This window comes from Chiloscyllium plagiosum, unplaced genomic scaffold, assembly GCF_037043375.1.
Source record: "Chiloscyllium plagiosum isolate Xiang-an unplaced genomic scaffold, Cpla_swu_hap1 HiC_scaffold_24, whole genome shotgun sequence".
Taxonomy (NCBI): Eukaryota; Metazoa; Chordata; class Chondrichthyes; order Orectolobiformes; family Hemiscylliidae; genus Chiloscyllium; species Chiloscyllium plagiosum.
This window is the reverse complement of record NW_028270162.1, coordinates 31681885-31826063: the sequence shown is the minus strand read 5'-3', so window position 1 is coordinate 31826063 and position 144179 is coordinate 31681885. Positions and strand designations below refer to the sequence as shown.

Sequence of the window (144179 nt, the reverse complement as noted above, 5' to 3'; positions counted from 1 at the left end):
CTGTACAGCTGCAACATGACCTCCCAACTCCTGTACTCAGTGCTCTGACCAATAAAGGAAAGCATACCAAATGCATTCTTCACTATCCTATCTACCTGCGACTCCACTTTCAAGGAGCTATGAACCTGCACTCCAAGGTCTCTTTGTTCAGCAACACTCCCTAGGACCTTACCATAAAGTGTATAAGTCCTGCTAAGATTTGTTTTCTCAAAATGCAGCACCTCGCATTTATCTGAATTAAACTCCATCTGCCACTTCTCAGCCCATTGGCCCATCTGGTCAAGATCCTGTTGTAATCTGAAGTAACCCTCTTTGCTGTCCACTACACCTCCAATTTTGGTGTCATCTGCAAACTTACTAACTGTACCCCTTATGCTCGCATCCAAATCATTTATGTAAATGACAAAAAGTAGAGGACCCAGCACCGATCCTTGTGGCACTCCACTGGTCACAGGCCTCCAGTTTGAAAAACAACCCTCTACCACCACCCTCTGTCTTCTACCTTTGAGCCAGTTCTGTATCCAAATGGCTAGTTCTCCCTGTATTCCATGAGATCTAACCTTGCTAATCAGTCTCCCATGGGGAACCTTGTTGAACGCCTTACTGAAGTCCATATAGATTACATCTACTGCTCTGCCCTCATCAAACGTCTTTGTTACTTCTTCAAAAAATACAATCAAATTTGTGAGACATGATTTCCCACTCACGAAAGCCATGTTGACTATCCCTAATCAGTCCTTGCCTTTCCAAATACATGTACATCCTGTCCCTCAGGATTCCCTCCAACAACTTGCCCATCACTGAGGTCAGGCTCACTGGTGTATAGTTCCCTGGCTTGTCTTTACCGCTCTTCTTAAACAGTGGCACCACGTTTGCCAACCTCCAGACTTCCGGCACTTCATCTGTGACTATCAATGATACAAATATCTCAGCAAGAGGCCCAGCAATCACTTCTTTAGCTTCCCACAGAGTTCTCGGGTACACCTGATCAGGTCCTGGGGATTTATCCACCTTTATGGATTTCAAGACATCTAGCACTTCATCCTTTGTAATATGGACATTTTTCAAGATGTCACCATCTATTTTCCTATATTCCATATCTTCCATATCCTTTTCCACAGTAAATACTGATGCAAAATACTCATTTAGTATCTCCCCCATCTCCTGCGGCTCTACACAAAACCGCCTTGCTGATCTTTGAGGGGCCCTATTCTCTCCCTAGTTATCCTTTTGTCCTTAATGTATTTGTATAAACCCTTTGGATTTTCCTTAATTCTATTTGCCAAAGCTATCACATGTCCCCTCTTTGCCCTCCTGAATTCCCTCTTAAGTTTACTCCTACTGCCTTTATACCCTTCTAAGAATTCACTCAGTCTATCTTGTCTATAACTGACATATGCTTCCTTCTTTTTCTCAACCAAAGTCTCAATTTCTTTAGTCATCCAGCATTCCCTATACCTACCAGCCTTCCCTTTCACCCTGACAGGAATATACCTTCTCTGGACTCTCGTTAGGTCATTTCTGAAGGCTTCCCATTTTCCAGCTGTCCCCTTACCTGCGAACATTTGCCTCCAATCAGCTTTTGAAATTTCTTGCCTAATACAGTCAAAATTGGCCTTTCTCCAATTTCGAACTTCAACTTTTAGGTCTGGTCTATCCTTTTCCATCACTATTTTTAAACTAATAGAACTATGGTCGCTGGCCCCAAAGTGCTCCCCCACTGACACCTCAGTCATCTGCCCTGCCTTATTTCCCAAGAGTAGGTCAAGTTTTGCACCTTCTCTAGTAGGTACATCCACATACTGAATCAGAAAATTTTCTTGTACACACTTAACAAATTCCTCTCCATCTAAACCCTTAAAACTATGGCAGTCTCAGTCTATGTTTGGAGTTGGAGGGTTGGATCTGGGATAAGGTTGGAGGAGAGGAGATGAGGAAACTTGTGAAATTGACGTTGATACTGTGCAGTTGCAGTGTCCCAAGATGAGGTGTTCTTCCTCCAGTTGTCAGGTGGCTTGGATTTGGTGGTGGAGGTGGCCCAGGACTTGCATGCCCTTGGCGGAATGGGAGAGGGAGTTGAAGTGGTCAGCCACAGGGCGCTGGGGTTGTTTGGTTCGTGTGTCCCAGAGATGTTCCCTGAAATGCTCCACGCGGTGGCATCCTGTCTCCCCAGTGTAGAGGAGACCACATCGAGAGCAATAGTAGATAAGGTGGGTGCATGTGCAGGAAAATCTCTGCTGGATTGGAAGGATCCTTTGGGGCCTTGGACTTGGGGGAGGAGGGAGGTGTGGACCCATGTTTTACATCTCTTACCGCGGCAAGGGAAGTGCCGGGAGTGGAGGGTGAGTTGGTGGGGGGTGTGGACCTAACGAGGGAGTCATGGAGGTAATGGTCTCTGCGGAATGCTGATAGGGGTGGGGAGGGAAATATATCTCTGGTGGTGAGGTCTGATTGTAGGTTTTAAAGTCAATAGTAGGGAAAGGGGCTCAAATGTGGTTTGTATTTGAAGCATTCATATGGCAGTTCCAGTTAAGTTTGTGGGTCAATCATAATTGCCAAGTTTTGATGCTAACTTCGTGATATCACCCAACACAAAGTACGTTCATTTGCAGTATCTGCAGAATAATGGCCACAACAGTGAAATCTGATCCCTAAATTACAGGTAAAACTACCCAAAGTTGATGTAGAAAAATAATCTAAACTATTTAGCTATTTTACATCAACCTCCATTTTGTAAAACATACAATGAAAGTGTTCATCCTCTGTCTGATCATGACAGTGTCACCTGCTAATGGTTACTTATAACCACAAAAGAAGACACTGCATCTTTAATGTCACATTTTCTATCGCTGGTGCTTGTTAGCAACACAGAAATGTATCAGTATTTGTGTTATCTTCAGATCTATTTCCTGGAAAAGTGAAGATGTAATCAAGCTGATAGGGAGTGTGAAACAGTGGAAAGAGCCAGTAATGTGATAATGTGTCAGATTATCTGGAACTATGGAATTCGAGAAAATAGGGTCTCCCCCTACTGAATTTTCAAAATGCCATATTTCTAATGTCAGACAGAATCATAAGGAATGAGCCAGAGTTTGGAGTTTCCCCTGTCACTCTCAAACTCAGATCAGTAAGTCATAGAACCATCCTGCAATGATGAGGCCATTCGGCTAATGTGTTATCCACTCTGGCCTGTGCTTTCACCCTAGCTCTGACAAGTTTCCCTTGGGTACGTTTACAATTGGCTTCCACAAAGCTTTGAGGAAACTGTTTTTTAAAAAAAAATCTCCACCTAGTTTTCTTGCTAGTGAACTTAAATCGACATCCACTGGTTATAAAACCTCCAGCTAGTTTCTCCATACTTAGTTTTCAAAATACTTAATATTTTTGAATATTTCTATTGATACATTCTTGGAGCACAATCCCAGCTCCTAAGTTTCTCTACATAGCTGAAGTTATGCCTCTTTGGCATCATTCTATTAAATGTCCTATTCAAGGACTTGGCATACTTAGACCATCAGACCACAGGATATAATATCACTCCTATACTGCACAATCATAGAGACGTACAGCACGGAAACAGATCCTTATGTCCAACCCGCCTATGCCGACCAGGTATCTCAACCCAATCTATTCCCACCTGCCAGCACCCAGCCCATATCACTCTGAACCCTTCCTATTCATATACCCATCCCGATGCCTTTTAAATGTTGCAATTGTACCAGCCTCCACCACATCATCTGGCAGCTCATCCCATACACACACACACACCACCCTCTGTGTGAAGAAGTTGCCGCTTGGGTCCCTTTTATATCTTTCCCCTCTCACCCTAAACCTATACCCTCTAGCTCTGGACTCCCCCACCCCAGGGAAAAGACCTTGCCTATTTATTCTATCCATGCCCCTCTTGGTTTTATAAATCTCTATAAGGTCACCCCTCAGCCTTGGTTTAATCAGCCAAGTCCTTGCAAATGTTTCCAAATGATGCCGTGTTAGCTAAAATAGCTCCTAATGATTTATAAACATTTACTATATATGCCTTGCTTCTGTATTCTATTCCACTTGGTGGCATCTTCTCAGGTTCACAACATGGATTAAAGCGAGAAATTTGGGACAATTATGTGAGAAGATCCGTGAGGCTATTTTCAATGTCGGGAGTAACAGGTGTCATTTTCTAACTAATTTTCAGACGTCAAGGTGAGACGCTTGCTAGAGAAGAGCCTATTATTACGGATTATCACTCATTATATCATAACATGTCAGATGGGATCAAGGAAAACCCAAGGCTCTCTATAAGTATATTAAGAGTAAGAGGATTAGCAGGGAAGGACTGGGACCCATTTGAGACCAAAGGGCCAATCTGTTGTGGAGTCAATGGATGTGGGTGAGGTCTTAAAAGAATATTTCTCATCTGTATTCACAAAGGAGAAAGACATTGTAGCCAGGAATGTTAGTTGGGATAGTGAGGTTCTAGAACACATTAAGATTAATAAGGAAGTGGTATTGAAATGTTTTGGTGGACATTCAGTGCATAAATGTCCATGGCCTGATAGATATATCCCAGGTTGCTATGGGAGACAAGGGAGGAATTTGCTGGGGCTCTGACAGAGATATTTGATACTTTGCTGGCCACAGGCGAAGTGCTGGGTGACTGGAGGATAGCTAATGTGGTTCCCTTGCTCAAGGGCATCAGAGACGGACCAGGGAATTACCAGTTAGTCTGACGTCAGTGGCAGGAAATTATTGGAAATACTTCTGAAGGGCAGGATTAATAAACACTTGGGAAGCCAGGGATTGACCAGCCTGAATGTCTTGGGGGGGTGGGGGGGGAGATCCTGTCTGACTAATTCAATTGAATTTTTGAAAAGATAACTAAACATACTGAGTCTAATGCAGGTGGTGTGGTTTTATGGACTTCAGTGAGGCCTTTGACAAGATCCCACATGGAAAGCTGGTCCAAAATGTAAGAGGCTATGGGATTCAAGATGAGTTGGTAAACTGGATCCAAAATTTGGCTTGTAAATAGGTGGCAAAGAGTAATGGTTTCTGTGGTTGGAAGCCTTTGACCAGGGTATACCACTGGAACCCTTGCTGCTTATGTACTTTAATGACTTGGATGTGAATGTAGATAGAACAATTAGTGAGCTTGCAGTTGACATGAAAATTGATGGTGTTGTTGATAGTGAAGTGGATGGTCCGATTGATCAGCTGGTAAACTGGGCAGAGCAACAACAGATGAAATTTAATCCTGACAAGTACGAGGTGATGTATTTTAGGAGGTCTAATAAGGGAATGATATACATACTGAATGGTAGGTCTCTAGGGAATACTGAGGTACAAAGGGACCTTGGTATGCAAACCCATGGATTACTGATGTCAGTACAGGGAGACAGGGTGATGAAAAAGGCATACAGGATGCTTGCCTTCATTAACCAGGTTATCAAATATAGGAGCAAGGCAATTTTGATAAACTTTATATAAAATACTGGTTAGGCCACAGATGGAAAACCGTGTGCAGTTCTGGTCACCACACCATCGGGGGATTGCACTGGAGAGGGTGCAGAGGTGGTCGACCAGGAGGTTGCCTGGGAAACAAATTCTGCGCTTTGAGGAGAGACTGGATTGGCTGGAAGGGTTTTCCTGGGAGCAGAAGAGGCTGAGGGGGGATCTGATTAAGGTGTACAAAATGGAGAGGCATGAACAGAATAGACGAGAGGGCATAGGTTTAGGGTGAGGATTAAGTGTTTCAGAGGAGATCTGAGGAGACGTTTTTTACCCAGAGGGTGGTAGAAATATCAAATGTTTTGCTTGAAAGAGTGGTTGAGGCAGGTACTCTTGCAACATTTAATAAGTATCTGGATGAGCACTTAAATTCACCAGGCACAGTAGACTACGGACTAAGTGCAGGTAAATGGGAATAATGTAGTTTGAAGTTTGTTGTTTGGCATAGACATGGTGAGCAGAAGCATCTGTTTCTATGCTGTAATACACTTTGACTCTATTAGCACCCTCATAAATAGTTAATCGCACCTCAATAATATATTCATTCCCACCCACTGGATAGAAACTAGACACAGAGAGTTCTCAACATGTAAGTCAGAGTGGGTACCTAGTGAATCCAGCTCAATGGCTTGCTCATCCAGACCTCAGCACAGCACTTAAGAACTACTTAGATGAACAATTGAAACCTATAGCTCTTGTGGTACAGTGGCAGTGTCTTTACTTCTGAGCCAGGAGGCCTGGGTTCAAGTCTCACTTGCTCCAGAGGTGGGATATAACATCTGAGCAGATTTATTAAAAAATATCTACAAAGTTATGGGCCATGTACTGGGGAATGGCTCTAAAGTAGAAGGTGCTTGGTGACTGGCACAGAACTGCTGGCCTGAGGGCCTCCTTTCCAAACTGTAAAACTCCATGAAGTTCTGCTCGTTGGCATGAGGAGCTGGATCTCCAAATTAAGAAGCAGAATCTCCAAAGTAATAACCTCTGAATTATTACTTCCAGAGCCATGAGGAAACTCACCTTGGACAAATCCAATTAGAGATATGAATTCATGACTTAAAGAGGGGAATTGGAAAAAGGGGTTCCCATGTCTGGCCACGGATATCAATACTGGGAAAGGGAGGCTATACCATGGGATGGTCTGCAAGTGAGCCATGCTGGAACTGGTATTGTACATACAACTCATAGATAGGCTGAGTAGCTTGTTTTGTACTGTCATGTCCACACTGGTCAACATAGATTGAGTAAATTAATCCCAGTTCCAGGTTTGACCCACAGCTGTGGAAGTTCCAGCAACCTGACTGAATAACTAAATACTGCCTTAATGTTACAAGAGTTTCTGACCCAACCATCTTTTTCAGTGCTGAGTTCCAGACTCTTACTCTAAGTGCAAAACTTTCTCTTCAACTCTCCTTTTAGCTTCTACCTTAAATCTATGCCCTCTGATCAACCCATTATTAATGGAAAAAGTGCCCAACCGCCCCGTGGCTGAACACTTTAACTCCCCCTCCCACTCCGCCAAGGACATGCAGGTCCTTGGCCGCCTCTATTGCCAGACCATGGCAACACGACGCCTGGAGGAAGAGCAACTCATCTTCGGCCTAGGAACCCTCCAACTACAAGGAATGAATACAGATTTCTCCAGCTTCCTCATTTCCCCTCCTCCCACCTTTTCTCAGTCCCAACCCTCAGACTCAGCACCACCTTCTTGACCTGCAATCTTCTTCCCAACCTCTCCGCCCCCACCCCCTCTCCGGCCTATCACCCTCACCTTAACCTCCTTCCACCTATCGCATTCCCAACACCCCTCCCCCAAGTCCCTCCTCCCTATCTTTTATTTTAGCCTGCTTGGCACACCCTCCTCATTCCTGAAGAAGGGCTTATGCCTGAAACGTCGATTCTCCTGCTCCTTTGATGCTGCCTGACCTGCTACGCTTTTCCAGCAACACATTTTTAAGCTCTGATCCCCAGCATCTGCAGTCCTCACTTTCTCCTAGGTGATGCTGACAGGGTCATGGATAGCACGTTTAGTGAATTAATCACACTGCAGATTAGGATTGCTGAAGGAGAAAGGGAATGGGTGACCAAAATTCAGAGAAAGAGCAGGAAGGCAGTGCAGGTGCCCCCTGCGGTCATCTCCCTGCAAAACAGGTATACAGTTTTGGATACTATTGGGGGAGATGGCTCACCAGGGGAGGGCAGCAGTAGCCAGGTTCATGGCACAGTGACTGGCTCTGCTGTACAGAAGGACAGGAAAAAGAGCGGAAGGGGATTCAATTGTAAAGGGAGTAGGTAGGCAGTTCTGTGGTTGAAAACGAGACTCCTGAATGCTATGTTGCTCCCAGGTGTATGGGACAGGGATGTCTCGGATCAGTTGCAGAAAACTTTCAAGGGGGAGGGTGAACAGCCAGTTGTCATGGTGCATATAGGCACCAGTGATATAGGTGAAAAATGGGATGAGGTCCTACAAGCAGAACTTAGGCCTTTAGAAACCAAATTAAAAAGTAGGACCTCAAGGTAGTAATCTCACCACGTGCTCGTCAGAGTAGGAATAATAGAATAAGCAGGATGAATGAATGGGTTGAGAGATGGTGCAGGAGGGACAGGTTCTGATTTTTGGGATATTGGGAGCAGGTCTGGGGGAGGTGGGACTACCACAAATTGCACAGTCTACACCTGGGCAGGACTGGAACCAATATCCTCGGGGTTGCTTTTGCTCACGCTGTTGAGGAGGGGTTAAACTAATTGGCAGGGGGATGGGAACCAAATGAAGTTGTAAATGGACAGTAAGGAGGTAAGGCACTAGATAATGAAGTCAGTGTGACGAAGAGGAAGAGTAGGCAGAGAGCAGACAATGAATGCAGAGGGACTGGTGGTCTGAGGTGCATTTGTTTTAATGCAAGAAGTATAGTAGGTAAGGCTTGGATTAGTACCTGGGAGTATGATGTTTTTGTTATAACTGAGACTTGGTTGAAGGAAGGACATGATTGGGAAACTAAATATCCCAGAATATCAATGCTTCAGATGGGATAGAGAGGGAGGTAAAAGGAGTTGCATTGCTGGTCAAAGAAGATATCACAGCTGTGCTGAAGGAGGGCACTATAGAGGACTTGAGCAGTGAGGCAATATGAGCAGAGCTCAGAAACAGGAAAGGTGTGGCAACAATGTTGGGGCTGTACTACAGGCCTCCCAACAGCGAGTGTGAGATAGAGATGAAAACAGATTATGGAAAGATGTAGGAGCAACAGGGTAGTGGTGAGAGGAGATTTTAATTTTCCCAGCTTTAACTGGAATTCATTTAGTGTTAGAGGTCTAGATGGAGCAGAATTTGTAAGGAGTATCCAGGAGGGTTTTATAAAGCAGTATGAAAATAGTCCAACTCGGGAAGGGGCCATACTGGATCTGGTGTTAGGAAATGAGCCTGGCCAGGTTGTTGAAGTTTCAGTAGGGGATTACTTTAGGAGTAGTGATCATAATTCCATAAGTTTTAGAATACCCATGATTAAAGATGAGTGTGGTCTTAAAGGAAGAGTGCTAAATTGGGGGAAGACGAACTATAGCAAAATTCAGCAGGAACTGGGGAATGTAGATTTAGAGCAGCTTTTTGAAGGGAAATCCACATTTGATATGTGGGAGGCTTTTAAAGTGAGGTTGATTAGAATTATGTTCCTATGAAAATGAGGGATAGAAATGGCAAGATTAGGGAACCATTTCACAGGTGAAATTGAGAGACTGACCAAGAGGAAAAAGGATAAGGTCTAAGGGATTGAAGACAGACGAAGCTTTGGAAGAATATCGGGACTGTAGGACCGATCTGAAATGAGGAATTAAGAGGGCTTAAGAGGGGTCATGAGATATCCTTCGCAAGTAGAGTTAAAGAAAACCCCAAAGTCTTTTTTTCATATATAAAGAGCAAGAGGATAACTAGAGAAAGGGTTGGCCCACTCACGAATAAAGGAGGAAAGGAGGAAAGTTATACGTGGTGTCAGAGAAAATGGGTGAGGTTCTTAATGAGTACTTTGCGTCGGCATTCACTGAGGAGAGGGTCACGGCAGATGTTGAGGTTAGGGATAGATCTTTGATTACTCTCGGTCAAGTCGCATAAGGAGGGAGGAAGTGTTGGGTATTCTAAAAGGCATTAAGGTGGAGATGTCCCCAGGTCCAGATGGGATCTTTCCCAGGTTACTGATGGAAGCGAGAGAAAATAAATGGAGCCTGAACAGATATCTTTGCAGCAACCTTGAACATGAGTGAGGTCCCAGAGGAGTGGAGGACTGCTAATGTCGTCCTCTTGTTTAGGAAGGGTAGCAGGGATAATCCTGGTAATTAGAGACTTGTGATCCTGATGTCAGTGGTAGGAAGCTGCTGGAGAAGATACTGAGGGATAGGATATATACCCATTTGGAAGAAATTGGGTGATAGGCAGCATGGTTTTGTGCAGGGAAGGTCATGTCTTACCAACTTAACAGAATTATTTGAAGAGGTGACATCATTGATTGATGAGGGAAGGGCTATAGATGTCATATACACAGACTTCAGTAAGGTGCTTGATAAGGTTCCCCATGTTTGGCTGATGGAGAAGGTGAAGTCGCATGGGGTCCAGGGTGTACTGGCTAGATGGATAGAGAGCTGGCTGGGCAACAGGGACAGAGAGTAGTAGTGGAAGGGAGTTTCTCAAATTTGAGACCTGTGACCAATGATGTTCCACAGGGATCTGCGCTGGGACCACTGTTGTTTGTGATATACATAAATAATCTGGAGGAAGGTATAGATGGTCTAATTAACAAGTTTGCAGATGACGCTAACATTGGTGGAGTAGCAGATAGTGAAGGAGACTGTCAGAGAATGCAGCAGAATATAGATAGATTGGAGAGTTGAGCAGACAAATGGAAGATGGAGTTCAATCCGGACAAATGCGAGGTGATGAATTTTGGAAGATCCAGTTCAAGAGCGAACTATACAGTAATTGGAAAAGTCCTGGGGAAAATTGATGTACAGAGAGACCTGGGCGTTCAGGCCCATTTTTCCCTTAAGGTGGCAACGCAGGATCAGGAAGGCATATGGCATGCCTTCCTTCATCGCACGGGGTACTGAGTACAAGATTTGGGAGGTCATGTTACAGTTGTACAAGATTTTAGCTTGGCCACAATGTTGCATACAGTTCTGGTCGCCACATTACCAAAAAGATATGGATGCTTTGGAGATGGTGCAGAGGAGAAGGATGTTGCCTGGTATGGAGGGTGCTAGTATGGAGAGAGGTTGAGTAGATTAGGATTATTTTCATTGGAAAGGCGAAAGTTGAGGGGGTACCTCAAGTTGATTGAAGCCCACAAAATCATGAGAGGTGTATACAGGGTGGATAGCAAGAAACATTTTTCTCAGATGGAGGTCTCAATGACAAGGTGTCGCGAGTTTAAAGTGAGGGGAGAAATATTTAAGGGAGGTATGCATGGAAAGTTCTTCACGCAGAGGGTGGTGGGTGTCTGAAATGTGTTGTCAGGGGAAGTGATAGGGATGGGAATGATAGCATCATTTAAGATGTATCTAGACAGATACATGCATGAGCAGGCAGCAGAGGGATAAGAAAAAATTGGCAGCAGGTTTAGATAGAGGATCTGGATTGGTACAGACTTCGAGGGCTAAAGAGCTTGTTCCTGTACTACAATTTTCTTTGTCCTTTGTTCATAGAATGCATTATCCTTAACAACACCTGGTATTTCAGTGACCTCCTCAAAACATTCAATCCAACTTGTCAAGCACAACCTTCACTTAACAATCCTATGCTGATTATTCCTGATAAACCTTTGGTTTTTCCTTTATTCTACCTGTCAGTGCTTTTTCATGCTCTCTCCTAGTGTAGTGATTGCAACAAGGTCAGCCAGATGGTTCTCATTGAATAAGAGTTCCCTGATTGGACCAGATTAACAGCAAATCAGGGAGCCCTGGCTGACGGATAAGAACAGGAATGTCAGACATCCGAGGCGAACGTGAGGATTGCAGATGCTGGAGATCAGAGTCTAGATTAGAGTGTGCTGGAAAAGCACAGCAGGTCAGGCAGCATCCGAGAAGCAGGGGAATTGACGTTTTGGGCAAAAGCCCTTCAGCAGGAATGAAGGCAGGGAGCCTCCAGGGTGGAGAGATAAAGGGGAGGAGCATCTCTCCATGTCAGACATCCTGTTCATTCCAATTGCTAAATCAGCATCAAGGACTCTCCATGTGTAAAGGGAGACTTGGTGGTGGGATACCAGCCTCTGTGGAGTTATTTCATCTAGGTTTTCAAATTTCCTATTTAAGTTCCCTGATACACTGCTATGTTGACTCTACTATATAATATCTGCAATATTCTTTACTCTTCTTTCTTAATCTTACAATATATATTCCTCGACATTCAGGGTTCGCCAGACTTGGCCCCTACCCTTTGCCTTTACAGGAACGTATTTGCTTTGTACTCTTGCTATTTCCTGTATTCCTGATATAACTCGGGAAATGGACAGGGTTTTGAACTGAATAGTGAGGGTAAGGATTCATTGATTTACCACATCTTCTTAAATATTAGAATTGAGACGAGAGAGTAAAGGAAGGTATTAGTATGAAAAATGATAACCAGGCCATACAGGGAAATGGATAGAAAGTACAAACTTAAGAGTAAATGAACAGGTAAGCCTAGAAGGTATAGAACAAGAAAAGGACAAAATGTGCAATCCACTCTTTAGAACTCAAATCTAAACAGATGAATGGATAGTGAAAATACAAATGACTAAGTATGATCTGACAGTCATTAGAGATGATTGTTGCAGGATAGCATAGATGTGACCTGAATATTGAAAGGTACATTCTAGAAGGGCAGGAAGCTAGACTAAATGGAGAGGCACTACGAATAAATGATGGCATTAGCATGATAGTGAAGGATGATTTAAATTCAAGAAACCAGCATGTAGAAGTGGTTTGGGTAGCAATGTAGTAGTTGGTATTTGGGTAGTGGCGCTTTGGGCAGCTGATGGCTCAGTGGTTAGCACTGCTGCCTCACAATGCCAGGGACCTGGGTTCAATGCCACCCTTGGAAGACTGCCTACGTGGAGTTTGCACATTCTCCCAGTGTCCGTGTGTGTTGCCTCTGAGTGCTCCAGGTTTGCAGGTTAGGTGGATTGGTCACATTAAATTTGCCATAAGTGTCCAGGGAGGTGTCGGTTAGATGGATCAGCCTTGGGAAATACAGGATTACAGGGACTGGGTGGGATGCTCTTTGCAGAGTCAGAATGGACTAAATGGCCTGCTTCTGCATTTTAGGGATTCTATCTTAAGAAAAGATACAGGCAAGAAACCTCTTGTGGGAGTTGCATACAAGTACCTAACAGTAACCACAAGGTAGGAAGGAGTATAGTGGAAGAAATGTACAGTCATAGTTATGGGGCGTTTTAATTTCCATAGAGAGTGGAAAAATCAGTTGGGCAAAGGTAGCTTAGATGAACACTTAGAATGTTTTCAGGATAGTTTCATTAAAGAGCACAATCTGGAGCCAGAGAGCAGGATACATGCAATGAGGGAGGCAAGTTGTGGGCGGCACGGTGGCACAGTGGTTAGCACTGTTGCCTCACAGCGCCAGAGACCCGGGTTCACTTCCCGCCTCAGGCGACTGACTGTGTGGAGTTTGCACGTTCTCCCCGTGTCTGCGTGGGTTTCCTCCGGGTGCTCCGGTTTCCTCCCACAGTCCAAAGATGTGCAGGGTCAGGTGAATTGGCCGTACTAAATTGCCCGTAGTGTTCGGTAAGGGGTAAATGTAGGGGTATGGGTGGGTTCGCTTCGGCGAGGCGGTGTGGACTTGTTGGGCCGAAGGGCCTGTTTCCACACTGTAATGTAATCTAAAAAAAAGTTAGGATTAACTAATTATCTTAATGGATGTCCAAGTAGCAGCAAACATGATTGAATCTTACATAAGGAGAAAAGTGTGTCCAAGATTAGCCTTTTAAATTTAAATAAGGGCAAATATGACGACACCAAAACACAAGTAACTAAAGTGAACTGACAGACAAGGTTAAGGTAGCTCAAAAGAGATGCAGTGACAAACATTTGAGGGGATATTTCAGAACATACAGAATCGATACATTCCACGAGAGAAAAATTCCAGGCTCAAACCAATTACTCATGGTTATCTTTAAAAAACATAAAAGTAGTATCAAACTCAAAGAGAAAGCATTGTGTAAAGATGGCTGGCACATCAAAAGATTGGACAGAACTTTTTTTAAAAAAAGTAAAGAATTATTAAAAGATTTAATGGGCGAGTTACATTATGAGAGATGCTAGCTAGCAATATAAAAGAAGGCATTACAAGTTTCTGTAGGGGAGTTAAAGTAACTATTGGACATATCAAATGAGAGGATGGGGAGTTAAAGTAATAATGCAAGTTAAGAAAAAAAGCAGATGAACTGAGCAGGTGTTTAGCATTCACTGCACAGGATACAAGTAACACTCCAGAAATAGCTATTAATCAGAAAATGCATTTGAGAAAGGAACTCAAGAAACACGCAGTCACCAGGGAAGTGGCACTGAGAAAATTGTTGGAGCATGAGTGAACACACCCACAGGTCCTAACAGACACAATTTTGGGATCTTTTTTTAAAAAAAGGCAACTGAGATAGTTTTTTAAAAATTTCCTATTAAGGTTTAAGTTGACTGGAAATTAGCAAATAAAACACCTGTCATTTGAAAAGGGAATGCAGATTAATGAAGGGCAGTCAGTTTAACTGTCATAGGGATGATGCCAAAAGCTAATATTAAAGATGTTACTGTAACACAATTTTTCAAAATAAATTAGGAAATTAGGTGGATTTGACATGCATTGTAAAGGAGAAATCATGGTTTAACCGTTCAGGATAACACACTTCCAAGTATACTAAATAATCTTTGGTTCCTTGCCCAATGAACCATTTACCTACCTCCACCTTAAGAATATTCAATGACTCTGTGTCCACAGCCTTCTGAACAAAGACCTCCAAAGTTGCACAACCCTCTAATAGAGAGAAATCCTCCCATCTCTGTCATAAAAGGACGATCACTAATTTTAAAAGTGTTCCTTAGTTCTGCATTCGGCTACAAAATGAAATATCCTTTCTACATCCACCTTACCAAGAACCATTCAGGGTCTTATAAACTTCTGTCAAATCACCCCTCATTATTTTAAACTCCAGTGAAAGCAAGCCTAGCCTGTCGAATCTCTCCTTGTAAGCTAACCTATTCACTCCAGCTATTAATCCAGTAAATCTCCTCTGAACGGTCTCAAAGAAATTCCAAAACGTTTGAAATTTTGTAAAACAAAATCAATAATAATAATTGAGAAAATTCCCAATGGCTTGCTAAAATCAAAAGCTTGGATCAATTAAACTCTCAGAGACCCAGCAACAATAGAGTTGTGCACTTATACATGACCAATGTGTATTTACACAATTGGCTTCTTGTTTGCAGTGTCTTCCAAACATCTCAATGTTGGTCTTGCAGGTATGCAAGACAAACACAAAATTACAGCAAGTTCCAAATACAATGAAATGATTTAAACAATTTTATTGGTATTGTGTTTATTGAAGGACGAATTTGACAAAGTCATCAATAGAATTTAACGGATAAACAACATGTCCGACAACACAAGATTTCTTCTTTTGAGTACAAGCCTGGATCATGTGCATTAATTGCAGATTAGGCCAGGAACTCAGGACTTTCGGGTTTCAAGGCGAGAATACCACCAGTCTAAACTGGTAGCAAACCATAAATAATCATAATGGATGCATGTGGATGATCATTCCTTGGAACAAATTTGAGTTAATCTTACCAATGATGTTCATGTCCCAAAAAAGAATATGGAGTTGTTGAGATGAATTGCAGAGCTGCATTTGAGGGGAAGTTGAATAAGTACATGAGGGGAAAAATACATTAAAAGAACATTGCATGTTATTACATGAATATCAGGTGAAATAAGGTGGGAGAAAGCTTGCGTGAAGCACAGACATTGGCATTGACCACTTGGGCTGAATTTTAGAAGGACAGATTTCTTTGTTAATTCTGTTTCTGAAACAGTGAGTCAGTTCAACTGACTATAATTATGCACAATTCCCCTACTACTGGTGCAAGGAAACAGTTTTTTAAAAATTGTAATTGCAAGAGTGGTAGAGAAAAGATGACACATACTGACACCATTTCACAACATTAGAGAAACAGTTTGGGTAAGGTAACGCAGATACTTAATGCAGTAAACAGACAGTTCAATTGGGATGTTACAAAGATGCAAATTGCACAAAAATTCTGGAGCTATTAATTTTTTGTTACCCTAAGTCCTCCTTTATTCTATCATGGCATATGGACATTGTTGACAAGGGCATAAGTAATTGCTCCCAAATGGCTCACGATTTCAGAGGGCAGTTAAAAGTTAACCACATTGCCATGATCCAGAGGCAGATTTAGGTAAGGATGGCAGATTTCTTTCCCTAAAAGGCATTAATGAATCTGATGGATTTTTATAACAAAGAATGATTGATTGTTTCATGGTTACAGGTGCTGAGACAAGGTTTCAATTCTAGATATGATTAAATTGAATTTAAATTCCACTCACTGCCATGGTAGGAGTTAAGCCATGTCCCCAGAACATTAGCCTGAGTCTCTGGATTACTGGCCCAGTGATATTACCTCAAAACCACCACCATCCCCTGCAAAGCAGTAAATAACATTTCATTGCAGCAAGATTTATAGCGGAAGGATGTCAATGCATGATAAATTTCAAGTATTGCTGAGGGAATGCTTTCCGGGTAATCCAAGTTGGAGGATGGGGAAAAAAATTGTGGCTGTAAGAATTGTGCTTCTTTTTTGAGGTGTTTTAGGTGTTGGAGGCGCTTTCCTCAAATTTCAGGAACAGCAATTACTGTTTTATACCTGTTGCATTGTTTTGGAACTTTGGGAGAAAAGAAAAGTCAAAACAATGGCACTTTTAAAAGGGTGAAGGACAGACAAAAGGTAGTACATAGTCAGCAAAGGAGAGAGAGAAAGAAACCTACACAGCTGACACAGCAGTGAATCTGTGCAATTACTGCCTTTGCTGTTTGAATTCATGTCTCTCTGGACATCGGAGTGTGTCGAGGAAAACTTAAACAATGAAATTTACAACTGATCTTGGAGGAACCTGTAGGGAGAGCTCTCAGCACAGGAACAGATAAGTGCATAGCTTTTAACGTGTAACCTTACTGTAACTCGACAGTAGTGAGTAGAGTGAGTTCTTTCTTGATTATGTGTTTTATTGAAAGATTTCATGAGACAGATATTACATTTTTAAAAATATAAACCTTAAGCACGAAGTTAGCCTGGAGCACTGTTCTTTTCAGAGCAAAAAGACAGTGCTATTTTCTGCTGTAAATTGTGAAGGGGCGCAGATGGCCTTTAGTGGAGTGATATGCTCTTCCTGTTAGATGAGGGAATTTAGGGAGAGTTTACATATTACTGAGGATTATGTCTGCAGGAAGTCAAGAATCCTATCAGATCGAATGGATCAGTTGGAGCAACAGTTAGAGGCAATGAGGAATTTACAAGAGCCAGGGGACGAGATGGATGGCAGTTCATGTTGCAGTTGTATAAGACTGTGGTGCGGCCGCATCTGGAGTATTGTGTGCAGTTTTGGTCGCCATACTATAGGAAGGATGTGGAGGCACTGGAACGGGTGCAGAGGAGGTTTACCAGGATGTTGCCTGGTATGGTAGGAAGATCGTATGAGGAAAGGCTGAGGCACTTGGGGTTGTTTTCATTGGAGAAAAGAAGGTTTAGAGGTGACTTGATAGAGGTGTACAAGATGATTAGGGGTTTAGATAGGGTTGACAGTGAGAATCTTTTTCCGCGTATGGAGTCAGCTATTACAAGGGGGCATAGCTTTAAATTAAGGGGGGGTAGGTATAGGACAGATGTTAGGGGTAGGTTCTTTACTCAGCGAGTCGTGAGTTCATGGAATGCCCTGCCAGTAGCAGTGGTGGACTCTCCCTCATTATGGGCATTTAAGCGGGCATTGGATAGGCATATGGCGGATAGTGGGCTAGTGTAGGTTAGGTGGGCTTGGATCGGCGCAACATCGAGGGCCGAAGGGCCTGTACTGCGCTGCATTCTTCTATGTTCTATAGGAAGGGAGAAAAGCTGCAGAAACAGTCAGATAGATGGGTTAACTCCAGGAAAGGCTGGAGAGGTAGGCAGGAAGAGCAGGAGTCTCCTGTGGCTATCCCCATTTCAAACAAGTATGCTGTTTTGAAAACGTAGGGGGTGATGGACTCCTAGGGAAATGTAGCACAAACAGCCAAGTTTCTGGTGTCAAGATATGCTCTAATGTAATGGGGGGTAAATCGGGTTCCAAGAGATTGTTTGTGATAGGGATCTGTCTAGTCAAAGGCACAGTCAGGCTTTTCTGCAGCAAGCAGCGAAAAATCAGAATGGTGTTGCCGCCTCCCTGGTGTCAGGATCAAGGCTATCTCAGAGAAGGTGCAGAATTTTCTCAAAGGGGAGAGGGACCATCAGGAGGTCATTGTACACACTGGAACCAACGACATAGGAAGGGAAAAGGATGAGATTCTGAAGGGAGAAGAGAGAGTGTTAGACAGGAATTTGAAAAGGAGGTCCTCAAGGGTAGAAATATCTGGATTACTCCCAGTGCTATGAGCTAGTGAGGGCAGGAATAAGAGGATAGAGCAGATGAATGTGTGGCTGAACAGCTGGTGCAGGGGAGAAGGGTTCACATTTTTGGATCATAGGAAAGATGGATTGCACCTGAATTGGAAGGGAACTAATATACTGGCAGGGAGATTTGCTAGAGCTACTTGGGAGGATTTAAACTAGTAAAGTGGGGAGTGGGACCCAGGGAGATAGTGAGGAAAGAGATCAATCTGAGAATGGTACAGTTGGGAAAAGGAGCGAGTCAAACAGTCAGAGAAATCAGGAACAAAGCAGAGAACAAGGTAGGACTAATAAATTAAACTGCATTTATTTCAATGCAAGAGGCCTAAAAGGGAAGGCAGATGAACTCAGGGCATGGTTAGAAACATGGGACTGGGATATCATAGCAATTACAGAAACATGGCTCAGAGATGGACAGGACTGGCAGCTTAATGTTCAAGGATACAAATGCTACAGGAAGGACAGAAAGGGAGAGGGCAAGAGAGGAGGGTGAGTGGCATTTTTGATAAGGGATAGCATCACAGCTGTACTTAGGGAGGATATCCCTGGGAATACATCCAGGGAAGTTATGTGGGTGGAACTGAGAAATAAGAAAGGGATGATCACCTTATTGGGATTGTATTATAGACTCCCTAATAGTCAGCGGGAAATTGAGAAACAAATTTGTAAGGAGATTTCAGTTATCTGTAAGATTAATAGGGTGGTTATGGTAGGGGATTTTAATTTTCCAAACACTGTGGCAGTCCCAGTTTGTGTTGAGGGTTTAGATGGAGAGGCATTTGTTAAGAGAGCTCAAGAAAATTTTCTGATTCAGTGTGTGGATGTACCTACTAGAGAAGGTGCAAAACTTGACCTACGCTTGGGAATTAAGGCAGGGCAGGTGACTGAGGTGTCAGTGGGGGAGCACTTTGGGGCCAGCGACCATAATTCTATTAGTTTTAAAATAGTGATAGAAAAGGATAGACCAGATCTAAAAGCTGAAGTTCTAAATTGGGAGGCTAATTTTGGTGGTATTAGACAAGAATTTCCAAAATAATGGGGGCAGATGTTCGCAGGTTAAGGGACCGCTGGAAAATAGGAAGCCTTCAGAAATGAGATAATGAGAATCCAGAGACAGTATACTTCTGTTAGGATGAAAGGAAAGGCTGGTAGGTGTAGGGAATGCTGGATGATTACAGAAATTGAGGTTTCTGTTAAGAAAAAGAAGGAAGCATATGTCAGGTATAGACAGGAGAGATCGAATCATTAGAAGAGTATAAAGTCAGTAGGAGTATACGTAAGAGGGAAATCAGGAGGATAAAAATGGGACATGAGATAGCTTTGGCAAATAGGGTTAAGGAGATTCCAAAGGTTTTTTTTTTATAAATACAAAAGGGTAATGAGGGAGAAAATAAGACCCAGCAAAAATGAGGACTGCAGATGCTGGAGGTTAGAGTCAAGAGTGTAGTGCTGGAAAAGCACAGCAGGCAAGTAGCATCCGACGAGCAGGAAAATTGACGATTCCGGCAAAAGCCCTTCATCAGGAATGAAGCTGGGAGCCTCAGGGGTGGAGAGATAGAGAATAAGGCCCATCAAAGATCAGCAATACAGCCTGTGTGTGGAGCTGCAGGAGATGTGGGAGATATTAAACAAGTATTTTGCATCAGCGTATACTGTGGAGCAGGACATGAAAGATTTTGAATTTGGGGAAGTAGATGGTAACATCTTGAAAGAAAGTCCATATTACAGAGGTGGTGGTGCTGGATGTCTTGAAACACATAAACGTGGATAAATCCCCAGGAGTTGATCAGGTGCACCCTAGAACTCTGTGGGATGCTGGGGAAGTGATTGCTGGGCCTCTTGCTGAGATATTTGTATCATCAATAGTCACAGGTGAGGTGCTGGAAGACTGGAGGCTGGCTAATGTGGTGCCACTGTTTAAGAAAGGTAGCAACGAAAAGCCAGGAAACTATAGACCGGTGAGCCTGACGTCGGTGGTGGGCAAGTTCAGATCACTTACACTGCGGAAACAGGCCCTTTGGCCCAACAAGTCCACATCGACCCGCCGAAGCGCAACCTACCCAGACCCATTCCCCTCCACCTAACACTACGGGCAATTTAGCATGGCCAATTCACTTACCTGCACATCTTTGGACTGTGGGAGGAAACCGGAGCACCCGGAGGAAACCCATGCAGACACGGGGAGAATGTGCAAACTCCACACAGTCGCCTGAGGCGGGAATTGAACCTGGGTCTCTGGCACTGTGAGGCAGCAGTGCTAACCACTGTGCCACCATGCCGCCCACAGGATTTAAAGTATTTGGAAAGGCAAGGACTGATTAGGGATAGTCAGCAAGGCTTTGAGTTTTTTGAATAAGTAACAAAGAGGATTGATGAGGCAGAGCAGTAGATGTGATCTGTATGGGCTTCAGTAAGGAATTCGACAAGGTTCCCCATGGGAGACTGGTTAGCAAGGTTAGATCTCACAGAATACAGGAAAAACTAGCCATTTGGATACAGAACTGGCTCAAAGGTAGAAGACAGAGGGTGGTGGTGGAGGGTTGTTTTTCAGACTGGAGGCCTGTGACCAGTGGAGTGCCACAAGGATCGGTGCTGGGTCCACTACTTTTCGTCATTTATATAAATGATTTGGATGCGAGCATAAGAGGTACAGTTAGTAAGTTTGCAGATGACACCAAAATTGGAGGTGTAGTGGACAACAAAGGTGGTTACCTCAGAGTACAATGGGATCTTGACCAGATGGGCTAATGGGCTGACAATTGGCAGATGGAGTTTAATTCAGATAAATGCAAGGTGCTGCATTTTGGAAAAGCAAATTAGAGCAGGACTTATACACTTAATGGTAAGGTTGCTTAATGGGAGTGTTGCTGAACAAAGACAGCTGGAGTGCAGATTTATAGCTCCTTGAAAGTGGTGTTGCAGGTAGATAGGATAGTGAAGAAGGCGTTTGATATGTTTTCCTTTATTGGTCAGAGTATTGAATACAGGAGTTGGGAGGTCAGGTTGCAGCTGTACAGGACATTCGTTAGGCCACTTTTGGAATATTGCATGCAATTCTGGTATCCTTCCTATAAGGATGTTGTGAAACTTGAAAGGGTTCAGAAAAGATTTGCAAGGATGTTGCCAGGGTTGGAGGATTTGAGCTATAGGGAGAGGCTGAATAGGCTGGGGCTGTTTTCCCTGGAGTGTTGGAAGCTGAGGGGTGACCTTATAGAGGTTTATAAAATCATGAAGGGCATGGAAAGGATAAATAGACAGTCATTCCTTGGGGTGGGGGAGTCCAGAACTAGAGGGCATAGGACAAAAGGAGAAAGATATGAAAGGGATCTGAGGGGCAGCTTTTTAACGCATAAGGTGGTGCATGTATGGAATGAGATGCCAGCAGAAGTGGTGGAAGCTGGTACAATTGCAGCATTTAAAAGGCATCTGGATGTTTATATGAATAGGAAGGATTTAGAAGGATATGGGCCAAGTGCTGGCAAATGGGACTAGATTAGGTTAGGATATCTGGTTGGCATGGAAAGGTTGGACCGAACAGTCTGTTTCCGTGCTGTATACCTCTGACTCTAAAAGGGACTTGCTGTTGAAGATGATCTAGAGATCATCCATTATCCAATCAGTACCCTCTCATCATGCAGTAAAAAAATGTTGTTTCCTTTGGAATTTAGTGTTCTTGCAATTCTGCCCTAATGAGGGAAAAGCTTCCACAGTATCTTTTTTTTTCCAACAATGCTTAAGTTCTGCATCACCAACTAACTGTATACAAAAGGAATCATACGATTTCATCAGCTTCCAGTCAATTGCATATGTAGATATAATCCTGAAAGTGTTTTTGGGGAAACCCAATCTGATGTAGCTTTTCAGTTGTGTCACCTACTTGAAACCACACACAAACCCTATCTAAAAATACATTTGTTAGGTACCCTTGAACTAAACTAATAGTAAAGCCCCAAAGTAACACATTTAACTGTTCAATTTAATTAACAATAAAAAGTCTCATGATCTAATTACTTTTTTGTTACCATTCCAATCAAATTAATTGTCTTTATATCATTCCTCATTCACAAATATACTGCAATTTCTTACCAAGTGGATTAAGGAGTGTAGAAAATTACTTTGCTCTAATGTGCAGAAACACATGGTTCTGTTCCTAAAAATCTTTTTAATACTCAAACAGAACAACTATCAAAGAACTTACAAACGAACAAAACTTGTCAGGAAGTGGTAGCAGGCAGACAGAGGTATATTCATTAATGTCAGTGATAAAAGCTCCATACAGTCCCAAGATGTCACCAGCCAATCACTTGCGTCTATAGGCAATCAGATAGGCAATTCACACCAATCTGGTCATATCCCAAAGTAGGACTGGGGCAGAAGGAAATTAAGAGAAACTTTCCCTTTTTCTCCCTCTTTATAATAAAGCAGCAACATCGTGGAGGTATATTATCATACAAAACATAAAACAAAATCTGTAATGTTTTGTTCATTTCAATCTCTGAACATCTCTGTTTACCTGAATAGTTCATCAATGTATTCTTTCTTTGAATATCATCCTAATGTCAGGGGTTTTTAGACAGGCACTTATAGGATGCTGGATTAACATAAAAAAGATCAAGAGCAGTTTTGGTTTAAGTGTTGCATTTCCAACATAATTATTTCTCAAGCAGAATCTTTGCTCTTTATCCCCATATTCATATTGAGGTTCCTTTATTTTGTGGAACATTATTTTAAGAGTTCTCAGCCTTTTAAATCCTAACTGTAATATTATTCAGCATCCATGACATTTCCTCTCAAAATATATACTGGGGTTGCAATGAGGACTATAGTTCTCCATGATGTATATTAACAACTTAGTCTTGGGTGTGCAGATGCAGTTCTAACATTTGTGGATGACACAAATTGAATTGAGTGCTCAACAAAGTAAACAGAAAGAAATTGTACCAATCAATGAGAAGTCAAGAACTAAAGGACCCAGATATAAAGTTGACTGAAAAAAGAAATTAGTATGATGAACAGCAATTTTTTTTAATTGCAGCAAGTAATTAGGATCTGGAGACAGATTCAATTGTGGCTTTCAAAAGAGAACTCGATCATTATTTGAACCTGTACAGACATGTCAGGCTGAAAAGTTACAGTTCAGATTGCAGCCATTCTGTGGTATCCACTTAAATCAGAGCATGTCGTATATTGCTGTGCACCTTAATTTACCTTAAATATTGGCATAACCAAGGCATATTCCAAGCTGATTCGAACCTGACTCAGTGTGATGTATACATTACGTTAATGTGCCTTTGTATTATCATATAAAACAATGCACATTTGCAAACATGTTACAGGTGAAATTACTTTGCATCATACTAAAAGTGCAAAAAAGTCAAAAGAAATATTCTCATTTAAATAGGTTCAAAGTTCAGGATAGTTGCAAACATTTCTGTCAAGAACTTGGCCATTTAATGATCTTGGGTTGGATTTAAATCTTATGGTCACCTTTCATGAATAGTGTACACAAAAGTCAGGGAAAGACGCACATTAAAATATACTATTAGCATGAGATTTCCAAACACAGAAGAATTTAACAGATAATGAAATCAGGACTCATGTAACCAATACAAAACCAAAATAAAATTTCACCAGCATATGATTAGATGTCTGACACTGATTATTATAACAATGAAGGAAATTAACTACAGTCAATTTGGGATGGCTAATTGAATGACCAGAAACTACCAGTTAAATCACTCATTTAACCTAAACTCTGTGCCTTTACATGGATACCTCACACAACAGCTGATAATCAGACACAAAGAAACTCAAGTGTTCTTTAAAGTATTTATTATAAAAAATACATTCAATGTTGCACAAGATACAGTTGAGAACAGCAGTTTGAAGGATTCAAAGACTTCTCGTAGCCATCGTGTCAAGATTCTTTAAAAGTTGTAAGGGCGATAATTAATACTTAATATCATTTTAACTGACTGAACCAAAACCATACATTCTAAGGCTTTGCTCACTTAGTAAGGCAAAAGATCATGGGATATTGAAAATGTATCACACTAAACAGCGTACACTAATGGAGAAATACATAAAGACTTACACCTGCACATAAAATAACAAGTATTCTGCACATGGATTTATACCACATTGTTTATCCCCCATAGTCTATCAGCTTTATTTCTTGCTTTGCCTTTTCAATATCCAGGACTAACATCCACTCTGATCTGGCTACACCAATCAGTCTAAATTTCTTTCCTACCCCACAGTTTTCAGTTGTACGACCACAAATGCCTCATATTTCCTGGAAAATAGAACATTCATTTAATTCATCTGGCAAGTACTCATTTTATTGCTCTGGAAAAAAAATGGGGAAATGCCACAAAAGTAATCAGTGCACAATAACAAGTAGAAAAACAAGAGATTCCTAATATTTTAATACAAACCATTAGAAGAAACAATTTAAATATAAATTTGTGAAAATCATTCCAGTGTTTACATGAAGACATGAATATGGATAGGTACATTTTGGGAGGAAGAATAAAGAGATAATGAACTGCTTGAATAATAAGAGTATAAATAGGGTAACAGAACAAAATGGACCTGGGGTTTGCAGATCACTAGAAGTGGAGATAAGGTAAAAAGATACATCATAAGTTTATTTCTAGGAAGAAGAGGTGAAAAGCAGCAAAACATGCCCAATTTTTATCATCCATTTGATAGACTTCACTTAAATTACTGCGCACAGTTCTAGTCTCCATATTCTAAAACAGGTACAGCCACCAGAGAAGGTGCAAAAAAAAACAAGCATTACAACAAAATGAAGAGAATTTACCTAGCAGGAAAGGCTGAACAGCCTGCAACTCTTTCTTCTTTTAGAGAGAAGGCAAAGGGTTGACTTTATAAAGGGTCTTTGAAATTATGGAAGGTTTTAACAGAGTAAAATCTGGAGAATATGCTTTCATGTGTAAAAGTGACCAAAACTAGAACTCAAAACGCAAGATGCTAATTCATTCTAAAGTAGGAAACCAAACACCAATCTTTTACTTCATTTTAAACTTATTTATAGAACATTACATTACATTTAAATCCTCTCTAATCAACACCAGTATCTCAGAAGTCTCAATGTGCTCAAGGTACTTAATTAATGCCCTTCAACTGTGTAACCTTAAACTCAATCATAAAATGAATATACCATTACCAGATTCTCTTCAATTTAGTCATAGCTGTTTTCTTGAAAGCAAAACATAGAAAATAAACAATATTCCCGAAAAACAAATTCCATACACATTCCATAATAAAAGATGCCCCTCTTCTAGGACTGACAACAGTCTCTTTTCAATCAGCATTTCTTTGTGAAGAATCCAATAACTGTTCACCAGTGTTATCTGGAGATTCTTTCCAGCATCTCACTTTCACCAATAAGATCAATCACACTTTTTGCTGAGTATACATTTTTGATCATCTATATAATAGTCAATGGATAAGCAATTCTCAATATCCCTTGTACTGTATTTCCCTTAAACTGTTTGATAAGTAGAACTCCATATCTCTTGCTTCTACAAGAGTCAGTGCTTCCCAGTGAAGCTACTCTTTATTTTCTTACTTTCCCACACCAAGAAATAATATTTTCTATTTTCACCTATCAGTTATAAACTCAGCTGCATATACAAAAATCACCTGGAAGATAGCGTGAGATTTCATGTCCTTTGGGCACCCCAATAATGGAAACTGGAGTACGCATTTCTCCATATTTAATTTTTAACTCTTCTAATTGCCCTTAAAACATCCTCAATTATAGTGTATTTCATTATATTACTTAGTTCCAACACATCAAAACTGGCTGCACAGCCAACTGAACTGTGCAAACAAGCTAACAATTTTCTTCTTTAGATACAAAGCCACCTTTCTGTGATGACCCAGCAGAATTTATCAAGATGCAAATAAGCTTAAGGCTGTTGTCTCAAGGTTAATTCCAACTTATTCTGCTTAATGTCTAAACCTATAAAGTTTCCCAAAGCCTGATTTCCAATGTTAAAATTGACTTTAAACATAGCTATAATAATTGCTCAAATACCACAGAACCACTCAGAAACTTATTGCCATTTATTGACATTAAACATGTCTGAAAGTTTATCTGTGGCACATTGCTGGATCTGCTTTAGTAAGACAAATTTAAATTCAATCCATAAATGCATTTGTGTGATTTCCACAGCTTCCATTTTATACCTCCCACCTCTTCAGTTGATTTCAAAAACAATTCCCTATGAAATATTTGTCCTTTCAGAAGTGCATCTGTATGTCAATCAACATACTTTTCCATAAACACATGACAAAAATAGCTAATAAAATATTCAAGGTCACTTTTCCTGATGTGGTGCAGAGCCCTTGAACATCTTGATCACTGCCTCTTTAAAATCCTGAGCCACCAGACTTGTTTTAATCTTAAATGTCCAATTTGGAAGGACATTTTCCATACATATTCATCTATGGATGAGGCTTGTGATCCCGTCTGGCATTTCTCCTGACAACACTCTGTCCAAGCTTCTAGTTTTAGTAGTATTCCCACATGTTCTGTAGCTCTAGTTCTATTCTAGTCAAGCTACAATCTCTATTTACCCTTCTATGGCTTTCTGAACATACACTAGAGGCACTCTCCCTCTATAATGCCATTACACAATAGTTTCCTTATGTAAGTCATTCTGGTTCCACTTTGAGAATTTGTACCCGGTTTCTTGCTTTCCATTGTTTCACCACATTTTGCCAATCCATTGATCTTACCTCTTATCCATCTTCTAGCATATTTAGCCAGTATATGAACTTGCCGATAGCTTTCTCTTGCTACAATCGCTGCAACTTTCCATTCAGGTATGTACATTCCTCAAGTATCCAGTCTGAATAGTTGCACATGACGGTCCAGTTTTGTGTATCTGCATCATTCTGTCTAATGTAATCTGGACCCTGATCTACTGAACTGTTCCTCATAACTGTAAAATAGGCATGTGTAATTACTACCTAACCATTGCTTTCTATTAATTGCTCAGATTTATGGCTGTTTGTAATCAGCCTTGTTAACCAGGATGAAATGCACCTTAATAATTTGACTACCACATTGAAGAATCACTTTCAGAAACCACACCCTTCCACTTTCACTGCATCTTTCCACTCTCTATGACCCTCTTAAGTATACAAAATCTCCAGGATTAAAGTTTATCTTGGACAGCCTTGTAAGATGCTTTACAGCTCACAAACCTTCTCAAAGACTTTCACTTTGCTGCGTATCCTTCCTCCTGCATGTAAAGTATTCAAGCGCACAGGAAAGATGAACTGATTGTCATCTCTTCTTTCTAGCAATATAGAAGTTATTTTGGGACTCCTCTCACAGATCAATTGATGAGGACAACAGCTGTCAGCATGTGACACAAATATTCCACATGGACTGTCAACATCAAAGCAGTTCTTAACTTGCCATTTAGTTCATCAGCTAAAGTACATTGGTGTATCTCCCTGACCATTATCTGATTTCTTTCAGAGTTCACTGTTGAAAGATCAGAAGTTTGATATTTGTGTATGTCTCTTACCATTACTAAATTGTCCCCTTCGACAGTCAGAAACTTAGACAATGTTTCCAATAAAGTCCCAATTCATTTTACCAGGATTATATCTCCCTTTTGTATTGACCACGCATTACTGTGAATAGAGCAGATCAACCTGCGACACCTTCAAAACATAAAATATTAATGTTTTTGTCCAACATCTTTAAATCCATGGCTTCTATTTCATTAATATGTGTGAGAACCAAAGACTCGCAATGGAAAATTGCTGTGCCTTCAGATATTCTTTAGAAGTTACATTTTTCATTAACTTCTTCAACAAGCTTGCAACACTCACTTTCAATCACATTCACATCCTTAAGCAGGAGTTTGACTCTAACAAGGATGAATAAATGGTGTGTGTAACTTTAAATCAACTTGATTTTTCTTGCAACTTTTTAATAACCTGACGCTATTAACGTTGATCTAAAATTCTGATTAGAAATATCAGGCTGTGTTTCAGAGATGCAATAAAGCCCAGATTGGATAAGTCCCAGATTTACTGATTCGCCAAAAAAATTGTTTTATCGTGTTCCATATTTTGGTTTCACTTGAGATTTTTTCAGGCAAGGGTCTGGTGCTAGAAAAAGCACAGCAGGTCAGGCAGCATCCGAGGAGCAGGAAAATCAATGTTTCAGGTAAAAGCCCTTCATCATCATTCCTGATGAAGGGCTTTTTCCCAAAACATCGATCTTCCTGTCTCCAGCATCTGCTATGTCCACTTTCACCTATTTTTTTCAGGCAAGCCTTGCTCAGCAGTAAGGTAACTTACTGTAGAATACATCCCTACTCATACAATGGCTAACTTCAGCAATGTTTTCTGAAATAATTATCCTTTTCAGTGACTTCAATGTTTTGTCATCTCCGAAACTGAAACAAATAGAACTTTCATAATCTTTGCCTTTACTTCAATCCTAAGCATGTTTAATCAATATGTTCCATCCAACAGCGTAACACTATCTAACACAGCACAATAGTTCTGCAACTAATACACTATTTACTGGGCTAAAACTTCCTCTGAAGAGCAATTCCTTCAGACTGATCACCATCATCTCAACTTCCAAAGTTGGTGTGTCATGTTTTACTTCGAAAACTCTGCTATTCTGTTTTTGGTATTCCATTCCACAATGATGTTTTGAGTCACACCTTCAGTACCTGTTAACTGAATCCTGGGTATTCCTGGAGATTATGAATCTGATACTGCTACTCCAATTCCATTGTCTGACAGGTCAGTTTTAAAAAAAGAAAGAAAACATCTTTGTTTCTAGTCCTTTTACTTGTACCACTTCTGATGTACTGACACTTATGCCTCATATCTGACTGATCTCCAAACGTCACAATCATCCTTTGTGGACATTGCAGAAAGTCCCTTTTGCATCATCAGAGCTGCTAGAAATGACTGCATCCACAGATTTTTATTTAAAAAGCAACAGTTAAGACCAGGAACCTGTGTGAGAGATTTTAGCACAATCCAACAATTTAAATGCAAATATTAAATCAACAATCTCCAAATTGAATTTGCACATTCTGTTTTACTATCTGTTAAAGTCCACAATACATTCTGAAAGACAGACTTTTGAAGTCTGACCATATCTTGTAGTCATTCAGAGAACATCGGTGGGTAATCATGTTCTTACAATTCATATATGCTTTCAGCCCTTTTTTCACGAACGTAACTCCGATTACAATTTTCTAACCAAATCAAAATTTCCTTAGTTTCTGACAAACCATGTTACTCCATCCTGAAGACAGATGGTGAAGTAGGAAACCAAACTCCAATCTTTTATTTAATACCAACTTAATTTACTAAATGTAATATTACATATCCCTACCTCCTTCCCAACCAACTTATTTGAACCTAATTAACAAGCAGCAATCCATTCCCATTATTGTTCAGTCCTACATTCCATTGGTACTGAGAATACAGGGCAGGGTTGGATATCAGGAGTGTTGGAATAGAAATACTGACGTTTCTTTGCTGTAACAACAGTCTATGTAACACCATAATTTAATTTTAGAAGTCTTGTACAGATGTAAAAACAGATGGCAGGCACTTAAACTCATAAGAACATCTAATTTAACACCAAAGTGGGATGTTTCAACTTCTGTATATATGATTTCTGACGGGTTCTTTTCCAGAGTAGGAGAATGGCTGGAATCTGCCATAAAGAGCAAGACATTTTGTTTTCCTTAAAGGTGCTTTCTTCATAAAGTATTACAGTAGCTTTGATAGAAATGTCACTTACTTATACTAATGAAACAAATACTCACATCACCAACAGTCACCTTCAATTTATGACAAGCTTGTTTGTTGAATATTATAGAATTCGATGAATTTTCTAAAGGCTGCAGTTTTGTGGCTTCTGCCTCCACTGATAAATCTATGAAAGTTTTTTGAAAAAGTCATCCTTAGAAGGGGCAGTACTTACATGAAAGCAGTGGTACGCAGGTTTTTTTCTGGACCAGAAGAAAGTGTGGAGTGGAGTCAGTGTTGGGACTAGTAATAACTTGGACTTGGGTGTACAAGACGAGGACATGAAACTCGGAAATGCAGACAACAAAGAGGGTAGTAGGACTTAAAGAGGATATTGACAGACTGATGAAATGGGCAGACACATGGCAGATTAAATTTAGTGCAATGAAGTAAGTAATGGTGGGAAAAGTGCGCAGAGGCAATAACTAAACTGAACAATGGGTACCGGAGCAAAAGGGCCAGACTGGATGTAGGTACACATATCTTTGAAGGTGGCTGCGGAAGTTGAGACCATTTGGAACGACATGAAAAATCACTGTCTTTACAAATAGCGGTAAAGAACACAAAAGCAAAGAATAAAAAGAAAAAGCTGGAAATATTGCGTTAGTCAAGCAGTATCTGTGAAAAGAAAATCTGTAGAAATAGGTAGGTGCAGGTTTTAAGCAAGAGAGATGGGGGAGGGAGGTAAAATAGAAGGGAAGGCCTGTGATTGAATGGAAGGCAAGAGAGAATAAATGACAACAGGAATGATGGTGCAAAGTACATGAACCTTTGGTTCAACAATTTTGGATTATAGTCACTGCCTATTTTTTGGACAGCAGAATAAGGTAATGATTTTGTCATGCCCATTTATACTTCCTCCGGACTCACATTTTGTTTCTCTATCCGATTACCACCTCCATTTATCCTTCCATCTAGTTATTTAATCTCTCTTGCCTTTTCCCATCACAGGACCGTGCCTTTTGCTTTTTCCTCCACATCTTCTCGATCATTACTTGCTTAAAACTGGCAACACCTTTAATGACTTCTTCCCAAAATGGAAAACATTGACCCAGGTGGTTAAATTTTCTTCTTTCCCACAGGTTCTACACAATCTGTTGAATACTGCCAACATTTTTTGTTCTTAATCTCTGATTTACAGTATCTACAGTATTTTTTTTTCGAAGTGCGAAATGTTTACGAGGGTCTACAATGATATTATGTCCAATGCCATATATTGGGAAAGACATCAAAGTCTTGGACAGGATGCAGAGAAAATCTATCAGAATTAAACAGGGACTGAAAGTACAGGTGCACAATCCTTTATCCAAAATGCTTGGGACCAACTGGTTTTCGGAATTCAGAATTTTTTGAATTTCAGAAAAGGTGACAGTTTGATGGTGAATTTTTAAAAAATCTTACCAAACAGCAGACACACTGAGCAAAATGGCCCTGAAACTGAATTGAGGCCTGCCAGTGCCAGGCCAAGGCCCCCCCCCACTAACGTCGCATTTGAGTGACATGCATCGAGTGGGTGTGGAGTTGGGTTAACTGTTTGCTCGCCAAACAACCTTGTTCATGAGAAAAAAACTTCACAACGAAACTTTCAGATTTTGGAGCTTTTCAGATTTCGGATAAAGGGTTGTCTACCTGTATTTGGTTAAATGGAGAGAACAGATATTAGGGCTATGTGGTGGTGCTCTTCCAATTCTAGTCGTTTGCAAATCATGGATTTTTGTTACTGCATAATTGGAAGCCATAATTTTGGCTCCCTCTAGAATTTTCTCTCAATTCTACTATTTGTCTCCTTTTAATATATCTAAATATTTCCTTATGTAACCTACTGTTTGGTAATGCTCCATTACATTTGGCATCCTCAGTCATTTTACTACATTCCAAAGATGTATATATAAATGGCAGTAATTACTGACTGCTCTACAAGGTTAAGGGAAAGTTGACAGTCTTAAGGGAAAGTTGACAGTCATTTTCAAAACCATAAAGGGTTTTGATACAGTAAATAAAGAAAAAAGTTTACAATAGCAGCTCTATTGGTAACTAGGACACAAACATATAATGCAATTAGCAAAAGAACCAGCAGCACGTGAAGTTGATCTTTTTACAGAGCAAACTGTGATGTACTACTGAAAGGTTGGAAACAGATTTAAATAGCACATTTTAAAAGAAAGTGGAACAGGACTGGAAAGGGAAATATTGTAGGGATAAATGGAAAGAGTAGGGGAGTGGATCTAATTGCATAACTCTTTCAATATCCAGTACAGATGAAATAGACCAAATTGAATTTTTTTAAATAGCACAGGAAACCAAGTTTAAATAATGTTCAGTTCATCAGCTAGCACTGTACCACATTTCATGACCAAATTTAATATTCTCATTTCCTCTAAAAGGCACTTGATCGAGTTCCTCAGGTGCTGTTAACTCTTTGGCACTTTATCCAAGTATGGGCCTCAGACTTTGTTACTCGCAGAATGCCAGTGGTAACATCAGAACCAAACGATTCTGATCCTTACTCAACCTACTCACTATATAATGATGGCATTTAGGCATGTTCCTAACCCGTGATTTCTAATGCCTACTGTGGCTAATGTACTAATTAGTTAGTTATCTGTCACTTCTGCAACCTCGGAGATCTTCCTGATCTATGAACTCAATGCCACAATAAGCAACAATAGGTGCAGGAGTAGTTCATTCAGTCTTTTCAGTCTGCTTTCACCTTTCAATAAGAGCATGGCTGATCTGATTATGGCTTTAATTTTGCACTTGGTACATTTATTTATACAAACCATCTGGAGTGCACAGGGAAGCTTTTTTTTTTGAAAAGCAAGAAATTTGTTTGTGTACACTGCCCCACTGTATGTTTACATGGTCTTAATCAGATGACCACCAAAATGAAAGTCGAAAATAAGAATTGGCTTCTAGTTTATTTAATAAAATATAAATGAAGCTTTAATACATCATGGTTCTAAATAGAAAATGTGTAGATAAGATCAGAAACCCTAAAACAATTATGTACACCAATCAAGTTTCAGATTTTGCACAAAATTGCATACATAATCTAGTTTGAGCATGTAACCACCACTTTGTTTCCAATGTCTAATCCAATATAACCACATCACAATTAAGGTTTCTGCCACATCATTACAAAAACATAACTTATTCTTTAAAATGAAGATTTTATTTTCCTCAAGGAACATTCAAACTTTTCTAATGAATGGATTTGGCTTTTTTTTCCAATAACACAATGAAGGGGATTCTATGCACTGATGTGAGAAAAATGAGCACCTTTCTACTAGTAACACATTATCTGTTTAACATTATTTATACCTGTTCACTGGTGAACCAGAACATAGCTTAAATGCAAAAACACTTGCTTTTCCACCACTTAAGTATTTTCTTTGGTTCTTTTAACAAAGTCTGCAGTTTCCTCAGGAAGGAGTTGGAGGAGTAATCAAAGGGTTGTATTGAGGCATTAGAGTTGAAGAAAGATTATCGTAAATATTCAAAAACATATTTCCTTTAAGGTGACTCGCGTTAAATTCATTACATTTTGATTTAATAGCAATTTACAAAACATACAGACTGTATAACTTAGGCTTTCATAAGCCACCAACAACAATGTTTTATTGCTGTGCACAGAGCTTGCAGCTTATGTGTACCTGAGTTTAACTATTTTCTTGTTCAAAGAAATGCACTGATCAAGAATGTTGAATTACTCGGGATAAACCTTCTGATTTTTCTTTTGGAAGATGTGTCCTGGTAAACATGCTAGTTTCTTTAAAAAAAAACAAAATCAACTGAGAGGAAATGTACCTTTCAGGTTTGAAGATAAACTAAATAATTGTACTCCAAACTTGGGAAGCAAACAGAAATTTTGGAGCAAAGGAAATACCTTGAGTAAATAATAAATGCTCATGCTTCACAAAGAATAATGCAAAAAGGAGCGTGCATACATTAGCAACAATCTTAATACCATCAATCTGCTCTCTTCCCATCCCTGGGTTAACATTATGGGGTTGTGCACTGTATTGATGCTGCTAGTACAGCAGAAATGAACAAGTACTACTTGAGCCAAAAATGAACTGAAATGCATCAAACTAGAGACATGGCATCCAGACACTGATATTCATAGATACAGGTTGCCATAACTTTCAAACTAATCATTTGGTGTTAATTATTGGGTTTACCCTTAAAATCAGAAGGCTTACTGAAGGACAAACATTTAAGACCCAGCCATTCAGTTTAGGTTGCTCAAATATCCAGATCACAGCTTTCCATTTTCTTTAAAGTGCAAAAGTCACAGACAGAAAGAGGGAAAATAGCATATTACTTATGCTTTTATACCAGGACGGTTATCTCCAACCATGAGACTCTCATGTCATCGGAAATGCCACTGCAACACAAGTTGATGCTATGAATCTCCACTGATGTTACTGATCCGGTTTACTGCTTGCGTTGCTTGTTCAGGCATCAATGATGGATCTGATAAAATGGATGTAGTAGTACTAAGTTTACGGAGCGTGCTCAGTACCACTGAAACAAACAAAAAAAAAACTGGTATTAGGTTGATGATTCATCAAGATATAACGTTCAATCAGATACGAAAATATCGATTCAATTCAAGATTTCCAATGCAGGAAAAAAAAGATTATTGACTGTCAAAGGGCATGTTGACAGCGATAAAAAGTGGAGAAAGAGAAAAACCACACATTCTGACAACATCCCTCATTGTATAAATTGCTGTGCCACTTTGGAGGCATACAACCTACTGAAGCAGAAAGTAACAGTCATTCTCATAATCACACCAATCTGTTCATATTTTAACAAAAACACACTGATGTTAACAGAAATATCTCCCCTAGCAAAACTGGTGCAATCCTGCCGAAATCTAAATTCTGTGGTTTACTAATTGACGTGGGTAGTTATTAGCATTCTTGTACTGCTCATATTACACAATACGATAAAGAGTGAATCAGATAAGATGACCTCTCAAGTTATTTCTTTTGATTTCAAATCCAACCTATATTGAAAAAGAACCCTTTGGTCCAACCCGTCCATGCTGACCAGATATCCCAACCCAATCTAGTCCCACCAGCCAGCACCTGGCCCAAATCCCTCCCAACCCTTCCTATTCATATACCCATCCAAAGGCCTTTTAAATGTTGCAATTGTACCAGCCTCCACCACTTCCTCTGGCAGCTCATTCCATAAACGTACTACCCACTGCGTGAAAAAGTTGCCCCTTAGGTCTCTTTTATATCTTTCCCCTATCATCCTAAACCTATGATCATTCTTTCCCAGGCGATTTCCTACTAAGAGTTTACTGATTAAACCTCATTAAAGAAGAGTAAATAGCATGTTGCATGGTTGGTTTGATGACCTATCATTCTAGGAAATTGTCTTTGATGCATTCCATTAACTTACACTATATACTATTCCAACTTGATGTTTGCAATCTATATTAAGAATAAAACCCTACAACAATTGTGTGCATCACCTTTGTTACGTTTAGATTCTTATGTCTTGAATAATGATGTATTAGTGAGCCTATAAACTCACTAATTAATTTGGGATAATCCCAACAGATTAGCCCTGTCTCCAGAGCATTACCCTGGGTGACTGGGTTGCTAGGTAAAAACAATGACTGCAGATGCTGGAAACCAGATTCTGGATCAGTGGTGCTGGAAGAGCACAGCAATTCAGGCAGCATCCGAGGACAGACAAAATCGACGTTTCGGGCAAAAGCCCTTCATCAGGAATAAAAGCTTTTATTCCTGATGAAGGGCTTTTGCCCGAAACGTCGATTTTGCCTGTCCTCGGATGCTGCCTGAATTGCTGTGCTCTTCCAGCACCACTGATCCATGACTGGGTTGCTAGCCTAGTGATATTAGCACTATGTCACCATCTCTTGACAGAGACCTGACAGAGATAAACCAATTTAACAAGCATGTCGTTATGCATACTTATCAGGTTTTCATTTGTAGGAACTCCACTTATAGCCTCATCTGATTATGCTTCAGTGTAATGTGTCTCTCCGGCAAACTAGCACCTGTATTATCCTTGTTCGCTGCCTGGTTGCAGGCCTCTGAAGCCTGGTGTCCCTTCATATGCAGATCCTGTCAGTATCTGAGCTGGTGGCTATGAATGAGAAAAGTGAGCAATGGTGTTTCTGCTTCCTCATTATCTTCCTGCTCTTCCATTTCTTGCTATCACTGTGTGGCCAAGTAATACTTCATGGGAATCTGAAAGGGGAAAGGCACGAGGGTAGCATTGCCATGAGGGTGGAGGTATGGGAAGAAGTGTGTATGCTTATATCAACTGGGGTGTTTCAATAAGAAGAGATAGCGGGATAACAGGAAAGCAAGTTATGAGAAATATTAGGTGGAAGTTACTATTACCATCATTTTCAACTATTTCAACAGTGCTAGTGGCCAAAGGCTCGGTCATCAATATTCCAATCATGGCCCCCAAGATGTCTTTCACAAGATAAGAATATGCAGCTTGGCACCAGTTATGCACCACATTGTCCTGAAAGAGGAAAGGAGATCTAGCTGTGAAGGCTGTGCAATATATAAGAATGATGTGGTTACCAAGTTTGAAGAAAATACCAAGTTTGAAGAAAATACCAATTTAGAGTGAAGTGAAGCTATGGGCCTGTGCAGCAGTGTCAAATGTTGAGGATGCGGCGAAGCTACAAATCATGACTGACGGACATTGTTGATATCTGAGTATGTTGCACACGGAACAGAGTTTAAGATTAATAGATTAGTTGATGGGATTTTGCATTAAGGTATGTTCACTAACTTTGACCACTATTGTCTTAAAATTTCTTATGCTGAGGGTTAGCCTGCTGGCATTGTTTGCCACAGCTATCTATGCCTTTTCAAAATTTGCCTGGAAGGCCTCCTGGCTACTGAAATAATCTCTCTCCACTACCTGCACTGGTTCAGCATGAAATAATTTTTCAACTCTCATGTGCATGACTAAGGAGCACTCCCTGCATCAAAACAGAAGTAGGCCACCAGGCCTTAAAGGCTGTTTGAACATTCAAATACATCATAGTTTATTTGTGAGACAACTCTGTTTGTTTTCTTTTGTTCCACATCCTGAATATCCTTACCTAATAAAGATCTGCTAATCTCAAAGTCTTGAAAATTCTACATGATCCATCAACTTTAGCTGATGTGCAAAATGAATTTCAATTTTCTCTATCCTTTATATTAAAAATGTATTCCTTGATTTCATTTCTGAAGAGCATTGCTCAAATGTGAAGTCTGTGTCCCCACGTATACAAGCCTTACAATACAATAGGTTTTCTGTAACCTTTTCATAAAATCCCCTTTCTTCTGGAGTTGTCTGCCTTGAGGCAAGTCTGACCCACAGCGACATTTAAAATTTGCAACATAGGTAGACAGGGTAGTTAAGAAGGCATTTAGCATGCTTGCCTTCATTGCTCAGACCATTGAGTATAGGGGTTAGGACATCATGTTGAGGTCATACAGGACATTGCTGATGTGTCTTCTGGAGTACTGTGTGCAGTTCTGGTCGATTTGTTATAGGAAGGATATTATCAAATCTGAGAGGGTTCAGAAAAGATTCACCAGGGATGGTGGGTTTAAGTTATTAAAAAAAAGCTGATACTCTGGGAACTTTTTTCACTGGAGTGTAGGAGGTTGATGAGTGACCTTACAAACCTTATAAGATCATGAGGGGTATTGATCAGGTGAATAGCAAAGATCTTTCCCCTAAGGTGAAGGAGTACAAAACCAGGGGGCAAATGTTTAAGGTGAGTAGAGAAAGATTCAAAAAGGACAAGACGGAAAACTTTTTTACACAGAGTGGTTCGTGTGTGCAATGAACTGACAGAGGAAGTTGTGGATGCAGGTATAGTTACAATGTTTAAAAACCATTTGGAGAAGTACATGAATAGGAATGGTTTGGAAGGATATGGGACAAATGTAGATAGGTGGGACTAATTTAGTTTGGGAACATGGTCTGCATGGAATAGTTGGACCGAAAGATCTGTTTCCATGCTGCAAAACTCTATAACTCTGTGACATGATCTCCATCACAAACAGAACAAAAAGAGAGATCCTGAACACACATCAGCCGGAAAGTATATTTAACTCCATGCTGTTCAAAACAATCTGATTCACGCCTGGCCTTAATCAACTGACCCGCCCCAAGGAGTTTGAGTTGCTGTGGTGACATACACCTTTATATTAATATTGGAGCCTGGACTTAATGGAGAGTAACGATAGAGGCTCCAATTTTTCCCGTCACATTCCTGACCAGAAATCTCTCCTGTTCCTACTTCCTGCGGACAAAAGGATCCTTTTGATTTGGTCCAACAGTAATTGGCATTACACTAGCACTGAAACATACAAGCATATTACGCATTTGTGAGATCACTGGCTGCAAGCAGCATGTCAATCATTCTCAATCAGCCTGTGATAGCAGATTTCAGAATACTGTCTACCATCACATATTGTTCTGCTATTAGATTCTAAATACTCCAGTTGATGCTAAGAATTACAGTGGAAATCAATTTAAGATCATCAGTCAGGATCACAGTGTGATTCATTAGGGTGTGCAACAAGTTACATATATTCACACACAGGACACTGTTCTTTGGAGACAAAAGTTAATTTGTCCATTTACTTTGAGGAAAGGATTATGGAAACTGTCAATCCTGCTGTATTTCCATGGCAACATTCTAAACTATTATGGTCTACTTGCCTGATCTGAGTTTAATCAGCTAAGACGGACAATCATCAATTCCCACTGCATCTTCATGTCAACCAAGATCCAACTAAGCGGAACTCTGTTCTTGTGCTGAATAAATTAGGCTCCCTTTTAAAATTTTGTGTTCTAGTCCTGATGAGTGCAAAACAAAAAGCTTTGACTTAGCGTCCCTATTTAACCAATGTTTTAAGTTCTGTATTTCATTTTTTCTTTCTTGGATTTGAAGCAGATGACTCCATACTAATAGACTCCATACTAATCTCCATCTACCAGCTTCATAGAATCACTTAACTCATGTCCCTTTGTAACCTTTTACTCCCAAGTCCATGATTTATGCATTTTCTAACTTGGTTACTTCCATCAAAGTCATTGATATATAGTGAAAAGCTAAAGCTCAGCATGCATCCTATGTTACCTATCAGACAACATTCACTTATCTTGATATTCTTTCTCTTACTTACCAAACAATTGATCATGTCACAAAGTCACAAAAATTTCATTCATTTCGCTATGGATGCAACCTAGAAGTTAAACTCAAACATATGTCCTCTCTAATATCTATTCTGCTGACTCAAAATAAGCTGAACTTTTAATGAGATCTTTAGGAAAGATGTCCAAATGTTAAATTAGTCTAAATCACAAAATACAACTGAGGTTACAACAGAAGTTCAAAACCCGACACCAAATATTTATCTCCTTCAAGTCTGAAAATTTAAACTTCAACTCATTCAACCATTAGGCAGTATACTGGGCACATCAACTCTAAGATCCTGCAACTGATGGAGTTTTTCAATTATAGAGCCTACTTTGCATTCAAAAATATAGAAAATATAGTTCAATTCACCAACAAGTGTTTTGATCCTGACTCTTCCAACTCCAGATTTGACAGTTCTGTTGCTACTCAGATTATAGGGGCTTTAATGAGTGGATCAAGACCACAAATGGAAAGTCATTTTCGGTGAAAGTGCATTCGGCTTGCTCAGTTTGAGGGTGAACCGGCTTGGCTGAACCAACAGAACCTGACCAGACAATCCATTGGGATAAAAACCATGTGTGTTAAAAATAGCACTGGGGTGGAATCAAATACATCATGGAAAAGGTTTTCAAGAGTTTCTGATCTGCACAGCCGCAAACACAGCTCCTTGGTGAATTAGAAAAAGATCCAAAGCTAGTTTACGACATTTGTCTGACGTCTGTCAAGCTGCCTGATCTGGGAGAAAACAATTATTTTGTTGCCATAATGATATTACTAATGCAGTCAGGCTAGATTACAGAATATTTTTCTGTACTTGTGAATATGGACATGTCCCCTCATTCCATGGAAGTTGTAAATAAGTTAAGCACTGCTGTTAATCTTCCTCCAGAATTTATTCATCCCTGTATTTCAAATTGCATCTTCACTTGTGAACACAGTAAAAATCACTTAAGTTATTGGGCCAGCACAGTGGCTCAGTGAATAGCACTGCTGTCTCACAGCACCAGGGACCCAGGTTTGACACCAGCCTCAGACGACTATCTGTGTGGAGTTTGCTTGTTCTCCCCATGTCTGTGTGGGCTTCGTCTGCGTGCTCTGGTTTCCTTCCACAGTCCAAAGATGTGTAAGTTAGGTGGATTGGCCATGCTAAATTGCCCCATAGTGTCCAGGAATGTGCAGGCTAGGTGGAGTAGCCATGGGAATGGCAGGTTACAGGGGTAGGGTAAGGTGGTGAGTCTGGATGGGATTATCCTCACAGGCTTGGTGTGGACTTGAAAGGCCGAATAACCAACTTCCACACTGTAGGATCTCTATGCCTCTATTGCAATAAACCACCAGAAAAAGTATATTTGTCTATGAAATTGTATTGAAGCAGATGACTCAGTGTAAAATGCATGTTATACGACTGGAGATGCATTCAGACAGAAGGAGCAATTGATGACCAAAAGAAACCTGGAAATACTGTACTGTAGCTCATAACATATGCTGAAAATTCCATGAAGTTTGAGGCAACATAATTAATTTTGGCTGCAGCAGGAGTAAACCTAGGAGTAACTATGACAGAAATTCAAAGCCATCATCTCCTCAAAACAATTCAACAAGATTACTAGACATGACTGATGAGTCACAAAGTCATGCTTTGAGCCTCAGGAAAATTTTTATACTCATTGAACAGCTCATTTGCTCTGTGGCTGATGATATATTCCAGTGATTTCCCCAAGCTGGATGTTAAACTATCTAAAGTTACCTTGTTTCTCTCTTGTACCTGTGTCGTACTTCCAATTCTGTAATTCAAAAATCTCAAATCTAAGAAGTTTAAGAAAACATCTGCAAATTTCCACATTTTATTATTATCCTAGGGTATAAACCATGTGATCTGGGTATATATTTTATTCATTTTCTCAATGTTACTACTGTGAAAAACAACATTTATTATCCATTACAGCATGCGGGTTATACCCAACATTATATCCTTATTAAGCCCATATTGCCCTTCACCCCTCTTTTTTTCTCAACATACTTCTAAAATCCTCAACAGTTAGTTTTTATATCTTTTGCAAACATTGATGCTTGTTCCCTTTTAGCATAACATATTCCTTTATTTTGTTTTTTTTTAAAAAGTTTTCTCATCTGGTGGATTTTTACCTTTCATGCATTTGAGAAAGTGTCTCTTTCAATTTAATACAATATTTTACCTGTCCGTTGATCAACAATATTCAAACACACAAGGTGGAGATTGTGGCTTTTGCAAGGGTGTGCTATTGTCATAAGACATCAAAGAATGCAGTAAACAAAACATCAAATTCAAATTATGTGACCGACACAAAATTTACATCACTGTTAGATTATTAAATAGCCCGGTTTGCTACTGATTACTAAATTTAATACAGCCTTATCCCCTTGACAATTCTAAAACCGATTGCTGCAGGAAACTCCTGAATACATTTCAGAAATTCTAAACCTCTTCTTTTTGAGCTACTCTTTCAGTTTATATGGAAATAAGATAATGTCTCCCATCACTGTATCACCATGCTGTTTCAGCAACTTGCTTTGCTGATTTTCATATTAATATAAGCACATTACACCTGTCAGGCGATCAGTAGAGAGCTCACACAAAATTCTTGCACCATAATTAATTTTGGCTGCAGCAGGAGTAAACCTAGGAGTAACTATGACAGAAATTCAAAGCCATCATCTCCTCAAAACAATTCAACAAGATTACTAGACATGACTGATGAGTCACAAAGTCATGCTTTGAGCCTCAGGAAAATTTTTATACTCATTGAACAGCTCATTTGCTCTGTGGCTGATGACATATTCCTTTGTGGTCCCTCAGTTTTACCCTTGCTCTTTTCACTGACTGATATTCTGTTCTATTAATGTCGTGGGAAGTCTGCCTACAAATATTCCTACAATTCATCCTTACATTACCGCCCTATTCTTTCCAAAGATCTGTATTACCAGCTTTCATGTCCGTAAGTCTTATTTGAATAGTCAACCCCATCTTGACTACATGTATTTTTGGACTTAAAGAACTTCTACTTGTTAATGCTCTGTAAATTATGTCCAATCAATTTAATTATTTTATTTTTTAACATTCCAGATTAAATTTTTAACACACAATTTAGCGCTACTTTATACAACTTGTGCTTCCATGAATAAAATATTTATATGACTTTTGTCTGCTTTTGTATTTAAAGAAGGAAAATTTGAAACCCTGAAATTAAGAGATGATTTACTTCAACCTTATTATAATTGACTTACTTGGTCGAAGAACTGGTAGGGAACAGTACTGATCCAACCATGAAAGTGTTGTCTTGCATAAATCATCTAAACTTGTAGTCACAACTGTATCATTGAAGGAATCAAATAAAGGCTTTATAATTATGCTGAACTGAGTAGAGTGTCAAGGATCACAAACTTTTTGTCATTAACCATGTTATAATATTTCATTATTAAACAGCAAACATCGTTGCTAGGCTCAACAAATTCAATATTATTTAGGTAGTATTCTGAAGATATTTGTATTTGATCGTACTTGATAGCAAATTAGTAATATATGAAGGTCATCATAGTCCTCGTGGACCATAGCGCCGCTCTCTCATTACAGAGAGCGAGAGAGAGAGGGGAGAGGGGTGGGGGGGGGAGGGAGGAGAGAGAGAGACACACACACACACACACACACACACACACACACACACAGAGGGGAGATAGACAGGAGACACAGAGAGAAAGAGAGATAGAGAGAGGGGGGGCAGAGGAGACAAAGACAGAGAGAGAGAGAGAAAAAAAAAAGAACCAACTGGTGGTGCTTTAACCGGAGGGTCAGCATGCCTCAGGAGAGGATAGAGGTTGAGAACAAGAGTCCTTCATGGTAACCTCAACTGGTGCAGGAATCAAACTTATGCCGCTAGCATCACTCTGCATAATAAACCAGCCATCTGAACTAATTGACCGCCAAATGTGTCACAATTAAAACTAACAAGAAATAACTTTTCTTTTTAAAAAGAGTCACGTGATCAACAGCTTTAAAAATGTTGTTTAATCTTTGTTCAAACACTGAATGCTGAAAATATTAGGATCATAATAAGATGATAAGATATAGAAGGAAAGGTAAGACATTTGGCCCATTGAGCCAATTTCATTCAACTAGGTCATTATTGATTTGATTGTGTCTTCAACTACAATTCCCTGCTTGTCTTCTATGATTCTATGTTAATCAAAATTCTGTCTAACTCAACCTTGAATACATTCAATGGCCCAGCTTCCACTGCTACCTGTGGAATAGAATTCCGAAGCTTAACAACCTTCTGACAGAAGACATTCCTCTTCATCTGCATCTTAAATGGAGAGAGTAGATATACGGATTTGTGTACGTGCTCAAACAGCTTGTGGAAATTCTCTTTGTTCTGGATATAGCTTGTATTACAAATTCCTTTATGCTGTTTGCGTGTTTTTAGACAAAATGCACCACCACACAGTTTACCACATTTCAACATTAAAAGGATACAATCCAGAACTTCCAGTTCTGAAGTGTTCTTGATTTGACGTACTCATCAAATAATTCCTGCATATGATCAAATCGTTGCTGTGTCATTGGGACACCAGTTGCGGGAAGCTGCTTATGGCAGGTACTGAAATTAGGAATGCGTAGTTCCAAGTTACTACCAATTGTTAGATCAAGTAATTCAAAGACCCAAATCAACCTCTAGCATAACACAAAGTACAATGCGATTTAACCACTCAATGGTAATGATTTCCTAAGTTTTCCATTGAGTAGGTGAACTTACAAAGTCAGGAAAAGTCCTATGCACGATCTCCACTCGATGCAGTATTATGGGAAAGGGTACGAGAATGAAAAATTGGTATTTATCTCCAAATTAAGAAGAAAAATTAACCCGAATCGTGCTTCCTAATTGTTACCAGCACCTCCGTTCAGAAGTGCACCTGTACACAGGTTTCATTGTCAACAGTCCTGTTGGTGTTGCACCAAGAGTCGGCAAATTCAAAAAGAGGACAAAAAACTAAGAACCACTAACTCATGGAACGTGCACTAGTGTATACAGTTGAAGCTGCTGCATCCTCCATGGTAGAATAAAAGAAAGCTGAAGCCTTTAATGTATAGAGACAGAATAATTTGGCCAATAACGTCAAATATATCTCAGGAGTTTAGCCAAAAAAAATCTTAAAATCAACAGCAAAATTAAAAACAAACTTGACAATGTAAACTTTTTGGTGATGTCAACAGTTAACCAGAATAAATACAATTATAGATTTATAACTGTTACCACACACAATAAAGTGTTAAATTGTGTAATGTAAACATGTGAGGAACAACTGCAATTTAAAGAATCTTGCAATCCATCATCTCTGTTACATTTTACCCTGTTTGAAATGGGAAAAAGTTTTTCAAATATAGAATATGGAGGATACATAGCATAAACAACAATTTTTGGAGTTTATAATTGAAAAAAAAACTGTGTTTGAAGCTACGATTTAGAATTCTTTGGAGAAGGTTGACAAAGATCCTAGTCTAGATAACAAAACCTTGTGTCTCTTGGCCAGTCAAAGATGGAAGTCAGATCAGCGATGCAATCTCTTTGGAGAGGAGGCACTGACAACAGTTTGCTTGCTCCAGTGTGCAGATTGCAAACTCACCACCTCCAAGTCAAAGGTTTCTACTGCCAAAGGCTCAAAAGAAACAGGAGAGCCATGCAGGCCAGAAGGTCCTGAGCTTGCTCAATTATTTTATTGTTAACTCAGAGAATCATGGCTCAGAGAAAGGCGGCCATTTGGCCCATCAAGCATGTACTGACTTTGAAACAGTAATCACTAAGTCGGAGTTCACTCCATTCTTTCCCCTGCCATTCCTGCAAATTTCTTTTTGTAAGGGTTCACCTGGTTCCCTTCCGAAAATTTGAAATGTTGCTGATGTCATACCTGGAGGCTTGTGGGCACCATTGGACCCCTTACCTAAGGGAGGACATAGAGTGGATTCCTGAGATATCAGATCTGTCCTCCATGTGGAGGTCGATGAGACTGGATCTCTATTATTTGGAATTTGGAAGGATGAGAGATGATCTCATTAAAACTCAGGAAAAACTGTCTTACAGGTTGTGACAGGGTAGATGCAGGAGAAGGACGGAGTCTAGACCCAGGGGACACAGCTTCAGCATTGGAGGTAGGCCATTTGGGACTGATGAGGAGGAAAGTCTTCAACCAGAGGTGGCGAATCTTTGGAATTCTCTACCCCAACAGGGCTGAGGAAGTTCAATCTTTGAGCTGGTTCAAGACCAGAGATCAATCCATTTCTACATACCAATAACATCAAAGGATAGGGATAGTGCAGGGAAATGACATTGAGGTAGATGATGTTCAGCAGCGGTTCATTTGAATTGAGGATGACATCTGTCAGGCCAGACTGCAGATGCTGGAAACCAGAGTTTAGATTAGAGTGGTGTTGGAAAAGCTCAGCAGGTCAGGCAACATCCGAGGAGCAGCAAAATCGACATTTCGGGCAAAAGCCCTTCATCAGTCAGGCTAGGTAAATCTTTGGATGGTTCAGAAGAGATTTACCAGGATGTTGCTGGGAATGGAGGGTTTGAGTTATAAGGAGGGGCTGGACACGTTGGGATTCTTTTCACTGGAGCACAGGAGATTGGGAGGTGACCTTAATGAGTTTTATAAAATAATGAGGGGCATAAACGAGGACAAGGGCAGATGTCTTTTCCTTAGGGTGGGGGATTTCAAGACTAGGGGATATATTTTTAAGGTGAGAGGGGAAAAGAGTTAAAAAAGACTTGAGGGGCATTTATTTTTAATTCAAAGTGGTTTGAATGTAGAATGAACTTCCAGAGAAAGTGGTGATGCAAGTACAGTTGCAATGTTTAAAAGACATTTAGAGAAGTACATGAAAAATAAAAGCTTGGAGGGATATGGCAAGCATAGGCAGGGGGGATTAGTTTAGTTTGGGATGACGGTCAGCATTACGGACTGGTTGGACTGAAGAGTCTGTTACCGTGCTGTATAACTCTCTAACTCTATAAGAACAACAATGGATTTTAAAAACGCACTATACTTATACCCACTTGATTGATGCATTAAGCTCCTCAATTTCTTCCCTGAGACGTTTTGCTTCATCCTGCATCTGTGACCTCTCCTGTTGTAGTTTTGCTATGTATTCCACAGTTTTCTGTAGTGTTGCTGCATTGCTCATCTGCAGGAATCATATTAAAATGTTTGGTTAAAATACAAGCAGTGTTAATACCTTTCTGCTAAAAACTGAGAATATTTTTTTCGAAGAAAGAGTAAATGCTTCAGATTATGATGTTTCAGTTACACCATTCCTTCTTTCTCTCAATTCAAATCTTGCCAGACCTGCTGAGTATTCCCACCATTTTCCATTTTTATTTATGAGTTGATGCTTATTGGCTGACTAGATCAGGAGAGAAAAGGTGGAAAACTGAACAGAGTATTGCGTTAAGTGAGCACGTTTCCACTTTAAACCCGAGCAATAGTGGGGAAGAAGAGAGAGAGAGGGAGAGGGAAGGAGAAAGGAAGGGATGGAGGGAAACTGCCTGGGAAATTCTATCTGGCAACACAACGATTGCACTATGTGGATCTGACCTCCTTCTCTAAAGAAAGGTGTACAATTCGTAAACCTCTCCACTTTATCCACAAAACTCAAACTTGCAAAAAATTTCTATGTTCTGTATTCTAATAGTTACATTCCATGTACAATTCATAGGTGTTATGAAGTTGAAGGCATGTACTGTACCTTTCAGAGAGATTGAAGCTGTCCTGAACTGAGAGCTTAGAAACACCTGTATATATGACTAGGTGGTAGTCCCAAGTGTACTGGAAAATCAAAATTAATTGTTACGACACAGAGGTGAACCCCTCTGTTACTTAAACCCAAACACCAGGAAAAGCTCCCCTCTTAATCTGTTAAAACATGAGTGACAGAGAACTCCCAAGTTCCACTATTTTAAGAAAATAACATCAACTTTTTTTAAACTCTAAAAGTGAACATTAAACAACTATTCACAACTCTAAACCCCTCTTTCTGTTAACTGCTTATTTTGTGTCTCCAACTCTGTAACAATGCACTGTACCAATAAGACACTTATTAAAATTACATCAACTTAATTTCAAAACCACACGGCTGCAGTCATCTTCTGTGACATCACTCTCCAGCTGCTGAATCCCCGGGTCGTCTTCTTTTGTTTTACTGGGAGTAGGTTTCATATGAAAAGGTACTTTTGATAGAGGGGGTTTCCTAATTTCTTGGATCTCTCTCGAAGGCAGTTACTCGCTCTCCCATTTTCAAAATGTCTGCATTTTTAAATCCCCAAATTCACATTGTCTCATTGGTTTGATGCTGGCAAACAATAAATTCAAACTTGATTGGGTTTTAGTATCATTTAACTGATTGGTTAAATTCGAATCGCTGTCAAAACAGCAACCAAAACTCAGGTATCCACTTCACAGCCAAATGTTACATATTTTCAATTTTCCTGTACATTCTGGGACTGCCATCTAGTCATATACACAGGTGCTTATAAGCTCTCAGTTCAGAACAGCATTCACTCACTCTTAAAGGTACAATACATCCCTTCAACTTCATAACAACAGGGAATTTCTGAAATATGTACTTATAAGATGATAATTGGGTTTCAAACAGTCACTCCTTTTCAACAAACAATACATCAAGCAAAAAGTGCTGTGAATCTAATCAACCAACCTACCGGTTTTATATTAGACTGGGATTTTAAAGTAGTCACTAAACTGTGAAGAGTGTCAAAACCCATTCTGATGTTAAATCGCCTCTTCTGTTCTGCTGAAATGTGGTTCATTCTCAGACTCTGTCAACAAAGAAAAGTATATTTTAAACTTAATAGCCCTTAGACAATAAAAGGCTTTCTACTGTACATCACCAAAAGTACATACTGCACTCAAACGTAGGACAAGATTGGACTCACCTATAATACCCTAATTCGATATGAAGAGTAACATAACAAAATAATCATGAACTTGAGAAAACAGTATTATGAGCATTATAAGATGGAGTCTTTATTCTTTCAGATTTTAGTTTTTGTGAATCATTCCAAATCTTTTGCTTTCAAAAGAAACCCATTTGGGGAAATATGTTCTGAACTTAACCATAAGTATGCTCCTTGATTAGTATCATAATATAAATTGATAAACTCTATTTTCTCTATATGGGAGTCTTAGTTTTGACTATCATTTCTCAGTGTTTAGGCATACGAAGCACCGAATGTAACATACACCGTTTTGAAATGGGTGTCCATGGTTTTAAGGCAACGTAAGTATTTGGTAGTTCATGGAAAGAATAGAGCAATATTTAAAGCAAGCAAATTTTTGCATTTTCTTAACCATTTCTGCATTGCTTCCTCTTTGTCTTGCTGTTACTCAAGCCTGTCATTTGTCAAAGCAACAACTATAGTTTTTTTTGCACATACTGGTTAAATATATATGGATTTCTTTATGCAAATAATCAAACAGAAGAGAACCTGCAGTGGGATGACAAATAGGCCAAAATTATAACAATTGTGCTGTTCTCACATACTAGTGGAGGCTCAGATAACAAACTGTAATGTGCAGGCAACTGCTGAAAGTAAAGACCCCTCATGCAAACAAATACTGGGACAACATATCCAATACTGTCCATAGAGCACATAAATGCCCTATTAGCTTCTTTACAAGCATCCCAAAAAAAACAGAATTCTTTCAATAATATTGCAATAATAAGGCATCACCAGGTAACCAAAAGCTGGTGTATCGTAGTTAGTTTATCCATTAAAAAGGGTCAGTTCTCCCAAAGAAGTAACAGGTATGGGACCAGTGGTGTGCCACAAGGAATAGCACTGCGTCCACTCCTTTTAGCCATTTGTATAAATGATGTGGATGTGAACTTAGGAGGTATAGTCAGTCATTTGGCAGATGACACCTAAATTGGTGGGGCAGTGGACAGCCAAGAAGGTTACCTCAGAGTACAATGGGATCGTGATCAGATGGTCCGGTGGGCTGAACAGTGGCAGATGGAGTTTAATTTAGATAAATGTGAAGTGCTGCATTTTGGGAAATCAAATCTTAGCAGGACTTATACAGTTAATGCTAAGGACCTGGGGAGTATTCTTTGAAGTAAAGACAGGATAGTGAAAAAGGGTTACTTGTCTTTACTGGTCAGAGCATTGAGTAGAGGAATTGGGGGGGGGGGGGGGGGGGGGGGGAGGGGGTCATGTTACAGCTCTACGGGATATTGGTTAGTCCACTTTTTGAGTACTGTATTCAATTCTTGTCTCCCTGCTATAGGAAGGATGTTGTAAAACTTGAAAGGGTTCAGAAATATTTACAAGGATATTGCCAGGGTCAGAGGGTTTGAGCTATAGGGAGGAACTGAATAGGCTGGGGTTATTTTCCCTTGAGCATCAGAGGCTGAGGGGTGACCTTATAGAAGATCATAAAATCATGAGGTGCATGGAAAAAGTGAATAGACAAGGTCTTTTCCCCAACAGAGTGAAGTCTAAAACTAGAGGGCATAGGTTTATCATGGTAGGGGAAAGATTTAAAAGGACCTAAGGGGCAACTTCTTCAGGCAGATGGTGATATGTGCATGCAGAGGAAGTGCCAGAGGAAGTGGAGGAGGTTGGTACAAATACAACATTGAAAAGCCATCTGGATGGGTATATGAATAGGAAGAGTTTAGAGGGATATATGCCAAAAGCTGGCAAACGGGAGTAGATAATTTAGGATAACTGGTTGGCATGGACAAGTTGGACTGATGGGTCTGTTTCTATGCTGTACAGCTCTATGATTCTAATGACAAAGGAGAAAAGTCTCCACAGCATCGATTAGTAGAGTAGTTTATATTGATCTGACTCTTTTATACAAGGGCATTTGAAACCATTATGCAGCATGGTTAAACATGTCCAGTGATAATAATGGCTCATTGTGGCTAAAACATCTTTTCATCTCTCTCTAGGAGGGATAATAGTCTATACTGTTAGTGGCATGGAGTAACAGAGAGATCTAATCAGTAATCTCAGGAAGCCTTACTTCAGTTTTAAAAGCCAAACAGGATGCCAGGTGCCTGAAAATGCACAGCTTTATCTTGGGTTTCCTTACCCTTCATGTTTGCCTATTTTAAAAAATTTCTTGTCCCTTTATGTTAGCAAAGACTGACAATGTGTTAAAATATCCTTTAAAGCTTCATAGTTCCACTATTTAAATTTCAGTTGTGCACAACTTTCTTCCAACGTCGCCTATCAAATCAAGATCAAACTATGCTATTGAGCTAAGCTAAGAAAATTAACAATAAGCAGCACAGATCATTGAGGGAGACAGGAAAGGAGTGGGAGAGGGTTAAAAAAAATCAGTGAAGATCAGAAATGTACTGCATTTTTACTTCTAATAATGTACCAATTTGACAGAAAGTAGTTTATATAAAGCCTTCCATTAGTACAAACAACTCTATTTGATTGAAGTAACAACTACATTCCAGTACAAGTCTGCAGGTGATTTCCTGAATGTGTGATTTCCAAAACAAAACTGCAAACCTAACTGTGGAGCAGCTTCATCAAGGGTTAGAGCTAGTTCTGTAACCATCCCCAAATTGAGATCAACATACATTTAAAGGAAAGATACTTTTTGCTAAGAGATAAAATAAAACAAAAAAAATTACTTCATAAACCTGTTACCTTAAATGGTTGGTCTTGTTTAGCTTTTGTGGAATTGTTTATGGGGGACTGTGGGCTTGGGATTCTCTCAGAAGTCGCTGGAGATCCTTGGCCTGAATTCTGTCGGTCCCGGCCTGAAGAACAATAAATTAAACTAATTGCACGTATGTTCTTCAAAATTCTTTTGACAAATTATGCATTTTAATATATTCAGCACTATGCCATTTAAATATAAGATACTCAGGCCTATTGGAAGAGTGTGCTAGTTTTATTTGTGGTAACCTTTTGCAAACTCCTGGAAAGGAAGGAAGTAAAAGAACTTGCATTTATATACACTTGGTGACCATAGGACATTTTAAAACCACTATCAGTCAAAATATCTAATGCAATTCCATCACTATAGTAGAGAAATTCAGCAGCCTTTCCACACACAGCAAGTTCCCAGAAACATGTTAAATAATTTAATAATCTCCTTTACTGATGCTTGTTGAGGGATAAATATCAAACAAGAGATGAAATGAACTCATTTTCTTGATAATGACATTCCCTCACTACAGTTCTCCCTCAAAACTAGGCACAAGTGCCTCCTTAGATTAATTCTTGAACCACGATGAGAATTGCATCAATAATTAACCAATTCACGTAACAATGTGCCACCACTGAGTTGAAGTAAACAGTAAGGAAAACATAGAACAGTACTGCACTGTACAGACCTTTTGGCCCTCAATGTTGTGCTGACCTTTTATCCTACATAAGATCAGACTAAGCTAACATCCATGTGCCTATCCAAGAGTCATTTAAATGTCCCAAATGTACCTGACGCTACTACCACTGCTGGCAATGCATTTTACACGCCCACCACTCTCTGTGTAAAGAACCTATCTCTGACATCTCCCCTACACTTTCCATCAATCACCTTAAAATTATGTCTCCTCGTGATAGCCATTTCCACCCTGGGAAAAGTCTCTGACTATCCACTCTATGCCTCATCATCTTGTACACCTCTATCATGTCACCGCTCATCCTTCTTCGCTCAAGTGAGAAAAACCACAGCTTCCTCAACCTTCCTTCATTAGACAAGCCTTCCAGACCAGGCAGTATCCTGTTATATCTCCTCTGCATTCTCTCTAAAGCTTCCACATCTTTCCTATAATGAGGTGACCAGAACTGAACACAATATTCCAAGTGTGGTCTAACCAGGGCTCTATAAAGCTAAGCATAACTTCACAGCTTTTAAACTCAATCCCCTGATAATGAAAGCCAACACGCCATGTGCCTTCTTGACAACTCTATCAACTTGGATGGCAACATTTCATATGAACATCAACAACAGTTCCAATTTGGGGATAATAAGCTTTTAGTTTCAGCAGCCACATTAAAGATTTGCTATAAAGTCATCTTTCCCAACAAACCCAGAACCATCAAACCCATATGGCAATTTAGGCTGGTGCCACTTACATTGTATAATGGCCTCTCTTGTGCAAGGTACAACGTGTACAAATCTAAAGATGCCTCAATGTAGAGATGGCAAAACAAAAATGGATTTCAGCCGTGGCTGAATTTGTACTCTTTCCAAATTCACATTACACCAGATAATTTGGAAGAGGAACCCTGGCAATATACCAAGTGAGTAACTTTGTCCTCCCATCCATCTCTCCAACCCTAACAAAACATTGAGACTAACTGGAGCACGCCCACACTGAGATCTGCAAATTCAACTTGCCCAAGATACAGAACTTCTCGGTCTACATTGTTTTTTATTACATAGGCAACTGATGTAGTCCGTGTATTATCACAATCAGCTTGGTTTCACACAGATCATAAAAGAATGTACTAAGACACATCCAGAAGGAAACAAAATACAAGAAAGCACTATGGTCCATTTGCCACTTGTAGAAAGGTACCAAAAACTGGTCTCTAATCCTGAAAATTGAGGAGGGTAAAGTACACAAACGCGATGTTTAGCACTGCTACCTCACAGCGCAAGGGACCGGAATTCGATTCCAGCCTCACGTTTGAACGTTCTCCCAGCGTCTGTGTGGATTTTCTCCAGGTGCTCTGGATTCCTCCCACAATCCAAAGGTGTGCATGTTAGGTGAACTGGACATGCTAAATTGCCCAGTGTCAGGGATGTGTAGGTTAGATGCATTACTCAGGGGGAAATGTAGTGTAGTGGGGGAATGGGTCTGGATGGCTTACTCTTCGGAGGGTCGGTGTGAACTTGCTGAGTCGAATGGCCTATTTCCGCACTGTAGGCATTCTATGATTGTACATGAAGACTAAAATTCCTTCTAATATCCAGTAGATAAAGTGAATTAAATATTCACTAAAATATCATCCGTAAACTACTTATGCTCCTCTAAAATAAATCAGATACATAATGAAGAACTTCAAAATCCTATTTAAGTTTAGATGGGTATTTACCTGTTGGCGTGGGTGAAGGTGCTTGTTTTTTAGAGGTTGTAGGAGTGACCTGTTCAGCTTTGGACTGTAACCGGACTGCACTCGAAGCTGTATTTGATGCAAACAATTGCGAAATGTTTGACTTTGTAGATTTTGAAGTTTGCTGCGACGTACTCATTACTCCTGGTTGTTGTGCTGGGCCAACTAAAATATTGCCATGGAAATCACCTGTGGCCTACAAGAAGTAAAAGGATGCTGAATTTATTACCATACATTGAAGCTCAATAACATCCAGCTGGCAGGTGTGAACTCAAACCTCTAGCTAACTGTTAAAAATATCGTATTGCAATTTTTGAAATCGTCCACAGACATTCAAAAGATACATTCACAATGCAAGTACTTCTACATTCACAATAAAATTATTGGTTCTCCTGGATTATGTAATGTAGTGCATCATTCACTACTAATTTTGTGCAGACAATTTTCTGTCTTGATGTATAAAAGGAGAGACAGACATGGGTCATCAATTTGCACTTCTCTGTCCTTATATGATGCGTGTTTTTTAACAAATAAAAAAAACACTCTTAAAAAGGTGCATCTGTTGTCATTAGGTATGGGACAGAAATGAGAGAAAATGCATCATAACAGTCCCATCTGTCGAGTGAATAGATGAGCTTGTGAATCTTATGCAAAAGTTCAACCCAGTTATCTGCTTCAGAGATGCATATGACCCTGAAGTTGTCTAAGGTTGGCTTTAGATTTTCACCATGCACAGTTTTGTTGTTTAAATAGCTTTGAGTTTTTTTTTAAACCAAAAATATAAACCATAGATAAAAAAGATTTTGTAGAAAACAAAGATGCAAAAGAGAAAATGGGAGGAAGTGGGAGAAGAGAAGAGGAAAGGAACAACAACAGAATTGGGGTTCAAACATATTTATTAAAACAAAATCTAAAATGTTAAATTTTGAAATCTAGAATATTTCAATATTAAAGCACTGGAATTTCAACAATTTTATTACAATAATCTTAATGATGATTCTAGATGTGTGTAGTTGACAACTTACAGAATCATGAATCAAATGAGACATGGTCTTCTGTCAACAGGGTATCAAACGGTGGATATGGAAGTGAAGAAATGGTTGAACAAAATGACAACAGCAGAAATAAGTGATAAAGGGAGAGCCAAACACTGCAATTAGGAGCAAGGAACCATGGTTACTGGAAAAAGAGTTTTATGCCCAGAGAAACAGATAAGGAAGTAACATTAAAAGGGAATAGAAATGTGAATGTCAAATAATATAAGGACATGGCTGGAGATAGGCAAGTTTGTGGTAAGATCATGAAAGGTTACATAAGTTGGCAAATTTTAAAGGAAGACTGTGACCATTGGCAGGAATTTTTTTCTTTGAGGTAGAAGTTTAGGAATGATAGTAAATTTGAGGAAAGAGTCACATAACCATTCACATTTTTTCTATTCATATAATTCATCCAATATCCTGTTAAATGTCTCAATTGAACCTGTCTCCACTGCACTGCAGGCACTTTACAGCTGTGCCCTTTGATTCTTAATTTGTTTTCAAGTGGGGACAGTTTCTCCCTTTTCACAGTGTAGACAATTCCTGAATTTGAAAACTTCTATCAAATCTCCATTTAGCCTTCTTCCCACCAGGGAATCAAATCCAATCTTTAATCATAACTGAATTACCTCATCAATGGAATCACTCTTTCCAATACATTCACAGTGCTCCTTCAGTATGCCGTTCAGAATGATACACAATACTCCAACTGAGATCTAACCATTGTCACGCACAAGATCAAAATGTATTCTACTTCCCTATTTATGAAGCCTAGAATACTGCATGATTTGCTAATTGCTTTCTACCTGTCCTGTCACCTCTAATAATTTATGATCACATACACTCAATATTTCTCACTATGTTCTAAAGCTTTTCTGTTTGGCAGGTTTTCTTCAACTAATAATCAAGAACAAGTGCACACATCCAAAAGCTTTATCACTGTCTGTTTATACCAATATATGTGAGTGAGTGGGATGAAGGAACAAAATGTAAAATCTAAGTTTGCAAATGATACGAAGTTGGGTGGGAGGGTGAACTGTGACCAGGATGCAGAGGGCATTCAGCATGATCTGATCAGATTGGGTGCGTGGGCAAATCAATGGCAGATGCAGCATAATTTGAATAAACTTGAAGTTATTCACTTTGGAAGCAAAACCAAAAAGGCAGATTACTACCTGAATGGGTGCAAATTGGGAGAGGGGAGTGTGCAGCAGGACCTGGATGTTCTTGTGCATCCCAAGAACGGCACGGTGGCACAGTGGTTAGCACTGCTGCCTCACAGCTCCAGAGACCCGGGTTCAATTCCCGACTCAGGCGACTGACTGTGTGGAGTTTGCACGTTCTCCCCGTGTCTGCGTGGGTTTCCTCCGGGTGCTCCGGTTTCCTCCCACAGTCCAAAGATGTGCAGGTCAGGTGAATTGGCCATGCTAAATTGCCCGTAGTGTTAGGTAATAAGGGGTAAATGTAGGGGTATGGGTGGGTTGCGCTTCGGCAGGTCGGTGTGGACTTGTTGGGCCGAAGGGCCTGTTTCCACACTGTAATGTAATCTAAAAGTTGCTGAACATAAGCATGCAGGCGGAGCAAGCAGTAAAGAAGGCAAATGGTACGTTGGCCTTCACTGCGAGACATTTTGATAAAAGGAACAGGGATGTGTTGTTGCAGTTATACAGGACCTTGGTGAGGCCACACCATACTGCATGCAGTTTTGGTCTCCTTTTCTGAGGAAGGTTGCTCTTGCTCTCAAGGGAGAGCAGCGAAGGCTTACAAGGCTGATTCCAGGCCTTAGATATGAGGAGGGATTGACTAGGTTAGGATTGTTTATGCTGGACTTCAGACGAGTGAGAGGTGATCTCAGAGACTTATAAAATTCTAACAGGACTAGACAGAGTAGATACAGGGAGAATGTTCCCCATGGTGGGTGCGTCCATAAGCAGGGGTCACAGTCCGAGTATTCAGGGTTGACCATTTAAGACAGAGACAAGGACACATCTCTTCAGCCAACGAGTGAATTCATTCGCACAGGTAGTAGTTGATGCCAAAACATTGAATGTATTCAAGCAGCAGCTAGATATAGCAGTTGGGATCAAAGGTTATGGAGAGAAAGCAGGATTAGGCTATTGAGTTGGATAATTGGCCATGATAATGTCGAATGGCAGAGTAAGCTCAAAGGGCTGAATGGCTGCCTCCTGCTCCTATTTTCTATGTTTCTATGTTTGTAACTTTGAGCATTCTTTATAAACCAGAAAATGTTTTAAACTTGTGTTTTGAGGGCAGCATGGAGAAGGAAAGACAAAGATGAGAAACAAGGAAAGGGAGATTTAAACTATCCTCAGATAAGCACATGGATGCTTTTGGGATAGTGTAGGGGAAACAAGTTGAGAATAGTTCACAGGTTGGCGCAACATTGAGAGCCAAAAGGCCTGTTCTGCACTGTATTGTTCTATGTTGTAAAGAAAAAGGATAGCAGACGCAAACTAAAAAACTATATCTTTCAAATTTACATGTGCAATATCAGAGATACTTGACTAACATTAAATCACATTTTTATGCACTTCAGTTTTAAAGCTCTGTTTTTCATACTATAATATGAGAAAATACTATAATATCCCAACTTATTAAAAAAAATCGTGATTTACACAGCATGGCACGCAGCTTTTCAATCGATCAATGAAGGTCCGAGTTACCAGACGGTAAAGTGAAGCTGGACAAAAAAAAAACCTGCAATCTGTTTCATTTCATGGTAAGGTGAAGATATAGAAATTACAAAAGGTTTTGTTTAATCCCATCATTACTTCATCAAATATGTTCATGAATACAACTGTTTGTCCATTTTAGTTATTATACTAACCCCTTTCTCACCTTCTTAGAGCACTTGGTGATGTGACAAACTCCAGCTCTCAACTTTTCTTGCCACAGAACCCCATTCAGAGCACAGACCATTTATCTAATTTGACAATTGCATTTCTGTTCAAGTGAATAGTGCTGTTACAGGGACCATTTTTTCCAGCGTATTCATGGGTGACACAAGTGTCACTGGCTATGCCAGCATTTCTTTCCCATCCTCAAGGTGGCAGCGGTGAGCTACCTTCGTCAACTGCTGCAGTCTGCTTGTCGTGGGCAAACCCACAATGCCAATAGTGGGCTTCCAGGACAGTGTTTCAGGCATTTCATCTGAATGGAATAATCTACAGCAACTAACCCTGGCATTAAGAACATATTATCAAACATAGGGATAACTCTTACATATAATAACAAAATCATGGCGTGACTTTGATCATACACTATAAGTGCTCAAATAAACAGGTGGCTGCAGTATCACTGATGCTCTTATTCAGCATATGATAACATTGTGAACAAAGTGTTAAATGGCATGTTAGCCTTCCTAGTGAGAGGTTTGGGTATAAGAACATTGATGCCTTGCTGCAGTTGTGCAAGGCCTTGTTGAGACTACGTCGAGAGCACTGTGTGAAATTTTGGTTTTGTTATCGGAGGAAGGATATTCTAGTTATGAAAGGAGTGGGACAAAGCTTTACTAGATTGGAGGATTGAAATATGAAAAGAGGTTGGATCGGTTGAGACTATAAATCACTGGAGTTTATAAGAATGATGTAGTAGTGTGATGAGGGCTGCTCACAGAATTTTTATAGGTTTATAACAGGACTCGACAAGATAAGTGCAGGAAAAATGTTCTCAATGTCTGTGGAGTCCAGAAGCAGGGAAGTCAGAGGGTAGGCCATTTAGGACTCAAATGAGGAAAAGTGTCTTCACCCAGGCGGTGTGCCTATGGAATTTTCCACCACAAAAACAAATGAATATTTTCAGGAAGGAGTTAGATATAGTTCTAAGGGCCAATGGGATCAAAGAAGAATAGCATACTAGTTTAGTTTGGGATTATGTTTGGCATAAATTAGTTGGACCAAATAATCATATTGAAAAGTTCAGCAGGCTTGATGGGCCAAATGGACGACTCCTGCTCCTATTTTCTATGTTTCTATCATGAAGTAGGTATTGAGGCCAATGTTAGTAACAAGCTTTTAAAGAATGGTTAAGGGGCTGACTGACAACTAAATTCAGGAGATTGTACAACATTTAGAGAACAGTGATGTGATCTTTCTCCTCCCTAGAAGTGGCAGAAAGGGGAAATAATTGGGGGAGCTGGCCCACAGAGAAACCTGCCCTCTTTGCATCACTGAGCAATTAAATACTGGATAAGATGGTGCATGGGCAATATTCTCAACTTGCCATCAATTAAAGTCCTTATGTGATCACTTAAAGGCCACTCAAGAGCATCAACTCAGCACTCCCCTTTTACCTGAACCCCTCGACCCCACCAGGTGGAATTCCCAACTGGGAAACATCTGACTGGGTGTAACTGAAGGCATGGATGGTAGGCATGGAGCAGCCTCTTATAATCACCCTTCTGCCCTTGTCTCCAAGGGCAGAATAGTCTTCTCTCTCTGACATTCCCACTTCTCAAGAGGAAGAAAAAATTGCCTTCACAACCTGGATCCCGAGGTGTAGGACATGACCAACAGATTTTCAGACCCAAAATGATCAGCCTTTGATCGCTCGGCTACTTCCGGCAACCCGAGTCTCCAGTGCTGGGGTTGTGAAGGAGTAAGGTACTTGCCTTCACTTGCCTCAGAGCTCTCAATGGTTTACCCAATGTTTTATTTAATGACCTCTCCTAACAGTGGCCAACTGAATAGGAGTACATAAATCATTGCTGAGAATTCTGTACATTACTTAAAGCCATGTTTCCTTTTACTGTTCACTTGATACTGGAGGTTTCCACCCTCAGGCAACTGTCTGTATGGAACATAGTACAGCACAGTACAGGCCTTTTGGCCCTTGATGTTGTGCCAGCCTTTTATCCTACTCTAAGATCAGACTAACCTACTTACTTTTCATTATACTAAATTCCATGTGTCTATCCAAACTCAAATGTATCTGACTCTACTACCACTGCTGGCAGTGCAGTGCACTCACCACTCTCTGAATAAGAGAACCTACCTCTGACATCGCTCCTAAACCTTCCTCCAAATACCTTAAAATTACGCCCCCTCGTGACAGACCTTTCCGCCATGGGAAACAGTCGCTGGCTATTCGCTCTATGCCTCTCATCATTTTGTATACCTCTATCAAGTCACCTCTCAACCTACTTCGCTCCAAATGAGAAAAGCCCTAGCTCCTTCAACCTTTCTTCATAAGACATGCCATCCAGGCCAGGCATCACCTTGGTAAATCTCCCTCTCTAAAGCTTCCACATCCTTCCTATAATGAGGCAACCAGAACTGAACATAATATTCCAAGTGTGGTCTAACCAGGACTCTGAAGAGCTGCAGCATAACCTTGTGCGGCTCTAAGATTCAATCCCCCACTAATGAAAGCCAACACACCATACGCATTCTTTATAATGCTACCAACTTCGGTGGCACCTTTTGAGGGTTCTATGGACATGGACTCCAAGATCCCTCTGTTCTTCCACACTGCCAAGAATCCTGCTTTTCACCTTCTATTCTGCATTCAAATTCAACCATCCAAAGTGAATGATTTCACACTTTTCCAGTTGAACTCCATCTGCCATTATCAACCCAGCTTTGCATCCTCGTTGCAACCTACAACAGACCTCCACAATATCCACAACTCCACCAACCTTCGTGTCATTGGCAAGTTTACTAACCTGCCCTTGCACTTCCTCATCCAAGTCATTTATAAAAATCACAAAGAGCAGAGATCTTCCAGAACAGATCCCTATGGAACAGCACTGGTCACCCAGCTCTAGGCTGAATACTTTCCATCTACCACCACCCCCAGTCTTCTACGGGCCAGCCAATTCTGTATTCAGACCGACAGATTTCCCTGTATCCCATGTCTCCTTACTTTCTGAATGAGCCTACCATGGGGAACCTTATCAAATGTCTTGCTAAAATCTATATACACCACATCAGACACTTAGTATCATTCACTTTATTTTATTGAGGACATCACCTTAAAAGACAAATGCTACACTGATCTATTTCATTCAAACTTTCGAATGAATACAAGGAGAAGTGCTTCATCATGACTTAATTCTCAGGGCCCTCTTCGAATTATAGAAACATTTTTTTTTCCGCCAGGTAATGGATTTATGCAAGGATTTTCTGCTGGATTCCTGTACCATGCTAGATCATTGAACAATCAATGAACATTTATCCAGCCAGCTGGACCGGTGACTACTAATGCTTTTCCATACCAATTAGTATGGTTGGGAACAAGCTTGTTTTCATCTTCTCAGAGTTGGAACCGCTGTCTGCACTGGGATATTGCTCAACTCCTAGTTAGCTGAACCAGTCTCTTCGGTACCTGCATTTTTTTTTTTAGCAGTTAATGGCTTCTATTTTCAGCTTTGTTGCTTCATGATTTGGACTGCTCGGGTTCACTGTAGCAGGAGTCACTGTTTTCAAAACAGGTTCACTCAGAGGTGGTTTTTCTTCAATTGGTTCTTGAAGCAATTTCAGAGAGTATTTATAATTATCCCTCCTGGCATTAGGCCTATAACCAAAGTCAACCTAATTTCTTGCCGCTGACTTTTTTTTTGGTACAATATTCAGCTCCACCAGCATCTGGGGACAATCCCAAATTCTGTTGAGTTGTTAAATACGTAAATGTGATGTTAAAATCCACTTCTGATTACTTTTAAATGTGGTCATTTATTGGTTTCTATACTGGTCTCTCACGTATGATTCTGTCCTCTTCCTTGTTTCCCTAAATTTATGTTGCTTCATATATAAGCAAATTGTGTAAGCAGAGGCAACCTTTCAAACAAATACATTTCCCTTCAACCCTGACCGGTTCCTGAATGGTTACTGATGCAAACACTTGGGAAGGATAAGATATGACAAGATAATTATTTTAAGGGTAGTAAAGATAAAAGAAACTGGGCAAAGAGGCTCTTATGGCACAGTAGCAGTGTCCCTGCCTCTGAGGCAGAAGGCCCAGGTTTAAGTCAGTGGCAGATGAAGTTTGATTGAGATAAATGCAAGGTGCTGCATCTTGGTAAGACAAACCAAGGCCGGGCTTTGTGCATGAGAAATCATATTTCACTAACTTGATTCAGTTTTTTGAAGAAGTAACGAAGAGGATTGATGAGAGCACCAGCTGTGAATGTGGCGTATATGGATTTCAGTAAGGCGTTCAATCAGGTTCCTCATGGTAGACTGGTTAGCAAGGTTAGATCACATGAAATCCAGGGAGAAGTAGCTACTTGGATATAGAACTGGCTTGATAGAGGGTGGTGGTTGCTTTTCAGACTGGAGACCCGTGACCTATGGTATGCCACAACGATTGGTGCTGGGTCCACACTGCTTTTTGTCATTTATATAAATGATTTGGATGTGAATATTGGAGATATGGTTAGTAAATTTACAGATGACACCAAAATGGGAGATGTAGTGAACAGCGAAGGAGGTTACCTCAGACGACAACAGGATATTGATCAGTTGGGCCAATGGGCTGAGAAGCGGCAGATGGATTAGGCGAACGCAAGGACTGCAAATGCTGGAAAAGCACAGCAGGTCAGGCAGCATCCGAGGAGCAGGAAAATCAACGTTTAACTTAAGTAAATGTGAGGTGCTGAAGTTGGAAAGGCAAATCAGGGCAAGACTTTTAATGGTAAGCTCCTGGGGAGTATTGCTAACAAAATGACCTTGCAGTGCGGGTTCATAGTTCCTACTGGAGTCACAGGTACCTGCACATAGAATAGTGAAGGCGGCATTTGGTGTGCTTGTCTTCACTGATCGGTGCATTGAGTAAAGGAGTTGGGAAGTCATTTTGTGGCTGTACAGGACATTGGTTCAGCCACTTTTGGAATATTGCATGCAATTCTGGTCTCCCTCTTATCGGAAGGATGTTATGAAACTTAAAAAGGTTCAGAAAAGATTTATGAGGACGTTGCCAGGGTTGGAAGGTTTGAGCTATAGGGAGAGGTTGAATAGGCTAGGGCTGTTTTCCCTGGAGTGTCAGAGGTTGAGGGGTAACCTTATAGAGGTTTATAAAGTAATGACGGGCATGGATAGGGTAAATAGACAAGGTCTTTTCCCAGATTGGGAAAGTCCAAAACTAGAGGGCACAGGTTTAGGGTGAGAGGGGAAAAATATAAAAGGGACCTGAGGGGTAATGTTTTCATGCAGTGGGTGGTGCGTGTACATTATAAGCTGCCAGAGGAAGTGGTGGAGGCTGGTAAAATTGCAACTTTTAAAAGGCAGCTGGATGGGTATATGAATGGGAAGGGTTTAACGGGATATGGAGCAAATGGGAATAGTCTAATTTAGGATATCTGGTTGGCATGGACAAGTTGGACTGAGGGGTCTACTTCCATGCTGTATATCTCTATAAATCTCAGAGTTCCACACCTAATAGGGCCTGGGGAATGATAGTGAACAGAGAATGAAGGGTTCAGATATATAGTTCCTTGAAAATAGCATCAAAATGGTGAAGGAGACACTTTGCATGCCTGCCTTCATTGGTCACAGCATTGAGTACAGGAATTGGGATGTCATGTACAGGACATTGTTGAGGCCACTTTTGGAGCACTGTGTACCGTTCTGGCTGCCCTGCAAAAGGAAGGATATTATTAAATTGGAATACAGAAAAGATTTAGAAGGATGTTACCAGGACTGGAGGGTTTGAGTTATAAGGAAATACATTAAGAGCAACAGGGTAAAGAGAGGATACGGTCTCTTAAAGATCAAAGAGATCATGTTTGTGTTGAATCCCAGGACATGGGAGAGATGGATATTTCTTGTTGGCTTGCACTCTGGAGAAAGAAATGGAGTCTAGAGAATGCAGATAAATAAACTTTGATGTTTTAAAAATAGCTCACATTACACAAGTGGAAGTTTGGGAGGCACGGTGGCTAGTACTGCCTCACAGCGCCAGAGACCCAGGTTCAAGTCTGTGTGAAGTTTGCACATTCTCCCAGTGTTGCCGTGGGTTTCCTCTGGGTGCTCCGGTTTCCTCTCACAGTCCAAAGATGTGCGGGTTAGGTGAATTGGCCATGCTAAATTGCCTGTAGTATTAGGGGAAGAGGGGAATGGGTCGTGGGTGTGTTGCTCTTCGGAGAGTTGGTGTGGACTTGTTGGGCTGAATGGCCTGTTTCCACACTGTAAGTAATCTAATCTAAAGAATATAAAAGGTGGATAAATCTCCAGGACCTTATGCATTGCATCTCAGAACATTGTGGGAACCAAGGGAGGAAATAGTGCAAATATTTCTGTAAGGGGTCGCACAATCTATAACTACTGGTGAGGTGCCTCATGACTGGAAGGTGGCTAACATTGTACCTTTGTTTAAGAAAGATTGTACGGAGAAACCAGGGAATTATAGACCTGTAAGTCTGACTTCGGTTGTGGGTAAATTGTTGGAGGTGATTATAAAAGATAGGATTTATGGACATTTAGAGGGGCAAAAATTGATTAGGAATCACCAGCATGGATTTCTGCAAGGAAAATAGTGTCTCACAAAATTTGATTGAGTTTTTTTGAGAAAGTTACCATAAAGATTGATGATGGCAGTGCAGTAGATATTGTTTATCTGGAGGCGAAAGTGAGGACCGTTTATTTGGATTTTAGCAAGGCTTTTGACAAGGTTCCGCATGATAGGCTAATTAATAAAAAGTTAGGTCACATGGGATTCAGGGTGAACTTGCCAATTAGATACATAATTGGCTTAATGATAGGAGACAAACAGTAATAGTGGAGGTTTGCTTTTCAGAATGGGGGCCCGCAACCAGTGGTGCTCCACAGGGATTGGTTCTGTGTCCTCTTTTGTTTGTCATTTATATTAATGATTTGGATGAGAATATAGAAGGCATGGTTAATAAGTTGGCGGACAACACCAAAATTGGTGGCATATAGACAGTGAAGAAGGTTTTATAAGATTACAAAGGGATTTTGATCAAATGGGTCAATGGGCTGAAATATGACAGATGGAGTTCAATCTGAATAAATGAGAAGTATTGCATTTTGGTACAACAAACAAGGGTAAGGCTTATACAATTAATTGTAGGGCCATGGGTAGTGTTGTAAAACAGAGGGACTTGGAAGTTTGCATCACATATAGACAGGGTGGTTAAAAAGGCATTTGGTACGCTTGCCTTCATTGCTCAGTCCTTCGAGTTTGGAGTTGGGAAGTCATGTTGAGGTTATATAGGATAGTGGTGAGGCCTCTTCTGGAATATTGTGTTCAGTTCTGGTCACTGAGTTACAGGAAGGATATTACTGAGCTGGAGAAAGTTCAGAAGAGATTTACCAGGATGTTGCTAGGTGTGGAAGGTTTGAGTTATAAAGAATGGCTGGATAAGCTGGGACTTTTCTCACTGGAACATAGGAGATTGAGTGGCAACCTGATAGAAGTTCATAAAATAATAAAAGAGAAAGTTAGAATTAATGGTAGTTGTTTTTTTCCTGGGGTGGAGGATTTCAAGATTAGGGGGTACATTTTTAAGGTGAGAGGGGAGAGATTTGAAAAACGATATGAGGGACAAATGTTTTTACACAGAGGCTGGTTTGCATATGGAATAAACTTCTTGAGGAAGTGGTGCATGCGGGTACAACATTTTAAAAGACATTTGGATAGATACATGAATAGGAAAGGTTTGGAGGGAAGTGGGCCAGGAGCAGACAGGTGGGATAGTGTGGTTTGGGATTATGCTCGGCCTTGACTGGTTGGACCGAAGGGTCTGCTTCCATGCTGTATGACTCTACGAGAGGTCGGAACCTTTCTCCCTGAAGTGAATGAGGTTGAGGGGTGACCTTATAGAGGTTTATAAAACCATGAGGGTCATGGTTAAAGTGAATAGCAAAGGTCTTTTCCCTCAGTTAGGGAAGTTCAAAACTAAAGGACATAGGTTTAAAGGAAAAACATTTGAAAGAGACCCAAGGAGCAACATTTTCACACTGAGAGTGGTGTATATCTGGAATGAACTGCCAGAAGAAATGGTAGATGCACATACAAATACATTTAAAAGATGTTTGGACAATACATGAATAGTTAAGGTTTGGAGGGATATCGGACAAATAATGGCAATTGGGACTAGTTTAACATGGGGAACCTGCTCGGCATGAATGAGTTGAACCAAAGAGTCTGTTCCCATGCTATATGACTTTCGACTCTATGTTCAGAAGTCAAAACAGTTTGAGATCAATTGGCCACATGACTGTTTTGTAATTCCACAACTGTGCTGTCATTCAGTGAAAGTTCAACCAGTGGAACTCTATTATTGACTGGTACAATGTTGTTTTCAGTTTTTATACTGGCTATCATTGCTGCTGATCAAGTTAGACAAACAGAACAGGCCTGCTCAGTTCTGCTCGTGCAGCCACTGTTACCTTCTATGAAGATTCTGTTTATGGTTCTGGCTGCCAAACTGAAAAATGTCTTTGAAACCTCTGATTTGGATCCTGGACTACAGGTGGATACTTCCTGCACTGTTTTCTTTCTGAAGGGATTTGGCATCAACTGTAGCTCTGCACCAAAGTCACTGATAAACATCTTCTTAGCTTCCTCTTGGATTTCTTTTAGCCATATTTCATTTCCTTGAAAATCTTCATTAAGAGCAATTAGCTTCTCACCAAAATAAAACTTCAGCGTGTTATCAGTGTCACCAATGGGATGGCTTCTCTTGAAGCCATGATGCTTGGAGGATCCTGGACAAGCCGAGTACCGAGCAGCCAGCCAATGTCCTTAAGGGAAGGAAACTGCATTCTAACCTGCTCTGGCTTACATGCGGTGAGGGACGGGCAATAACTGCTGACCTAGCCAGAAGGCCCTCATCCGATGAATGATTTTTTTTTTAAAAAAACCCTCACTCTCCGTCTTTGAGTAGCCCTGCAACCTGATGTGCCATCCAGCCCTTCAGTGGGATTGGGTACAGTCATCCCTGATGGACGGTTTCAATAAAATTCAGCCCATTTCGCATTGACCTAATACTTCCAGGCAATCTAAACTATGGCAATCAACATTTAGGACATGGCATGAGAAAATCAGAACTAAATGTTTTTTTCACCTTTCCTCAAAAATAGCACCCACATTCTATCGTCTCCACCATCATTTCACCATGCTCCCCAAATCACCAATTTGCTTCAGCTGCTGCAGAGATGATGCTGTAACCTGTCAACTCTTACAATAGTTCTTTGGAAAATTGTTATTCTGAGATACCACGAATATACTGAAAAGTCGAACCATTTCCTTTACCATTTCCTCTCAGCAAGGGTGAGGGACATTCATTACTTTTTTTTTTACAAAATCGTGTGCATGTTTGGTTTTATTAGAAACTGAAAGTCTGCAAATTCCCCCACCTACATGTACAGAGAAACAATAATTATCAAAGGGTCAATTTTTACGGTATATTAGCTTTGGATTTCAGGGAAAACAATGTTCACATCCTCCTCAAGGTGTTTTGGGAAATCTCCCCTAAACTTACTTTAAATCTTGCCATTTCAAAGTACATAAAATTGCCAACTGTTACACAATAGCTTTTGTTTTATATGCATACGCAATTGCAATAATCCCACCTATGCAGTAAAAAATAATGAGCTAATGTGGTTGCACTGTTGGCAAGGTTCAATTTAAGGTAACCATATTTCAGGAAACTGAAGAATGTTCATTTTGTAAATAACAGATTTGAATACAATGGAAACATTTATTGGTTCTCAAGGGGCATTACCACAAGATACTTCCAGTATGTTGTTAATATTTCACCAACTAAGTTTAGCAACCTTGAAACTCTTATTTAAAAAAAATAAATATTTTCTTGAAGGTACATCCATTCTATTCAAAATAATATTTTAAAAACCAAGCATCAAAATCCTCGGGAAATATGATGAAATCAAATGTCATATCCATTGTGTCATAGCATAATACGATTCTTTGTATATTTTTCCAAAGAGTGTATGAACTCCACCAATGTGAGGCAAATCACACAGAATCAGAAAACCTAAGAAAGTAAGACCCTAATCAATCTAAATTACTGAAAAATAACAGGCAATGTAAACTAAATGGTACATTTTTTAAAGAAAGTGGAGGAACAGTGAAACTTGAGGTACACACACGCGCGCGTGCGCAAGACTTTGGAGGCTGCTAGTTGAGAAGGCTGCTTAAAAACACATTTGGATCACTGGTTATAAACATAGACATGGAGTTCAAAACCAAGTTATGCTAAAACACAGTTAGACCTGAGGTTTACGGTGCTCAATTTCAGAAGGAAATCAAGGCCTTAGACTGGATGCAGATATATTTCCTAGAATGATACCCAGAAATGAGGAACTTTGAAGTACTTTAAAATAAATAACTGGGGAGTGGGAGGAAAAGAGGAGAAGGGAGAAAACAGATGAAGGGAGAAGTAAGTTAAATAGAAAGAGTAAGATAACAGAAAAGGGTAACAATACAGAGAATGATAATGAGTGTGCTACAGGAAGACAGTGTATAAGTTTAAGAGTGCAGCAACAGATAAGGTCAGAGTGTGGAAGAATGGTAAAAAAGACAGAATTCACGTCTCTGTATCCAAATGGGACCCAGCATTCATAGCAAAACAAAACAAGTTCTAATTTTTCCAATCAAGGCATAAGTGTGGTCTGATAGACATTACACAGATATCACTGACACCTAAATATCTGAAGCACAGCAAAGGGAATAGAAAGTAAATGAAAAAAATGGAGGAGGAGCTCGGTTATTAAAAACATAAGATAAGTGTGCTCGAGTCAGATGGCTTTGGCTTAGAACAGTAAGACATAGAATCAATTTTGGGTGGAGATGAAAGATAGCAAAGAATAAAAGGTTTTCTGTAGTAGTTTAAAAGACCCTCTCACAGTAACTTCATAGGGGGATAAAGTAGGCATGAAGGGAAACTATGGGCTTATAACATAGCTACTGCATAAGTCATTTTAATCTTCACATAGATTACAGGAAACTTTGCAAAAGTAACTTGAGTCCCTAGTATTTGGTCAGGACAATGGTAGTGCAAAACAACATAGAACCAACCAAGAATTAAGCTATTTCAGATCTGGCATTGTTTAATGAGACAACATCAACTAATGACCAAATACTAAAGGAGCCTTAAGACAACAGGGATCAGAACATGATAGAATTTCATAATCAATACCAGCAACAAAACATGCCTTAACAGTGGTGCCTCAAGCTTAAATAAAGGCAATTACAAGGGTATGTAGACAAAGACTGGGAAAACAGACCACAGAAAGGAAAAGATTTGCTGAAGTGAGAGTTGAAGGAAGAAACAGGCGAATAGGCAAGAGTAAAATGACTGGAGTGTTGAACAGGTATTTTTCATTAGTCTTTACAGATGAAGACACAAAAAGCATTCTAACAATAATTTTTAAAAAAAAAGAGGGGTTGAAAAAGAACTTTAAAACAATCACAATCGCAAGGGCAATGGTACTGTGAAAATTACTCAGACGAGAATTGAAATGCTCCCTTGACCTGGTGGCCTGCACCCTACAGACTTATATAAGCAGCTGTAGATATGGTGGTTGTAATCTTCCAAAATATATGAATTCTTGAAAGATCCCAACAGGGCTTTTGAAGAAAGGATGAAACATTGAAGGCCACCTCGGAAAGTTACCTTGGGAATGGCAAAGAAATCCCTGTAGGTGACCCTCTGGTCACAATTACATTGATAAGAACGGAACCAGGCATGGACAATCCCACTCTCAGCTGGACAACAGCAGAGAGTTTTGGGGAAGGATAGCATGGTTAACCATCTCAAAAGGATATGAGGAAGTCACTCAGCAAGCCATGCATCAACTCTTAAACTCACCCAGATCAAGAAACTAACACAACAGAAATTATGGAATTCCATAACAGGGTATGGAAGATATAGAATGCATGGAAATAGATGGTGACACCTTGCAAAATGTCCATATTACAGAGGAGAAAGTACTGGATATCTTGAAATGCATAAAGGTGGATAAATCCCCAGGATCTAATCAGGTATACGCTAGAACTCTGCAGGAAGCTAGAAAAGTGATTGCTAGGACTCTTGCTGAGATATTTGTATCATTGATAGTCACAGGTGAGGTGCCGGAAGACTGGAGGTTGGCTAACGTGGTGCCATTGTATAAGAAGGGTGGTAAGAACAAGCCCGGAAACTATAGGCTAGTGAGCCTGACGTCGGTGGTGGGCAAGTTGTTGGAGGGAATCCTGAGGGACAGGACGTTCATATATTTGGAAAAACAAGGACTGATTAGGGATAGTCAACATGGCTTTGTGCGTGGGAAATCATGTCTCACAAACTTGATTGAGTTTTTTGAAGTAACAAAGAGGATTGATGAGGGCAGAGCAGTAGATGTGATCTATATGAACTTCAGTAAGGCATTCGACAAGGTTCCCCATGGGAGACTGGTTAGCAAGGTTAGATCTCACAGGATACAGGGACACCTAGCCATTTGGATACAGAACTGGCTGAAAAGTAGAAGACAGAGGGTGGTGGTGGACTGTCGTTTTTCAGACTGGAGGCCTGTGGCCAGTGGAGTGCCACAAGGATCGGTGCTGTGTCCACTACCTTTTGTCATTTACATAAGTGATTTGGATGCGAGCATAAGAGGTACAGTTAGTAAGGTGGCACAGTGGTTAGCACTGCTGCCTCGCAGCGCCAGAGACACGGGTTCAATTCCCGACTCAGGCGACTGACTGTGTGGAGTTTGCACGTACTCCCCGTGTGTGCGTGGGTTTCCTCCGGGGGCTCCGGTTTCCTCCCACAGTCCAAAGATGTGCAAGTCAGGTGAATTGGCCATGCTAAATTGCCCGTAGTGTTAGGTAAAGGGGTAAATGTAGGGGTATGGGTGGGTTACGCTTCGGCGGGTCGGTGTGGACATGTTGGGCCGAAGGGCCTGTTTCCACAGGGCCTGTAAGTAATCTAATCTAATCTAATGACACCAAAATTGGAGGTGTAGTGGACAGTGAAGAAGGTTACCTCAGATTACAATAGGATCTTGATAAGATGGGCCAATGAACTGAGGAGTGGCAGATGGAGTTTAATTCAGATAAATGTGAGGTGCTGCATTTTGGGATTGGAAATCTCAGCAGGACTTATACACTTAATGGTAAGGTCCTAAGGAGTGTTGCTGAACAAAGAGACCTTGGAGTGCAGGTTCATAGCTCCTTGAAAGTGGAGTCGCAGGTAGTTTGGATAGTGAAGGCGGCGTTTGGTATGATTTCTTTTATTGGTCAGAGTATTGAGTACAGGAGTGGGAGGTCATGTTGCGGCTGTACAGGACATTGGTTAGGCCACTGTTGGAATACTGCATGCAATTCTGGTCTCCTTCCTATCAAAAAGATGTTGTGAAACTTGAAAGGATTCATAAAGGATTTACAAGGATGTTGCCAGGGTTAGAGGATTTGAGCTATAGGGAGAGGCTGAACAGGCTGGGGCTGTTTTCCCTGGAGCGTCAGAGGTTGAAGGGTGACCTTGTAGATGTTTACAAAATTATGAGGGGCATGGATAGGATAAATAGACAAAGTCTTTTCCCTGGGGTCGGACATAGGTTTAGGGTGAGAGGGGAAAGATATAAAAGAGACCTAAGGGACAACGTTTTCACACAGAGGGTGGTACATGTATGCAATGAGCTGCCATAGGAAATGGTGGAGGCTGGTACAATTGCAACATTTAAAAGGCATTTGGATGAGTATATGAATAGGAAGGGTTTGGAGGGATATGGTCCGAGTGCTGGCAGATGGGACTAGATTGGGTTGGGATATCTGGTCGGCATGGACATGTTGGACCGAAGAGTCTGTTTCCATGCTGTCCATCTCTAAGACTCTAAAATTAAAATAGACACAAATACCATAAAATGTGCTTGCCACTCAATTCTATTTACTCATAACAAAACCTGATCTCTGCTTTTCTAACTTCCTTTGGTCTTTTAAAAAACAAGCTCCTTAAAAACTCTCATGTCGATCAAGTTCTGAGTTGTCGTCTGTAATATTTTTTAATGTGACTCCCTGTATCATATTTTATTTACAATGCGCCTGAAGCACCTTTGGACACAAATACAAGTTGTTGATGTTTCTGTAAACAAGGCAAAACTATTCCCATAGGTATAAGGTTAAATAACAGAGGATAAAGTAATTAGAAAAAAAACAAGGGATAAAAAAACTAAAGAAAACTTTACCTAATGTGCCATTAATAAGCTCTCACAAAGGCCTCAACATTACTCTTAACAATTGTATCTGGGCTGCTCTATATGACTGAATTCATTAGAGGCAACTGAACCTGGCATCTAGAATGGGTTGATAAAGAATGAAGCGCCCTCTACTGATTTGAAGTTGCCTGATTGACAACACGAAATCCATTCTTCTCAAACTTCAGAGGCACAATTTTTTTTAATTGATGGTAAACGTATTAGCTGTTATAAAAAATGAAGCAAATTACATTAATGCTTAATCAGTTCATAGAAATAGTCCATGTTGAAGAGCACCACCTTAAATGTATCAAGTGGTTCACCTCAAATGATACAAATCTTGATCTGAGCAAAAGACATCTTACCGTGGCAATAGCAGCTGGTGTGATAACAACACTAGGCTGGCTACCTGCACAAGCCAGTACTCTTTCATGTTTTAATGGGCTAGAAGTCACAAGAACAGCACTGGAACCTGCAAAAGAAAATAATTTTTTTCCTATTTTATGCAACATCTGGAAAGGCTTCAGTTCAACACTATTTTCAACTATCGCTTTTTATTCAAAAATTTTAAAAGTTCCACTGGTAAATCGAGACAAAGTATGGAGTTTGTTTTAGTTTAACTCTGTAAGGTGATCAGATCGCGAGCATCATAGAATCTCTAGTGAGGAATCAGGTTCTTCAGCCAACAAGTCCAAACTGACCCTCCGAAGAGTAACCCACTCAGACCCATTTCCCTACAGTTACCCCTGACTAATGCACCTAATCGACACATCACTGAACATTATGGGACAATTTAGCATGGCCAATTCACCTAACCTGCATATCTTTGGATTGTGGGAGGAATCCAGAGCACCCTGAGGAAACCCATGCAAACACGGGGAGAACGTGAAAACTCCACACAGACAGTCGCCTGAGGCTGGAATTGAACCCAGGTTCCTGGCCCTGTGAGGCAGCAGTGCTAACCACTGAGCCACCGTGCCGCCCAAAGGTACCAAAGCTTCAAACTTTTCTAAACTAATATTTTCCTTGTGTTGCTCATCAATTAAATGTAAAAAAAACAGTTGTTAGAACTTGTATGAAAAAGAAAAATAAACAGCACAATCAGATTGAGTAACTTGCATTTTAAATGAATTGAAGACTACAATAAAAACATGATTTTTGAGACATCCCATATACATTTTCTATATTATAAATAGCCTCTGCATTAAAAGGAAGAAAGCATTCCGTGTTAGGATGAAGTGAATAGATTAGGTAGGTCAGGAATGACAAATCCAGAGGTAGTTTGCAATGAAACTGCCCATATTGCCACTTACCCTAAAGCTTGCACTCTATTCAATTTTACAAACATATTTGGCACAGAATCCACTGAATATTTAAAAGAAAATCAGTTCCTCCCTTTCACTTTAAAACACCATGCTTAAGAGGGTGAAAGGAATGCTATCCTTTATTCCAGTAGGAATTGAACATAAAGGGAAGAATGTTATGCTTGAAGTTTGGACAGATTGGGCTTATTTTGCTGGAGTTCGAAGCATGAGCATTGATTTGATCAAAGCGTAAAACATTCTAAAGGTCTTAACAAGATTAATTTTGGAAAGAATGTTTCCTCTTGAGAGTGAATTCACAACCAAGGGTACGGTTTAAAAATTAGGTGTTGCCCTTTTGAGCAGATGAGAGTGTTTTTTCTCTCAGAGAATTTCCAAACTTCAGAAGCCCCTGCCTCTGAAGGCATTTAAGATGCGATTGTCAAATATTTTTTAGGTCGAGACAAACAGGTTCTTGTTAGGCAAGGGAATCCAAGGTGACCAGGGTGGAAACATGCAATCCATATGTACGCAGTTCAGCCATGATCTTATTGAATGGCACAGAAAGCTAAAGGGGTCGAATGGCTTACTTCAGTTCCTAACTTGTATGCTCGCATGTAGAAGCAGGCTGTTTAAGAAGCATATTCAATGCAAGGACTGAAGTCTAGAATCTAACTAGACCCTTGTAATTGCTGCCTGGTACTTCTGCAAAGAAAAAATACAACTGATACAAAATGGATATATAGACTCTGAAGGGCTATAAATTACTTTATCTAAGTAATTTGGTAGGTGGTGTATAATGTGGGAAAATCTGAGCTTGTCCAATTTGACAGAAAGAAGAGAAGCTGAATATTATTTAACATGAGTGAGATTACAGATGCTAAAGTACATAGAGGTTTGGGTGCCCTTATAAAAGAACCACAAAGATGGTTACAATCACAAGAATCACATACAGGCACAGCAAGTGATTAGGAAAGCTTGTGAAATGTTAGTCTGCAAAGCAAGGGAAGTGAAGTAGAAAATAGGTGAATATTGCTATAGCCCTACAGGGGGAAATGAGACTGCAACTGGAGGGCTGTGTTTAGGTTCAGTGTCCTTACATAACAAGGGATATAATTGCATCAGAAGCACTTGAGAGAAGGTTCAACTGACTGACTCCTGGAGTCAAGGCGGTTCTCTTGTCATACAAGGTTGAGCAGATTGGATCTATACTCACTGGAGTTTAGAAGAGTTGAACAGGGCAGTTCTTGAGAGAAAACTGTGTGGAAGTCTAGAACTAGGGAGTACAGTGTAAAAATAATAGATCCTTTTGTAAAGGAAGGATTGATGGTATGGGGAGTCTAGGACCAGGTGAACAGCATTAAAATCAGAATCGAGCAAGTCACTGAGCAAGGACAGAAAGTGTACTCTGGGTAGTGATCTTCAATATCCACACGAAGCGTGGCTTGGCAGCACCATTACTGACTGAGCTGGTCAAGTCTTAACAGGTACAGGTGCTAGACTGGTTCTGCAACATGTGGTGGGGGAAAAACATAATTCATTTCATTCTCACCAATTTGTCTGCTGTGTATGACAATATAGTTAAGAGTGACCATCGCACAGTCCTTATGGAGATAAAGTTGCATCTTCACATTCAGAATACCAGCCATTGTGCTATCACCATGTCAAATGGAATTGACTTCAAACCAATCTAGCAGCTCAAAACTGAGCATCTATAAGATGTTGAGGGCATTAGCAGCAGCAGAATTGTACTCATGGCTCAGTTATCCCCCACTCTATCATTACCATCAAGCCTGACAGTCAATCCTGGTTCAACAAAAGTGCAGGAAAGCACTCCAGCAGCAGCAACAGGCATACCAGAAATGGAGGTGTCAAACTGGTGCAGCTACCAAGCAGGACTACTTGCATGCCAATTTGCAGAAGGAGCATCTGATAGGCAGAACTGAGCAATTCCACAAGCACAGAGCAGGCCTAAGCTCAGTAGTTCTGCCACATCCAGTCATGAATGGTAGTGGACAATTCAACAACTTACAGGAAAAGGAAGCTCCACAAATAACTCCTTCCTCAATAATGGGGAAGTTCAACATGCACGAAAGATAAAGCCAAAGCAGCTGTAACAATCTTCAGCCAGAAGTGCTCAGTCGATGATCCATCTCAGCCTCTCCCAGATGTCCCCAGCATCACTCTTGTCAGTCTTCAGCCAATGTGATTCACTCCATGTGATATCTAGAAATGGTTGGAGGCTCTGGATACTACAGTCAATTTGTGCTTCAGAAATAAACAGCATGGGGTGGCACAGCAGCTCAGTGGTTAGCACTGCTGCCTCACAGCACCAGGGATCAGGGTCCAATTCCAGCCTTGGGCGATTGTGTGGTGTTTGTACACTCTCCCAGAGTCTGTGTGGGTTTCCTCCGGATGCTCCAGTTTCTTCCCACAGTCCAAAGGTGTGCAGCTTAGGTGAATTGGACATGCTAAATTGTCCATAGTGTTCAGGGATGTGTAAGTTAGGTGTATTAGTCATGGGAAATGACATGTAATGGGTCTGTGTGGGATACTCTTCAGAGGATCGGTGTGGACCTACTGGGTCAAATGGCCTGTTTTCACACTGTAGGGATTCTATGATCCCCATTTATGAAAAGACAAGAAAGGATTCTCTCTCAAAGGGTTATTAGATTTTAAAATTTTCTTCCCAGATAAAAGTGGAGACTGGGACGCATATTCAAAACTGTACTGGAAATATGTTTGTTCAAGGGAGTCGAGCGTCATGGGCAAGGATAGGGTGTGCAGCAAGAAAATGAAGTTACAGCCATAAATCAGCTCAACCCTGATTCTACTGAATAGTGGAGTTGGCTCAATGGGCCACATGGCCTACTCCTGCTCCTATTACTTAAAATCTTCACACTCATGCGTCAACTTGCTTTTGACATATTTCCAAACTATTATATCTACCATCTATCACATGGCTTGAGTCAGAATTTTATTGCGGCAGTTTATGCAAAGATAAATACTTATCTGCTTTATCCCTCACTTTTTTGGCCTTTCCAAACTATGTGCAAACCAGCAACTGGGATCTGTTTTCAGCACTCCGTCATGACTACACTTGAGCTGTTTGCTAAGCAGAAACAAATCTTGTGACTACTCAAACTCCTCCCCTCGTGCTGCTAGGTCTAAACTTTTGGTGATTCATGATGATAGCTATACTGCAGTTCCCCCACTTTTTTTTTAAAACAGCTTCCAATTAGAACCCATTGTGCAATAGATATAAATTGAAATAAATGGCTAATAAATAAGAAATCCATAATTGAGAAGTCTGTAATTGAAACAGAAGACTCTAATTATTGCACAAATTCAACCAGCAATTCATACAATGGAATTTAACACCGGTTAGACCTCCACTGCAGAAAAATAGATCCTAGAAACCAATCTCGTGAAAGGATGCCAAGGTATTGGAGAGGACACAGAATAGATTTAGCAGAACGGTACAAGGGACTTCAGTTATGTCATGGGAGTACAGAAGCTGAGCTGCTTCTTTAGGAACTTGGCCAACCTTTACCCCCTTCACTGTTGGGGCAGATTACCTGAAGGTGCTGGAAATATGGTTCCGAGGTGCCGGGATGCGTGCAAACCTTCAGGAGGAGCGTATCGCTGAGGTTAGGCTGAAACTGGATTTTTGGGAGCACCACTCCCTCTTTATTGTGGGTAAAAACCTTGTCATCAGGGTGTAAGGCACTCACTGTTGTTTTACATAGCACAGGTCTGCCTCTCAGAACCTGTGCTATTGCAGTCACCTGAGCCACCTTCCACTTCATCTGGAGGTCTGAGACCTTATCCGCAGGGACACCATGTACAAAGCTCTAGATAACATACCTTTGCGCGTGGCTACATCAAGCTGTGCTTAGACCTCAGTACGCAAACACCAAGTGTCACTGAGTGTTGCGAAGGACAGGACTGGCCTCATTGTAGCAGAATGCTCCAAGTGGGCGGCACAGTGGTTAGCACTGCTGCCTCACAGCGCCAGAGACCCGGGTTCAATTCCCGCCTCAGGCGACTGACTGTGTGGAGTTGGCACATTCTCCCCGTGTCTGCATGGGTTTCCTCCGGTTTCCTTCCACAGTCCAAAAATGTGCAGGTCAGGTGAATTGGCCATGCTAAATTGTCCGTAGTGTTAGGTAAGGGGTAAATGTAGGGGCATGGATGGGTTGCGCTTCGGCGGGTCAGTGTGGACTTGTTGGGCCGAAAGGCCTGTTTCCACAGACCTGTTTCTAATCTAAAAAAAAAGTATTCCATTGTGTATCACCTGCCCTTCGTGAAGAAATTTGCAAACACCTTTGACCACAAGTGCCTCAGGAAGTGGTCAGCATGTAGCATCCTCGAGGGGATGCTGGAAAAAGAGGGGGTGGATCCTGTCAGGTTGTTCCCCGAGCAGACTACCAAAGTCATTTGCCAGAATGCCTCATCAGCAGAACTTTCCAACAAGCACCAAGACATCACCTAGCAGGTGGTGAGAAGGGCACTTCTTGAGAAATCGTTCATGTATGCCTGAACTCCATGTGCCGCTGCACACTGCCCTCAAAGTGGCTGCGGGGGTGTAGAATGTATCTTGGCAAAGGAAGTCTGGAGAAAGATGCAGTGGTTTTTGTCAAGGTTTGCCCCGAGCAGCTCCATGACACAGGTCTCTGTGCTCTACGGTCTGTTCCCCAAGACGCACCAAGATAAACATCGACTATGCCTGGAGGATCATCAACTCGGTGAAGGACGCTCTTTGGTCTGCCCAAAAGTTGCTAATCTTCCAGAGCAAGGAGTTGGCATTGACTGAGTGTCTCAGACTGGCACATTCCAAGGTCCAGAACTACATGCTGAGGGATGCAATAAAGTTTGGGGCAGCTGCCATCAAGACACAGTGGGGAAGACCACCATCTCAGGTTTTTGTGCTGAAGTTAAATGGGGGTCCATTCAATTATCAGAACCTTCCAATGCTTCAAATGTATATAAATATAGTCTTATATAAGAAATAAATGCCTTTGGTTTGTTTGCTGGATACAGTCAAACTCCAATGTTTGTTTTGTTTCTTCATAGGCTACAGTACAGAACTGAACTGCTTTAATGACTATGTATATAAATGATTCGGAGATGCCGGTGTTGGACTGGGGTGTACAAAGTTAAAAATCACACAACACCAGGTTATAGTCCAACAGGTTTAATTGGAAGCACACTAGCTTTTGGAGCACTGCTCCTTCGGAGTGACAATCACCTGATGAAGGAGCGTCGCTCCGAAAGCTAGTGTGCTTCCAATTAAACCTATTGGACTATAACCTGGTATTGTGTGATTTTTAACTATGTATATAAAGATATTTTTATGAATCAGGTATATTTTTGATATCAAAAGAGAGAAAAAAAATGGGCTGCTCTCCATTCAGCAGAAAAGATTGATTTGATGAGTGCTCAAAATCATCAAAGGTTGTGACGAAGTAAAGAAGAACTGCCAATGGCAGAAAAGTCAGTAATCAAAAGACGCAGATAGCGAATCGGCAAATTTACCAGAGACAATGTGAAATTTTTAAAAAGTCAGCTCAGGAAATTGTTCAACAGAATGCACTGCTTGCAAGGGTGATGGAAGCAGCAGTACCACATTTCAAAAGTAAATCAGAAAAACTACTGGACACAAATTACTTGGAAAGAGCATGTAAAGAGCAAGTTGGGACAAGTTCAACCTCCTCAAAGAGCTAGCACAAGCACGATAGGGTAAAAGGCTTCCTTCTGGGCTATTTCATTCTGTGACAGCAATAGAGCACAAAACTGTCACCAGAAGTGACTACTGAGAACAAGCAGTATTGAGTTAATAATTGGCTTCCTGAAGTACTTCAGCATTGTCATGTTAAATCCAGAGAAGGCTTCACTTATCAGAACCCAGGTAAGTGGAGAAAGTTTAACAGTTTCAAATTAGCTGAAAGCTTTTTAAGAAGCCTTAATTATAGGTTGTGAGACACACAATGCAGAATGCTCAAACGTTGAGCCTGCAGCATTGGTCAACTGAAAGGTTAACAAATGGTGCTTGAGATAGAAGCTTTACTTTTTGCCAGAGATGGCAGAGATCAGGTACCTTGTTAAGCTGTTCCCTTTCCTAGTATTGGATTTGGTAAAGTCTACTGTGATTTAGATTTCAAATATCTAACTTTTTGACTTAACTAAAATTTACCAATCATCCTACTTTAATTCCTAGTGACTTCAAAAGAACATCTGATGATCTAGTATAGTTTCAACTCCACTTTCCTGTCTGCCCACGCACCCCAATAACTCTCAACTCCCTGATTAATCAAAAATCTAAACAGACATTGCTAGGGAAATTCAGCAGGACAGATTAGAGTCACTGGACTCAAACATTGACTTTGCTTTCTCCACAGATGCTGCCAGACCTACTGAGTTTCATCAGAGGGCCAATGCGGATGATTAGGATGTTAAGGAAGCCTGGGCTATACAAAGACGAGGCAGACAGCCCAAGAAAGCCTGGTCGCAGTTAGATTGGAGAGTGAAAAAATTTACATTAACACATGTGGATATCCAAGACTAGGAGTCAATTATAGTGGAGAAGCTTCCTCTTTTCAAAGGAAGGTTTACTTGATCTTTAAAACCTCAAGATACTTTGCTTGTTGTTAATTAACCATTGAATGTGATCCCTTGTCACCCTCACCAATAAACTTCTGTCATTTTCTTGGCTAGAATATCAGTATTGGAATTATGCAGGATTATAAGGGGACTGCACTTAATGGCTCAAACCTAAGTTAGCAAGGGTCAATCATCTGTTACAGATATGAGGAGGGGTTAAACTATGCCAGTTGACTCCAGAAACCCAAATATCCAGTTTAAGCTCCTGCTTTCCAAAGATAGGTTCCTTTCACAGGGCAGGAGAGAATGACAGCCTCAGAGCAATTTGCACTGCTCCACGTGGTGTAAACGTGAGCATGCATGGCTATCAGCACCCCTCAGAGTAGTCTACAAGGAAAACAAGCAGAAGTGTCAACAGATTGAGATGGACCACAGGTCTGTCATAGGAAGTGCTAAATACGCTCCAAGTGTCATGTAACACAGAAGGTTGACTGCCATGCACTCATGTGACTTTACTTTTTATTTTTACTTTACCTACCACTATATCTTGACAGGGTCTCGATAGGTGAGATTGACAGAGCCAGCTGACCACTTTGCCTCATATCACTTTAGCAAGCTTACTTCGGTGGCTCAGCAAGTAAAGGACCCCCACCTGCTGGGATCTCCTACACTGCCTCCTCAGCCTGACAATGGCAATGTTTGGCTCCCTAGCATAGGGGGTGGTGGTATGGCATGGCACCCTAAAGTGACAATCTTTGGGTATCTGCCTATCACGCCTTTTTGTCACATCTATTCTGTGACGACCCTACAGGATGTTGTATGTTTCAATCAACTCACTTCTTATTCTTCTGCACTCCAATGGACATAAGCCTAGCCGGTTCAACCTTTCCACATAAGACAACATACTTATGTCAGGCATTAGTCTGGTAAACCTTCTCTGAACAGTTTCCAGCACATTTACCATCCTTCCTTAAATAAGGTGATTAATATTCTACATTGTAATCCAGAAATAGTCTCAGTGGTGCCCTATGTAACTGGAAAATGACAGTCATAGAGTCAGAGAGATGCACAGCATAGTAACAGAGCCTTCGGTCCAACCTGTTCATGCCGATCAGATATCCCAACCCAATCTAGTCCCACCTGCCAGCACCTGGCCCATATCCCTCCAAACCCTTTCTATTCATATACCCATCCAGATGCCTTCTAAATGTTGCAATTGTATCAGCCTCCACCACTTCTTCTGGCAGCTCATTCCGTAACCGTACCAACCCTCTGCATGAAAAAGTTGCCCCTTAGGTCTCTTATATCTTTCCCCTCTCACCCTAAACCTATGCCCTCTAGTTCTGGACTCCCCTACCTCAGGAAAAAGACTTTGCTTATTAATCCCATCCATGCCCCTCATGATTTATAAACCTCTATAAGGTCATCCCTCAGCCTCCGACGCTCCAGGGAAAATAGCCCCAGCCTATTCAACCTCTGCCTAAAATAGTTTTACATTTGATTCTGCTTGCAATAAATGATAACGTTCTATCAATCACCTTTCTTAAATACTTGGTATATCTGCATATTAGCCTTTTGCGATATATTCCTTTGAGTAATATTCTTCTTTTATATTTTTTGTGCCAAAATGGACAATTTCACATTTTCCCACAATGTATCCCATTTGTTAAAGCTTTGCCCACTCACTAAAACAATCTGTCTTTTCCCTGAGGTGGGGGAGTCCAGAACTAGAGGGCACAGATTTAGGGTGAGGGGGGAAAGATATAAGAGAGACCTAGGGGCAACTTTTTTCATGCAGAGGTTGGTGCATGCATGGAATGAGCTGCCAGAGGAAGTGGTGGAGGCTAGTTCAATTGCAACATTTAAAAGGCATCTGAATGGGTATATGAATAGGAAGGGTTTGGAGGGATATGGGCCGGGTGCTGGCAGGTGGGACTAGATCGGGTTGGGATATCTGGTCGGCACAGACGGGTTGGACCAAAGGGTCTGTTTCCGTGCTGTACATCTCTATAACTCTATGACTCCAGTTTCCCACCCATCTTTGTGTTATCAGCAAATTTAGCAACCATTTCTTCCTCCCTTAATCTAAGTTATTTATATCTACTGTAAAAAATGGAGACCTAGCGCTGATCCCTGCAGTGCACCACTCATGAAATAAGACTACAATACCAACTTACCAAAAGGGAATTACATATTAATTTAAAAAGGAAAATTTGTAGAACTATGGCAGAGGGGCAAGGGAGTAGGAGTAATTACTAGCTCTTACAAAAAAACCGATAGAGGCACTTTGGGCAGAATTGCCTTCTGGGCTGATATCATTTCTACTTAATACATCATTTTGTCTGTACACCCAAAGATAGCATTCAGTTATACAACAGAATGCTCAAGCCCAGACTATGCATCACTTAGTAATGAATTCAAAAGAAATATTGTAACCAGCAAAACAAAAATAATTTTGGGAAATTAGTTTGCAATTGGCAAAATCCATTTCACAGAATCAGAGAAGTGTTACGACACAGGAGACTATTCAGCCTACCATTCTTGCACTGGCTTGTTAAACAAGCTTCATTACCTCGTGCCAAACTCCTACTTTCTCCCCATTCCTTTGGACATTGATTATTTGGCTGAAAGCAATGTATGCCCACTTGAATGCCTCAATTAAACCTGTCTCCACCCTACTTAATTCAACTTGCCTGACAAATCTGCTGTGTGGGACTGTATCAAATGGCTTCTGAAAGTTCATGTACACCATATCAACAGCATTACCTTTCTTATGCCTTTTTGTTAGCTCTTCAAAAACCTCTAGCATTATTTAAACATGATTGCCCCTTTAGAAATCCATGCTGACTCTTCCTAATCAACCACGTTTTTTCAACGTAACTATTAATTCCATCCTAAATAATTATTTCTAGAAGCTTCCCCACACATGAAAGGTAAACTGACTACTCTGTGACTGCTGGGCTTATACTTATGTTTCTTGAACAAAGCAATAATGTTCGCAATTTTCCAGCATTTTAGCCTCCCTCAAGGCAAGTGAAGACTGAAAGATTGTGGACAGTGTCCTTGTAATTTCTTCATTTCCTTCAAAACTTCCATCACTAGCACAGATTCTTTTAATTTCAGAAGGTAAGCAGCCTGAGATTAACCACCTTGATGAACAAATTGAGTGTCCATTATCCTACTTAAAAGTACAAATTGCAATAAACAGACGTCAAATTAAAGGTCAAAGTTTTCTTACCTGATGCCAAAAATTGGGCTAAGAAGGCATTTGGTGAAGGAGCAGGTGCTATGGGAACTGGGTCTGACTTCAATGTAGGACCAAATTTCTGGAGTTGTTTAGGAGGCCTATTTCCAAGCCCTGGAGAAGAGCCAGCTTTTGGTACAGCAAAAGGTGTAGAAACACTTGGTGGCTGCATAGTAACATTACAAGGCACTCCTTGTTGTTTTGTGGCAAGATGAAGATTCTGATTTTGGGTGAATGTAGTAGCAGCAGGAATTTGTGTAAACATAGATGAGGCAGTATGAGTAATCGCTGGTGGTGGTGGTGAAGCAGGCAAAGTAAACTTCTGATCCTCTGGTCTTACAAACAACTGGGTATTCAGAGACATGTCGGAAGGCACTTCAGACTTGACTGTTTCTGGTTGCTGGGTTTGGGGAGTCTGAGGTGTTAGTTCATCAGATGGAAACAGTAGCAAAAACGTCTGCTGGTTGTTTAGTGCTGTCTGTGGACGAAACTCTTGACTCTGAGGAAAAGCCGTGAAATTTGAACTACTATTGCCATTGCTGGTATTAACATGATCCATCACTGAAGGAGGACCAGGAGATGGAATTAGTTCCTCCTCAATGTTAACTGACGACATCGTGCCAGTTAGATTGCTAGCTGGCAAGATAGCTTCCTTGAAAAAACATAATTATATAGTAAATGACAAAAACTTTGATTGAGTGTAAGTGCTTAGCTGAAGATGGATTAAATTATTCCCACTACATAAATTAAATACAGACAATCTTCTGCCACTCCAAAATAATAGCAAAAGTAAAACTGATAAAGAACATAGTTCTTATTCACTGATTAGAGAACATAGAAGAAATTATTAGCAATGGCAAATGAATATTTAATATGTTTGTATTCATATCTGCATTTTAAGCAGGGACAGCAACCTGATTTATAAATAAAACAATATTTAGATAAGATTTTATTTTCTATTGCTAATACAACACCATTTGCAAGCTATCAGATAACAGGGCTGTAAAGAGGGAGTATTACAGACAAGTTGGGGAAGTCTGCCAGAGAAATTTAAAAATAGTCTGTAAAGGTCAAAATAAAATCCACCAGTTTATTACTCCTAAATCAGGATTATACTTTGTCTATAAACAGCACTGCTGCCCTGCTTTTGCTTTAATATCTCAATAATGTTTGAGTATTTTCTGGCATATTACACAAGTGTCAACAACCATTTTGTGATAATTAATAGAATCTTGTAGTCATATATCCCAAACCAACCTATCAGGAATATTATTGGAATGTCCTATATAACCTCTAAAAACATTTTAGATTTTATTTTAAAGTACAAGATAATTACTTTGATTATAAAACTAAAACAGCTGAGTTCAAAACCTTGCTGATCGAATGCTTCGATGATCCTTTCTTCCCGCTCCTCAGCTGACCCCTTCATTACTTTCTAAAATACATGAATCTGCAGTAAACTAAGAGGTGGGGCATGCTCAGATGCAATTAGAAGCTTTAAACTGTCACAACATATTTCACCACTGGGTGGTGCTAAAATTAACTACAAAACACTACAGTACTAGCTGAATCCAGGCACTGCACTGTCGACAAGTGCATATTAGCTCTCTCTGTAAAGTGTCACCAAATGAGGAAATCAGGTACTAAAACAATGTAAGCAAGATACTTAATTAAATCTCTAACTAATAGCAACACCTGAAATCAGATTTTTTTTTTAAAAAGGTCATCATTGCTGTTTATGACTTTCTGTTCAAAGATCAATATTACCTGGAGGTGAGTCACTATGTAGCAGACCAAAGTTACAATACATATGTGGTTGCACAAAACTTTAAAAGGCAGGGACTTCAAGACAGCATCTCTCCATTGCAAAACAAATTGGTTTAATGTTGGTCAATTCTAAAAATAGTATTGCTGCCATAGGTTTCATGCCTTAGGTATTGTCTGAGGCACAAAGTATTGATTAATCCTCCAAGTATTCTTATTTAAGTGCAGCCCTACTGATATCTGCATATGGTAATGTAAAAGGTCAACCTGTTATCAAATAATAGTAGTACTGGTGATCTGAATTGGATATTTACATCTTTTATAAATGGACATACCTTTTGCACTTCTGAAAGTGGGAACTTTGTGAGTTAAAATCACACAAATTATTAAGTATTTTCATGTCACAGCAAATGAACATACATAGCTAAGCTCAAATTTATTTAATTCAACTTGACTACTAATACAAAATAATGAATATTCCCACACGTTCCCCAACTTATTGAGGAATAGATTTTAACTCCTAATCTCATTGAGCCAGATTAAAATTCCATATTAGTTTTCTGTAATTCAGTGTTGCTCTGCCTGACTGCCTGTGTCTCCATCCCTATATTTCCTCTTTGCCAGAAAAGAATTAACTTTCCAACAAAGAAATGCTGACCAGATGATAGAGGCAAGTTAAAAAATTAAGGAAAATGAACACTACAGAAGGGATTTATATCAAATATACTTTTATTAAGTTTAAATAATGGATTCCTTTGCCCTTGTCCAGAAGTTCCAAACGTTTGGGTGATACATAGTTTCATAGTAATAGAAGCAGGAGTAGGCCATTTGGCCCGTCGAGCCTGTTTTGCCATTCATTAAGATCGTGGCTGATCTCCCCATCGTCTCAGCTCCTCCGAATAAGGAGGATAGTAAAAGCTTTTTTAGATATGTGAAAGAGAAAAAAATGGTTAAGACTAAAATTGGATCCTTGAAGACAGAAACAGGGGAATATATTACGGGGAACAATGAAATGGCAGAAGAGTTAAATTGGTACTTCAGATCTGTGTTCACTGGGGAAGACACAAGCAATCTCCCTGAGGTGACAGTGGCTGAAGGACCTGAACTGAAGGGAATTTATATTTGCCAGGAATTGGTGTTGGAGACTGTTAGGTCTGAAGGCTGTGAAGTCCCCAGGACCTGATGGTCTACATCCCAGGGTACTGAAGGAGATGGCTCTAGAAATCGTGGATGCGTTGGTGATTATTTTCCAGAGTTCGATAGATTCAGGATCAGTTCCTTCAGATTGGAGGGTGGCTAATGTTGTACCACTTTTTAAGAAAGGAGCGAGAGAGAAAGCAGGAAATTATAGACCAGTTAGTCTGACCTCAGTGGTGGGAAAGATGCTGGAGTCAATTATAAAGGATGAAATTACGACACATCTGGATAGCAGTAACAGGATAGGTCTGAGTCAGCACGGATTTATGAAGGGGAAATCATGCTTGACTAATCTTCTGGAATTTTTTGAGGATGTAACTCTGAAGATGGACAAGGGAGATCCAGTGGATGTAGTGTACCTGGACTTTCAGAAAGCCTTTGATAAAGTCCCACATAGGAGGTTAGTGAGCAAAATTAGGGCGCATGATATTGGGGGCAAAGTACTGACTTGGATTGAAAATTGGTTGGCTGATGGGAAACAAAGAGTAATGATAAACAGCTCCCTTTTGGAATGGCAGGCGGTGACCAGTGGGATACCGAAGGGATCAGTGCTGGGACCGCAGCTTTTTACAATATATATTAATGATATAGAAAATGGTATTAATAGTAACATTAGCAAATTTGCTGATGATACAAAGCTGGGTGGCAGGGTGAAATGTGAGGAGGATGTTAGGAGATTACAGGGTGACCTGGACAGGTTAGGTGAGTGGACAGATGCATGGCAGATGCAGTTTAATGTGGATAAATGTATAGTTATCCACTTTGGTGGCAAGAACAGGAAGGCAGATTACTACCTAAATGGAGTCAAGCTGGGTAAAGGGGCAGTACAAAGAGATTTGGGTGTTCTTGTACACCAGTCAATGAAGGCAAGCATGCAGGTACAGCAGGTAGTGAAAAAAGCTAATGGCATGCTGGCCTTCATAACAAGAGGGATTGAGTGTAGAAGCAAAGAGGTTCTTCTGCAGCTGTACAGGGCCCTGGTGAGACTGCACCTGGAATATTGTGTGCGGTTCTGGTCTCCAAATTTGACGAAAGACATTCTGGCTATTGAGGGAGTACAGCGTAGGTTCACAAGGTCAATTCCTGGAATGGCGGGACTATCTTAAGTTGAAAGATCGGAGCGTCTGGGCTTGTGTACCCTTGAGTTTAGAAGACTGAGAGGGGATCTGATTGATACGTATCAGATTATTAAAGGATTGGACACTCCGGAGACAGGAAACATGTTTCCGCTGATGGGCGAGTCCCGAACCAGAGGACACAGCTTAAAAATAAAGGGTAGGCCATTTAGGACAGAGATGAGGAGAAACTTCTTCACCCAGAGAGTGGTGGGTGTGTGGAATACTCTGCCCCAGAAGGCAGTGGAGACCCAGTCTCTGGATTCGTTTAAGAAAGAGTTGGATAGAGCTCTCAAGGATAGTGGAATCAGGGGTTATGGAAATAAGGCAGGAACAGGATACTGATTGAGGATGATCAGCCATGATCATAATGAATGGTAGTGCAGGCTCGAAGGGCAGAATGGCCTACTCCTGCACCTATTGTCTAATACTCTGACCTACTATTTTTACTGCCAAAATGGATAACCTCACATTTACCAACATGGAACTCCATCTGCCAGACCCTTGCCCACTCAGTTAACCTATCTAAATCTCTCTGCAGACCCACATCCTTTGCACAGTTTGCCTTTCCACTCAATTCAGGTGTCATCAGCAAACTCAGATACGTTACACTCGGTCTCCTCTTCCAGATCATTCACATATATGATGAACAGTTGCGGGTCCAACAGCAACTCCTGCGACACCCTGCTCACCATTGATCTCCAACAAGAACACGCATTTATCCCAACTCTCTGCTTTCTATTGGTTAACCAATCCTCTACCCATGCTAGTGCATTCCCTCAACTCCATGCGCTCTTGTCTTACGGAAGAGTCTTTTATGCCAGACCTTATCAAACACCTTCTGGAAATCCACGTTTACAACATCCACCTGTTCCCCTCCATCCAACACGCTTGTTACATCCTCAAAGAACTCCAGTAAGTTTGTCAAACATTACCTCCCCTTTCTGAATCCATGCTGTGTCTGCCTGATGGAACCCTTTCCATCCAGACATCTTACTATTTCATCTTTAGTGATAACCTCCAGCATTTTACTGACTGCAGGTTAAAGCTAACTGGCCTATAGTTACCTGCCTTTTGCCTACACCCTTCTTTAAACAGCGGCGTGACATTTGTAGTCTTCCAGTCTACAAGGACCTGCCCGGAGTCTAGTTAACTTTGGTAAATTAACACTAACTCATCTACGAAAACCCTGAAGTGCATTCCATCAGGACCAGGAGACTTATTTACCTTTAGACCCTCAAGTTTGCTCAACACTACCCCTTTACTGATAACATCGGAATTGAGGTTCTTCCCTCCCATCATATCCTTAACATTATTTTTTTCGCCTGTTAGACACATCTTTCACTTTGAAGCCAGACACAAATAGTTATTCAAGGCCTCGGCCATTTCAGCATTACCCAATATTAATTCCCCTTCCTCATCCTGAAGGGACCTACATCCTTTTAAGATACAAAGTCTTGTCAACTAGGTTTCCTGGATGAAAACTGCTTGCTTAAATAATACTTGTCCTTCATCTATAGAACATTATAGCGCAGTCCAGGCCCTTTGGCCCTCGATGTTGCGCCGACCTGTCATACCAATCTGAAGCCCATCTAACCTACACTATTCCATGTACATCCATATGCTTGTCCAATGATGACTTAAATGTACTTAAAGTTGGCGAATCTACTACCGTTGCAGGCAAAGCATTCCAAACCCTTACTACTGAGTAAAGAAACTACCTCTGACATCTGTCCTATATCTATCACCCCTCAATTTAAAGCTATGCCCTTTGTGTTCGCCGTCACTATTCTTGGAAAAAGGCTCTCTGTCCACCCTATCTAACCCTCTGATTATCTTATATGTCTCTATTAAATCACCTCTCAACCTTCTTCTCGCTAATGAAAACAGCCTCAAGTCCCTCAGCCTTTCCTCGTAAGACCTTCCCTCCATACCAGGCAACATCCTCGCAAATCTCCTCTGCACCCTTTCCAAAGCTTCCACATCCTTCTTATAATGCAGTGACCAGAACTGTACACAATACTCCAAGTGCGGCCGCACTCGAGTTTTGTACAGCTGTAGCATAACCTCATGGTTCTGGAACTCAATCCCTCGATTAATAAAAGCTAAAACACTGTATGCCTTCTTAACAACCCTATCAACCTGGGTGGCAACTTTCAAGGATCTGTGTACCTGGACACCGAAATCTCTCTGCTCATCTACACTACCAAGAATCTTACCATTAGCCCAGTACTTTGCATTCAGGTTACTCCAACCAAATTGAATCACCTCACACTTGTCCGCATTAAACTCAATTTGCTACCTCTCAGCCCAGCTCTGCAGCTTATCTATGTCTCTCTATAACCTACAACATCCTTCGTCACTATCCACAACTCCACTGACCTTAGCGTCGTCTGCAAATTTACTAACCCACCCTTCCAAGCCCTCATCCAGGTCGTTTATAAAAATGACAAACAGCAGTGGACTCAACACCGACCCTTGCGGTACACCACTGGTAACTGGACTCCAGGATGAACATTTCCCATCAACCACCACCCTCTGTCTTCTTTCAGCAAGCCAATTACTGATCCAAACTGCTATATCTCCCACAATCCCATTCCTCCGCATTTTGTACAATAGCCGACTGTGGGGAACCTTATCGAACGCCTTGCTGAAATCCATATACACCACATCAACCGATTTACTCTCATCTACCTGTTTGGTCACCTTCTCAAAGAATGCAATAAGGTTTGTGAGGCACGACCTACCCTTCACAAAACCGTGCTGACTATCCCTAATCAAATTATTCTTTTCGAGATGATTATAAATCCTATCTCTTACAACCTTTTCCAACACTTTACCAACAACTGAAGTAAGGCTCACTGGTCTATAATTACCAGGATTGTCTTTACCTCCCCTTCTTGAACAGGGGAACCATATTTGCTATCTTCCAGTCTTCTGGCACTATTCCTGTAGAGAATGACGATTTAAAGATCAATGCCAAAGGCTCGGCAATCTCTTCCCTGGCTTCCCAGAGGATCCTAGGATAAATCCCATCCGGCCCAGGGGACTTAGCTATTTTCACACTCTGCAGGATTTCCAATACCTCCTACTTGTGAACCTCAATCACACCTAGTCTAGTAGCCTGTATCTCAGTAATCTCCTCGACAACATTGTCATTTTCTACAGTGAATACTGTTGAAAGATATATTCATTTAGTGCTTCCCCCATCTCCTCTGACTCCACACGCAACTTCCCACTACTATCCTTGAATGCCCTAATCTTATTCTTGTCATTCTTTTATTCCTTAAATACCTATAGAAAGCATTAGAGTTTACCCTGATCCTATCCGCCAACAACTTCTCATGTCTCCTCCTGGCTCTTCTGAGCTCTCTCTTTAGGTCTTTCCTAGCTACCTTGTAACCCTCAAGCGCCCTAACTGAGCCTTCACATCTCATCCTAACATAAGCCGCCTTCTTCCTCTTGACCAAAGATTCCACTTCCTTCGTAAACCATGGCTCCCGTGCTCTACAGCTTCCTCCCTGTCTGACAGGTACATACCTATCTAGGACACACAGTAGCTTTTCCTTGAATAAGCTCCACATTTCTAATGTGCCTATCCCCTCCAGTTTCCTTCTCCATGCTATGCTTCCTAAATCTTGCCTAATCGCATCGTAATTGCCTTTCCCCCCCCACTTTAACTCCTGCCTAGTGGTATACACCTATCCCTTTCTATCACTAAAGTAAACATAACAGAATTGTGATCGCTATCACCAAAATGCTCACCTACTTCCAAATCTAACACCTGGCCGGACTCATTACCCAGTACCAAATCTAATGTGGCTTCGCCCCTTGTTGACCTGTCTACATACTGTGTCAGGAAGCCCTCCTGCACACACTGGACAAAAACTGACCCATCTATAGTACTCATACTATAGTGTTCCCAGTCAATATTTGGAAAGTTGAAGTCCCCCATGACAACTACCCTGTTTCTCTCACTCCTATCGAGAATCATCTTGGTTATCCTTTCCTCTAAATCTCTGGAACTATTCGGAGACCTATACAAAACTCCCAACAGGGTGACCTCTCCTTTTCTAACTTCAGCCCATACTACCTCAGTTGATGAGTCCCCAAACATCCTTTCTGCAACTGTAATACTGTCACAGTTGCAGAATGCCACACCTCCCCCTCTTTTACCATCTTCTCTGTTCTTACTGAAACATCTAAATCCTGGAACCTGCAACAACCATTCCTGTCGCTGCTCTAACCATGTCTCCGAAATGGCCACAACATCGAAGTCCCAGGTACCAACCCATTCTGCAAGTTCACCCACTTTATTCCAGATGCTCCTGGCGTTGAAGTAGACACACTCCAAACCAACTTCTTGCTTGCTGGTGCCATCTTGCGTCCCTGAAACTTGATTTTGGACCTCCCTACTCTCAACCTTTTCGAAACTTGAACTACAATTTTGGTTCCCATCCCCCTGCTGGATTAGTTTAAACCCACCCCAATAGCCTTAGCGAATTTCCCCCCCAGGATATTGGTACCCCTCTGGTTCAGATGAAGACCATCCTGCTTGTAGAGGTCCCACCTACCCCAGAAAAAGCCCCAATTATCCAAGAATCCAAAACCCTCCCTCCTGCACCATCCCTGTAGCCACATGTTCAACTCCTCTCTCCCTGTTCCTTGCTTCACTATCTTCATTCAGTTTGCGTTACACAGAATGGACTTTAGCAATTCGCCTGCATATAAATGTCAATCTTAACAATTCCAAATGCAGTTTGAAAGGTTCCAGGAGCAGCTGAAGGAAACTATTTCCAATTTAAAATAACAATGAAAAATAGACAGGATTTGTCTATCAATAAATCCTAACTGTATGTCATTTCCACTTAGGAAACTTAACCAGGTACATATCTTTGTGACAAAAAGTTATTTTTAAATAAATTAAGGAGGACAGTTAAGAAATAGAAATAGAATTTTAAAAAAACTTAGACACAGAGTAACATGTAAAGCCCAACTTGTTAAAAATGTTAAGGCTTCAAACCAACTTCTTACTCCTAACAAATACACATCCATTAGATTGCTATTCTTTACAATAATAATGTCATAACCACTACCAAATGCATCTTCCTCTTCAAAAAATCTCATTGGGCCATAACAGGAATTTACTTTTCCCTTTGTACAGACCACACTTCACAAACTAAACCAATACAAAATGCACTGAAGCAAAACTTTGTTATTCATTTCAATTTGAATTAATTGGTCGACTGGAATTCTCTTCTCTACCACCATCAACTCTATCCATGAGTAACAATCAACTTTCCAAATGTGCAGCACTAAATAAAACTGGGCTGATCAGTGAAAGCCAGAAACGGTTCCAAACTTGGTTAAAACAAACATCAATCATAAAGAGACTGTTTCCTTTAAGACAGAAGCAACATATAAATGCCAGATCATAGAACTATTAATTTCAACTTGACACACAAACCTTATGTGGTTGATACTCAACATATCTCCTGAAACTGCTGGGAACTTCTCCTGAACAGTTAAACTAATTGAGCATGCTGCTGATGTTCCTATAGTACATCTTGTCTAAGCCTGTATGCATCAGGTTGTTAGTAAATAAATCCAGAAAAATGATTTTATCTGAATGGTCCAGCTAGGCAATATTTCCAGCTATATGAATTGTAGTAAAATACAAATGTCACCCTTAGTTGCAGAATCGGGAGAACCCACCCAACAGAACAGCTGACTGATAAATTAATGTTAGGTAACTGGTATACTCAGGCTATAGCAAGGAGAGTAAAAGTACTATTTTGTGTCTAAATGATTCAGCCTGTTGTGAAAATCAAACTGCTTGCATGAGAAGCAGTGCTAAGATACAAGCTGCAGCAAATAACTTTGAACAGTATGTGCAAGACAGAGAGACAGAAAGTTTACCACCTATAATGCAGACCTATTTTCCATCCTTAAATTCCCTTTTCAATAGTGTAAAAATAATTACTTTGAAAATGGACTGTGTGACCCCACTAATAAAACTTAGTTCACTACTTTCATTTTGAAACGCAGCTCTTGTAGTTTGCAAAATGCACACAGGGGAGACAGAAAGAAAGACAAGCTATCGCATTACACGTACGGTACATACAGAAACAAAAATCTTACCTGTGGTGGTGAACTGCTGGCACCTAGAGAAGTGACAGAAGGTACAGATGGCGTGGGTGGTGAGAACTGGCTGCCAACCAAAGATGGGAAACGGGTCGAGGGAAACAAATCTATAATTAAGTAGTTCAGTTTTAGTATCATTCACAACCGCAATATCCCATGCACTCTCAAATTTCCACAGAAGTAGTTTCGATGTAATGTGACTTTGGATAACAGTTATACCAGTATTACTTTGGGGGGAAAATGTCCCATGTAAATGTCATTCTTTGCAATATTGAAAAGAAAAAAAAAAGAATGTTGCAAAACCAAACTCTTCCACATGAACATGCAATTTACAGAATCAGCCATGAAGAAGGGAAAATTTTATTTCAGTAACACAATTGACAAAAAGCCACAGGAGGTGCAAGAAAAAAAAAGTGGGCCATTTGGCCCATGAAATCAGCTTCACCATTCAATGAAATCATCACTGATAATCCTCAGATTCACTTTCCTGCCTTTTTCCCAACAAGCTTTGATTTCCTTACTGATTAAAAAAATTGTCCACCTCACACTCAAATATTCTTAATAACCCAGCCTCTTGCATCTCTCTGCAGTAAAGAATTCCACAGAATCTGAGAAAATAATTTCATCATCCCCCTTCAATGAGTACTCATTTATTCCGAGATTATGCCTTCTGTTTCTAGACTCTCCTACAAGCAGGAACAACCTCTCCATATCTACAAGTCTTTAAGAATCATGTCTGTTTCAATAAGGTCACTTCTGATTCTTCTAAATTCCAATGAGCACCAGCCCAACATTCTAAACCTCCCTTCATTAGAAAATCCCTCCATATCAGAGGTCAATCTAATGAATCTTCTTGGAACTGCCTCCAATGCCAGTATATCTTTCCTGAGATAAGGGGACCAGAATTGTTTGCAGTATTCTAACTATGGTCTTCTAGGAGAAAGTGAGGACTGCAGATGCTGGAGATCAGAGCTGAAAATGTGTTGCTGGAAAAGCGCAGCAGGTCAGGCAGCATCCAAGGAGCAGGAGAAGCGACGTTTCGGGCATGAGCCTTCTCCTGAAGAAGGATTCATGCCCGAAACATCGATTCTCCTGCTCCTTGGATGCTGTCTGACCTGCTGCGCTTTTCCAGCAACACATTTTCTGCTCTAACTATGGTCTGACTAGCTAGCTTGCATAATTTTAAACAAGAGTTTCCTATTTTTATACTCCATTCTTTTGAAAATAAAAATTCCATTATTCTTCCTATTATATGCTAGCTTTTTGTGATTCATGCAAAAGGATCCAAAATCCCCCTCTGCTGCAGCCTCTGCAGTCTTTCCCGATTTAAAATTATATTCATCTCCTCTATTCTTCCAAACAAAATGCATAACCTCACATTTTACCAATTAATATTTATTGACTAGACTTTTGCGACTCACATCGATATCCCTCTGCAGTCATTGTGTGTCATTCTCACCACTTGTCTTCCCACCTATTTTTGAGTGATCCTTAAATGTGGAACTAGAAACTTTGGTTCCCATATCCAAGTCATACACTATATACTGCAAATAACTGTGGCCTCAGTACTGATCCCTGTGGCCCTCTAATAGTAACAGACTACCATCTGAAAATGCCCCTCTTTATTCAATTCTCTTAACTATTAGTTTGCCAATCTGCTGTCCACACTTAAAATACCCCAAACACCGAACGTCCTTTAGAAATCCAAGTAGATTGCATCTACTGGCTTCCCCTTTGTCTATTCTGCTTGTAACCCCCTCAAATAATTCTAATAACTTTGTCAGGTATGATTCCCCCTTCATGAAGCCAACAGCAGAAAGGACTTTAACTTTTCCAAAGTATCTGAACATTTTGTAACCTCTGCCCCCACTGAAGCCAAGTCAGTAAGGCAAACTTAAATTGGTAGTCAAAGTGGGAAAGTGCACAACCAAGTAAACTGAAAGTGGTATGTATAATCATCACAAAACTAGCTTTGGTGCAGGACTGAGTTATCTTTGAATAATTAATCACTAATTTGATTAAGTATGACAGGAATAAATTATATTCTGTTTAATTATGGTTAGTTGTTAAATAGTTCCTGTACAGAAGAAACCATAAGGCCAGACCAAAGTTAAGATTTATTGCTTTATTGCTATTTTATAATTCAAGCCAATGTAAACCTAGCTTGATAGATCTGTAAAGGCTCAGAAGCAGACACAACTATAACCCAAAGAGATGGTGATGTTTTAAAATGGTAACTTACAATAAAGTCATTTGACAACCATCAGGTTACTCTCTCATTAAAGTGCAGGTGACACCATTAACTGAAGGATCATCACCGTGTCAGGCAAAGGGCAAGGTTGAGAAAGCAGGACCTTCATGCTGGTACAGAAAGTGAACCCACACTGCTGGCATTACACTGCATTGCAAACCAACTGTACAGCCAACTGGGCTAACCATTTGTTATAGACATATCTTTAATACGTTGTATGGTCATTTTGAACTTTCATTTTGGACATTAACAGTTATTGTGGCATTACACATGGCTGTCACAGTAAAGGATGCACATTGTTCTCCAAAATCAATCAGATGTATCAATTCATGATAGTTAATCATTAGGAGATGACACTACATACTCTAAGCAGGTACATTAATTCTTCACTGGTGCCAATTTATTTTGGTAAAGGTCTAAAGGGCTAATCTTATAAAATTATTGGCATTCCAAAAATTGAATGAGGAAATTGCAGGAAGTGATATTATTAAGGTGACCAGTACTTTTAAAGAAAGCAATAAGACATTGACTTCCTAGGCAATCCAAGTCTGACCAGGGATATTAGCTAGCAAGGGTCAATAAGGGCTGTATTTTAGTCAATCAATGCACAAAAAGAAATATCAAAGACAAACAAGAGACTGGTGCCCAGTCAAACAATGTCATGAACTGGCATTCTAACATCAATAGGCTGCAAACTACTATCTTATTAAGTATCACCGGCTTTGTGCTGGCTTTGATAAACGTAACGAATTCTGTAAAACCTGAGAAAACATTCCTGAACCGAGAGTGGGTCGTATAGCTGATCAGGATCAATAAATATTAGATGCTATTTCAAACTCAGCCAATAATTGTAATTGATGTAGGTCTAGCTACTAAAGTCAAAGCATATCCCAAAATGTTAGACTGTTTTATAGAAATGTAAAAATGATCAACAAGGCATCTTCTGATGTTTCTCCATAATATCAATTTTCTACCATGAATGTATTCAGCAAAAATTCAATAAAACAGCGTCAGGTAAGTAGAAATTTCCTTAGTTGAGTACGTAACCTACCACATTTTAAGATTCAAGGTGCTTGTGCAAATCTTACCTTGGAAAGGTTCAAAAGTGTCCATGAAGTCCAGATTGGGCTGTAGTGGAATCAATCCAGGCTGAATCATATCAGCATTTCCTGCATGTGCTGTTGAAAATATTAGGAGGATTAAGTATATAATACCTGGATAAACATTTACTGACTAACAATTTCATCATTGAATACTTTACATTAGGAGCAATATGCTTTGTATTGTACAACTTGTGAGAGGAGACACGACAAAAAGGCAAAGACGCACCCTTTACAAGTCTACAGGTGTCCTTCATTATTCATTGAAATGGAAGAATTAAAAGAAAAACTTGCATTTATATTTCTTCTTTCATGGCCTCAGTATATTCAAAAATGAACCAACATACAAGACATTGAAGTTAGAAGATGATAATCCTTTACACCTTTTTCTTTACATGCTCCAAATGATTTCTCATCTTTAGTGGCATCATAAGTTCGCTCTCCTGAGCTCACTGCCTTCTTATCCTTCCTGAATCTTTTCTATCGTGTAAACTCTCCAATCCAAATTCAAACCATTCCAACAGTCCTGCTTATCCCCTATCAACCCTGTTAAGTAAACTCTGATATTTTCTTGTATCCCTCACTACGCACATTCCTCTTCCATACCCAATCCATCTATATTTTCCTCAAAGAAATAAACCCCCAATTCACATACAACTCCACTTCCAGAATCCTAGCTGAACTCCTGCTTCTCTGCTCACAACATTTTTGCAGTTAATGATTTGATCAACAAGACCTGCACTTCCACTTTTGTTCCCTATCGATGACGACATACATCATCTTAGTCAAATAAGATCCCAATTTTAAAATTCTTTTCCTGGTTTTCAAATCCCGATATGGTCTTATCCCTCTCCATTTCTGTAATCTCCTCCAGCCCCACAAACCTTTGTGATATGTGTGCTCTTCTAAATCTGACATGTTTTGTAACCGATTTTAATTGCTCTTCGAATGATGGCTGTGCCTTCATTATCTCGGCCCCAGGCTTCAGAGGACCCTTCCTACAGATCTTGCTCCTTTTCCACACTTTCCTCCTTTAAGACACAACATAAAACCTACCTCTTTGACCAAACATTTAGAACATAGAACATTACAGCGCAGTACAGGCCCTTCGGTCCTTAATATTGCACCGATCTGTGGAACCATTCTACACTATTCCATTTTCATCATATGCTTATCCAATGACCACATAAATACCCTTAAAGTTGGTGAGTCTACTACTGTTGCAGGGAGGGCATTCCACACCCCTACTATTCTGAGTAAAGAAACCACCTCTGACATCTGTCCGAATCTATCACCCCTCAATTTAAAGCTATGTCCACTCATGCTAGCCATGACCATCCAAGGAAAAAGTCTCTCACTGTCCATCCCATCTAACTCTCTGGTTATCTTATGTGTCTCAATTAAGTCAGCTCCCAACCTTCTTCTCTTTAATGAAAACAGCCTCAAGTCCCTCAGCCTTTCCTCAAAACACCTTCCCTCCATACCAGGCAATGTCCTGGTAAATCTCCTCTGAACCCTTTCCAAAGCTTCCACATCCTTCCTATAATGTGGTGACCAAAATTACACAATCCTCCAAGTTTGGCCTCACCAGAGTTTGCACAGCAGCAACATGACATTGTGGCTCCGAAACATAATCCCTCTACCAATAAAAGCTAACACACCGTACGCCTTTTTAACAACTGTATCAACCTGGGTGGCAACTTTCAGGGATCTATGTACATGAACACCAAGATCTCTCTGTTCATCTACACTGTCAAGAATCTTACCATTAGTCCAGTATTCTGCATTCCTGTTGTTCCTTCCAAAGTGAACCGCCTCACACTTTTCCACATTAAACTCTATTTTGCCATCTCTCAGCCCAGCTCTGCAGCTTATCTACGTCCCTCTATAACGTGCAACATCCTTCCGCACTGTCCACAACTCCACCAATCTTAGTGTCATCTGCAAATTTACATCCTTCTACGCAGTTATCCAGGTCATTTATAAAAATGACTAACAGCAGTGGACCCAAAACAGATCCTTGCAGTACACCACTCGTAACTGAACTCCAAGATGAACATTTCCCATCAACCACCACCACCTGTCTTCTTTCAGGTAGCCAATTTCTGATCCAAACCGCTAAATCACCCTCAATCCCATGCCTCCACATTTTCTGCATTAGCCTACCGTACTTATCAAACACCTTACAGAAATCCATATACACCACATCAACCACTTTGCCCTCATCCACCTGTTTGGTCACCTTGTCAAAGAATTCAATAAGGTTTGTGAGGCATGACCTACCCTTCACTAAACCATGTTGACTATCCCTAATCAACTTATTCCTTTATAGATTATTATTAATCCTATCTCTTATAATCTTTTCCAACACTTGACCCACAACCGAAGTAAAGCTCACTGATCTATAAAAATCACACAACACCAGGTTATAGCCCAACAGGTTTAATTGGAAGCACACTAGCTTTCGGAGCGACGCTCCTTCATCAGGTGATAGTGGAGGGCTTGATCGTAACACAGAATTTATAGCAAAAATTTGCAGTGTGATGTAACTGTGAGATTTTTAACTTTGTACACCCCAGTCCAACACTGGCATCGCCAAATGATGACTACTATCGACACCACTAACCGCCGGCTTAAAGTGGAGGGGATCTCCAAGAAGATTGCACATATCAACACAGACATCAAGTTTCTACAGGAATGCAGGCAAGCAGGAAAGATCCCAAAAGGATTACGGATCACGAACCCACTTAGGTCAACCTCCAACACAGACTACGCAGAGAGGCTTTGCCACCGCACCTCTCGTAAACTTCTCAATCATCTTGTGCACCAACTCTACAGCAGGCGCCACAACCTTGAAATTCAGATGGAGTCCACACTCTCAGCCTGCACACAGGATACATCAGTACAATTACGTGACATCGCCAAACAGACAAGGCGACAAAACTACACCATGTACATGCACACCAAGAACAAAAAACTGGAGAAGCTTGGCATTCTTACCAGTATTAGCAAAGCCCGCCCTGGAACCACAGTAGACAACATTATCACTGCAGGGAAGTCTATTGTCAACTTATCGGACCACACCCTTCAACCAGAAGAGATTGAAGTCCTGAGTAGGGGTCTCAACTTCTGCCCCACTGCCAAAATGGACCTGCTGGTTCTGGCAGCAGACACAGAGGAGTTCATCAGACGAATGAGACTCCGGGAATTCTTTCAAGGTGCTGGCAGTGATCCCACTGAGCCCACTGATGAACTAGAACAGTCATCACAGGGATCTGTAGAGGAGTGACCAAAGAAGGTGTCAACATGGACCCTACCGGAGGGCCGCTGCCCTGGGCTTGACATGTATGCTCAAACTGTCAGGAAATATATAAATGCCAGATTCATCAGCCGTACCCACAAGGTAGAGCAAAACATCACCCGTTCACAACGCAATGCCATCCAGGCTCTCAAAACCAATGACAACATTGTCATCAAACCAGCAGATAAAGGAGGAGCCATTGCCATTGTCATTCAGAATAGAACAGATTACTGCAAGGAAGTGTACCGACAACTGAACAACCAGGAACACTACAGGCAACTACCAGCTGATCCGACCAAAGAACACACCCGAGAATTAAACACACTGATCAGAACTTTGGATCCAGTCCTTCAGAGTTCCCTACGTGCCCTCATCCCACATACTTCTCATGTAGGCCACTTCTACTGCTTTCCAAAGGTACACAAAGCCAACACACCGGGACGTCCCATTGTGTCGGGCAATGGGACCTTATGGGAGAATCTCTCTGGCTATGTGGAAGGCATCTTGAAACCTACTGCACAGGGGATCTCCAGCTTCTGTTGTGACACTACGGATTTCTTACAGAAACTCAGCACCCAAGGACCGTCGAACCGGGAACATTCCTCGTCACAATGGACATTTCCGCACTCTACACCAGCATCCCCCACAAGGATGGCATCGCGGCAACAGCCTCAGTACTCAACACCAACAACTGCCAGTTTCCAAACACCATCCTACAACTCATCCGCTTTATCCTCGATCATAACGTCTTCACCTTTGACAACCAATTCTTCATCCAGACACACTGAACAGCCATGGGGACCAAATTTGCAGCCCAATATGCCAACATTTTTATGCACAGGTTCGAACAAGATTTCTTCTCTAAGCAGGATCTCCAACCAACATTGTACACCAGGTACATTGACGACATTTTCTTCCTCTGGACCCATGGCGAGGAGTCACTGATAAAACTACACAGTGACATCAACAAGTTTCATCCCACCATCAAACTCACCATGAACTACTCTCGACTGACTGTCTCATTCTTGGACACGTGCGTCTCCATCAAGGATGGACACCTCAGCATCACACTCTACCGCAAACCCACAGACAACCTCACAATGCATGGACAGATGCATCAGCAACTAGTAGATTGGGTAACAATGTAGTCAGGTATTTCTTTTTTAATTGCTTGCTTGTTTCCTCAGCACACAGACTTTTTCTAGCAGACATGTCCTTTAGAACCCAAAGCAGTTCGATCAGGAGTGGTGCTGCCAAACCAGTCTGTGCCTCACCCTCAGTGCCTCCTCCAAAATTTGTTCAACATGGAAGAGTACTCATTCATCAGCTGAGGAAGGATGGTACCAGGTAATCAACAGGAGATTTCCTTGCCCATGTTTTAACTGAAGTCATGAGACTTCATGGGGTCTGGAGTCATAGAATCCTTACAGTGTGAAATTTGGCCCATCAAGTCTTTAATGATCCTCTGAAAATGCACCCTGCTACCCTATCACTGTAACCTTGCATTTCCCATGATTAATCCACCTAGCCTGCACATCCCTGGACACTATGGACAATTTAGCATTGTAAATCCATCTCATCAGCACATCTTTGGACTGTAGGAGGAAACTGGAGCAGACAAAGGAAACCCACATAAACACGGGAAGAAAGTGCAAACCTCACAAAGATAGTCACTCAAGGCTGGAATTAAACCCACGTCGTGGTGCTGTGAGGCATCTGTGCTAACTACTAAGCTTCCATGTCGTCCCAATGTCAACACTGACAACTCCTAGGGCAACCTCTTCCTGAATGTATACAACTGTATGCCAGCTCTGTTGAGTCTGTCCTGCTGATAGGACAGGACATATCCAGGGATGGTGATGGTGGTGTCTGGGACATGGTCTGCAAGGTGCTGATTCTATGTCAGCCTGTTGCTTGACTTGTCTGTGAGACAGCTCTCGCAATTTTGGCACTAGCACCTGGATGCTAGTTAGGAAGACATTGCAGAGTTGACAGGGCTATTTCTGCCATTGTCTTTTCCAGTGCCTAGCTGAGGTTGATACCATCCAGATCCATTTCTTTGTTAAGGTATCATAGTGATTGATACAACTAATTAACTCAATAGACCATTTCAGAGGGCAGTTGAGAGTCAACCACATTGCTGTGACTCTGGAATCACATGTATGCCAAACCAAGCAATGATGCCAGATTTCCTTCCCTGAAGCACATTAGTTAACAAAATGGGTTTCTCTGACAATCGAAAATGGTTTCGTGGTCATCAGTGATTCTTGACATGAATTCACATTTGACAATCTGCCATGGTGGGATTTGAGCACGGGTCCCTAGAACATTAGCTGCGTTTCTGGATTAATAGTCTAGCCATAATACCACTGAGCTATTGCCTCCACTATTGTAGTAGCAAGTTCCTGATAAAGAATCTGATGTTTCAATTAGATTTTCTTTCAGCTTGTGCTTGTTCTATCTAAATGTGCCAAAACCAAGTAATGCCTCTGTGCATTACCTGTGAAAGTTGTCACCATGCACATGAAAGTGAGAAATTTACATGCAGTAAATTAAAGCAGGTAAGATAGCACAATCTCAAGTAATTTTTTTAAACAAAAGTCTAGTTAATCTAAAACAAATAAAATTCCCTGCTGATTGCAAACAGATATATGTATCACAGGATTTTTTTCTCTCGAAGGAAAACATCTAAAGAAAATCAGCAACACTTGTAAAGAGTAACACTTTTGAAAAAGGTTTATAATGTAACAAAACGTGCCTAGTAAGTGTCACTAACCAATCTCTCTTGGGTTGGGCCAGGCAACTGGATGGTGTGAGGACAAAGTTGAAAAAAGTGTGTCAGAGAATTCAGACATTAACATGTCCATATCCAAAAGCTGGTCCTCCTCCATGGGGACAGGTGTATCACTTCCTTTCCTTTTTGCACGCCATGCTGCCAAGTCATCATCTTGAAATGGAATATAACAGGCTTCGGGGCAGCCATCGTCAAATCCAGAAAGCTGTATACCATTATCCAATATTATAGAAAGAATGGTTAGTGTAACTTAAAAAAAAATGCTTCAAATGCTTCAACATTGATGGGAATATTCTTTCAACTAGGTCTATCAATCAAATACTTTTCACTCAACAAATGTTAAGAAACAGACAGCATTGCCAGCAGTAACTGAAGTTCTGAACTTGATATTTTAAAAAATTCTCATTACCAACTCAAATAAAAAAACAGCTTTCACCCGAAAAAGAGGAAAAAAAGCTCAGCTGAGATTCCCAGACACCACGAAGGCTATCCTTGGCTAGACTACTGAGAATTAACTAAATTAAACATGCCCTCTGATCACTAGCACATTGCCTTCTACGGAAAGGTTAACAAAAAATCGAATGGTTTGCTGGTTTGAACAAATTATGCAGTCCTGCATATGTTCGTTTTTTTTTTAAATACTGATTAAAAAATCAGAAACATTCTAATGCAGCCATTACATTTTTGGTACATTTTTAAAAACGTAAAAGGACTCAAAAAGAGTAACGTCTCTGAAGTAAACATAAAATTAAATCCCAAGATTAATCATTCATGCTCAGTTTCATTTGAGAACTGAACTCTTAGTTCTTGACTGGCTTAAGAGTTGGAGCATCACACGAGAATGCTTCAATACTTAAGTAGCAGGATAGAATGCCCAGACCAGTGTACAACTGTCATTGTTATTTTTGCAGTGAGAAATATCCTAGTATTGTTTTTGATGTATTACTTTTAAAAGAAACAGGTGGATAAAAGGGGAAATTAATTTAGTTTTAACCCCAAAGCAAATTAAATCACGAGATTCAAATCTTTCGTCCCATTATGTCCTAAAATAGCTAGGAGCAAATATATTGCAACTTATTAAATCATATTTAATGGAAGACCACACCTGAACATAGGAATTTTACAAGTCAAATATAAATAGATGTTTACAATTGAAAAAAGCACCATAATGGTTTAAGACACTCAAAATGAAGTTTGGAAAGTGATTCAATTTTACATCCAGCAGATGGCAGTATTTATATATCACAGTCTAACATTCCAGTTTTCAAGAAATGGTCAAAACAGTTTTTACTTTAACATTTTTAAGGTAGTCAAGCTTCGTAACAAGAGTACTGCGGAGTTGGAGGTGGGCAAGGATAACGAAAAATAAAACTGAGACACAAAGCAGGAAATGGAAGAGCAGTAAGTGAACTCTGTTGACTGCAAAACAGGCAATCTTAAGAAAGCTTTTGAAGGCAAGTAACATTTGAGCAAAGCTCAGGGGATTAGAATGAAATAATTCAAAAGCACAGGACCATGATGGGGAACAAGGAACAAAGGAGGAATAAGGAGCTGTTGAGGACATAAACACAGTCTTCATCAGAAGTTCAGGATAACAATGACATGAAGACGTAGGGTGCAAAGTTCCCAGAGAGAGAGAATGAGACTGAGGGTGAAGGCTATAAAATCAAACTTGTTGCAGGATCAGAAGCCAAAAATGGGCTTTAAATGGTGGCCAAATTTATCCATTTGGCAAGAAGAGTGCTTGTCCCTACAGCCAGTCCATGTTCAAAGAGCTCGCCAAGTGAGAAGTTAGGAGCCTTCAAGTAACCCTTGCTGCAGCACCTGAACATAGTATGCTAATACACAGATTTATGCAAACATATACAAATCGTATATTTAATAGTTGCTTTCTAGGAGATTCATTAAAAATATATTTGGGCGAGTCTGAAAGTATTAATAATAATCAAATTTTAAATGTGTTATGGACCAGATCAAACCTCCTCAAAATATATTAAGTAGATAGCCTAGATTCTAACCTTTTCTTATTTTAAAGGTTAAGTGTAAGGCGTTGCATTCCAAATGCAATTTGATTAATCAAACTACTCGACTTTAAGCAAAACACAGTATTTTTACACTACAGTTAAAATATAGACAAAATAAAAGTAAAAAAGAATTGACTGAACAGCAATTCTATCAAAATGCTTAATGAAATAGCTTAAATGTATTAACTACTAATAATTAACTAGTTCTATATAGTAACATCCCATAAACACAACCTTGACAAAGGTAAATTCAATAAAATAGGTTGTCTCACATGTAATTCTAGCAGCAGGAAGAAATCCCCAGCTTTTAGCTGTAACGGAGAGAGGAATAAGAGCTTCCTCATCCAGCTTCAAGACCCCTGCTACTGCAGAAAGCTAAAACTAAAAATCCTGGTACTGTGGGAGCTTGACCCCACCCATTCAGGATGCTTCTATTGTTCCAACTTTTAAAACAAACAAGACCTCACAAACGTTTTACTTTATTGGCTTTGAGCAGACTGCACTGCATCTTTATCTCAATTTTTCTTCCTAAAGAAAACTAGAATAAAATGCACCTCTTAAAGTCATAGTATCATCATAAGTGCAAATATGAAAGTGGTCAAAATCACTCACCTCTTAATTTATATGTTCAATGGCAATCTTTAGATCCCATTAAATTATACAGGAACCTTTAGCTATAAAATACATCATTTACTTATAGACAGTGAGCAGAATTGTTATACACTACCAGCAGAACAAAGTCCAATCTTGGTATCAGATCATACCATTGACATGTCAAGCTTAAACAGGTGACATATTTAAAAAGAGCTCACCTTTAGTGGAATATAGCAATCTTCATTTTAAACTTACTTTAATCAAACTTGAAAGATCTTCATCTTTGTGCTTCTGTAACTGGAAAAGAAAAAGCAGCTAAAAACATATCAAAGAAAAATAGATCACTGTGAAATGTTGGTTGCAGAAACTCTGAGAAACGATCCTTTCATTCTATTTGTAATGGATTTTTAAACTCCCTGAAGAACAAACACATTTTCAAGACACAATGCTAAAGTAAAAAAATTTGCAAAATTATCTCATAGCAAGCATACCCTTTTCTTGAAGTATGTGCGCCATTTGTGATATTCTCTTATTACAATCTCAATTCTTCTTTTCCAGAATTTTCCTTCCGTTACAGCTGCCTAAGAAAATAATGAGATTTGTTAAAACCTCACCTTCAGACAGAATTTGATAATTTTGGATATATCATACAGTCTATGTTAAAATTATTGTAAAACATTTGCATCCTGCTAACTAAAAAACGAAAACTTGGAAATTAAGGAGATATTTTGCTTCGCAGTCACAGGCAAGTGAAAAATTCTTGTGATACTAACACACAAAAAAACTTGAAAAGTTATGCAATAAACAAAAACACACAGAACAAACAAATCATATGCAAGAGCTATAACAATCAGCGTTTCAAGGGATAACTGAATTTTTTCCATAAAAGTTACTCGGGTCTCAATTATCTTTGTTACACAGAACTTTCACATATACGTACTTCTGGTCGTCGAGGTTCATCAAACTCGATAGTTCCATCCAGGGGAGTAACAAAGTGACAAACTGGATTGTCACGTTTTTCTACATCTAAATGAAAACAAAAGATCGTTACATTGACAATATTACAATACCGGCAATATTTTTTTCAAAGCCAGTCTTGCTGCAGTCACAGAACTTAGTTGCTCTTTTTGGAAGTGGGCGGGGAGGATAGCAGAATGAATAAACCAGAGCTCAGCAACGCTATGTGGTCTGCAGTGAGGTGGAATGATGATGAGGGGATCACACAAAATAATCAGAGATAAAAAGAAATACATTATTGATAATGATAGGAGGGACTAGATTGGATTGGGATGCCTGGTCGGCACGGACGGGTTGGACCAAAGGGTCATGTTTCCATACTGCACATCTCTATAACTCTAATCAAATTTAGAAGATAGCCTGAAAGCAACCTGTGGATCAACATGCAAAATGGCCACCTGGTTGCGATTTCAGTCAAAAGGTACATGAAGTTTTATCTTAGCTTGCAGTTTTCTGTTGGGATCGCATATAACTTCTCACTCTTCCCAAGGATCTAAGGATTCCAGCATGCAGACTGATGATCCAGGTTGTGAAAAGAATGGTCGCTCAGGTAAAATATCAGAGAGCTTCTAGTGCATATGGTATTGGGTTACTAGCTTAAGCCAAAGTCTTTAGAGATTAGAAACTTTGGAAGCAAATTGGAAGGAGAAGTTATGGAACTTCAAGATTAGGAACCATTTACTCTTATAATGATAAAAATAAATCTACAATTCAGAAATATATGGTCGAAGTCATATCATCTCGACAGGGAGAATACCAGCTTCAACAAGTAAATAACAGTCAACATGGCCATTTATACAGGATTAAGTCATCTGATCACTTTGAAAAATGTAATAATCTGCATTGTTCTGATACGCTTGGTCTAAAAAGACATATTAAACAATAACAACAGAATCCTCCATTACAATGTGGTATGGTGACAGGAGGCGGCTATAGGTAACCATTTCTCTCTGAAGAATTCTCTATCTGCAATATGGTTATTCTAATACATGCTTGTGAAAATATTTCAAAAATTAGCTTCCAGTACTACTTTCCAAAAGTATTCTGTTAACTAACAAATATCTGCCATTTTTTGCTTCTGAGAGTCAATGAACAACAGCTTGAGGACCATCATCTATCATTAAAAAAATTGAGAGGGGGAAGAGCAAAGGAAAGAGATTTAAAAAGCCAAGCCTGTATAGATCAGAATACTCCAATTTTAAAAAAGGTCAAGTTCATCTCATCTTGGCGATCTTGAACAATGAAAACTTACTTACACACTCTATCATTCTGGTGAATAAAGATAAAGTTGAGTTTAAATTCTTACTTAGCAAAAAAAAACACTTACCTGATAGGGCACATATATTGACATTGTACAGGAGATTTGAAATGTAAGAATGAGAACACCAGGCTTGAATACACAACAAACACAAGGTAGGGAAATGAACTAGTACAGGAAACATTTGTATAAGCACACTTCATCAAAAACTATAAGAACAAATTATTAGCTGAGAAAATAGAGCCACATGAGATTTTACTCACATTGCATGTACCACGCCCTCCAGATGGCATTGTTTAGTCGAATTTTGTCTCTCCAGAGAAGTTTTAATCCTTTGAAATTTTTCCATTTAGGCGAAACCAATTTTCCACTAAAAACAAAAGGATATCAACATGAGTTTCAACAAATTAAATAGATACAAGGTTAGTTGAAAGAATGCAACTAAAATTATTCATTTGTGAAACAGCAGGTAATCTGACAACAAATCTGTGACTAGTTGAATGGACGTGTGCATTAATTTGGGCTCGTTACCTTTGCTCATCTTTAACATTTGCAAAATGCTGATTCCATTACGGAACACACAAATGAAAGGATCTATTCAAAAGCAACAGCTAACCAAAACTGTGAAGTGCAGACGGTATGATGGCACATTATTATGCAAGGTCTGCTGGCCGAAGTGTGGAGGACACATCTGTCTGGGTATGTTGGAGCAGCAAGAAGCAAGTATGAAGGATGTAATCAGAAAGGTGGTATATGTGGAGCAAAGTGCAACATTGAAGACATACCTGAAAGTCACATTAGCAACAACATTTAAAGGTTGACTATTGGGAAGTGGTGTATTCTTTCAATGAACACACAGATGAATCTCAACTCCCAAAAAAAGGTACGATTTTGTCAGAGTTGAAAATGCAAAAGAAACACAGGAATCAAATGGTCCACTTTAAATTTTAATAGAGGGGAGTCAACAGGCTGATGTTTAACCCAGTCACAAAAAGTGGGCTTATCATTTAAATGTTGTAGTGATGCCTAATGCCTCCATTTTAACAATCATTCTATTTTTAATCAGAAATGATCAGAGAAATTTGGCAGCTAAAATGGAAAAAAAGGGCTAAATCCATGAGTTAAGTACCCAAATGTTCCCAAACCACCATCAGAAATACCCCCTGCCCCCTTAACACTGCCAGACTTCTCAGCAGGCACCTCCTACCATAATGAAGAAGCCCAGAACTTTTCCCTCACCCTCATGCAGAATGTTGAGGATACAGAGTACGGGGGTTCAGGTCAGAGGATAATCCAAAATGGAATACGTAAATAGTAACAAGGTTGAAGTGCTACTTTTATCGCAATACGTCAGAGATGCAAGATTTGAAATGCTGTTCCAGACTTCTATTTTAGCAATGTTATACCTGACAAGGAAACAATGGGATTAATAAAACAAAATTTCACTTAAATAAATAAATCTTTCAACAATGCTCTTAATTTATTTCGCACATTTCTTCCATTCTAGTCAGAATAGGCACTCCATCTCCAGGCAGAAAATGAACAAAGAAAATTTACGGCCCAGGAACAGGCCCTTCGGCCCTCCAAGCCTGAGCTGATCCAAATGTACTGTCTAAAACTATCGGTCAATCCCTAAGCATCTGTATCCCTCCGCTCCCCACCTACACATGCATCTGTCCAGATGCATCTTAAATGAATCTACCGTGCCTACCTCTACCACCTCTGCTGGCAACGCATTCCAAATGCCCACCACCCTCTGTGTGAAGTACTTACCAGGTGTATCCCCCTTAAATTTTCCACCTCTCACTTTGAAAGCATGACCTCTCGTTATTGAATCCTTCACCCTGAGAAAAAGCTTGCGTCTATCTACCCTGACTATTCTCTTCATGATTTTGTAAACCTTAATCAGGTTCCCCTCTCAATCTCCTTTTTTCTAGTGAAAATAAACCTAACCTACTCAACCTCTCTTTATAGCTAGCACCTTCCATATCAGGCAACATCCTTGTAAACCTTCTCTGCACCCTCTCCAAAGTTTCCACATCCTTTTGGTAATGTGGTGACCAGAACTGTACACAGTATTCTAAATGCAGCCGAACCAATGACTTGCCAGTTCTTAGACTCAATACCCCGTCCGATGAAGGCAAGCATATTATATGCCTTCTTGACCACTCTATCCACCTGTGCAGCAACCTTCAGGGTACAACAGACCTGCACTCCCAGATCTCTCTGCCCATCAACTTTTCCCAAGGCTCTTCCATTCATTGTATAATTCGCTCTAGAATTAGACTTGCCTAAATGCATCACCTCACATTTGTCTGGATTGAAAGCCATCTGCCAGTTTTCCGCCCAACTCTCCAGTCTATCTATATCCTCCTGTATTCTCTGACAGTCCCTTATGCTTTCTACCACTCCACCAATCTTTGTCATCTGCAAACTAGCTGATCATACCAACAGTGCCCACTTCTAGATCATTTATGTGTATTACAAACAACAGTGGCCCCAATACTGACCCCTGTGGAACACCACTGGCCATCTTTCTCCGTTTCAAGAAACTCCCTTCAACTACTACTCTGTCTCCTGTTACTCAACCAGTTCTTTATTCATCGAGCTAGAACACCCTGCACACCATGTGACTTCACTTTCTCCATTAGAATACCATGAGGAACCTTATCAAACGCCTTACTAAAGTCCATGTATATGACATCAACAGCCCTTCCTTCATCTAACAACTTGGTCACTTCCACGAAGAACTGTATTAAGTTGGTAAGGCATGATCTCCCCCGCACAAAACCATGTTGCCCATCACCGATAAGCTCATTCCTTTCCAAATATAAATAGATCCTAATCTCTCAGTACCCGCTCCAGCAACTTCCCCATAACCGACGTCAGGCTGACTGGTCTGTAGTTACCCGGAATATCCCTACTACTCTTCTTGTACAGGGAAACAACATGAGCAACCTTCTAGTCCTCCGGCACCTCACTTGTATTTAAGGATGCCACAAAGATATCTGTCAGGGCCCCAGCTATTTCCTCTCTTGTCTCCCTCAGCAACCTTTGATAGATCCCATCCGGTTCTGGGGATCTGTCCACCTTACTAGCCTCTAGCACACCCAACACATCTTTCCTACTTATGCCAACGTGATCCAGACTAATCAAACTTCTATCTCTAATCTCAACATTCATCATGTTCCTCTCCTCAGTGAACACTGATGCAAAGTAATCATTCAGAATCTCACCCATTCTCTCAGGTTCGACACACAGCCTTCCTTCATTATCCTTTAGTGGACCAATCCTTTCTCTAGTTACCCACTTGCTTCTTACAGAAGAATAAAATGCTTTGGGATTTTCCTTAATTCTGCTCGCTAAAGCTATTTCATGACCCCTTTTAGCCCGCTTGATTCCTTGTTTAAGACTTGTCCTACTCTTCAGATATTCCTCCAGGGCCTGTTCTGTCCTCAGCTGCCTAGACCTTATGTACACTTCCCTTTTCCTCTTGGCTAGTCATACAATTTCTCCTGTCATCCACGAATCTTGCCCTTCCTATCCTTTGCCTTCACAGGACATGCCAATCCTGCACTATCTTTGAAAGCCTCCCACATATCAAATGTGGACTTCCCTTCAAATAGCTGTGTCCAATCCACATTTCTGAGCTCCTGCCTAATTTTGATATAACTGGCCTTGGCTCAGTTTAGCACTCTTCCCTGAGGACCACTCTCTTCGAGTATTGTAAAACTTACAGAATTGTGGTCACTGTTCCCAAAGAAATCCCCCACTGCAACTTCTACTACTTATCCTGGCTCATTTCATACAAATTCTACCCCATCCAGATCTCTGACGCTAAGTGCATCCCAGTCAATGTTGGGAAAATTAAAATCTCCCATCACCACTACCCTATTGCCTCTATATCTATTCATAATCTGTTTACCTATTTGTTCTTCTACCTCACGCTCACTGTTGGGAGGCTGGTAATACAGCCCCAACAATGTAACTGCACCCTTCTTATTTCTCAGCTCCACCCATAATGCCTCACTACCCAAGACCTCCATCGTGTCCTCCTTTAGCACAGCCGTGATATCATCCCTGACCAGCAATGCAACTCCACCCCGTCTTTTACTTCCTTCCCTGTCCTGTCTGAAACATCTATATCCTGGAACATTCAGTTGCCAATCATCATGCCCTTCCTTCAACCAAGTCTCTGTGATGGCAAAAATGTCATACTCCCAGGCACCAATCCAAGCCCTAAATTAATCTGCCTTGAGAAGTATGAAATTTATATTTTAACCTGTACTGCCAGCTAGTTCACATTTTGCGACTCAGTCTAATAATGCTGCGTATCTACTACAATCTTACCAAAAGTTCCAATGATAAAACAGGATTATATAACATGCATATCCAGGGATTAATCTTGCTGCTACTTCATTACCTCAATACCAATGGGTTGCAGCAATGGGGCTGTTTGCATGCATTGGCCCCTCACCTATACACGCATATACATTTTGCTCACATAATTCTTTATCTCTACCCTTGAGAGTGGAAGCTTAGGGATGATTAAGTGATTGCAATACTGGAGATTACTTTAATCAAATTAATGGAAATTGGCTAATGGGATTATAAATTAGCTTAAGGGTGAGAAGCGGATGGCACTAACAAATAGGAAAGGGTGTGCCTTTGGGCAATGACAACTCCAATTCTGTTGCAAATACTGTTATTCACAGAACTCAAACAATTTGCAAGGCGATATTTACTTATATTACCAATAAACTTGATGACACCAAGCCGACAGACAGGGTGCCAAATGTAAGAGTACATAAAGTGAAAATTCAATTCTCATTTGATGCAACCATAAAATGTCCTTCTCTTTAACCTTCCCCTGCACTAAAAAGATATGGAAGGCATGTTTAGAGTTAAATTTTAGACAAATTAATTGGGAATACAAAATTATGCTTTATCAAAGACCTTTCCCCCACAAAATTAAGTGCCACAAGCTAAGTGTGGGTAACTGGGAATCTGGATTTTTGATAAGTATATTAAAATTGACTGATACACACAGTTGTTGGGCCTATGATCTCAAAACTAATTTTTACAGGATCCACATATTTACTTCAACCTTTTTGCATACTTGTTGGCAAGTTAAGAAGCAGAGCCTGTGATTGTTTTTGATTGGTGCATGGGTTTTGCTTCCTGTTTACCATGTGAAACATTGGGTAATGTAATTGAAACTCTCACTGCTAGCTCGCCCATGGATCAGGTAGTAATCTAGAGATTACTAGAGATTATTACCTTGGAAGTCTTGCGGTAAAAATTTAGGTCTTACAGCAAAATCTCCTTTCTACCCCTACCAATGTCACTGGTACCAATGTGAATGATGACAATTGGATCCCTCCCTTTCCTCTCCAAGTTCTTCTTGGAGAGGCCTTCGCCCATTAATCCTATAATGCCAGAAATATTCTACCTACTAGTCACACTTTCCCACACTATGCCCTTCAACTCAGGGAGATCAGCTGTTTTCTATTCACCTGGTTCGTGCCCCTCAATCTTGTACACCTCTTCTAGATCACCCTCAAACTTCCCTGCTCCAATGAAAGCAGCCAGAGCTTACCCAGCCTCTCTTCAAAGCTGAAATGCTTCATCCCAGGCAACATCCTGGTAAATCTCTTTTACACCACCTTCAATGCAATCACATCCTTCCTATACTGTGATGACCAGAACCTCACACAATACTCTAGCTGTGACCTAACCAAAGTTCTACACAGCCCCAGTATGACATTCCAGCTCTTATAATCTATCCCATAAGCGATAAAGATATGCAGCCCGTTTGCCTTAACCACCCTATTACTCTAGGCAGAAGTGGATACTACAGACGCTGGAGATCAGAGTCAAGATTAGAGTGGTGCTGGAAAAGCACAGCGTCAGGCAGCAGGAAAAATCGATGTTTCGGGCAAAAGCCCTTGATTTTTCCCGCTCCTCGGATGATGCCTGACTTGTTGTGCTTTTCCAGCACCACTCTAATCTTAACACCTTATTACCCTGTCCTACCACCTTAAAGCTCCCCAAAATCCCTCTGTTGCTCTGTAGCTATTCATCGACTATTCCCTCGTCTTGTTCCTTCTTCCAAAGTACATCACTTCTCCTTGAGAGAAGCAGGAATAGCAGTACTGAATGCAGGCATAAGTTAATGGTTAAACTGGATACTGTCTTAGTCAGATAGCATCATGTGAACTAGAGGTTGACAATAAATATATTTAAAATCCATGCCAAACCTACCTTGCCAAACTTAACTCAAAACAAGCTACATGAATCTCATTGCTATCCTGCAAAACATTTAACTCTAAACATGCCTCCCATATCTTTTTAGTGCAGGGGAAGGTTAAAGAGAAGGACATTTTATTGTTGCATCAAATGAGAATTGAATTCACCACTGAAACAAGTTTTTCCCCAAAACTTGCCACTAAGCCACATGGGAAAACAGAGTTTATGCTACAACCACTATGACAAACATTGCATCTTCTCCAAAGCCTAATACATTGATGTGTTAAGAAAATGTAAACTTTTTCATCAGTTAGTTATTTCTTACTGTTCATTGAATTTGAAGATTAAGAACCAATCATTTATGAGAACAGATTCAAGCGTTTGGGTCTGTTCTTGGAAAGAAGGCTAAGAGAAGATCTGATATAAATTTTCAAAGTTCATTATGGATACAATAGATAGTGAGAAAGTGTTCCCACTTGTAAAAGAATCAAGAATGAAACGGAACAGATTTAAATGATTTGCAAATGTAGCAAATTTCACATGGAAAAGAAGTTTCAAATGATGAGTTGTTTGGGCCTGAATTGAACAGCTTGGAAGCATGCTGGAAGCAGAGTCATTTCAAACATTCACCTCAGACATTAGATGAACATTCGAACACAAATAATGTGCAAGGATACTGGGTAAATTAGGTGAATGGCAACACATCATAATGCTTTCTGGAGAGCCAGTGCAGACATGATGGTGCAAATTGCCTTCTTCAGTGCCGGAACAACTCTGACTCTGTAAACTAGGGTTTACTATAATCTACAGCAAGTGTACTGAAGGTACATTTTCAAGCAATCAAAGGTGTGCTTAAACTAACTGCAGAATATTTTACATAGCTAATAACAGAAGCCTTAATACTCTGGTGTCTGTCTGCCTGAATTTTCATGTGGAGAAAATGAGGACTGCAGATGCTGGAGATCAGAGTTGAGTGTGTGTTGCTGGGAAAGCACAGCAGGTCAGGCAGCATCTGAGGAGGAGAATCGACGTTTTGGGCATAAGCCGTTCATCAGGAATAAGGCTTGTGGGTCGGGGGCTGAGAGATAAATGGGAGGGGGAGGGGTGGGGAAGGTAGCTGAGAAAACAATAGGTGGATGAAGATGAGGGAGAAGGTGATAGGTCACAGGGGGGAGCGGTGGACAGGTCAGGAGGCTTGGGACTGGGATAACGTGGAGGGAGGGGAAATGAGGAAGATGTTGAAGTCCACATTTATCCCGTCTGTAGGGTCCCAAGGTAAAATATGAGGCATTCTTCCTCCAGGTGTCAGATGGTAAAATGGTTTGGCGGTGGAAGTAGTCCAGGACCTGCATGTCCTTGATGGAGTGGGAGGGGGAGTTGAAGCCATGGGGCGGTGGGGTTGGTGGGTATGGGTGAGCCAGAGATGTTCTCTGAAATGATCTGCAAACAGGCATCCTGTCTCCCCGATGTAGAGACCACCTCAACGGATGCAATAGATGACATTGGTAGAGGTACAAGTAAATTTCTGACGGATGTGGAAGGATCTCTTGAGGCCCTGGACAGAGGTGAGGGGAGTAGTGTGAGCGCAGGTTTTGCACTTCATGCGGTGGCAGGGAAAAGATGCCAGGAGTGGGGTGTGGACCTAATGAGGGAGTCACTGAGGGAATGAACTCTCTGGAACACTGATAGGGGTGGGGAGGGAAATATAAATGGTGGTGGGGTCTGTTTGGAGGTGGTGGAAAATGATGCGTTGTATGCGGAGGTTGGGGAGATGGAAGGTGAAGACGGGGGGGGGGGGGTCTGTCCTTGTTGCTTTGGGAGAGGTGAGGTTCAAGGGCGGTGGTGCGTGAAGTGGAGGAGATGCGCTGGAGGACATCGTCAACCATGTGGGAAGGGAAGTTGCGATCTTGGAAGGAGGCCATCTAGGACTTTGAGGTGGAATTGGTCATCCTGGGAACAGATGCGGCGGAGGCATTGGGAATAAGGGGTGGCAGTTTTACAGGAGGTAGGGTGGGAGGACATGTAGTCTAGGTAGATGTGGGAGTCGGTGGGTTTGTAGTAGATGCCTGTGGTTAGTCGATCACCAGAGACGGTGATGGAGAGGTCAAGGGAGGTTGTCAAGATGGTCCAGGTGACTTTGAGGTCGAGGTGAAAAGTGTTGGTAAAGTTGATGAATTGTTCTACCTCCTTGTGGGAGCACGAGGTGGCGCCGATACAGTCATCTACGTAGTAGAGGAACAGGCGAGGGGTGCTGCCGGTGTAACTACGGAAGATGGACTGTTCCACGTACCCAACAAACAGGCAGGTATAGCTGGGTCCCATGCAGGTGCTACCCCAGCGATTGTAGAAGGAGTGGCTGCGTGACTAATGGTGTCTGGGTGGTTCCAGAGGCCAGGAGCAGGTTCTGGAAAGTTTGAGGAAACCGGTGTATTGAGGGAAGTACATGAAAGTATGTTTAACGTGCATTCTTTTATACCTAATATGGTGGAGAAAAACCGCTTGTTGGGCGCATAAATCCTTCTGAGGATATAGAAATGCAGAGGTCCATTGCAGGTCTGGGAGAGTGTGGCTCTGAGCTGGGGCAGGACTGACTGCAGGTAGAGTAGATGGCAGCACATGGAGCAGAAAATCCAGGAAGAGAATTGTTGCTGAAGGTTTCAGATTTGTAGTGTGTACTGGGTATCCTGTTCAGGTCTAAACTATGTTGGTCTGAACGAGGTTCGCAGTCCATGTGGAATCAGACTGTAGGTGACTGTGTAGGCAGGCACTGAGGAAGATGATGTGGCTGTGGTCGCGAGTCTGCCTGAGGACGTGGCTAAAGAGCTTCAGGGCAGAGGAGAGGACCTGGGGGGTGCAATGAGAGAGGGACTCACTGAGATCTTTGTAGAGAGAGGAGAACTTCTTCAAGGTAGGCATCCTTGGAAGAGGCTTTGCAGTCAGGTTGAAGTCAGCTAGGAAAAAGTGAGGACTGCAGGTGTCGAAAACCAGAGTCGAGAGTGTGTTGCTGGGCAAGCACAACAGGTCAGGCAGCATCCGAGGAGCAGGGGCAGGAGAATCAACGTTTCAGGCATAAGCCCTTCATCAGGAATGAGGCTTGTGGGCCGGGGGCTGAGAGATAAATGGGAGGGGGTTTGAGAAAGCGATAGGCGGATGAAAGTGAGGGAGAAGGTGATAGGTCAGAGGGGGGACTGATGGACAGGTCAGGAGGGCGGTCCAAGTTGGAGGCTTGGGACTGGGATAATGTAGGGGGAGGGCAAATGAGGAAGCTGTGGTTGTAGGGTCCCAAGGCAGAATATGAGACGTCCTTCCTCCAGCTGTCAAGTGGTGACGGTTTGGTGGTGAATTTTCATGTGTGCAATCAGCTGTCCTAGTCTGCTGTCCATTCTTCACCCTCTAATACTTCAGCTTACTTAACACTAAAATATCCTATCCTGCTCCAAGAATGGTTCATCCATTTTCCTTCCTGATATTTATTGGTTTTAGCTTCTCACTGCTTTATGTAAATGTATAATTATTATCCTTGTGCTCAAATGGCTCCAGGCATATATAACATGATCCAATTAATAATAAACATGGTAAATTTATACTGGCCTAACATGCTGGCATCACTTTTCTACACCTGTCTGTCTGTCGATGTATTTAGTTAAAGGATTTGAGTTCAAAGTGTACAGAAGCTTCTGGTAATGGTTCCCAATCATTCAGAGTTATAGAATCATTCAGCACAGAAATAGACCCTTCAGTCCAACTCATACATGCTGACCACGTTTCCTAAACTATTTCCACTTGCTGCATTTGTCCTATTTTCCTCTCAACCCTTCCTATTTATGTACCTGATCAAATGTCTTTTAAATGCTGTAACTGTACCTGCATCTACCACTTCCTCAGGCAGTTCATCATTCCACATATGAACCACCCTACGTGTGAAAATGTTGCCTGCCCCTCAGGTCCCTTTTTAATCTTCCTCATCTCATCCTAAAAATATGCCCCCAAGTTTTGAACATCCCCATCCTGGGAAAAGATCTTTGCTATTCACCTTATCTATACCCCTCATGATTTTATGAGCCTCTACAACATCACCCTTCAAGCTCCCAGACTCCAAGGAAAAAATCTCAGCCATACAGCCTCTCCTTATAATTCAAGCCCTGCAGTCTTGGCAACATCCTGTTAAATCTTTTCTGAACCCTCTCCAATTTAATAATACCCTTACTATAGCAGAGCGACCAGAACTGCACAATCTCAACAGGACATCGCAACTCCTATACTCAATGGTCTGAGCAATGAAGGCAGGCATACTAAACCCACCTATCCGTGATGCAACTTTCAATTAATTATGTACCTGACCCCCTAGGTCTCTTTATTTGGCAACACTCCCCTGAACACCAAATTTGGTGTCATCTGCAAACTTACTTACTAACTATGCCTCCTAAATTCTCATCCAAATTGTTTATATAATATGACAAACAACACTGGATCCAGCACTAATCCCTGCGGAACAGAGTCCTTCGGTCCAAAAAAAAACCCTGCAATACTTGTCTCCTAATATCAAGCCAATTTTGTATCCAACTGACAAACTCTCCCTGGACCCCATATGATCTAACTTTATTAATCAGACCAGCATGCTGAACATTGTCAAAAGTTTCACTAATGTCCATGCCTCTCCAACCACTTACCCAACACTGATGTCAGATTCACCAGTCAATAGTTCCTAGGCTTCTCCTTACAGCCTTTCTTAAATAAAGGCACAACATTAGCCACTCTCCAGTTCTTCGGCACCTCATCCATAGCCATAGTTGATGCAAATATCTCTGCTAAGGGCCCCGAAATTTCTTCCCTAACTTTCCACAATATCCTGGGATACACTTGATCATGTCCAGGAAATTTATCCACCTTTATGTTTCTTTTAAGACCTCTAGAACTTGCTCTTCTATAATGTGGACTGTTATTAAGACACCAATATTTATTTTACCGAGTTGTCTAGCCTCCATTTCTTTCTCCATGGTAAAAACTGACATGAAATATTTGTTTATAAGTAGCCTTTTTCCATTAATTCCTATCTCCTGATGGCAGCAGCATCTGATTAATATTTTGATTAAGCATGTTAGGTCTTGTTAATGGAATACAACAATATTTAGGATTATGTAAAATGCAAATCCATTGACTTCCCAAAAATAATTACCTCATCATGTTACACGTCAATTTTAATTCAACCCCTTTTTATTCATTTGTTCAGAAATAAGAGTATTTCACTTCAAATTAACTCCGCGCTGATGAAATAATTTACCCCAGCTGCGTTACAAAGAATAACCACTATTCTGAATGATTTCAGGTTGCTGCCATTCCCCAACCTGAAGCAGGAAGAACTCTCAAATTCTTTAACCTTACTTTGGTCTTTATTGTTTAAGAAATCCAAGTAATCCAGGATATGCATCCACTGTCCAAAACTTCACAACTGAATAAGTCCATGACTAAAAGATTCGTTACTGGTTAGAAACTCCTTGTTACTCATCCAAATTTGTCTGCTTAATTAGTGTCACCATTTCTGCCTTCTGAATCTTCCATGTCTTGTCCAATACTCTAAATTTCAAACCAGATCATTCCATTTAATTCATTATATAATAGTATTTTAACTCATGCAGAAAATATCACAAATATTTCCTGGGCAGTTCTGGGATTCAGTCTTCTGTTAAAAGTCCCCAGTTCGCATCATCTGTTGTTACAATTATCAAATGTATCTCTATCCTCAAGTCTTTAATTATATCTGTCCTTTCATATAAATATTTATAACCGATATCTGATCAGTCTCAATTTGTCTCATATTACTACTGAACACTCCATTCTTTGTGTTACTGTTGAACATCTCATTTAATCCAGAAAGCCACTAGGAATGAATGCTTCCCAGTAATATTTTTAAGAATTCTGATATCTATTCCGAAAGCGTGTTTCTTTCTGAAAATCTATTCACAATTAATGCCGGGAATCTATCAGTGTTTGACTCACGTTTTGCTTTTTGGGAATACTTTCATACTTCAGTTGCTGTTCCAATTCAAATTATTCTACTAGTAGTATTCAATAACAGAAACTAGTGACCCAATAAACAGAGAAATTTAATGAGTTGCTAGGCACTACATAACTGGAGTATTGCTGAAAAAAATGCTGTCAAAACATCATGTTCTGCACATATTATAAGAGAATCACAAGAATACTGAATTTCAGAGTGAACAATACTTTATACTGCATGAGATAAAGGTGCCAATGGTTGGCAAATGGACTCTTGATTGGTTGAGATACTGCTATAGGAAATGCCAGGGTACAGTTGTTCCAAGTTTTTTTTCTCTGGTTGAAAAAAAAACAATGCCTAGTAGTGAGCTGTCCTTTATTATTCTTTTCTCAAGAGATATTGGCATTGCTGTCTAGGGAAGGACTTATTGCTAATCCCTATTACTCATCAACTAGATAGTGGTGAGCCACCTTCATGACCTGTTGCAGTCCACTGTCTTTACCCACAGTACTAAGAAAAGGACTTCTTGGATTGTGCCCCACTAACAGTGGCCTCGCAATAGTGAAAGAACAGAGGTTTAAATTCATCAGAATGATATCTTGCTGAGGAGAGCTTGCAGGTTAATACAGCTTTCAATAGGGCCTTGATGAATTGCTGCAGTGCATCTTGTAAATGGTACACACTGCTTTCATTCTGCATCAATGAATGTTTAAGGCACTAGATTAGGGATCAAGTAGGTTACTTCATCTTGGATGACATCAAGCTTCTTGATTATTATTGGAACTGCACTCTTTCTAGCAAATGCTAAGTATTATCACAACGCAACTTTTTTCTCTCTCCTTGGAAAGGACATGGCCCTAAAATTAATTTATTTAGCTTCTAGCAAATATAATGTGCCCCATTGTAACCCAAACTAAAAATCAGCCACCTCTTCTCAGAGTATAGATTGGCACTTTCTCTGAAACGTGGTAATCTTGCAATTCTGTACAAATAAATGCAAAACAAAAGCTTCAACAGTATGACTCTTCCAACAATAAATATTACATTTTTGCAGACTTTCTAGTGTTGTCATTTCGACTTCTTTGGCCTTGAAGATCCCATATTGAAAATCTGAGAAAGACCATTGTGCAGGGATAAAATAATATAGTGATTGGATTTTTTTTCAATTCATCAAATTCTTCCAACCCTTAAATAATCTCTAACCTTGTCTAGTTTAAAACTAGCAAAAATTGTTCCATTAGAAGAAAACCTGAAACAATAACAATAAACAATAGACAGTTCACAATAGAAATATATGCTGTTACTCTAAAATACAAGTAAGTCCAAGTGAAAAATACAAAAATAGTGACAGTCACAAGAAGTGTTTTTTTTTTAATTTTTCACAATTGTTCAAACTTTACAATGGCCTGACCTTCTATAGTAAAGAGGCATTCAAAAACATTGGGAGCTACCTTTGGCAAAAGTAATATTTTCCTGTTTAGTGTGCTTTGAGCGGGTGCAAAACAATCTGTCTTGTTGACAATGCAGTTAAACATCTTTTCCATATTTTCATGCTATACTGCAAAACTCCAAAGCTTCTGTACAGCCTTTGCAGCTTCAGCAAGCAAAACAGGTGGGAGGACATTAATAGGACCCTTCAGGCTCATCAGCTTTATGAGCAATATTCACACCGATTTGACAGAGAGATCCCATTGTCAAATGATGCAAGTCTGCAATTTTTCACTGCAGTGTCGCCTAATTCCATTCCAATTGGTTGGCATTACCACACAAAATGCTGGCGTGAGTCTAACCAATTTAGAGTACCAAGCTGGAACTTCGACTGTCACGGACATCCTTCTAATGGAGTTCCAAATCTAGCTAGCAGGAACGGTTAATAAATTTGCCGCAAACAGAGTTTTAGGTTATCCAAATTTTGATCATTACAATTTCATGTTCATAAATCAAACAGAAGCCAGCAGTCCATTAGGCCTGGCTTGTCCTCAATGGTATCCTCCAATTCCATTCATCTATCACAACTCAACCCTTTAAATGCATCTTTCTATTCCCATTTGTCTCACATACTCATTTAGAATGCTTAAGAAAGCATCCAAGCTAGTTAACTCAACTATTTCCTGTGGCAGTGTGTTCCACATTGAGTAAATAAATTGCTCTTTAATTCCCTATTGGACTTATTGTACACTGTAACCTCTCTAGTCCGGAAATCTATTGTTTAGAAACATCAACAGAATTTTATTGAGCAGACAGAACAAGCAACACGTGAAACAAGCAACACGTGAATCCACGGGAGTTATTTTAGTACAGCATATTTGGCAGGGTTAGATACATTATTTATTGTAAAGTGAAACAATTTTTATTACTGCTTTATATTTTATCACCATTTTGTGATTCAGGTAAATATTTATATCTATGCTTTTGGGTTCACACTTTATAATTAGGTGTTCTAACAACACTCCGAAATCCAGAAATCACTTGGTTCCAAGCATTCTGGGCTAAAGAGGTAACTTAACTAAGTATCGTAAGTACAATATCTTTACTTATGACACTTAGGTTTGGATTTTCTCACAACTCAAAATACTCTCGCCACATTTACACTGTCCAACCGATTTATAACTTTAAAACCATCATCCAAGACTTCTCATTTTCTAAGAAAAAGTGCAAATCTGTTCAATTTTTCACAGAAATTGTAATCTCAGTTCCAGCACCTTCACTGTAAACCTCTTTTCGAAACAAATTCTAAGGTGCTTTTATACCTTTTCCATAGCAGAGCAGCTATATCTGCTCAGAATCATGAAGAAGAGATCACATCCAGAATGAGAGACAGCTTGAGCGAGGATATGGTTCAGGGAATTTGGAGGCAGCACGGAAATTTGGTGTAGAGGGAAAGAGGTGCTTTATGCTTCCTTTTTTTTGGCTCATAGTTTGTAGGGTTTTTTTTAAGCAGGATAAATTGAAGCCCAGGATCAGGGGCCCAATACAAGTGACATTCACAAGAAAACCCATCAGTTCATCAGCTGGTGACAGCTATTAATTTGACAATCACATTATTCAGATTGAAGGTAAATATTTACAGATTTAAAAATTCTTACTAGTCTAGTTGGTAAAAATCAAATTAAGAACTAAGTAAACAAAATAGTCATGTAGGACCAGACAATGTACTGCAACTGCATGATAGGGAGCTGGTGGACCCCATTACATCCATAGCAAGTGTTGGTTGCATGAGGAACGCCAGCTCGGATTTGATTAGCTGGAGTCAAAGCTTTGATTATTGCAACACATCAGGAATGAGGAAGAGCATTACCTGGACGCTGTGTTTCAGGAGACAGTCACAGCCCACACAGTGGCTTCCACAAATTCGGTCAGTGATCAGGGACAGGAGGGTGCAACAACAAGCAAGGCAAGTAGAGGAATCCAGGGCGTAGTGCTGAAGGAGCCTCAGCTCGAGAGCTCGTCTAACAGGATCAAGATTCTTGCCCCAATGTGGATGACAGAGCGAGGATGAGCAAACAGACTATAACACCATGGTACAGGGAGCCATTCAACAGGGGGGAGAAAAGAAAAATATAGGCGTAATAGGTGATAACATAGTCGAGAGAATGGGCACTGTGGCCAAGATCAAGAGTCCTGAAGGCTGCTTTGCCTGTATGGTGCCCAGGTTCAGGATATTTCATCTGGGCTGCAGAGAAACCTGGAGTGGGAGGAAAAAGATTCAGTTACCGTGGTCCATTTAGGCACCAACGATATAGGCAGAAAGAGATTCTGCTAAGGGAACGAGGAGCCGGGGCTCAATTAGAAAGCAGTACCATTAAGATAATAATTTCTGGATTACCACCTGAACTGAATTATTTGACAAAGGATCAACAAAATTATTTGGCTCTAAGACTGGGGTGTGGGAGAATTCATGGACACTTGCACTAGTATAGAGTCATAGAGTTATAGAGATGTACAGCACGGAAACAGATCCTTCAGTCCAGCTCGTCTGTAGTACTGGAGAAGGAATCATGTTGGGACCAGAGTCTCGGCAGATTGCATAACTAGAGCTGTGGACAGAACTTAAATCTAAATAGTGAGAAGGGGGAGTGTTCAGTTCCATGGAACATTACAGAAAAAATTACAAGTGAGGCCAAAGCAGGGCTTAGCATTAGCCGCTTTTAAGTTTTCCAAAACAAATACTAGGACAAAGTACGGGAAGAGATCAGGCATCTAACTTCAGGCAAAACAATAAGGGGACAACTATGAGGAGGGGGGTAGTCAATGCAGGACTGAGGGTGCTGTACTTAAATGCATGCAATATATTAAACAAGGTAAATAAGCTTGTAGCGAGATTGAAATGGGTGGATATAATGTTATGGATATCACAGAGACATGGCTGCGAAGGGATCAAGGATGAGAACTAACTATCCAAAGACAAAAATTTCCAAAGGAAAGGGAGATGGACAGAGAGGGTGAGTTTGCCTTTTAGGAAGAAATGAAATCAAAATCAATAGCAAGGAGTGATGTAAGGTTGGAAGGTATAGAATCTATATGGGTAGAGTTGAGGAACCACAAAGGAAAAAAGACCCTGATTGGAATTATGTACAGGCCTCCTAACTGTAGTCAGGATGTACAGAAGAAATTAAATCAGGAGACAGAAGACATGTAAGAAAGGCACTATTTCAATATGCAGATGGACTGGACTGTGGATCTCAAGATTTTTGTTTGGAAAGATGGAAGTAGGGCCCACTAGGGGTCATACAATTCTGGATTTGGTGATGTGAAGTGAGGCAGACTTAATTAAGGTACTTCAGGAGAAGAAACCCCTTGGGGCAGTAACTATAATATGATAGAATTCACCCTGCAGTTTGAGAGGGAGAAGCTGGAATCAGATGTAAGAGTATTACAACTGAGGAAAGACATGAAAGAGGAACTGGCCAGAGCTGATTGGAAGCAGAGGTTTCTGGGGGTAATTCAGGAGGCATAGTAGAAACTTATCACAAGGAAGAAACAACATAGTAAGGTCAGGATGAGGCAACCAGGGCTGACCAGGAAAGTCAAGGACAACTTCAAAGCAAAGGAAGCAGCACACGATGTGGTGAAAATTACTGAGAACCAAAGGATCGAGAAGTCTTTAAAAAAATAACAAAAAGAGAGCAGTGGGGGTTGGAGAGAAGATGAAACTGAGGGTAAACTAGGTAGTAATACAAAAGACGACTGCAAGAGTTATTTTAGATATCTGAAAGGTAACAGAGAGACAACAGTGGACATTCATAGAATCCTTACAGTATGGAAACAGGCCGTTCAGCCCAACAAGTCCACACCAACTCTCTGAACAGCATCCCACCCAGATGCCTCCTATCTCTGTAACCCTGCATTTCCCGTGGATAATCCCATATTTTATACACCCCTCAATAATATGGGCAATTTAACATGGCCAATCCACCTAATCTGCACATCCTTGGACTGTGGGAGGAAATTCACGCAGACACGGGGGTGAATGTGCAAACTCCACACAGTGACCTGAGGGTGGGATTGAGCCTGGGTCCCTGACATTGAGAGGTAGCAGCGCTAGCCACTGTGCCAACCAGGAGATAATTTCAGTTGAAAGAATGAGGTTAAATTCATTACCTCCTGCTTAGACCAAAGTTGAAATATTGCTGATATGTGTGGCTTTCCTATTCAATTGTGCAAATACCTGAACCACTTGTGGAGTTCAACTTTTGATGTCTTCCCTGTTATAACATTTGCGTGATTGCATCAGGTCAATTGTTCAGTTGTTGGTGGATTCATCAGATTTGCTCCCTCATGGAGGAAACCCATGCGGACTCAGGGAGAATATGCAAACTCCACACAGACAGTTGCCAGAGGCTGGAATTGAACACGGATCCCTGATGGTGTGAGACAGCAGTGCTAACCACTGAGCCACCATGCCAACCAATGACATAGGACTGCTGGAAGTTAGGCTGGAGTAGAGGTAATGGGGAACAAAAATATGATGGAGAAACTGGATAGGTACTTTGCATCAGTTTTCACAGCAGAAGACACCAACAGCATACCAGAACATAGAACATAGAAGAATACAGCGCAGTACAGGCCCTTCGGCCCTCGATGTTGCGCCGATCCAAGCCCACCTAACCTACACTAGCCCACTATCCGCCATATGCCTATCCAATGCCCGCTTAAATGCCCATAATGAGGGCATTCCATGGCAGGGCATTCCATGAACTCACGACTCGCTGAGTAAAGAACCTACCCCTAACATCTGTCCTATACTACCCCCCCTTAATTTAAAGCTATGCCCCCTTGTAATAGCTGACTCCATACGTGGAAAAAGATTCTCACTGCCGACCCTATCTAAACCCCTAATCATCTTGTACACCTCTATCAAGTCACCCCTAAACCTTCTTTTCTCCAATGAAAACAACCCCAAGTGCCTCAGCCTTTCCTCATACGATCTTTCTACCATACCAGGCAACATCCTGGTAAACCTCCTCTGCACTCCTCTGTTCCAGTGCCTCCACATCCTTCCTATAATATGGCGACCAAAACTGCACACAATACTCCAGATGCGTCCGCACCAGAGTCTTATACAACTGCAACATGACCTCAGTACTCCGGAACTCAATTCCTCTACCAATAAAAGCCAGTACGCCATATGCCTTCTTCACCGCACTATTTACCTGGGTGGCAACTTTCAAAGATCTGTGTACATGGACACCAAGATCCCTCTGCTCATCCACACAACCAAGTATCCCACCATTAGCCCAGTACCCCATCTTTTTATTACTCTTACCAAAGTGAATCACCTCACACTTAGCTACATTGAACTCCATTTGCCACCTTTCTGCCCAGTTCTGCAGCTTATCTATATCCCGCTGTAACCTGCCATATCCTTCCTCACTGTGTACAACTCCTCCGACTTTCGTATCATCCGCAAACTTGCTCACCCAACTTTCTAACCCCTCCTCCAGGTCATTTATAAAAATGACAAACAGCAATGGTCCCAAAACAGATCCTTGCGGAACACCGCTAGTGATGGCACTCCAAGATGAACCTTTGCCATCAACTACTACCCTCTGTCTTCTTCCAGCCAGCCAACTCCTAATCCAACTCACCCTCAATGCCATACCTCCGTATTTTTTGCAGTAGTCTACCATGGGGAACCTTATCAAACGCCTTACTAAAATCCATATACACCACATCTACCGCTTTCCCCTCATCCACCTCCTTAGTCCAGAACTTCAGGGGCGAGTGTAGAAACCATCACTAAGGGGCAGCTGCTGAGGAAGCTGAAAGGCCCAAAGGTGAATAAATCACCTGGACCAAATGGACTATACTCCAGAGTCCTGAAGGAGATTGCAGAGGCATTGGTGGCGATCTTTCAGGTATCATTGGAGTCAGGAAGAGTTCCAGAGGTCTGGAAAATGGCTAATGTAATACCCCTTTTTAAGAAAGGAGGGAGACAGAAGACAGGAAACTATAGGCTGGTTTGCCTGATTTTGCTCATTGGTAAGATTATAGAGTATTATTAAGGATAGGTTGCAGAGTACTGGAACTGCATTGCAAAATAGCACTGAGTCAGCATGGCTTCATCAAGGGAAGGTCATGCCTGACAAATCTGTTTGAATTCTTTGGGTGGTAACGAGCAAGTTAGACAAAGCAGAGTCAATGGACATAATCTATTTGGATTTCCAGTAGACCTTTGACAGTGTGCTGCACAGGAGGCTGGTAAATAAGAGCCCATGGTGTTAAGGAAGTGGTATTGTTAATTGATTGAGAATTGGCAGACTGGCAGAAGGCAGTCAGGATAAAAGGACCTCTTTCAAGATGGCAGACGGTGACAAGTGGAGTTTCATAGAGATCAGTGTTGGGACAACTATTCACGTTGAACACTGACAATCTGGATGAAGGAACTGAGAGCATTGTTACTATATTTGCAGATGACAAAAAGACAAGTGGAGGGACAAGTAGTGTTGAGGAAGGAGGGAGGTTGCAAAAGGATACGGACAGGCTAAGAGAGTGGCAGATGTAGGAAAGTGTGATGTCATGCACTTAAGTTGGAAGAATAGAGTAGAGTATTTTCAAAACAGAGAAAAACCGAGGAATATGAAGTACAGAGAGACTTGGGAGTCCTAATTCAAGATTCACTTTCAGGTAATATGCAAGTTCATATGGTAGTTAGGAAGGCAAATGCAATGCTAACATGTACTGCTGAGGCTGTATAAGGCTCTGGTCAGACCTCATTTGGAATACTGACAGAGTTTTGGGTTCCCTATCCAAAGAAGGATGTACTGTTGTTGGAGCAGATCCAGAGACATTTACAAGATAGATCCTAGGAATGAAGGCTTTGTCGTATGATGTGCAGTTGACAGATTTGGTGATGTGAAATGGGTCTGTACGCAATGGAGTTGAGAAGGATAAGGGAGGTTCTTACATAAAACTGTCATGGACCAGACCAAACCCATCAAAATATAGTAAAAGATAGCCTAGACCTTAACTTTTTTTTAGATTTAGACTAGGATTTGCAGGTAGTAGCAAAGCGATGACACTTGCCACCAACCTTGAAGAAAGCAAACCACAAAGCTCTGCTCATCTTTATCATGTTAATTTCCTCTTTTCAATAGAAGTCTGAATTTGGCATCAAGCCAATATCACCACAGGTCCAGGAACAGTGATAAAATCAAGCAGAGTTGGCAGCCAGAAGAATTTTCTCACAGTCAGAAAAACAAAAATAAAACTTCTAAAAAGTGGAGAAACCCAAACAGTATGGCAGCATTTAGCAAAAGAAAATTTGACTATTAAAGAACATTTAACAATTCAATTGTTTTGAGCTATCAAACAGCAACTTTGTCATTTTCACCTCATTTTTAAACTATAGGGCCATCAGTCAGACAAGATCATATGTAAAGAGGTGTAAAATCTGTACCAATCTTGGAGTATAATAAAATCTATATGGGAAAGCAATCATCAAGACAATTTCTTGTGAAAATAATACTCCACCAATTATCAGTGAACACGGATACCAACCACAGTAAAACATGCATTTAATACTCTGCAAGTATATTCAAATATTGCTAGATCGTCCAAGTAGCCAGCTCAAACATCATTGACAAAGGACTGGCCATAAGCAGCTGACAACATTTTAATTTAGAGAATGTGGTGTCCCACAGGACAAAGAGGAAAAAGGCCAGTCTGAAACAAATAATCCTATTCTGCCACATACCTGCTGCTCTCAGCAAATGAGACCACCTTCCTCAGTAATGCCAAGGTAATCATGTTTTGCTTGACTGCAGTATTTCCAAGATGCCTATCTAACATGGATTTGTACAAAAGCCAAAAATTTCTCCAGCACAATGCTGCCAAGACCAAACCACACAATTCAGCACTTGACAGTAACTGCACCTTCACTCATGATTCCATTCTATGTTTTGGCAATTTGTTCACACAGAAGCCAATGGTGCACAGCCTCTGCATTATTTACTTCTTAAGTTCCAAACAGAGCAACACATTGTGATGACAGCCTATTACTATTGTGAAATAAGTTAAAAATCACAGGACCAGATTATAGTCCAATAGGTTTACTTGAAAATACAAGCTTTCAGAGTGCTGCTCCTTCGTCAGGTAGCCAACATTAGAATCCTCAATGACAAACCAGGTTGACTTCCCTAACAAAAATTGTGTTATAGTCCCCAGTTAGAATCGGCACAAACTAAATTCTACCACTCATATCATTTTCTGGGCTAGGTCTTGCATAGTAATTAGGTCTATTAAATCCCAACCAGTACCCTTTCCCCCAATGTATGGTATCAAAATCTTGTCTTTTTTAATAAAAACATCCATTCAATAGCACAGCACCCAGCAACCTCTACTGTTACATAATTTCAGCTGGTAACTTTCATACTCTGATCAACTGCATTCATTGTCCCCAGAGGCTTTCAGCCATCAGCCATCACACGCTTTTATTCTGGAATTCCTTTTCTAAACTCTCTCAACTTCTAGGCCATATAAACCAACTGATGAATATTTGTAAATCAGGAAGAGTTAGTTCTCTCCTTCTGGTTAAAAAAAATCATGATATGTGGGTGCTTCTGGCTAGGTTAGCATTTACTGTCGTGCCTGAAGTGCTCTGAAGAGGTTGTGGTAAGCTGCTTTCCTGAACTGCTGCAATCTTTGGTGTGGTGGAACACCCACAGTGCTGTTAGGATTGGAATTCCAGGCTTTTGACTTCGTGATTCTGAAGGAACATCAATACGATTCCAAGTCAGGAAAATGTGTGGCTTGGAGAGAAATTTGGTGATGTTACAGTCATTAAGGAAACTGACTGAGTTGCAGGGTGAAAAGGCCCCAGTTCTAATGGGCTTCATCCTAGGGTCTCATCTTAGGGCCAACTTTCTAAAATTCGTTAAATTTGATCAAAGTCGCATCAGACTGGAAGTAGTAAATATTTTTCCTCTATTGAAGGGAGAGAGCAGAAAATAGGAACCTACAGACCAGTTAACTTGGCCTCTATCATGGAAAAAGTGTTAGAATTCTCCTAAGGAGATTATTGCTGGGGAGGGGCATGCAAGAAAACCTCAAGATAATGGGAAGAGTCAATATGATTTTACGAAAGAGAAATTATCCTTAACCAATTTACTAGAGTCCTTTGAAATAGTAACATGTGCTATGGATTAAGGAAAGCCTGTAGACATTCTGCACTTGGATTTCCATAAGTTATTGACAATATGCCACTCAAACAATGTTGTGCAACGCAGGAACATATGGTGAAGGTGATGGTTATTAGAAAAGAGTAGAAGTGAAAATAGAAGCAAAATACTGTGAATGCTGGGGACTTCAAATCAAAACTTAAAGTGCTGGAGAAACTCAGCAGGTCTGGCAGCATCTGTGGAGAGAGAAAAACAAGAGTTAACATTTCAAGCTCAATGACTCTTGTTCAGAACCAAACAGGAGGAATGTAATTTGACCAAAGATACATTGGACTCAGTTTTTCTCGCTCTACACATGCTGTCAGAACTTAGGTTCTCCAGCATTTGCTGGTTTCATTATAATGAGGATAGAAGATTCACTGGCTGGCAGAAAACAGTACACTAAAATGGGTCTTTTTCATATTGGCAAGACATGATAAATGGAGCACTGCAGGGTTCTGTACTCAGTCCTAGCTTTTTACAATTCATGCTCCCTGAAAATAGACACACAGAAAAGGTGGTAAAGACATATGACATGCTTGCCTTTATCAATTGGGACATTAGGTACAAGAGTCAGGATGTCATTTGCAGCTTCATAAGACTTTGGTCAGGCTGCACTTGAGTATTGAGTTCAATTCTGGTCGCCACATTACAGGAAGGATATGGATGCTTTGGAGAGGGTGCAGAAGATGTTTACCAGGATGCTGCCTGGATTAGAGGGTATCAGTATGAGAGGCTAGAAAATCTAGGGGTTGTTTTTTTCTGGAGCGACAGAGGCTAAGGAAAGACTTGATAGAGTCTATAAAATTATGAGATGCATATAGGGATGACAGTCAATCTTTTTCCCCCAGAGTTGAAAAGTCTAACAATAGGGAGCATTCATTTAGGGTGAGAGGGGATAGTTCAAAGGAGATGTGAGGGGCAAGTTTTCTACAAACACAAAGTGGTAGGTGTCTCAAACCTGCTGCCAGCTGTGCTGGTGGAAGCAGATACAATGGGGTGTTTAAGGGACCTTCAGATAAGCACATGAACATGCAAGGAAAGGAAGGGATATGGACCAAGGGCAGACAGAAGGGATTAGTTTAATTTGGCATCACGTTTGGCACAAAATCCTGGGCCAAAGGGCCTATTCCTGCACTGTATTGTTCTATGTTCTATATCAATAACTTGCAAGAGGGGAGCAATGGCATAGCAGCTAAATTTGCAGATGACAGAAAGTTAGCTAAGAAATATGAGGAGATTTCAGATGTGTGAGTGGGCTAAGTGAGTAGGCAAAGATTTGGCAGATAAGTATAATGTGAGAAAATATAAAGTTGTTTACTTTGGCAAGAATACTAAAAAAAAAGTGTATAACATAAATTGAGAATGGCTTCACAATTCAGAGATGCAGAGAAATCTGTGTGTGCTAATGCATGATTCAAAATTGAGAATGGCTGCATGATTCAGAGATGCAGAGAGATTGGTGTGTGCTAATGCATGATTCACAAAAGATTAATATGTAGGTACAGCAAGTAATTAAGATGGCTAATGGAATGTGATCATTTTTTAAAACAGGAATTGAAAATAAAACGATTTATGCTTCAGTTTGCAGAGCATTGATGAGCATTACAGTTACAGTGTGTGGTGTTGAACTCTTCATTTAAGGAAGGATGTAAAGGCCAGTAGTTTTACTAGATTGGTATCTGAAATGGGTGGATTGTCTAGCTGATCTGGTTTTCACCAGAGTCTAGAAAACATTGAATATTTCCCGTTGAGGGCAAGTCCAGAACGAGGGATATGGTTTAAAACTGACAGGTCATCATTTAGAACTAACAGGAGGAGATTTTTCTCTCACACAAACATGCAACTTTGAGTAGATTGATTCCCTTCCCTGGGAACATCTAAGGATAACAGGAGTAGGTGGGATTGTTGAACTTGAAACAAATAAATCAAGGGTGATTTTATTACTGAATGATAGAGCAGGCATATAGGACTGAATTATCTATGTCTGCTCCTTATTCACATGTACATATTTATATGTGCATACATACACAATTATCAAGATATTTAAGGCAGATGTGTGTTACATTTAAAACAGACAATTATAAAACCCACATGTATTTTCAGTCCAGGATAACTTCACCTTTATGAAAATCACAAAGAAATTCCCAGACTAAACAAATTCTGATCAGTAAAAGTTTTACCAACCAGTACAATTATAAAAGCGAACAGAACTTCAATCACTTAGGATATGGAGATGTGAGGTAAAGGTCATGGCCACATTTATTTTTCAGAACTACAACCTTAAAGACTTGGTTTCTGTTTCTTGTTGGAGTAATTTACATAATTTAGGAATTACAACACCACTTCTCATCCATTGTTAACACAACTTAAAAACAGCTAGTACTAAAGTTTTGCAAGCTTCAGCTCTTGAGCAATAGGTTTGGCACCATTCTACATAGCTTATTTGAGCTTACTGATATTTTGAGAAATCATCTGAACAAAATACTAGACATAACACCAAAAATGAAAACAGCTGTGAAAGCATAGAACCTCTGATTTGAGCTCTATTCACTTTTAATTGCTATTGTGCATTGGTTTGGCTTTACTCTTTTAATGTCATCACAAATTCCAAATCCTATTCCAAACATTTCAATGCAAGAATACCACTTTAGCATCAAATTGTGCCCTGGGTCAAAACTAAAATCACTGTTACTGGAAAACAAGATTGCTGATTATTCCGGCTGATGCAAACCCAAAAAAACACACACACTTAAGTCCACCCACAACACTAGCATCAAACTTAGTGCTTCACCGACTTGTGTAAGTGAACAAAAAACATCTTGTGATTCTACAAAGATGAAAAGTAAAAGTATTTGCACCTTGTTCTGGTCAAACCAAAACCACCACGAAACAGATTAACTGTTCATTTTTCTTGTTGGTATTTGTGTAAAAGTCATTTAGTACTTTAATGAAAGTTAGCTGTTATGTTAGGCTGGATAACATGAAATAAATATTTAAAAAGCTTACTTTTTTGGGCAACACATGAAAGATCCTCTGCAAGCACATTTTCTTTTAAAATAAACTGCCTACTAACAAATGGTTTAGCTCAGTTGGCTGGATTGTTGGTTTACAGAGCAGTGTGGGTTCAATTCCATCACCGGCTTGAGGTTACCATGAAGGACTCTCCCTCCCTCATCTGACATCTGCTAGCCGTCAGGTTAAATCACCACCAGTCGCTTCTCTCTAAGAAGAGAGCAGCCCCTATGGTCTGGTAAGAGAATGGTGGCACAACAACAAGTTAACAAACATGCAGTAATGTCTTTATACTCCAGTAAAACATGGAACATTTTCCAATTCTGTTTTACTCCTCACAATTCAGGCTAATCCACTATTAGGGATTACTATTTCCATATTCTTGTATCTCAATTCACCTAGTGAAAGTCATAAAATTAGCATTCTTGCCTTTTAAAAAAAAGGATCATGTATAGTTTGAAATCTCATGACAGTTAAATGCCATAGTTGTTTCCAATTAAAATGTTGTCTGAACAGAAAAGTATAATTAAACATGGAAAAAAATAAGTTATGAGTGGCCAATTTGTTTTCAACTTTCTGGTGAAAACACAAAGCATATGAATTTCTAACATCAGTCTTCAAAGCTAGTAGTTCTGCAAAACAGCACTTTGCACCAAATACTTTTAAAGCCAGGTTTTTGAAAACAAAATGTTTATGCCAATATATACAGTGATCTCAAAGATAACTAAGGCAGAAGAAGCCTATCATTAGATTTAAAAAAGCATGTCAGCAAACATGTAAGAATGTTTATTATAAAACAATAAGTAAATTGAAGCTATTCACATCAAACATCAGAACACAACCAAGGAAGATTTGTCGACTACTTGTAAAAGAAGTTTCCAATACTTGGTTTAAATGTTTATTTCCTGCTTTGTAAAATTTCCTCCACCATTGAAGTCTCCTTTCATGTTAATTTCTTAACTAACAAAGAGGCTTGCTTGCAACTCCCCTCCCCCAATATAACCCTGGGTTAGCCAACAGACAATATGCAAGAAGGACTTTCAGTGACTCGCCCTTTAATTTTCTTTTAAGCACTACGAGTTGAGACAAAAAACATACCCTTCATGGGGGAAAGGATTTAATGCCAACAGTTCTTTATGGTACTTCAGCTGGCTTTAATTTATATTTTTCAACTACTTTGATTCTCCATTTCTGTTTTTTCATATGTTGTCTACACTTTACTTTTCTTAATTCCACTAGTTTATGAAACATTCCTACCTATATTTATGATATAACAGAATCCAAAAGTCCTATATTTACATGTTTTGAAACTATGCATCCTGAGCTAAAATCATAAACTACGAATCAAAACATTCAAAATCATCTCTTGCTAACTGAAATAGAACTGACAAAAATACACTTACTAATCTGCCAGATGAGGAAGCAATTTTATTTTGAAGTTTACTTCCATTACCAAACATTGAAGCAGAATCATTTTTAACAAATTTATTTCAAAAGGAGCTTTGTTCTGTCTCTATTTCAACTGAACGGAGTTTAGGCATGCGTATTAAAAGGAAAGAGATGAATTGAAAGGGGTAAATAAAACTTTGGGGTAAACGGTGAGCAAACAAACCCTTCAGTGTCAAATAAAGCAATTTCATTTATCTAGCACTTTTGATGACCATCCACTGTTGCAAAATGCTGTACAGCCAATTAAGTATTTTTAAAAGCGGATTCACTATAATAATGCATGAAACACAGCAGCCAATTTGTGCACTGTAAAATCCCCAAAACAATGTGATCATGACTAAATAATCTGTTTTTATGATGTTGACTGAGGGAGGCCAGGACATCAGAATAATTTCCTTGATGTCCTAGGTCCAAGCATCTTCAACTGTCTCATGAATAATCTTCCCTGCATAAGATCAGAAATGGGGATTTTCGCTGATGATTGGTGCTGAATATTGCACATTCATAACTCCTCAGCTACTTAAACAGCCTGTAACCAAGTGCAACAAAACCTTGACAACATTCGGTTTGTACATTGTACTTTGCTCAAAAACTGCATGCATTCACGTAGAACTCCGTTATCTCACTTTTTAGATTAGAATCAATCTAAACATCATGACATCGACAGAACACCCAACGCCTTCAACATATTGTCTAGCTATCACCATTGTTAACAGCTAACCCAAGAATGCAACATTTTAAAAAAAAGGTTTTGTGATTTACACATAAAAGGAGTGAAACTATCACTGTATTCTAACAGATGAAAGGCTTAACAATCAATTTTTCAATGTATAATTTCAGTTATATCACACTAAATTTTTGCTATAAATTCTGTGTTAGGATTGAGCCCTCCACTATCACCCGATGAAGGAGCGTCGCTCCGAAAGCTAGTGTGCTTCCAATTAAACCTGTTGGACTATAACCTGGTGTTGTGAGATTTTTAACTTTGTACACCCCAGTCCAACACTGGCATCTCCAAATCTCGACAACATTCAGACTTGAGATGCTAAGCCACTAAATGCTGTATTGTAAACCTTTTGGAGAATTACCATTGATCAGAATCTGAACTGGATTAGCCATGTGAAGACTGTGGCTACAAGAGCAGATCAGAGGCTGAGAAACCCACAGTAATAAATCATCTCTTCCCTGCCCAAAGCCTGTTCATCATCTGCAAGGCATAAATCAGGTGTGTGACAGAATATGCGGATGAGTGCAGGTCAAGGAATTTAACACCAGGTAGGATAATCAGTCCACATAACTGACACACCATTTATCATCATCCACAACCGATACACGATAATACTGCTAGATGCCATTTACAGGATACGCTGCAGCAACTCAACATGGCTTCCTAAATAGTGCCATCTGAAACTACAACTCCAAGCAGAAGGACAAGCACACTAGATACATGGGAACACCTCTCCCTGCAGGTTCCTCGCAAAGCCACACCATCCTGACTTAGAATCATACAAATAGTCTTTCACTAGGTGCAATTCCCAAACTTCCCCCTTAAGAGCACTGTGGATATTTCTAGAGTGGTTCAAGACGACAATTCACTGACTTCACAAGGGTGATTAGGGACAGATATTTAATGCTGCCTTCATCAGCAATGTCCACACCCCGTAAGTATACTAAAAAAAACTCTTCTTTGAAATACTGTCATAGGATAGGTATGTGAACAGGCAGATAACACTTTGGTTCAATGTCTCATCCCAAATTATCTCTGGCAACGTAATACACCCACAATACTACACTTGAATGTCATGTTTGACTTTGGCACTCAAATTCTGCAGTAGAATTTGAATCCAGAAACTTAGGAGCAGATGACAGTGGAACCAACTCAATTATGGGTAAAAATCTAGTTTAATTTGGGGAAGTTTAATAGCTCAACTTTTTAAATTAAAATATCTCTCAACAAGAAAATCCAGATAGAGTTTGGAGGACTTTGATTTAGCTGATGTTAGTGAGAAAAATGGGGTATTAAGATTGGCCTCAGTCCCTGGGTTAGGAAAATTCAAATTATCTTCTCTACTTCTGATCTCACTTTAGTAACGCTTGCATGTTGGGTGAGAGCAGGATCCAGCTCATGGAATATTCATTTTAATGGCTACCAAGAATAGCCATTTGGGCACTATGATGGCTGAGTGGTTAACACTGCTGCCTCACAGTGCCAGAGACCCAAGTTTAATTCCAGTCTTGGGTGACTGTGTGGAGTTTGCACATTCTCCCCATGTCTGCATGGGTTTCCTCTGGGTGCACTGGTTTCCTCCCACAGTCCACGGATGCGCAGGTTAGGTGAATTGGCTATGCTAAATTGCCCGTAGTGTTCAGGGATATGTAGGCTATGTGCATTCGTCAGGGGAAATGTCGAGGGGTAGGGAGTGGGCATACTCTTTGGAGGGTCGGTGAGGACATGTTGGGGCAAATGGCCTGTTTCCACAGGGTATGGATTCTATGAAGATACTATACCTGTCATTTATAGTAACATGCACAACTATTTGATACTTTGTGTACACACTGGTCTAATTTCTGAGCTAATTCGGAATTCCTGAAGAAGGGCTCATGCCCGAAACGTCGATTCTCCTGCTCCTTGGATGCTGCCTGACCTGCTGCACTTTTCCAGCAACACACTTTCAACTGATCTACAGCATCTGCAGTCCTCACTTTCTCCTAATTTCTTAGTTAATAATACACAATGTAAACCTACTGATTTTATTTCTAATATTTATTTCTAATATTTCCTCAACTATGCATGTTATTCTTGTTAAACGTTTACACTTTTATTTTTAGCTATGTGGGTTGATGTTTACACACAGATCAGTCACATTACAAATGTCTTCATGCAATGGTTCAAAAGGGCAGAGTTTTATAGATCGGTTATTATACAGAATTATGGATATCTATGACTGTGCAGTTAAAAGATAACCACACAATCTACAAGGTTAGCTTGAATTACTAAGGCGGCAACTATTGGTTACCAGATGAGAAAGAACATGGGATCAACTGCAATCAGTTGCTTTCTATAAGTCAATACCACTGCGATCTATATTATTTTCTCAAGGTTGCTTTTGTTTATTGATTCATCCAAGTGAAAGCTCAGATGCTATACTATATGACACCATTAAGTACAAAAGCATGAAGCACTGAAGTGATGCCAGTTTTAACCTTCACAATCCTAAAGGCTGAGAGGAGGAAAAAAAATACTGAACACAAAACAGAACCAGGAAGGTGAGGTTTTATTTTCCAAATGATATAAAACTAATAAGCACAAATTTTAGCATGACGCATTTTATTCACAGCGCAAACATCAAATCTTTGAGAACAATACTCCTCCCACCTGATACACCCATTAAACAAAGAATTTATTCTATCTACACGTGAAATATATTTGGCCTAAGCCATTGTAGTGATTTACTGTCAAAATGTCAGTTTTCATAGCTTATAGCCAGTACAGTAATAATTTAATTCAGTGAACTATTTGACTAAAGGTCATTTTGAATTTTTCTTTGCATAAAAAGTGCATTTTTAAATCATCCAGGAGTGAATTACTTAACATGCAGAGATGAGAAGTTATTTTTATTCCAAGAATACTAAATATATCCTACTCACTATTAATAACAAACTTTTTGTTACAGAATAGAATACTGTATACAGTTTTAGTCTTATCACCCAAGGAAAAATCAACTTGGCTTGAAGAAAATATTGCCGAGGTTCACTGGAATGATTCCTGAGAAATGGGGACTGCCCAACAAGGAGAGTTGAGTAGACTGGATCTACATTCTCGTGATCGTATTTAAACGAAGTTCTGAGTATCTGCACTACTAAACCCTCTAAGAGAATATGCTCTTTAACAAGTGAGTCTGTAGCCTGCTGTCAGTGTCAGAATAAGGGATCAGGCTAACATAAAAAGATTACATTCAAAAGATAGTTAATCTTTGCAATTCACTACTCCAGAAGGCTGAGACTGCTGAATCAACCTCAAGACTGTGGAAGATACCAAAGAAATCAAGTGAGAAAGAGATAGTGTGGGAAGGTGGTATAAGCAGAAGATTGGCTATGATCTTATTGAACAATGGAGCAAACTCAAAGGCTGGAATGATCCATTCTGGTTTCTTTCTTTTTACCATAATCTGTTCTTAGAATTTTTAAGTAGTGTTAGATTGGCATTCAATACAACACTCATGAGTAAATGAAGTTACGACATTAGTCCGTTCACAGTCTCGCAGAACTTTTGAAGAATAAGGATACCTCAGGTGAAATTTATTTAAAGTTGAATGACAGCTTAAACTGAAATCTGAATTGGACTCAATAAAAAGAAACTCAGCTTTCAATTGCTATCACTACATTAAAATGGGTAATTTTTATTTCCTGAGAGAGTTGAAAATGCTCCTTCAAAAGTCCTTGCAATATTCCAAAGATCAGTTGGAGTTGTGCCAATACAGATATCTTCCTCAGATACAACCTTTATATCTAACTTACTGATATTTGTATAGTTGGAAAATTCTATGGCGTTCCTTATCATCCCCATTTTACCCCTCCTAAAATCTCCTCAGGCTTTTAACGCAAAGGTTGGGACTGCTTAGTTATCACTTTGTCCAATTTGCCCAACTTTTTAATTCTTAGATTTTAGAAAAGTGTCAGGCATTTTGGATCTTTGGCTTCTCAAATGAAAGTAGAAAATAGAAATTTGGAGATTTAGTATAATGCTTCAACAACATATCTGAAATAAAATTTAAATTCAAGTTGCAAACATATACAGTAAAATTCTCAAAGTATGGATGAAAGGCAATCGAATAAAAGCTTCCTAAAGTCATTTGAAAATTTTGGGAAGGAGCATTCATGATCAGTTCTAGACCCATACTCTTGCCTGGAGAAATTTGTAGACGTGGACTGGGAACAGGTTTTCGCTCTCCACGAGTGCTGCACAACTTGCTGAACATCTTCGGCATTTCTTGACTTTATTTCATGTTTCCAGCAACAACAATACTTTGCTCTTGTAGAGATAAATCTTATAGATCACATAGCAGCTGCCTGAGAAATAGCACACCACACTCTCAATGTTAAACAAAAAGCCCAAAGAACTGTGGATGCTGGAAATTAGAAACAAAAACAGAAATTGCTGGAAATACTTTCATGATTAGGAGCTTCATTCATTCAAGTTACACAGTAGCAAACAAAACAAACAGGAAATTGAAAATACTACAAACTAAAATGAGAACTGTAGGAACAGTGCAAAAGGGAGATACAGTCAGGACTGTTCTTCCACACAGCAATGTATAAACATGTGCAGCATACTTTCATACAAAGTCATAAGCCAGAAAAAAAATCTTAAAACGTGAATATGATGAAAAACCCAGATTATATAGAAATAGCTGAAACAGAATAAAGGCATTCTACTCCTGAAACCTGTTTAACACCACACACAACATGTTTGATCTACACCTCATCTCCATCTACTCAACTTTACAGATAGTATATTTCTAGGCAAGTAAATCAATTTGGTGTTTAAGATTGACTTTTTTTGGCTTCAAAAATAAAACAAATCATGCTTTGGCTCATACTTGGTAGTATCAAACAAACTATTTTCTGCCAAGAAATGCTATACTCATTAGGAGTCAACATCAATTTTCTCTCGCAAAAATACATGTTTTGCCTATCTTAGAAATCGGAGTGTGGAATCAAACAGGCAACATGTACAGTGGTGTCATAATGTGTCTGAATGGGTTTATTAAAAACATCCAAAAGAACTCTGTTCTTGGGTAGATTTTCAAGTTAAAAAATACTGACTTGTATGCCACAATTTATACTATCTATTGAAAATTTCCAATTCATCCAGGATTGGTAGCCTTTTGGAGGACAGAATTCCAGATTTCCACCAATCTGTTTTAAAATAATGCTTCCTAATTTTCACTTCTAATCTTGCTCTAACTTTATGATGTTCTCTGTTTCTCCATTACCTTTCAGCACTTACCCTCAAATTTGACCTTTTCGGACCTGGTGATATACTAGTGAACCTGCACTGTACCACTCCAAAACTAATTGTGTCTTTCTTGAAGCCATAGGTGGATACAACTGAAGAGATTCCATGCAACTAAAACATAACTTTCTCTTTTTTTTATTCAGACATCTTTGAGATTCCACTACAATTTGCTTATTTTTTTCCATTTGATTTGTAAACATGAACTTTCATGTCTCTTTACTCTCCTAGTTCTTACCTTCTGACCAATGCAAGTTCGCTGATCTCACACCTGCCCAAATTGATTCTAACTACTCCCAGCAAACATTCGCCCTCAATCTGTCCAACGTTTGTAAGTCATTATAAAATATAAAGCAGTTAATCTTAAAAAGTAGCATTTATTATGTTCATTGCTAGAATATTTTCTACAGACCAATGCAGCAATGGTCAGTTTCAAAACCACGTAATTTAGGTATTCAAGGTCAATGAATTCCTTTTGCTCAGGTTTTTAGTTCAATGCAAAGTACAAAAAAAAGTTCTAAATCAGACAAACTCAAAGAAACTTAACATCCTCACTACTGCATGTTAACATGATCATTTTCAATTATTTCCTTAACTTTTTCCTGTATATACTTTGCATCAATCTACTCCTTATATATCAATCAAAATAGCTTCACTCCTTCAATTTTTGAAAATGGGGTACTTACAAATTTAAACATTTTGCAGTCCAAAAATTGTGATAACTTTCTAACATAAGACATCAGTCTTCGTTTTTTTAAAAAATAGAAGTCCTGCAGATTCACTAGCTGATTCAAAATTAAAATGTTTTGTGTAAAAGAACAAAAACATACGCTTTTCAAAAACAGAGCAGTTATGACGACCTTGCATGCATTGCCTGAATAAACTGCGTTGAAATGTAATTATAATTATTCATAAAGAATTGCATAAATGTGAGAAATAGAAAAAAAAGTATGCATGATTTGGAGACGCTGGTGTTAGACTTGGGTGGACAAAGTTAAAAAAAATCACAACACCAAGTTATAGACAAACAGGTTTATTTGGAGGCACTAGCTTTCGGAGCGCTGCTTCTTCAAGTGGTTGTGGAGCAGAAAAAAATGTCGGAGTATGGGGAAGGAGTCGGGCATAACGGATAAAACAAATAATCTCCATTCAAACGTGTGGAAAAAGTGTGTCTTTGTATAAGCCTATATTAAAAAAATTATATCGCGGGGAGAACTTTGCACTGCAACTTCAAGTGACAGATTAGAACTTCCGTCTAATGTTCTAAATGTAGGGGAAATGAACTCATGGGCAAGTCCAACAGCTTCAGTGGCCCCTGCGTGAACATAGAGGTAGAGTTCATGTGACAACAGCTACACAACTACAAGTTCAACCACATTAGAATAACGATCGTTTCAAAATATGCTTTCTCTCTCTCTCGTACCCACTCATCAATTTGAAATAAATGCGATTTCAAGCGTCGAGGGGAGGGAGGCTGGGCAGTGAAAAGCCACGCTGCCGATTTTGTTTCTTTTAAATTCAACTTGTTTGGGGCCTAGGGAAAGGAACAGGATCTTGCCAAAGCGTCTAAAAATAGCTTATGACGCCCAAATCTCTGTGGGTGCTGAAAAGGAAAAACAAAGATGAGTATCGAGTTTCTGGCTGCCCCTTCCCCCACTCTGCCCCGAACAAGCCGCTCAGAAAAACAAAGCCAAGGCTCTAAGATTACAGGCGGCACTTCCACCTTGCGGCCTCCTCCTGGCTCTCTCACCTGTACGCCAGAGTCATGCACTCGAACAGCTTGGTCAGGGATGCGTCGATGGAGAGATGGGACGTGCTGTACTTTCCGAAGCAGTAGGTCTGACATGTCTGTTTATTGACGGTGTCGAAATCGTAGCCTTTCTTGGGAGGGTGCTCGCGGTGCGGAGACGACACCATGAAATGCCCGCTGTGGATGATCTGCGGATCGTCCGACTTCTTCAAATTGGGCTCGTCGGCGTCCGAGTCGTCGTCGGGCTCCTGCTTGATGATCACCGGAGTCCGGGACGAGCGCAGCAAGAACACGTCCTTGGCCATCTTAAACGATCGAGCAGCTGTAAGGTGAAGCAAGCAAACATCAGCCACTTTCTCTCCAGAGCCTCATTCCCCTGCCTTCCCTTCATTCGGCAGCTTCGCCTCTGACGAGCGGGGGAGGGGTTTGGGGGGGGGGGGGGGGGAAGGGGGTGGAGGGTGTGGGAACAACTCGCCAATCACAGCTCGCCGTTTCTTAAAGGCGCATGGCAACTGGCGAGCGGCCGCTTCTAATTGGTCGGTTCAGTGACAACGCCCACTCGTGGCGGCCACAGCAGCGAGAAGCACAACAAGCAAATTGATCATGAAACAAAGAACTGCAGTTGCTACAGATAGTCAGAAAAGTCTACAAAGGGCCCTCCACCCCATCTAGTCTGCGCTGGTCAACAACAATCACGCAATTGCTATAATCCAATTTTCCAGCATTTGTCCCTGAGCCTTCTGAAACAAAAAACAGAAATTGCTATAGAAACTCAGCAGGTCTGGCAGTATCTGTGCAGAGAAAGCACAGTTAACCTTTCGTGTCCATGACCCGTCTTCAGAACTAGGAGGAGCTCGGAAAAAGTGATATTTGCGCTGATAATAGGAATCAAGGAGGGAAAGGAGTGAGTGGATAGGCAGAGAAAAGATAGGAAATCAGGCAAAGAATCAGAAGTAGAAACAAGACTAAGTCATACAGGAAAAGCGCAGCAGGTCAGGCAGCATCCAAGGAGCAGGAGAATCGTTGTTTCGGGCATGAGCCCTTCTTCAGGAATTCCTGAAGGGCTCATGCCCGAAACGTCGATTCTCCTGCTCCTTGGATGCTGCCTGACCTGCTGCGCTTTTCCAGCAACACATTTTCAGCTCTGATCTCCAGCATCTGCAGTCCTCACTTTCTCCTTTAAGTCATACAGGCCCTGGGGCCCGTTCCACCGTTAATAAGATCATAGCTGATTTGATATTCCTCCCATCCTGCATTTTCCATGTAACGCTCAATTTCCCTGATTAAGGTTGACATAGGAGGGATTCTTAAATATACACAAGAACTCTGCCCCCAGACTTGGCACCCTTTATTCAGAAATTCTGTCCTCTGCTATTAGAGGAAACATCCTCTCAGCATTGACCCTGTCAAGCCCCTTAAGACTCATCCATATCATCTTAGCAAACCTTCTTCTAAATTCTAGATGTGGTCTCACCAGCAGTTTGTACAATTGCAGTGAGGCTTTACTATTCTTATACCCCAATCGCCTTGAAATAAGGGCCAACATTTAATTAGCATTCCTGATTACCTGCTGCATTTGTGTGCTAGCCTCCTGTTTTGTGCGCAAGTATCCCAAATTATTTTATGTTGCAGCTCTCTGCATTTTATTCTCCATTTAAAAACGTTTTGCTCTCCCTTCCACACACCTTCACATTTTCCCACACTATACACTATTTACTAACATTTTGCCACTGATTTAATCCTATCT

The 144179-nt window shown here is 40.4% G+C and overlaps 1 protein-coding gene and 1 pseudogene across 2 annotated transcripts; one reads left to right on the top strand and one right to left on the bottom strand.

Annotated features, from left to right (window-relative positions):
• Positions 1-24001: 24001 nt before the first annotated feature.
• On the bottom strand, positions 24002-142832 carry mlxip (MLX interacting protein). Of its 2 annotated transcripts, none has more exons than XM_088000054.1 (17): positions 142433-142832; positions 107561-107667; positions 105963-106048; positions 105514-105603; positions 105278-105313; positions 102387-102609; positions 96298-96387; positions 92956-93065; positions 82733-83390; positions 71956-72062; positions 53362-53575; positions 50959-51071; positions 47986-48102; positions 46327-46454; positions 43749-43872; positions 42503-42632; positions 24002-34551 (listed from the first exon to the last, which is right to left on the bottom strand). In XM_088000054.1, the coding sequence occupies exons 1-17, from the start codon at positions 142735-142737 to the stop codon at positions 34430-34432; spliced, it is 2760 nt and encodes a 919-aa protein (XP_087856180.1). In that variant the 5' UTR covers positions 142738-142832; the 3' UTR covers positions 24002-34429. The 2 variants fall into 2 exon arrangements, with proteins under 2 accessions (XP_087856180.1, XP_043571693.1); XM_043715758.2 differs by having other exon boundaries at positions 32924-34551; positions 105278-105319.
• Positions 98819-101686, top strand: LOC148145383 (uncharacterized; annotated as a pseudogene).
• Positions 142833-144179: the final 1347 nt, after the last annotated feature.

Bases quoted from the DNA above. Each gene is read 5' to 3' on its own strand.
- mlxip (XM_043715758.2), bottom strand. From the start codon at position 142,737: ATGGCCAAGGACGTGTTCTTGCTGCGCTCGTCCCGGACTCCGGTGATC. The intron at 102,610-105,277 runs GTAAGTTTAAAA...AATGGTATACAG, and splicing joins ATCTTTCAAGTTTGATTAAA to CTTTCTGGATTTGACGATGG. The intron at 93,066-96,297 runs GTAAGATTTGCA...ACTTAATTATAG, and splicing joins CACTTTTGAACCTTTCCAAG to ATTTGTTTCCCTCGACCCGT.